Genomic DNA, 128,408 nt, shown 5'->3' on the forward strand with positions numbered 1-128,408 from the left:
CAATAAGCATCACTTTCATCTTATCTGGGTTCAATTTCCATTTGTTTGCTTTGAGCCATTTGACCACAGTTGTCAGACAGCAACCCAAGGTTTCTACTGCAACCTGCGATGGTTTAAATAATGAGATATAGAGTTGGGTGTCATCTGCATATTGATGGCACCCAATTCCATAGCTAAGAATGGTTTCTCCTAAAGGATTTACACAGAGATTGAATAACAAGGGGGAAACTTGAGGAATCCTGCAATATAATTCCCACTCTGGAGTTATCTGGACTCCAACAACAACCCTTTGAATCTGTTCCATGAGAAAAGATTTAAACTACTCGAAAGCTCAGCCTTTGATGCCCACTTCTGCTTCCAATAAGGTGGCATGATCTACTGTGGCCAGTGCTGCAGATAGATCCAGGAGAATTGTATTTAGATAGGAACAGGGAGAATGTGGGCGAGGAGGGTATGGCTCAGTTGCAGAGCGTCGGATTTGAGTGCACAAGGTTCCAAGTTCAAGCCATAGAATCTGCAAATCATGAAGTAGGCTGTACTGGCCTTGTTAGATAAATGGTGTGACTTAGTGTAAGGCAGCATTACACAGGAGGAAATAGTGGTTGTTATGAGTCTACAGATATCCATTGTATCAGAATTCATGAGGAAAATGGACCCCCTCCCTGGGTTGCCATGTGAGAACAACTCATACTTATCTGGTCCTTGGTTGATTGATTTGCTGCTATGTCCAATTGTTCCCCTCGTCTGTTTCTTCCTGGCCTAGAACTGGCATGCTCAGATAGATAGAATTTTCCATTGTGGATAAATAAAAGCATTTATCATAAAATACAACAACATTTGATTTATATACCACCCTTCTGGACAACTTAACACCCGCTCAGAGCGGTTTACAAAGTATGTTGTTATTATCCCCTCGACAATCTCTCTGTGAGGTGGGTGGGGCTGAGAGAGGTCTGAGAGAGCTGTGACTGACCCAAGGTCACCCAGCTGGCTTCAAGCAGAGGAATGGGGAATCAAACCCAGTTCTCCAGATTAGAGTCGCACTGTTCTTAACCACTACACCAAACTGGTTCTTTGCTTTTGGTGGTTGCTTTATATGGTGGGTATGCAACCACATGTGAAACTGGCCATGAGTACCAATAAACCATGTAGTGAGGCAAAAACGTCTTTCAAAGGCATATCCTAAGAACTAAGAAGATCCCTGCTGGATCAGAGCAGAGCTCCATCCAGTCTAACATCATATTTCCAACAGTGGTCAGCCAGATTCTTATTTTTAGGAAGTCCACAAGCAGGACATGAAGGCAACACCCTTCTGCTGTTTGGCCCCCAAGAACTGCAGCTCAGTGGCCTAATGGAGGGTCTATCCAGCTAGCACAGCCAATAACCACTTACCTTCCAGAATTTTACTCCCCATCTAAATTTAAAGCCATCTTCTCTAGTGACCTTTCCCTGATTAAAGCACTCTTGCTTCAGGGGAAGGATCTTTCCACCGGAAGAAAATACCACCATAAGCAAAACAGATAGGCAGAATCCACTATGGCAGTGAATAATATACATTGATGGTGTATACTTTCTTCTGTTTGTTCTCTGGTTACACTAAGTTCTAAAAAGTTGTGGAAGCAGGGTCATGCTTCAATCCTCATTACGCAAGTAGTTGCTGCAAATTACTGGCCATTTGCATGTATTTTGTTCTAAGTAGTTGTTTGGTAAATGGTGGTCTGCATTCACCCTTCTTTAAAAACTATATAGGTGGAAGAAGCTTTGTAAAGCTATTCCCCATCAACCCAACAAATATTCCACAGTATCCTCCCTCCCTCCCTCCCTCCCTGCAGAGTCAAAGCTTCGCTAGCAATGACAAGTTGAAGCTAGAGGATAGAATGCACCACTATTTATAATTGCACTTGCCAAATAAACTTCTAAAAGTAGCAGAGCAAAGAATATTGATGACAAAATTGTTTGGGCTAAATTTTTTTTTCTTGATTTAATTCTGCCTCAATTTTCTTAAGTAATTAATGATTTTTTCCTTCAGTAGTCAAACAAAAACCACAGCTTTCAGCACTGTTGTTGAGGTCCACGCACTGAAGTCTTTAAGCGTCTCAAGCAAATCTCATTCATGCGCATCTGATTTAGCTGCACTTTTTGTGATACACGGCAAAGCCTCAAGCAGAGGCCTCGCATCATACTTGGGGGTCAGTCCACAGAGCTGGAATCTGGCCAGCAACAGGCTGCTTCTCCCAGTACTGAAGAAAGATGGAAAATTTTAACCTGCTGCAGCCAAGAGTGCCCCTACTATACTGCTCTAGGGGACCCCCTATGAAGAGCGTTTTGGGAGCAGACAGGGGGAAGAGGGAAAGTCACACCCTGCAAGTGAAAATCCTTCTGTCAGCAGATAGTTTTAGGTGGGCAGCGTGCTGGTCTGCAGCAGAATAGCCCGATTTGAGTCCAGTGGCACCTTAGAGACCAACAAGATTTTCAGAGTATGAACTTTCAAGAATCAGAGCTGCCTTCTTCAGACATAATAAAATATGTGTTGCATTTGTTTAAAAGAGTGCTGTAGCTCCACCTTCAACTCTTCGGGGTTTGATTCCTCACTCCTCCACTTGAAGCCAGCTGGGTGACCTTGGGTCAGTCACAGCTCTCTCAGCCCCACTCACCTCACAGGGTGATTGTCGTGAGGATAATAACACACTTCGGAAACTGCTCCGAGTGGGCATTAAGTTGTCCTGAAGGGTGGTATATAAATCAAATGTTGTTGTTGTATTTTGCTTTTTGTTGCATTTTGGCATTACCAAAATGATCTTTTTGAAGAAAGGAGTAAACAAAAATAATCTTTTGAGGCTTCTTTTTCTTTGTTTTGCCCTTTGCTCCTATAGAGGACATGACGTTAAGTCCTGATCTCTCTATTCCAATAATTTGCCTAGGAAACAGTGCTTCATTGCCAAATATGTCAGGGAGTGGTAAGTGTCCTGTTTTGCAGTAAACTGGCAGCTGCCTTCCTGAGGCCAGCAGGCAGACAGGAGTCAAGGTGAGTAGGCAGCCCAGAGGCAGGTAGACAACAAGGGAGGCACACAGGCACAAAGCAGTCAGAAGCAAGACAGAATAGGCTTAAGGCAGGGTATGGAGGCAAGCAGCTAATCCAGCAGGCAAAAGCCAAGGCAATGACAGCAAATCTTATGGGAACTGTTGAACCAGCCAAGCGACCAAGTTTCTGCAGGCTTCTATAAGAAAACTGGTATCCCTGCCCTGTCCCAGCTGCTGTCATGAAGTACTACACCTCATCTCCTTGCCTTGTCCCTTTCTGTGCCCTGGCCCTCCGTTTATCTCTGATTCTAAGGTTCTGGGGGGACCTCTGTGAGCATGGAACCTTCGCAGGGCTCCTGCAGCGTGTCTAGGATATTGGAAGGAGCTGACAGGAAGCAAGGCCTTCCAGGTGGTTCTTGGTCTGTTGGCTCACCGGGGTTGAGGTTCACAAATGGTTGCTGTGACCAGTACAGGGCCGGATCTAGGGTTGCCAGTGCCCGGGGCAACCCTAGTCCAGGCTTGCGCGCACGCTCCTAGCGCGGCGTGATGATGTCATTTTGGTGACATCACATGGGGCACTGGAGGCAGCGTGCGGGGCTGGGAAGCCGCCCACGCCATTCACTTCTCCGCAGGCGAATGGCACAGGCGGCCTCGCAGCCCCCCGCGCTGCCTTTCGCCTGCCCCATGGGACAGGGGGCGGCTGGCTTGCTGCACGCCCCCTGTCCTGTGGGGCAGGCAAAAGGCAGCACGGGGGGCTGCGAGGCCGCCCACGCCATGCACCTGCCCCGCAGGACAGGGGGCGGCTGGCTGCCCTCTCTCCTGCAGGGCAGGCAAATGGCGTGGGCAGCCGTGCTGCCCTTTGCCTGCCCTGCAGGACAGGGGGTGCGCAGCAAGCCAGCTGCCCCCTATCCCGCGGGGCAGGCGAAAGGCAGTACAGGGGCTGCGAGGCTGCCCATGCTGCTGCCTGCGTGCTCCGGCAGCTGGCAGCTGCTCCCAGCGCCCCCTCCCTGGCAGCGCAGGGGGCAGACTACCCCCTGCCCCCCTTGATTCGGCCCTGGACCAGTATTATGGGGTCCCTGTGCATAATGCTGACAGGGGCACGTGTCTTGGAGATTTCAGGCCCTGAGATGGATTCATCATCATTTGAAGAGCGTGCCCCAGTGGAACTGGAGTTAATCATGACAATAATGGGGGGTGGGGGTGGCAATGGATATTTTTTAAAGCCTCAAATAGAAAAGGGAAACATGGATGTAAGAAATATTGGCAAACCTTCCAGCAGCTGGCTCTGCTTCAAAAGTTGGTTGACAGTCCCAGTGAATCAGAGTAAATCAGATATCCAAGTTCGATGTGGTAAGTTCCATATTTTTCACTCTTACCCATCATTTGATTTTGGCATTGTTGCTGCTTGGCTAATGAATATTCCAGTCTTAGTAAATCTTTGAAGGAACCTTGTACTGGGTTGATCAGGGCTCATTAATTGGTAATTAAATTTGCTCTAGTTTTTTTATGTCATATTGTCCCATTTTCACCGATTGGTGCCAACAGTCTGCCAAGAATCTGTCCAGGTATTATGCCACCAAACACTAGTTGCTAAGGGCTGTTGAGTTGCACTCCATTTCATGTGGAGATGCAAACAAGAGCTTTGGGGACCAGGGCCGGCACCAGAGTTTCTGGCGCCTGAGGCCGGAGGCAGTTTCAGGTCTGTTGCTGCCCTCACATGTGTGCGCAGAGTGCATATGCACCCGGATTGCATGATGATGTCACATCGTGTGACATCATCATGCAGCATGCCACGTGGGTGGCCTCCTAGCCCTCTCGCTCAGTTGCCGAGCACTGCCCTGGCCGCCTGCCATGCCTGGCCTGCAGCTGTGTACTGACAGCAGTGCTGGGCGGGAGGTCTGGGAGGCTGCCACCTCAGACTGCCCCGCCCTGCTGCCGCTGGCACTCACTCCCAACCAGATGCAGCGGGTGGCTGGGGAGGCGCGCATGCATTCTCCCAGCCCTCCCACTCCATTGCTCCACATGCTGCCCCAGACGCTGCGCCTGGCCTGCGGCTGCTGTGCCCAGCATGGTTTGCTAACACACAACCGGGGAATCACTACTCTATCATAAACAACTTTTAGTATTTAATGCTATGAAAGTGCCAAGTGCAAAATTGTGCAGTAAATACATCAATTGATAAATAAATACATGCAATAAATACTGTGTACAAAATCTGTCATCCACAATATTGTCAGTTTTTTAGCTCAAATGAGCAATGTCCACTATGTAGGGACCGGAGTGCTCGAAGACGCGTCAGGAACAGATTGCAATGATAAATAGTCCATAATCCAAGAATGGAACCACGTAACCAAATTGCATATTGCCGACGGGCTTGTGCGTGCAATTCTCAACTCCCATTTCGTTCTATAACTTCTTCCTGGGCAATATTACACTGGATCACTAATCCTTGACGCTCCGATTCCCATAGCAGCCGACTGGACCAGCATGGTGCCCAGCATGGTGGCAGCAGTGGCAGCACCATGGGGTGGGAGGGGTGGGAGGCTGCAGCAGCTGTGGGCCAGCTGCAGCAGGCAGCCGGGGCGGCGTGTGGGTGGCTTCCCATCCCTCCCGCTCATCTGCCAGCGCTGCCACCGCCAGCTCTGCAGCGTGCACCACCATCCCTGGCACCCCCTTTGGCACCTCAGCGCTCAAGGCAGCTGCCGGACTTGCCTCATGAACACGCCAGCCCTGTTGGGGACATCTGTGCTCATGCTAGTTCTGTCAATCTATGCCTTTCTGTGCTGGCTTTGACCTTAAACCCTAAACAAAAACAACAACATTCCATTTATATACCGCCCTTCAGGATGACTTAACACCAACTCAGAGCGGTTTACAAAGTATGTTATTATTATCCCCACAACAACAAACACCCTCTGAGGTGGGTGAGGCTGAGAGAGCTCCTAGAAGCTGTGACTGACCCAAGGTCACCCAGCTGGCTTCAAGTGGAGGAGTGAGGAATCAAACCTGGTTCTCCAGATTAGAGCTCCACGCTCTTAACCACTATAATAAACTGGCTTTAAAGCAGTGTTTGCTCCTGTGAGAAGTTCCCTGAAATGTAAGCCCCTCCAGAGGGGCTTATCCCTCATCCAGGTACCAACTTAATCAATTTAAGGCCCTCATCCAGGTACCAACTTATTCAAAGGGAAGATTGGCCCATGCGAGGAATAGGGTTTCACAGTAGCTGGTCCTTATTATTATTATTTTTTTAACTCAAAAAACTACAAAAGGGAAAAAGGGAGAACAAAGGGAAAGGGAAGGAACAACATATAAAACACACACACTACAACTACAACTACAAGTCTTGCATTCCCTTCATAATACAGTTATTTAAAATTAAACTTTCTAATATGCCATTAGATTGGTAGACTTTATAAAATACAAACTACAGTCAGGATCAGGTCTTCTTCCCCCCCGCCCTGCGTCTCGGTCACAGCTCTCTCTGAACAGCTATAGTAGCTGCACTCACTGCCTCCCCCCCCTCCCCCCTTCAGATTCTGGATCTTCTCCTTGATGAAACTCTTGATGATTAAACACAAAGTCCCTCAGCTGTGCTTCTGATGTTATCTTGTAGGCTTGATCTTTATAACTGAACCAGATGCCTTCCGGAAATAACCATTTGTATTTTATTTCACGCTTCCTCAGAAGAGCTGCAAACCTTTTGTATTTGAATCTTCTTTTCCGAGCTAGAAATGGAACGTCCTTCAATATCTTAACCTTGTTACCCAGAAAGTCCAAGTCCACATTATACGAATTATATAAGATGGTGTTCCGAGTCTTCTTAGATGAAAAGTCAATAATAATCTCGCGAGGCAGCTGACGCTACATTGCATATTTTGAAGATGTCTGGCGGACTTCCAAAATATCGCTTTTTAACTCTTCTTTAGTTGCCTTTGCGGATGATGCCAAAAGTTCTGACACCAAATCCTTTAAATTTTCATTTTCCTCCTCCTTTACATTCTGAAGACGCAATACCGTCTGAGCACGCTCCACTTGTAGCCCTATCAGTTGATTCTCCAAAAGCTTTACTTCTTTGTTTGTTGCTTTCATGAGTACTGCGTTTTCCCAAGCAGATTGCTCTGCCCCAGATGCTACGTCTTTAATGGTTTTCACTTCATTCTCAATTGTGTCAACCCTTTGACCGATTTCATTTAGCTTATCAACAAAGGGCTTCATAGCTTCAACGATTGACCATTTAACCACCTCTTCAAGAGACTCTCCTTTCCCCTGCAATGCAGCCGAGACAGATTTGCCCACAGCCGGGCTCTGCTTTTTCGTCGCCATCTTAGGGGGGGGGGAGTCCGCCAACTAAGTTTCAAAACTAAATGAAGGGGAAGATATCCGAGCCTTCTTAGCTTCAACTCCCACCAATCCTTCGCATACGCTTGGAATAACAGAAGAGATTCGCTTACTTACAGGTTTTCACCTTAAATCTGCTTGTTGCCGTTCTCCATGGCCCGGCAGCACGCGATGTGCTGCGCAAGTCTTCCGGCCTCCGTTGGAGCAAACGGGCAATTTACCCCCTGCATCGACTTCAGGGGGCTCTTCCCGCAGCTCTCTGGACCCTGACCCCCTCACTGGGAGTCCTGGGGGTTAACCCTCGCAGGTCAACCACCTGGTCAGGCTGCTCGTGCGCTTCCTCCCGGACCTGCGGAGAGGAGCGTCCGACATGGCTGGGAAAACGAAACCGAATTTTTTTTAATGGTCTCCCAGGGGCCAATCACCTAGCCCCCTTTCTGTTGGTATTCCATAGGATGTTAAGATGTATTGATTCTGTTGGCACTTCATCCTTTTTGTTTTATTCCCCTGTTAATTTAGTGATTTTGTTCCGATAGTTGGGTTTTATTATATAGTGATTACTTCAGCATTGTAAGGAATTTTTAGTAATTTGTTTGGATAATCGTGTGCCACAGAATTTAAAAATTGAAATCAGGATAACATTGTTCCACAGCTTTACCTTTTTATTACCATAAAATATGACTGCATCTATTGCCAAGGCGGTCCGCAGGATGTTCTGCCTTGCTGATGCTCTCTCTGTCTCCTCTTGACACAGTATAATCCTCACGCTTTCATGCTTGCTTGCATATTGAACCACTTTACTGCTCTGCTTTGCATACTGTTTGCCTACCGCCCCGCCCTTTGCCTAGGCTACCTGTTGTGTGTGTGAATGTTACAGAGGCGATTTTCCTGCTGGAAACATTGCTTTGCACACAGAGGCTCTGCTGTGCTCATGTGCTGAAGAAAGCAAATCATAAGTGTTTACATCTGTGATAACTTCGCCTTTTCAGTCATACTTGCTGGAATCATGTGCCATTATTACTGATGCTTTTGCATTCTTATGATTATTGATCACGTTGGATTTTCTGTCATTGTCTGCCCTAAAAGTATTACTGGATAGCTTCATTGCATGTATGCATTCTGAAAAGACCTTTGTACACTGCAGTCTCGGTATAGCATGTATAAGTAAAGAGAACTGCTAACAAAGCAAAGTTGCTCAAGCCTGCTGTAGATTTAGCATATTTCCGATCACAGTCCCAGAGGTGGTATGATTGTTCTGATGACAGCAATACAGGGTCAGCCTTCAGCCTACTTAAACTCTGTCTACAAGATTTGTTTCTAAACCTCCAATTAGTCTGCGGCTTGTTCCCTTTCCCACTTCTGAATCTCTGAGCTATCCAGAGCTGCCTTGCATCACCAGGTGCTTGCAAATGGTTGGCTGCAATAAATGGGCAGGAAATGGAGGAATGAAGAAGCCTAGGGCAAGCCAAGCCCATGCTTTTGGTAAAGAATCATAACTCTCCTTTCTCCTTTCCTTCCCATGCTTCAATTAATTTCTGAAATTTTACACTTTGAACCAAAATATATTCTGCAGCCCTTAAGCCTTTTTTTGTCTTGCCAGTTGTCAGTGACCACCACTGTTTTATCCAGCTCATTCAATGCATTTTATAAACTGTGCTCTGACACAAAATACATTTTACAGTGAATGAGAAAGCATTGTGGATGAATACAGCTTTTTCTATTGCTCCGTTTTCTATGGCTTGGCCATTACTTCGCTATATGCAAGCAGCTGAAAGGGGCAGGGTAGGGGTGCCAATCTCCAGGTGGGGCTTGGAGCTCTCCTGGAATTACATCTGATCTCCAGACTACAAAGATTAGTTCCCCTAGAGAAAATGGTTGTTTTGGAGGATGTAATTTATAGCATTATATCTTTATACAAAATTTATAGCATTATATCTTTATACAAAATAAAGTTCAAAGGAAGTATGGTAATATGCTCTGTAAGATAGCCATTTTTTTCTATTGGTGTTTTAAATAAATTATTTAAAAAATTTATAGCATTATATCCAGCACAGATCCCTCTCATCAAATTCCATCTTTCCAAGCTCCACCTAGGGTTGCCAGGTCCCCTCGGGTCTAAACTAGGGGACTGGGGTTGGGTGGCTGATGCATTTTGCCATTCCCTGCCTCTTTCCCATGCCTTCCCCCTCCTCCTGTTGGCCAGGTGAAAGATGGTGTGAAATGGTGGGATGTGGAGATTGGGACCAGGGGATACCTTGCTGCCACTGGGAGACTTGCAACTCTAGCTCCACTCCGAAATCTTCAGGAATTTTCCAGCCTGGAGCTGGCAACCATAGGGCAGGGCCATTACACAAACCTGAATTGCTGCATGTAGATGACAAACTGAAACTGCAGCTACTGCAAACTTAAACAAGCCAGATACAGACCATGGATCAGAATTTCAATACAGCGCCTACCAGCAAACCATAGTTTGTTGGGCAGTTAATGTTCAAACAAGATATGCTATGAATGTTGAACATCAAGAATGTTTAACATTCAAACATGTCTCATTCATGGAGTCTTTTCAGTTTGCTTTGAACAGCTGAAATGTCTGCCAAACCTATTTGCATCTGGACTGTATGACAAATACTTTGTCTTGATAAATAAAACAGGCGTCCAGTGTTACTTTGAAGACTAATAAAATATATTCTAGCATAAGCTCTTGTGTTCATCAGACAAAAAGAAGTATATATCCTTGAGGCTGGGTTATATGCACAACAGAAAGGGGAGGAGTTACAAAGAGAGGCTGGTCCAAAAAAGATCAGATCCAAAGAGTAATCAGTTCGCTCAGCATGGGTATGAGACTTGAGTGCCTTGATAGTTTGCTTTTTTGGCCTGCAGGGTTCCTAGAAATAATATGATAAAAAAACTTGTATTATACAAGTAAACCATATGCTGTTTCATTACGAGGAGCACAATCTGGTTACTCAAGTTTAACCACTATATTCTCTGTACCCAAGTAGGTAAAAGCCTTCAGCACAACTTAAACTACAATTATTTGTATTATAAAATGCATATTTCTAACACAATCTGCAAATAAAGGAGGTTTTACCAGTCCCACGAAGAATTCATTTTATTGACTTTAACCCCCAATGATAACACATCACCTACCTGACTCTGTATCCATAAGTAGCTTGGTTGCTTTTAATTCAATGCAAATTAAAACCTACATTATGTGTGCCTATTTTTAAAGTAAGAGTATTGAATCTTATTGCCTAGATCAACTATACTTTGTGAACACTATTAAGGAATTGGTATAGGGGAGAGGGGAGACGGACAGGAAAAAAAGGAGGAGGAGAATTATAGCATGTGTTGGGGAGTTAATTAAAGATGCTGGCTGCAATCCAATAAAGAAATAGGTATGTTGAGATGAATGGATTTAAGTATGCCTAAATCAGTACTGGATTGTGGCATCTGTTTTAATAAGACATTTAAATGCATTCTCTATAAAACACATGATTTTTTAAAAAATCCCTAGATGGGTGCAAGCATCTTGAAAAGATGAGAACTCTTCCATAAGATGAGGCCAAAATATTTCCACACCCAGGCTTTTAATGAAAGGGTCTGTTTTTTAAAAGCTGTTTTGTGGTCTGCTTCTAACCTGATAACTGGGACGGGGAGTGGGATGGGAAAGGATAATCAGTTTGGGGGGATGATATGGCTCCTTAGTGCTTTTATACAAAATTGCAGATGTTGAAAGAACTCAGATTCTGAATATATTATGTTAGAGTTTCTTTAAGATGAAGTTACTGAACATTCTGTACTTTCCCTGATGTAGTAATCTAAGGATCAATCAAGGTGATGTGTGGAGGGCTGGGATTTAAACTCTATCTATGGTGCTGTGCAGTGTGTGCCTAGATTGTGTGCTGCTTTTGTCATTGTGCTTTCAACTGGTTCTGAATCTTCTACTAGTGTGACTGTTACTCAGGGGTAGAAGAGGTCTTCATGCTTGTAACAGATATTTCCCAGTTCTTTATTAATGTTTTGGTGGCAAATAGTAATGAAATTGAATCAATTCCGCAGAACTTTGCTTGTATCTTTGGTGGGAATGGAATAGAACTAAATTAGGTGAAGCAATGCACGATTAGAGGATCATGGTACTGGAAAAGTTTCTTTTGAATTTTCAGTCAACATTTACACCCAGCATTAATGGGTCTGCAAAGACAGTCGTACTTGGCAGATTATGACAGGGCTATCAGCCATCCTTCTTTTGTAGGAAAAAAAATGGTGACGTTTATATCATGGAGAAGCAAATTTGCTTGTGGAATTCATTTGTATACTTTACAGCACAGAATCATGAAATCCAGGGCTAGAGAATTTCCTCATTCATATTTTTTTCTGAGACAAAGGTTGCCCTATATAAAGACAAACAGCTCTTCCTTTGTTCAAGAGGGAGATGCAGTAACCTCTCAATGGATAAACAGTCAAACAAGAGCTTGTGCATACATGGGGTGAGGGGAGAGACATTCTGACATAAAAAGGCATTATCTGAGCAAACACTCAGATACAAATCAAAAGCTAATTCTAAAATGTATTGGTCACTGTAGAATTGTGGACAATATTGCATGCTCTTCAAGCAGCTAGAGATTTCATCGACATGTGCCACGGTTGAATAAGAAGCTTTTGTTCAAGCTAATTTTGTTCTTCAAAAATAATGTTTTTATGCCTGATCTATAGCTTAATCTCAGTATACAGGCGGGAGATCTCTTTCATCAAAACCTCCCTACCTGTTGAGAGTGAGCACGTTGCAGTAATGTTTTTCAGCTTAGCCTTCTACTTGCAGGGAGATTATAGCATGTGGGTAGTGTTCAGTCATGTAGGCCCCTACATCCATTCTGAAATGATACAATCCCAAGATTTTAATGAATGTCTCCATCAGTTTCATGAGGAATGAATGACATTACTGTGATGATATTTATTGTATTTTTGCATTCCATATTCCCATATTAAAAGAGCCCCTTCTCCCTAGTACTGTAGAATTGCTTTCAATGTATCTTTCCCTCAGAATCCTCAGAATGGCTCCTTTATTGATGCCTTACAAGTTAATGTACACAATTGATTTGGTGACCAAGTAATCGCCTGTGTGTGTAAAGTGCTGTCAAGCTACCATTGACTTATGGCAACCCCAGCAAGGGGCTTTCAAGGCAAGTGAGAAGCAGAGGTGGTTTGCCAGTGCCTTTCTCTGCAGAGTCTTCCTTGGTGGTTTCCCATCCAAGTAACAACACCGCTTAGCTTCTGAGATCTGATGAGATGGGTCTATACCATGCCGCCTTCCTTTCCAGCTAATCAATTAAATGCCAAATTGTCAATCTACTATAAATCTTTAATTGGTTGACAGGCTTATGAGTAAGAAGCAGCCCAAGATGAGAGTAATACCAGCCCTGTCTGCAAAGCTTCACTATAAAGTATAATAAAGGAAAGTAGAAACAAAACAATAGTTACAAACTGCTCACCTGTGCAAAACTCAGTCCTTATTTCATATTGTTCAAATCTGCTGAACAAACAGAGATAAGAAAGCACGTATTTCTATGTGATACCTGTCTTGGAACATAAATGACAAACATTAAGGAGGTGTGTACTGTGGTTAATGCTGAACATGCCCGTGCCAAATGAGTCAGAAGAATACACTGGGAGTCACTTACTGTATATTGTGGTTGGTCACTATGAAGGATAAGTAAGGTGGGATGGACAATCTTGATTCTGCTGTGAACAAACACCATTTGCTCTAATAATTTACTATAATGGTTGTTGGGGGTTTTCCGGGCTGTATTGCCGTGGTCTTGGCATTGTAGTTCCTGACGTTTCGCCAGCAGCTGTGGCTGGCATCTTCAGAGGTGTAGCACCAAAAGACAGAGATCTCTCAGTGTCACAGTGTGGAAAAGATGTAGGTCATTTGTATCTACTCAGGAGGGGTGGGGTTGAGCTGAGTCATTCTGTAAGAGTTTCCCAGGGTGTGGAATGCTAATGGCGGGAGGCTTCACTGTAACCTGAGGAGGTTCTTTTGCATATGGATTGGTACTTGATGTGCTAATCTTCTCTGCAGGGCTATTGTCGGGTGTGGAGAGTTTTGTTGGCCTGGTGTTTTTCAGAACTGGAGCCCATGCTCTGTTCATTCTTAAGGTTTCTTCTTTCCTGTTGAAGTTTTGCTTATGCTTGTGAATTTCAATGGCTTCCCTGTGCAGTCTGACAAAGTAGTTGGAAGTGTTGTCCAGTATTTTGGTGTCCTGGAATAAGATACTGTGCCCTGTTTGAGTTAGGCTATGTTCAGCCACTGCTGATTTTTCAGGCTGTCCAAGTCTGCAGTGTCTTTCATGTTCTTTTATTCTTGTCTGGATGCTACGCTTTGTGGTCCCGATGTAAACTTGTCCACAGCTGCAGGGTATACGGTATACTCCTGCAGAGGTGAGGGGGTCTCTGCTGTCTTTTGCTGATCGTAGCATCTGTTGTATTTTTCGGGTGGGTCTGAATACTGAATACAGTATTCAGACCCACCCGAAAAATACAACAGATGCTACGATCAGCAAAAGACAGCAGAGACCCCCTCACCTCTGCAGGAGTATACCGTATACCCTGCAGCTGTGGACAAGTTTACATCGGGACCACAAAGCGTAGCATCCAGACAAGAATAAAAGAACATGAAAGACACTGCAGACTTGGACAGCCTGAAAAATCAGCAGTGGCTGAACATAGCCTAACTCAAACAGGGCACAGTATCTTATTCCAGGACACCAAAATACTGGACAACACTTCCAACTACTTTGTCAGACTGCACAGGGAAGCCATTGAAATTCACAAGCATAAGCAAAACTTCAACAGGAAAGAAGAAACCTTAAGAATGAACAGAGCATGGGCTCCAGTTCTGAAAAACACCAGGCCAACAAAACTCTCCACACCCGACAATAGCCCTGCAGAGAAGATTAGCACATCAAGTACCAATCCATATGCAAAAGAACCTCCTCAGGTTACAGTGAAGCCTCCCGCCATTAGCATTCCACACCCTGGGAAACTCTTACAGAATGACTCAGCTCAACCCCACCCCTCCTGAGTAGATACAAATGACCTACATCTTTTCCACACTGTGACACTGAGAGATCTCTGTCTTTTGGTGCTACACCTCTGAAGATGCCAGCCTCAGCTGCTGGCGAAACGTCAGGAACTACAATGCCAAGACCACGGCAATACAGCCCGGAAAACCCCCAACAACCATCGTTCTCCGGCCGTGAAAGCCTTCGACAATACAATTTACTATAATGTTAATCAGAGAAGGTGATTTTTGCATCACTATACTAATTACATTATGACATGGAAATAAGAGAGAAGTGAATGAGATTTTTTTCACCTCCTGATCATTTACACGTATATGATTTGCTAGTATAGAATCTCCCTAATCATAAACTGACTTGCAAACACATACAGTCAACAGCAGATGGCAGCAGTGATCCCCATGGTTGCAGGTGTCTTAGGAAGAATGGGGCTCCAGTCCCACGGGACCCTCAAGGTAGCCACTGCCTTGATGCATATACAGTCCAGAAGGAATAAGATTTCTGTCTTGTATCCTGTGTACTTATTCTCTGCTGTCCTAGGGCGTATTTGTGATGCTGGCAGTAAAATAAGGTGAACTGAATACTTTTAAATTGAACTTAAGACTTATGAGAGAGGATGAATATGATGGAAGAAGAACACTACTTCCACTTCCAAGACTGATTGGCTATTTTTATGATGCACCGAAAAAGAGAAAGAAGTGAAAAATCACATTCGTGAACTATTTATGTTTGTCGCAATTCACATTAACAAGGTCCACACTACATGTCAATTCCCAACATACAACAATAAAGTTCACAGTATGTACAATTTAAGACACACAGAGTCCTGAAAGGAATTAATCCTATATTGCATTAATTATGCATGCGATATACAAAAGTTCAGTCAGTGACAAGATGCAGTCCAGCAAAATGCCGTGTGTAATGAAGCAAAAGACCGTTTGCTGTGGATGGCAACGAGTACGAGCCGGCAATGTCTCTTCGCTCGTTTCAGACCAAACCGTCTTTCCTCAGGCCAGAATATAGAAAAATCTTATTTAGTTGGGTAACCGTTTCACATCGAATGCTCTGTAAATTTCCTGTGTCCTGTATTTTTATGATGGGCTTTCAGTGATACTCATGGACAGAAACAAGGGGCCCAAAATCACTTCCCTTTTGACTGGACTAAGCTTCATTTTCCCACATTCATCTGTCTCCAGAAACTAGTTCATGTTTTCTACTAACTCCCTGGATTTAGACAGAGAGAACAGATATAATTGCATGCCTTCAGCATACTAATGATTCTTCTGTCCAGGTCTCCAGATGACTTCACCCAGTGGTTTAATGTAGATGTTGAAAATTGTAGGAGACAAGATGGAACCCAAAGGCCAAAAGACAGGACACTAATCCACCAGCACCACCTTCTGGGATTTTTGAACCAGATACAATGAATGAGGTGTGGTGGTTAGAGTGCTGGACTAATATCTAATCTCCTGTCTATCATGGAAGCTTTTTGGGTGACCTTGGGCCAGTCACACATGCTCAGCCTAACCTACGTCACAGGGTTATTGTGAGGATAAAATGGAGGAAAGGACAATGACGTAAGCCATTTTGGGTCCCAATTAGAAAGAAAAGTGAGATATAAACAAAGTGAACCATCAAGCAAACAAATAATTAAGATAGGAACAGAGGGACCAGAAAAAAGTGCTCCCCAAACCCAGTCCAGCCAATTGTCCCAGAAGGATACCATTTTCAGTGGTACTGAAAGCTACCGAGAGATCCAGAACCACCAACAGCGTTGTACTCCCTGTTATCTGCCTGGAATGAATGGGATCTAAGTAAACTGGTTCATCAAAAAAGCCCTGAAGGTGCCCTGCCACAATCATCTTGAGTACCTTGTGTTCAGTCAGCCACATGGTGAGTTTTCTTCCACCATCACTCTGGCTGTCCCTCCATTTATGAGGAATCTACAGTAGCTTCTGTGTACAGAAATGCTTCTGTGGTTGCAGGATAATTCAGTACCTACCTGACCGCCTGAGAATTTATATAATAATTTTATATTGTAAAGTAATATTGCTATGTACAACAAACTGATGACAATGATAATTAGGGTGAGAATGTGTTATAGAAAGCTTTGGGCTGCATGTGAAATAATGGTTTCATGATAATAACTTCACAAATATTATATCTGTTGATGTATTCCATATCTAACTTTACTATAAGCAAATGTTTCCTTTGCTAAATAATACAAACCATTTCCTGACATTTATACCATGATATTTATGACATTTATACTCTAAAAACATTAACAAGCTATGCTTCCACCCTCACTTACTGTGCAATTCTAAGCAGAATAACACCCTTTTAAGTCCATTAAACAGATGTTGTTCCAACATATACCTAAGAGTTTAAAACAATAACAACCGCTGAAATCCAGTTGCATTTATTTATTTTTGAAAACCAGCCAATCGGGACATAAATTCACGAGTGGAGTGGAAAATCAGATGTGCTATTTTTAAGAACAGTGTTTCCTCTAACTGAAAAAAGATCAAACCATAGTATGAACAGAAAATAATCTGCTAATGGTGTTTGTGGAAATGCTCCCCTAAAAGCTGAAGCACTTATCAAGGAAGGATACCCCCAGACCTCTGATACCCTAAGGGAGGGATATATAAAAAGGATGCTATATTGACTAGAAAGAGCATGGGCTTTGCTGTTAAACACCACCCAAACTGTACATAAGAACAATTTGGGGGAAAATGATACCGAAGTGTGTATACATCCTGAATAAGGCACTGAGCTTCAAACTATGACTATATAATCAGGGGCCAAGCATGGTGTACATGTATAAAATGAGTACACTTTACCAGGACTTATGGCTTATGAGAGTGTGATTATGAGATGGTTAGAGGTATGTTACAAGCTTGTCTCTGGTTCATGGAAATGATGCTTGGAATCTACACATAATTCCACTTCTTTTATGTCACTGGAGACATCTGCCATCCATATGTTTGCAGTGTCAGACAAATAGCGCTTATTTAATTTTCTAGGTAATACCTATTTCATGTACTATTACTGAATAATATAAATGGCATAATACATGTTGGTAGGGGTGTGCGATTCTAGTTTCCGATTTGGGTAAAGTACCCAAATCGGACCCAATTCGCAATGATTCGGAAACCCAAATCAAAGCTTTCTGAAGCGATTCGTATCATTTCAGGAAGCTTCGGGTCAGGGCTTTAAATGCCCCTCTCCTTGCTGCTGCAAAGCAGCACGGAAAGGCACATTTAAACCAACAGATCAGCTGTTTGGTGGGGAGGTCCCTGTCAAGCAGCTGATCTGGGCCTTCCCCACCACCCAGCTGGCTGCTGTGGTGGTGGAGGAGGAGGTGTGGGCTGTGGAAGAGCCGGTTCCAGCCTTCCCCACCACCCAGCTGACCACTGCAGTGGTGGAGGAGATGGTATGGGCTGTGGAGAAGCCAGCTCCGGCCTTCCCCGCCACCCTGCTGGCCACTGTGGCGGCAGAGGAGGCAGCGTGGGCGGCAGAGGAGCTGGCTCCGGCCTTCCCCACTGCCTAGCTGGCCAGTGCAGTGGCAGAGGCAGTGGCAGCACACCCTCCTGCCGCCAAGCTGGGCATCCCGGTGAGGTAAGTGGGGTGGGGGGCTAAGTGGGGTATGCTGGGGCAAAGCTTCCCCCTCACTTTGATATGATCCAAATCTTTAGAGGATACTGAAGTGATTTAAAGACCCAAACCCCAAAGCTGCTTGCTGCTTTGGGATTTGGGTTATTCCAGATCAGTTTCCTGCTTCGGGTAAACTCAGAGCAAGAAACCCTAATTTTCCCCCAGTGCACACCCCTCCATGTAGGATAACTGAAAGAATAGCTGTGAGATTTTAAAACTTCTCTGCAGGTCATTTCTGAATAAATTGGCTTTAGTATCCATAAACAGTTGGGGGGAAAACCTGCAGAACAAAATGGGCCTCTTCAACTCTTACTGCTGTCCATCATTATGGAGGATGAGGGTGTGATGCTATCCATGATGATGGCGCTTTCATGGCTGCCTGCCTCCGATTTGTAAATGGGTGGTGTCAAGAATAGCACAAGGAAACTGGCAGCCTTCAATGAGTATTGCGCTATTTTAACGAAGTATGAGAATGGCCAAAGTTTTGGAGTGTCCATTAGGAATCCTAATGGCCTGAAAGGAAAAAAATGTCTTGTCCCTTTAACAGAGGACTAATGTACGGAAATGGGCAGTTGAAACTTTTCATGGCATGGAGGTCAATAACTTTGTCATTAACTTCTCATTAACCCTCTGTTAGCCCAGACCTGGGCTAGCCCAGGTAAACTTGATCTCAGAAGCTAAGTAGGATCGGCCTTGATTAGTAACTGGATGGGAGACCTCCAACGAAGATCAGGGTTGCAGACCAGGCAAGGGCAAGCCACTTCTGTTAATCTCTTGCCCTGAAAACCCCACCAGAAGTCTCCAGAAGTCAGCTATGACTTGAGGGCACTCCCCACCACACAACCCTCTGTGAAAGGGACTGGACATTTTTTCACCAGGTTGTTGGCAACCCTAGTGTCCATGCACATACTGACTTTGGTGTGCCTTTCCTATTTTCTCCTTTACTTTTCTTATTGAAGTCAAAATGATGACACATCCAACAATGTGAAAACACTTCTGGAAGCTGCCAGCAGAAACTGGAACAGGAGGGCCAGAGTGCAATATTGCTCATGAATACTAAAGCTACATTGCAGTGATTCACGTTCCTCCTTTTGATGTATGCCATAGTATAATTGACACATTTTATCCTGCCACTCTTCAAAGGATCTTACTTTGTGGCAGTAAACAGAGACCTAGTTTTTAAATTACTCTGATTTCTTTCTCTCTCTCCATCCTTACTCTCTTAATAGTATCTGATGTTGAAACAATATCATTTTATTTCTTGTCTTGGTGGTGGGGGATCCAACTCTGGCCTTGATGACTGAAAAATATAAGTAACATCTTGGGACAAGTAATATCCAGAAGGATTAAACTATCATCCCATCCCACAGATCAGAGATTTGTGAAGTGTCTGTTATTAATGAATCATGAGTGTGGGTGGAGGTACTGTACATTATAAAGGATAGGGTGCATTTTACTCCTCATGGGCTCACCGTCAATGGCCCTTTGGGAGTTTTTGTCCCATTACTAGATGAGTGAATGGCAGCCATGTATTTCAGTGGTTTTAGACTGGAATAACTCAGCATAGGATTGTACCATGGGGGAAATAAAATGGTTGTGCCCATTAGATTGAGGGCTAAAGTGTCCCTGGTTATCCTGATCTCTGGGGTGAGGGTCAAGTTATATCATTTGTTAACTGTATCCCATATTTAAGCTAATTTACTTTCTCCCACAAACACTTGATGTGCTATGCCAAAGTGAAAGCTACTGAAAATTGAGCCAGCTTTTTAAATGTTATCTTCAACAGCATTATTATTCTTTCTTTCTTTCTTTCTTTCTTTCTTTCTTTCTTTCTTTCTTTCTTTCTTTCTTTCTTTCTTTCTTTCTTTCTTTCTTTCTTTCTTTCTTTCTTTCTTTCTTTCTTTCTTTCTTTCTTTCTTTCTTTCTTTCTTGCTCTACTCTTCTGACCTTAAGTAGTAACTGAGAATATGAAGAAGAAAGTAAGAATTCAGGCCAGAGAAAGTTAGTCCACAAACTACAAGAGGGATGATTTCTTATAAGTTGCCCGAATTCCCATGGCCTGAACTAAAAATTAGCTAAAATGAGTAAGTTTTCCACTCTTGAGTCTGTTCGTAATTTAGGGACTAAAATATCTGGTGTAAAATCTGCCCAGTGTAATGTCAGTGGTTTGATCTATTTCTGTCTCACCTTTTTGTACCATGGGCATTCAAATAAAACATGGGTTACAGTTTCTGTAACACCCAGACCACATTATTATTTAATTTATACCTCACCTCACCCTTCTCCTCGATGAAGACCCAAAGTGGCTACAACCTCCTTCTGTCCTCCATTTTATCTTCATAACATCACTGTGGGGTAGATTAGACTGAGAGAGGATAACCGGCCCAAGGTCACCCAGTGAGCTTCCATGACAGAATGGGGATTGGACCCTGGGTCTCCCAATGCCTAGTCCAACACTCTAACCACTATACCACACTGGAACACATGATGGAATCCTACATTCAGTTATATATTGATTTGGATATAGTGTACCTATAAATGCCTAGAGTTTTGAAGAAGAGCTTCTGCTGGGAAACTTCACTGGGGAACTGATGACATCTTTTATATCAAACAATAGGAATGTGTCAGAATCCACTAAATATTCTCTTTTTCAAAAGTCTTTATATTTTGCTGGTGATTCCACAGAAACTGGTTTGCAAGTGGCAGACTCTCTGAATTCAAGTGTCTGTTACTCACAGTTCACATTTTGTAAGTACTCCCTATTCTAATCGCTGTTAGTCCAGAGAGATTAGCAAAATAGATATGGGAGGATAAACTACTGCCTATTCCAAACAGGAAATGCCTCTTCAGAGAAGTATTTCCTCTTGCACTTCCTCTTTTATCTTGGTGACATTGGAAGCACCCTAAATGGATCAGGAATGAGAACAGAATAAATGTGGTCTCTAGAGAGATGATCATTAATGTTTATGTTTATAAGTCAATATGTTATACCTTTGAAAGAAAAATTGCATCAAATTTCCTGCAACCATCTGAGAGCTCATCCTGCTGTATACAGGGCACCCCCTGGAGGCACTGGTCCATGAAGGTTTTCCTTTTTTGTAAGAGGTTATGGTAAAATAGCTAAAGAAACCCTCACCAACGTTTTGTCTCTCAAAAGAGTTGCTACATATAATAGGAATAAGTATTGTAAGCAGGGGTCATTTCATAGAAAAAGAGCTGGAGGAACTCATTAGCATAACTCAGCATATGCCACGCCTCTTGTCATCACTGGAAGTGTGTCATTAGTATAACTGATTTGCATATGCCACACTCCCTGGCATCACCTATTCTGGCTGTTTTGGATCCAATCCTGGCCATTCAGGGCCCAAAATGGCAAAAAGGGGCTGAAAATGGCTGAAAAGAGGCCCAAAATGGTTGGGATCGGGACACTGATGAGCAGGAGAGTGATACACCACCTGTCAGAGGCCTGATCCAGGCCGTTTTGGCCCAATCCAGGCCGTTTTGGCCCAATCCAGGCCGAAACAGGCCCAAAATGGCTGAGAGTCAGGTGGGTGGGGCCACCTGATATGTGACCTCTTTGGGGGGTACTGCGTTTCCTGTGCGTTCCCCCTCGAAATGAGCCCTGCTTGTAAGGAAGAATACTACACTGCCATAAGGACAGAGAGGTATACTAGAAGAGTGAGCAGAGCAGCATTCCTTGAAACCTGCCTTTTGGGTTTGCTTATAAGTATCCTGTGTAACATAACTCATAATTTATGTTAAACAAGTAAACATTTGTTTAGGTAAGTTGATTACATTAGGTGTGATGTTCCATATTCAACACATGTAATCAAATCTCACATGAAAAGGAAATATGCGAACAAGTTCATAGCACATAAATCAGCTGGGCACGGAATTATGCAGTGCCAGTTTGCAATCTTCTGCTGCCCTGACTGGCTGCATTTGAGAGGTGTACCCAGGATCTCTTGCAACATTGCAGAAGATGCTGAGGCCCAAAATTAGACCGTTTCTGAATGACACATTGCTTTATTAAGAACCTTTTTTTTCCTTTTTGCACAGGGTGGCCAACTATGCCTTGAGAGTTCCTGGAGATTTGGGGCAATGAGGAGAAGATGTTTAGCAGGGATATGGCGAAAGATTATGTGATCTGAAGAGCAACCAGAGTATAGCAGGGATATGATTCCTAGGGTTGCCAGCTGTGACGGACTGCACACTTCAAAAAGCCTGGAAGGGCTGTACACACAGCTAGCTGCAGGACGATTAAGAGTTAATCTGTCAGAGAATCTGAGAGCTGTGAGTGACAGGCTACTCCAAGGCCTCTGATTGGGTAGTGAGCTGGAAAGAGGAGGGTCTTTTTTTTCAGTCCAGCAGTGTGGAATCCAGTGTGAGTTGGGAGATGGAGTCCTAACAGAGTGAGAAATGGGGGAAAGTTGGCAAATTGAACACTGAAAATGTATGGACCAAAGAAATCAAATTTACAGAATGTCAAATATTGGATAGAAATACAAAAGCTAGTAAAGTTTTGTTTTGTGTTGAACCCTGGTGGTGGCAGAGAATGCCCACAAGTCATAGCTGACATATGGCGACCCCTGGCAAAGTTTTCATGGCAAGAGACTAACAGAGGTGGCTTGCTGTTGCCTACCTCTGCTCTTTGTTGGAGGTCTCCCATCCAATTACTAACCAAGTTCAACCCTGCTTAGCTTCTGAGATGGCTTACCTGAGCTATCAAGGTCAGAGCATAGTGAACTGTAAAAATATGTTATTAAATATCTTACCAAGTAATATTATAAAAATACATAACAAACTATTTAAATTATATGGTGACAAGTGGCAATATGCAGCCAAATGGAAGGTAGAATGCTGTCCACATTTAACAGAATGGAGGAATAAGCTATGTGAATAATGCATCAATTGAAAAGTTAACATCTTACATACATGATAGGCCATCCCTTGAATTTATGAAAAACTGAATGCTTTTTTGATCATGTAGCTGAATATTAAGAATAACTAAGAACAATTATCAGTAAAATAGATTCGTTATCAAATGTATAATTAAAATGTTGAATATAAATGTATCTTCATGTAAGTAAGTATTATTGTATTTAATAGAAAGTGTCTTAAGAAATTTAATGAAGAGAAAACTACTTCATGTTTTATATATTCTGTTATATATAACTATCTCTGATTCACACAATTATGTTATTCAATCTGTTTTTACTTTCTGTATCCCTTTATTGTTACTTTGTTTTTCAAATAAAAATATATTATATTGAAAAAAGAACTGAAGACTGTGTATGTTCTGATTTTACCTCAGTGAGATACACACACACACACGTTGAATAATCTCATAAATTTTCAACCCCTGATCTTACCTGACTGTCCCCTTCTAAAATCAATAAACTAGTTAGTAATTTTTGAATTTTAAAAATGCCTCTGGTGCCATTTCTACTGTCTAAGGACAAGGGAACATCATACCAACCCATTGCTGGCACCCTACGAAAAATTGTGGGAGGCAGGGACCTACCTGATCGTCACTCTATGTAACGTCAGCATGACAGCATGATACTCTAGGATTCATCACTGTGGTTTAACCATAGAATTTTGGGTGAATCCTAGAGCATCATTCTAAAGTGATGATGTCACTACTTTTTCTCATTGGAAGTGATGGCACAATGCTGAATCACTGCTCCTCATTTCCCCCTTGCTACACCATGAAGCTGGCAGCAGGAAACTGGGGGGTCCAGGGCTGCCATGGTGATTCCATAGTCTAGAGTTTGCCCTCTAAAGTTGCCATTTCTTCCATTTCTTCTGTAATCTGGAAATAATTATGTGAGCATTCCAGGCTCCACCATGAGGGGTGGTAAATTAGACTTGCTCTGAAAAGAAAGGTAACATTTAAGACCATGGTGTGTGTGTGTGTGGGGGGGGGGGTCTTCAAGATATGTGTATGTGAGCATACATCTTTAATTGCACCCTCAAGAACTAGTTTTGGTTCGACTTCAGGGGCTGTTATGAGAAGGACCTCACTTAGGTCCTGTGTTTAGTGGTAGTTGTAGGCTCTCAATGTGTATATCAGTGCTCTCCACTTGGAAACAATACAGGGGATCTGTTATTGAAGCTCCCAGAGTCTCTTGGGTGCTGGCTACACAACTGAATTAAGATAGGTAACTTCACCCCTGTCTACTCACAGAATACTATTACTCAAGCCAGACAGAATTTTGGTTAGAGTTTATCACAGAACAGAGAAAGTATCATTACTAAGAGACCATAAAGACTGGGCTGGATTATGAGAAAATAAAATGCTAAACAGTCATATAATAAAAACAAGACTTTATTATTGTCATAAACTGTAAGCCTGAACTGTAACTTCATTAACTTATCCCTAAGTCCAGGTCGGCATAAGAGCCCAAGCATGGCTGGGGAGAGACCTGTACGTTTGACCGTGTGTCCTGGAGTCAGGAGGGGGCCAGCTGAAAGCCTACAGCCCTTGTGTGAGCTATTGATGTCATCATTTCAGAACTAAAATAGAAAATGTTCTTTTTTTACCAAATGATCTGGAATTGGAGGTGAACAGTGTTGTGGCTATGCTTACAGATGATACAATTCAGAATGGTGATAACCGAGGCCAACTGTGAAGAGCTGCAAGAGGAACTCCACAAATTTGTTTGTAACAATGTTGCAAACATATTAATATAGGTAAGTGTATGGTGATGCACATTGGAACAATATGCCGATGTGGTCAGAACTTGCTGAGACTGAAAGGGAAAGAGACCTTGGGGCGTAGTGGATAGCTCAATGAAAGCGTCAGCTCTGTGTGCCACAGCAGCGAAAAAGGCAAACTCTATGCTGGAGTTTATTAGGAAAGAGACTGAAAATAAAATGCTCAGTATTATAATGCTGCAGTATAGGTCTATAGTGCAGTTTCATTTTGAATATTGTATGCAGTTCTGGTCACCCTTTCTCAAAAATGGCTTTGCAGGGCTGGAAAAGGTACAGAAGATGATTAAGGGTTTTGAGCACCTATCTATGAGGAAAGGCTGGAGAGTTTTTTCAATTTAGAAAACTCTAGGGGTGGGGGGAGTGAGAGAGGTTTATAAAATTCTACATAGAGAGTGCCATGGACAGAGAGAAATTTTTCTCCACCCCCCCTCAATGGATGAGAGCATCCAATGAAGCTGATGGGCAGTTGATTCAGGACAGGAGAAACGAAATACTTCTTTATACAATGAGTGATTAGAGTGTGAGATTTGCTGCCAGAGGATGTAGTCATGGCCACAGGCATAGATAGCTTTAAAAGGGGATGAGACAGTCATGGAGGGCAGGTCTCTCAGCGGCTACTAACCATGGTGATAAAAGGGAACCGCTGAATACCAGTGCTGGGAGGCAACATCAGGGGAAGGTCTCAGCCTCTGTGCCATGTTGCTGGCCCTCCAGGGTAACTGGTTGGCCATTGGTGTGAGGTGGGATGCTGGACTAGATGGACCCCTGGTCTGATTCAGCAGGGCTCTTTTTATGTTCAAGTCACTCTGTCTCAACCATAGCATTCCAACTGCATCTCGGGGGAGGGGGGGAGTTGTGAGGGCAGGGAAACAATACTATCCTACGTGGACCTGGATAGCTCAGGGCATCCCCACCTCCTCCGATCTTGGAAGCTAAGCTGAGTCAGCCTTGGTTAGTGCTTGGTTGTGTGAGACCACCAAGGAAGTCCAGGGTCATTATGTAGAGGCAGGCAATGACAAACCATCACTGCTGTCCCTCTCTTGCCTTGAAAACCCCACAGGGTCACCGTAAGTTGGCTGTGACTTGATGACAATTTCCACTACCACCACATTACAGAGTTGTTTTAAGGGTGCCTGTAATAATAAATGCAACGTTTCACAAAAACTAAGTATTTGTTTTGTAGTTTTTGTGGTTGTTGTTTTTGCAGTCACCAAAATTCCCCTTAGCCACATAGTGGCCCAAATGATTGTGGGACTACAGTTCCCAGCATCCATCTTATGGAATACCGGACAGCTGCAGTCAGGCAATTCCATCTTTTCCTCTCTGCTGTCTACGGGGATTCTCAAACTGGAAGCGAAACGCAGAGGCCACCTTTGCAGAGCGATCCCGATTCCCCAAGCGCTATTAACGCCGCGAAGCTCCGGGCGAGGGCGGCGCCGCGCGTTCCTTAGCCGCCTGCGAGGGGGAGTTTCCAGGAAGTGGCCATATTGGATTCATTCAGTTGTATCAATCCAGGGAGGAGAGCAGGTTCCCAGGAGACGGCTTCAGGGCCATAGACCCAGCGGAGGAGCCCCTCGTCCTTTGCCTCTGGATTTCTCCAGCCATGGCCGCTACGGACCTCGAGCGCTTTTCTGTGAGTAGCAAGGGATGGGCTCGCTTCTTGCGGGAGGGCGAGGGTGAAGACGGCGCGCGCGCTCCCCTGAAGCGAGTAGGGGAGGCTGAGCCTTAGAAGCCTCGGAAGCGGGAGGAGCAGGAAAGAAATGGCTTTCCTGGGGAAAGTTTAGGGACAGATTTCCGTCAGTGCCCAAACTGTTAGCTGCCTTCCTCTCCCTTGGGAGGGACTCGGTTCAGCGGCAGGGATCGTCTATGAAAGGGGGTCGCCTTCTCTTGCAAAACAGCCTGCTTCTAGGCACACTCCAAAAAACACTCAGGAATGCGATTGCCACTTCTGTGGTCCCAAGCCGGAGACAGTTTCGGGGAGAGGGCACATCTCCTTTCGTGATATTCTCTCTGTGAAGTCGTGGTAGCAGCTGTGGCTGAGTTACGCCAGAGTTAAGGGTGTGATTTTGTATAGCTACACCAAATGCTGTCTAGATGTTGTGCAAGTGGCCAGGGCCCTTAAGACAGAATTCGGGGGGGGGGGGGGCGCGCGGAATGCTACCTATCTCCATTCTTGTCCAGATGTTGGATGTCTGCATGTTCCCGCCCCCTTCTGCTTTTCCATACTGATTTGGTCTCTACAGCAGCAAAATCAGCTGCTGAGCTTCTTCAGTGGTAACTATGGCTGCAGTCTTAAGCCTGCTTGTAGTACCATTCCATTCACTGCTTGGAAGTAAGTCCCATTGAGTTCAGTGGAGCTTATTCCAAAGACTAGTCTTATGTGGGAAAGATTGGCACATCAGAGGAAATAGTGCATGTTTGTCTTGGGGAAGTCAGCTTTCAGATGTAAAGCAACATTGTTTATACTGGGGTGGTCTCAGTTTAAAGGGGCCTCTCCTTGGGAGGGAAATCCTGCCATTAAGGTTTCCTGGGCGGACAGTGTTCAAGACTGGTTATCAGAAGAAATAAAATAAAGATCCAGTGGCAGCTTAAAGACTCATAAGCTTTTGTGAGTCAGAGCTTCTTTCATCAGATACATGGATCATACTTCCATTGGAGATTTATTTATACTTATACTAAACAGAAAGATGGGAGCGGGGATATGTTACAAAGGGGAGTCAAGTTTGAAACAATAACCTATTAAAGAGACATCAATCCATATGAGTGGGTGAGAGAACCACTCCTAACTGTAGTAGATGAGCAGAGTAAGATAAATATAAAATCTAATCGAGGGAGGTTCACTATGAAAATGATAGACCTAATTAACATCTGTGGGTGGTTCATCCTGAGCTATTAGTGAGTGAGGAAACCCAAGGCTGTTCAGGCTTGGGGGAGAAGATAGTATCTCTTGATGAATCCTCTTGCAGCACTTTCACATTGTGTTCTTCCTTTGAATTTTTTGGAATTTGAATTTCTTTATAGGAGAAAAGAAGCCTGTTGCGAACAGAAGCTAATTTTGTTAGTTTTTAAGGTACTATTGGATTTCTGTTTTATCTTGCCGTAACAAACTAACATCGCTTCCCTTCTGAAAATATTATCAGTAGACATTTTATACTTGGTTGCAGAGATGTTGCTGTGCTTCATTGTACATGCAAAGTATTTTTGGAAACATGGCAAGCTTTGCAGAGAGAGAATGAGAGAACAATAACAGCTGGGCTTGAAATTGTGTGATGTAGTGGCTGGACTGACAGACCAGGATTTGGGTGACCCAGGTTTGATTCCCTGTTCTGCCATGTTAACTTGCTGGGTGGCCTTGGGCCAGTCACATACTCTTAGGTTAACCTAACTTACAGAGTTGTTGTGAGTAAAAAAATGGAGGAGAATGCTGTAAGCTGCTTTGGGTAAGGTGAGGTATAAATGAAGTTAAATAAATAATTAAATACGCTTTTCTATTTGTTGGCATTTTACTCCAATAATAACGATTGTGAGTTTGTTCCTGTAATTATGCTAAGGTTAAATTGTTCAATTGTTTAACAAAGTGAACAGAGTTGTGTAGCAGCTAGAGTGTCAGACTGGGATTTGGGAGAGCGGGATTCAAATCCCCATGCTGTCATGGAAGTTTTCAGGGTGGCCTTGGGCTGGTCACACATGCTCAGTCTAACCTACCTTGCAAGGTTGTTGTGAAAATCAAATGGAGCAGAGGGGAACAACATAAGCCACTTTGGGTCCCCATTGGGGAGAAAGGTGGCACTACTTGATTTGCACTGATGTTGCAGCATCACTCTCTGTATCATATTGTCATGGGACTGACATTATATAACACAGGACCAGTAACAGTAGCCAAAACTGATGAATTCCACAGATCGTTTCTGCTAATGTCTGTGTGGTTTTGTGCAAGATAAGGTATGTCTGAAGATGGATATCTAAAATTTCATGTCCATTGTGTATTTTAGTAAGGGATACATACATAATACATACTACATAATACATAATACATACATAATGAATCTTGCATGGTATTTACTAAACAAGCAGTTTTTTCAGAATAGTTTTTAAAAGCTGTTTGTTGGACTTCTGTGTGCCCCTTTATCTTATCTTGAACACAGCCAATGTTTTGTTTGAATTGCCAGATGTCTTTGGCCAATGCAAATCCTTAATTGTGTAAATGTTGGCATCTAAACAAGACAGAAGCAAGGGATGGCTGAATGAGCCAAAACTGTGGGTGTCTCTGAATGGTAAAACCAATTAAAGGTTGATTCGTACATTTAAAAAACATACACTAAACTGTGCTTTGCTATGTGCTTGAAATGTCCGATGGAAAATTCAGAGTGTTCTGTCAGTGCAATCCTACACAAAGTTACTCCAGTCTAAGCCTGTTGATTTCAGATGGAATATTGTATACAGCTGTTTGCATATACATGCTGTGTACGTTGTATGATCTCATTATACTTGGTGAAATCAAAGCTGTTGTTGTCTTGTAGTTCGTTGCTCAATCAGGCACTGATAATGTTTTCAACCAGGCAGAAATGTTTTCTCTTCCATGTGGTGCTTGAGTTGTGAAAGAACTAAACAGCTAATGCCCAAATAGCAAGTTTGATTTCAAAGTTTGGGTTTTGGATTGGGCTTTATCAAGGGGCCATTCTCCCGTTAACGCAGAATATGCTGTTGCGTTACAACAGAGTCATGGGGACCCTATCCATGGGGTGTTCCAAGCAAGAGAGGAGCAGAGGGGGCTTGCCATTGCCTTCTTCCACATAGCAGCCCCAGTCTTCCTTGGTGGTCTCCTATCCAAGTATTAACCATGAATCTGTTGGTTTACATGGCTGTCAGATTTCAAAGATGTTTGGTTACGCGCTGTTAGAACAGTTGACAATCGAGGTAACTTGTTGCATTGCCAAGTTTTCAGCAATTATGACGCAAATTAGCACTGCTGTGATTGTTATTTTAAGCTGTTCGGTTCCCAGGGAAATTGCTTCTACATTTGTGTAAAAGTGTTTTCTTGCACTGAAAAGATTTGTTGCTGTGACTTGAAAGGGCTACAATGTTCCAGGGTTCCTCATAAGAACAATAGATGTCATGTTTCTGGAATCCTTTGAATTAGTGTGGATTTAAGGGAAAGTGATCTTTTGTGGAAAGATCTTGAAGCTAGTAGCAGGGTTGTCAGAGACATGCTGCTCATAGGTCTAGTTCTAGTTGACTTCTTTAGTGGCAAGAGAGATCGTTGTACAAAGTACCCATTGTATGCAAGCAGTTAATGGCCCAAGTGTGAGGGAAACACAAGGAGAGCGTTGCAATGAGTGCCTGGAGTAAAATTTACTGCTTGTACTTGAACACCCTTTCCATTGTATCCAAGGCAAATGCCCCCAGTGAACTAGATGTGTATGCTGTCATAATTTGCAGTGAGACATATGTAGTTTCTACAGTTTTGCCTTCTTAGTAATGCTTTCCATAAAGGTAATGTGAACCAATCCATAGTGGAAAGCCAAATAAGATGAGAATTGAAGACTGTGGGTGGATAGCATAGTGGAATTGCTGAAATGCGATATAGAAACCAGAGTTGTGTGGACAGACAGTTTAGTAATTTTGTGGGTTAGTACATTTTGTGAACTTTTTTTTGGAGGGTTGTCATATGTTCTATCTTTTTGTCCCATGTTAATAAGGCCAAGGGAACTATTGTGGGGAAAACTAGGTAGAAAAGGGGGTGATCTTTGTGCTGTGTGCCTCCTACAGAAGGAAATTTGAGATGGATTAGGATAGAGAAGAGAGTTTGCCTTCTGTTCCATAAACTTGGGTTACTGGGTTAGGAGGCAGGTGTAGTCTCTGTCACAATGGTGATCCTTTACATACTTGAATATGAGAGAACAGTGGCTGTTCGTTCATATGAATGAAGCATATGAGAATCTTCGGGATCTTGTAGTAGCCAGAGTAACTTCTGCCACTGGATGGCTTCAACTGCTCTACCGGGAACACCACACACAGTGTGTGTCTGTACACAGAGGTTTACTGCACCCACATACTATCTGCAGTATATGGACCCCCTCTCTCTGCTTCTTCATAATCGTCACAGTGGCATTTACTGTTCAAAGCATAAATGTGAAAATGATCACAATAACACTGAATGCGGAGTAGCGACTTTTTGACCTTCTGCAATCCATTGGGGGGCTTTGTGTGTGCATGTGCATGTGTCTGTGTAGTGGATGAAAATACACTGAGTTCAGGGGTTGTTAAAACAGCAAGTGCAAATCATTTGTGTTTTAGTTGGATGTCGATGGTTTGAAACATTGCCAAAAGCTTGAGCTCGGTGGTTACTGTATTTCTAGCAAGAACAATTAGCTCAGAGGGAAAAATGTTCCAGTGTTAATGTTTGATGCACTCAGTGTGGAAAAACAAAACTAAGCAGGGGCTATAGTTTAGCTTGTGTGGTATTGATGGTGGGGGATCAAAAACCTAATTTACATGAGGAGAATAAAGGATGTGATGTGTGTGTTTTATAATTGCTAACAGAGGAGCTGGATGGAATCAGCATAGGCTGAAATCAGTGGCACTGTTCAAAGGCTTATATTTTATTGTAAGGCCTTTCGGAAGGAATAACAATAAGGAAAGACTTCTTACTCTTCTGCACTGGGAATAATGTAACTGTAAACCAAAGAAGTGGCAGCAGCAATGCTGTTGAGTTCATACTCTCCTTTTCTCTTCCTGGTTGAGCAGCCTCTTCCTACTGTAAGCTCCGCTGGATAAAAAATGCTCAGTCATGGGAGCCTGGTCATGGGTCTTTAATTTGGAGAGAACCAGCAACCCGATATTAGTCTCAGGCACTTCTGCACCCCATAAGACATTGCATTTCAAGAAATGGGTTCTTAACCACTCAAACCACTAGCCTGCTAGAGGAGTACCGGTTTCAAATAAATGTGGTGCAGCCCAGTTCTCAAATGGCTATATACTCCTGAAGAAGTGAATACCAGTTGAAAAACAGCTATTATGTTTCTGGAAGTAACCCTGCTTGGTCCCTAGTTAATGTGAGGAACCTGTTGGTAAGTCAGCGAAGAATAAAATATGCCAAATGGGTTCCCATGAGGAACTCACGGGGCAGGGGGATTCCTGATTGCAGCAGTGCGCCACTGCGGCCTGTTCACTTGGCCACCCTCTGTTGGTACTGCTCTGCCTGCCCTTCCCCTTTGGTCCTTCTCTGTAGCCTGCAAGCATCCTGTGCTGCTCCCTCATTGGTGAAGGGGGGCAGTGATGCAGGGGCATCAGCGCTTCTTTCTTCCCCACCTCCTCTTGCCCACCTGCAGCTTTCCTGCTGCAGTGATGGCAGGGGAGGTGGCAGCAGTGGCCCTCTCCTCCTTCACCATCCTGAAGCATTGGAGGGTGGGGTGGGAGCGATGACTCTGGCTTCTTCTCCCCTGCTCGCATGCTACAGTGCTTACATCACAATTGTCTGCACTTGGGCAACTGTTGTCCACATTAGGTTTTTGTAACCGCCCCCCTTCCCCTTTGAATTTTTTCTGCAAATCTTGGTGTCCCTGCAGTGGTTTGTAGAAATATCTCATTTCTCACTCCTTAGCCCCACTCTATGGATTTAAATGTCTGCAGATGGAGCCATGCTAATATATATTTATTAACCTATACTTAAATGTAAACTTTATATTATTAGGACTTTGGAGGGGGGGGGGGGGAGGAAGGAGGATATTATTAGCTTGTTTTCCCAAATCGGAGTCAAGTAAGAATTTCCACAGTGCTATAATCTACTCACATGTGACCTTAGCTCTGGTATATCAGATCAATGATAATTATTGATATGGCTAAACTGGAACATCCTTTCTTGCACAGCCATGAAGCCTGCAGAGGGCCTTGGATGGGTCACAGTTTCTCATTTGGCCTACCTTGCAGGGTGGATATGAAAAAAAACATTGGGGAGGGAGGGAGGATCACTGAGGGAATGCCAAGCAGAAGTCTTCATCCACTGATGGAAGATGGCAACAGAAGGGGATAGGCAAATCTCCAGAGTTTTGTTGCTGTTACTGAAATTGCCACCTGCTTAATTTTGGAAGGTGGGGATATCTGAAGTAGGGCCTATGAAGATGACCACAGTGGTCAGGTAGCTTCATAAGGGAGGGACTAGGACCAACATATCCATGAGATACATTAGTCCCAGCAAATAAGGCTTTAAAAGCACCAGCATCTTAAGTTGTGCCCAGAAACATAGAGTGATTTTACTTTGGGTGCATTTCGTGTTTTAAAAATGGGGTTGACTTTGCAGGCTGCGCACTCCTGATAATAAAAAGAGATTCACCCCAGGCAGTGCTCGTGCAAGCAACCTCTTCAGAACAGCACACTTACTCTGACTTATAGAAGAAATTGATTACCTCTTCATGGTGTTAATGCCTTCATTTTCACTGCAACAACTGGTAAATAAAAATGGTCACTACCCACGGGAGTTGGACTCCAGTGCATTCACTTTTCCCTAACAAACCAATTTCTAACTACCATTTTTCTCTCTTGCAGATGAGAAGCATAGTGAAACCAATAATGCATGTTTGAATTCTTTACCATGGGTGTGGACTGGGAGTGAGGGAACCTCCCTGCATTAAAAGCTAGTATGTCAGGCTGGGTTTCTATTTGTAGGAAGGCCCACTCCCCGGCCTGGAGTGTTTAAAAGTGCAGTTCCACATAGTTTGAATTGGTACGATCCAGCAGCTGGTATCTGATTGTTGCAGGATATCATCTTAAGGCACATAGTATAACCTCCTTGCTGAGCTATGCTTGTCTGGATTAGTACCTGGAAGACCAACTGTCTGGGGAAAGGATGAACACTGCCTTGAGTATCATGATGGAAGAAGGGCAGGATAGAAATGAATAATTGTAAAGGTTTGTTCTTGATTTAGACCTGGCTCGTCGAGGCTCAGCCCTGGGTCACAATGCAGGGGTCCTCAGTGTCGTGCCCGTGGGCGACATAGTACCTGCTGATACCTTTCTAGGTGCCCACCAAGTGTTTTTATAGCAAGTGGATGGGGCAGGTCAGGCACTTGCCTCACAGGGCTTCTGATTGGCCACTGGAGATCTGATTGGCTGGGCAGTTTAAAATAATATTATTTCAGTATTGGTTTCATTCTCTCTCACTCTTCTTTCCCGGTGCATTTTTAAAATTATTTCCCCTTTCTGACTGCATTTGGGCTTTCTCTCTGAGTGTGGCTTCCTTTCCTGTGACAGCCACTTTGTGGCTGTGCCCACTATCCTGTGTCAGAATTCCAGAGATGCCCATGAGCCCAAAAGAATCAGATATTCTTGGTGCTTTATTTACAACTCATTCAGAGTGCTTGGTTGCCTGCTTTCTTTCCTGAAATAACACTTAAGTGATATTTGCACATTTTAATGTTTTGTACAAGATTAAAATGTTTAGAGTTGCGTGTCTTAAAATACTTCTTTGTATTACTACTTGTTTGATCAATTTTTTAGATTTGTATTTTTTTGTTTAAAAAAAACCCTCATTCTTTTCCTTTGAGCTTCATCCATTCAGCTTTGTAGTTAGATTTGTTATCAGAAGCTTAAATTGTGTCTTCTAAAAAAGAAAAAAAGGTTGTCAGATCTGTCTCTTTTGCACCAAAAGAGAGACGTGTTTCTCATGTCATAGCCCGAAACATTTTTTTTCTCCCTTCTTCCTTCCCAAGAGTTCTAGAGAACTTGAAAAACTGGACAGTGTTTTGTGCCATTTGTGTTACTTAAATTATGAGGATTTTGTTCTTGGTCTTGAAATTTTTCTGAATTCAGTGCTACAGTTGGAGAAACGTTCAATTCTTAGAATACTAGGCCTGTTGCTTTCCTGTATAACCTAGAAAGCAGTGCCAAATGGTGTCCTAAAGAATAAGTACTTATTTACATGTCTCCTGAGTGGTCAGTTTGGTGGGACTCTAATCTGGAGAGCCGGGTTTGATTCTTCCCTCCTCCACTTGAAGTCACCTGGGTGACCTTGGGTTAGTCATAGCTCTCCCAGAGCTCTCTCAGCCCCACTCACCTCACAGGGTGATTGTTTTGGGGATAATAATAACATACTTTGTAAACTGCTCTGCATGGGTGTTAAGTTCTCCTGAAGGGCAGTATATAAATTGAATGTTGTTGTTATTATTATTATTTGATGACTTGGCATGTGTGAATTCCAGCTACTAAAAATGATTGTATTAAGGCCATGAAATCTTTGCCTCTGTTGATATGTAAATGATATTGGTGCCCTTTCCTATTAATCTTTTGATAATATCTTCCTGAAATAACGGGAAGCCCAAACAATTTTTTTTGTTGCTACTGGAAGATTCTTTATAAAATTAAAGTTTAATTGGAGCCATGATTAATCAAGGTTTGGATTTACTGGCGCCTTAGTGTGAACGGAAGGTACTATTGCCCTTGGAAGGGGTGGGAAGGGTCTTTGTTTTCTACCAGTCCACCGGCTAACTGAAGCATGTTGCATTGAATGGCAGTATAGGAAAGTCCTCCAACAATCAGGATCAGCTTCACTTTGGAACACTTTGTCGTTCTTAAGATCAAAGTTGATTTTTTGTTTTGGTTTGGGTTAAACGAACGTGGATAAAATGTGGATAAACTCATTTATCCACATATGGGTGCTCATAAATATATGCTCATAAACACTAGAACATAAGAAGAGTGCTGCTGGATCAGAACAGTGGCCCATTTAACCCAGCATTCTGTATCACACAGTGAGCTACCAGTTGCCCTGGAATACCAACTACAGGGCAAAGAGGTCAAGGTCTTCACCAGAAGTTGCCTCCTGGCACTGATACTCAGAGGTTTGCTGCCTTTGAATGTGGAGGTTCCATTTAGTAGCCGCTGATGGACTTCTCAATGAATCTGTCTAATCCCCTCTTTTAAAGCCCTCTGTGCCATCTCTCTTTCTTCATTGCATGCAGCACAACATTAATTTCCATGCATGGAAAGCAGAGCTGAGGGTTTGACTTGTTTCCTTCTTCCTTTTTTCCAGAAGGATCCCCTATTGGGTTGTTTTACATCTACAGGAAACTTTGTACCTATCTTGTGCAATAACCTTGTGCATACAATATCTTTACTATGTTTAGAAAATGACATTGACATTCTGGTTTTCCTTATTAACCATTGTCAGTTCTCAAGTGTAGCTCCATTCTAGGTTTGGAGTTTTGCTTTTTTGTTGGAAAGTTGCCACCACTTCTGAGGCTTCATTTAAAAGACATCATACTGTGTCTCTCACTTCTTCCCAATGTACACACATTACTAAATGCAAAATATGGCTGAGAGAACTGTTTCTAAGAAACTGACAAATGATTTGTGTCAAGCAGAAGATCTCGTCTTGTTTTGATAGAAACCCAAAAGTGTGAATGAATTTATGTTTAGTCCCTAACTGGCCAGGGTTGGTCTAAGCTTTTAGATTAGAGGATGTTCTTGGCAAATGAACAAGCTAAGAAAAACATTTGAAAAATGTTACCAATAACTAAGGCAGCAGTGTGAGAACAGGTCATGTGCTGCTCCACTTCCATTTCATAACAGACCACAACTGTTAAGTGATCCACAGAGCATTGCTGTGGGAAAGCTGATTGCTGTGATTTCCCTCTGGAACTGGTTTGTGATAGGGCAAAAATCTCTTCCCTAAAGAAGAATCCACACTGGGTGTGTGTGAAAGAGGCTATGTTCCTGGCTTTTTCCCATGATGATTTGTTCTTTCTTCACCTCAGCTTTGTAGCACTTCTATTAAAATGTAAAGTGCCACAAGAAACTCTGTTGCTTTGCTTTAGCAGATTAACACAGTGCCCTCTGGATATTATTAAACGTCCTGCAATATATGAAGGGTAACTGCTGGAAATATTAGCAATGAGGGAGAAATGCTTTGATTCACCCTCTAATGGATTCTAGTAGTTATGGTGCGCTGAAGACATGGGGTTGTGAAGGAAGAGGTAGAAGAGTTTTTTTTCTGAAAAAGGCTGTAAAGTTGCCTCAGAAATGCCAACTGGAAGCAGATGTTAAACTAAATTGAGCAGTGATACACCAAACAGATGGAAATCCTGATCCGGTCTTAGCTACAAATAAAACCCCAAACAGTTTTTCAGCTGAATTTAAGATGGAGGCATCATTTTGTCTTTCTATATGAGAGGAAATAGATTTGGGAGTGAGGGGGAGGTTTCAGTGAGGGTGAAATGTCTCTGCTCCTCCCCTAACATTTAAAAGAGCGAGGGCTGGATTTTTATGTCAGGATGAGGTTTTGGGGTGCCTAGAGGGAAGCAGGAGATATTCCCTACAGTTGCATTATACTTCAGGAGCATAGTGCATGGATAATTCCCTGCCCCTATCTCCAGTACAGGAGGTAGCTGGAGCTTTTCTCACTTGTAGTGGGTGTGGGTCGGTGGGTGGGGAACTTGTCTTGGTGGGTGAATGTGTGGACCTTTGTCCCCTTCTTTTCCTTAATGGCAACATTTGTTTGAGATGCACTTTATCTGCACCATATTTTTATTGTTGGCTTCCTTCAAAGGTCTTCCAAGTAAAATAGGATTTTAATGTCTTGCAACGGGAGACAGGGCAGGTTGGCCATTAAGGCTACCAGGAAACATCCCATTGCACCAGTGATCCACGGGCATGGCTCCATGCAAAGTGGGCAGGAGCCACCCGCACTGCAGCCTGACAGCCCGCTTGACAGGGCTGGGAACTGCTGATGACCCTGTCTCATCTCATGGAAGCTAGCAGCCCCCACCCTGCACAAAGCAGCCTGACTGGAGCTGGGCAGAGGCCATGGCAAGCCTGCTCCTTTCTTCCCTCCTCTGGCTAGGGTGGTGTTGGGGGGCTTTCCAGGGCTGTTTTGTCTCCCAGTCAGACCCTGAAGAGAGACCACTTTTAGTAGAGTTACAACTGGGAAAGGTCCAGAGTTCCCAGGGCAACACGCATAGCAATTTTTCTTGGGCCGAGAACGGAGTATCCTGAGGATATCAGCAGTCTCTGCTAAAACTGCCCCACTCCCCACTTCAGCTTTTATGGCTGCGTAGTTAGAATTTGGAAATGTTTAAGCAATGACTATGATGTACGTGAACAGGATTTTCAGGGATCAGAGGGTGGGGTACACAGGCCCTGTATAGCTCCCTTCTTTCTGTAGTTCAAAATGAAAGCTTTTTTTTTCCTACTGCAAGGAGTATGCAGAGTAGATCTGCACATGGCCAGAACTTGAATGGACAGACGTATGATTTAAACTTTAATGACAACAGCTCTTTTTGCTCTAGCACATTGTAGTGTCCATAGTTTTGGGCTGTGTCTAGCCAGACCTGTGTTCAAATCTCTGCTGAAATGTGAAGCTGGCTGGGGGAACATGAGCTAAGATTTTCAACTCCAGTTGGAAACTTCCTGAAGATCTGAGAATGGAGCCTGGAGATTGGCATTTGGGGAAGGGCAGGACATCAGCAGGAAAAAATGCCAAGCAATCCACCCTCCAGAGCAGCCATTTTCTTCAGGAGAGCTGATCTATAATCTGGAGATCAGTTTTAATTAGAGTTCTCCTGGTCCATCTAGAGGATGGCTCTGTCATGGGCTAGTCACAATCTCTGAGCCTAGAATTTGGAGGATAATACATAATGAAGAATGGGCAGGGCAGTGTTGTGTAGACAGTAACCCACACATCTTGGGCGGGGAAGTTCTTGATTTCCAAGGAATTATGCAATAGAGCTGTAAATAAGCAGAAACTTAAGAAGTCTAATGATTAAGTATGGTGTCTTTTCAGTGTTGAAGAGCCCTGAAATTGGTACTGATCAGTGACTCTACTAAAAGTTTAAATGGTCATCAAAGGAGGCAACTACTTGAAAGCTGGACTGACTTAGCCTTTATTTTTTAAACTGGAGACTATTTTCCTTTCTCAGGGCTGTAATCATATGAGGAATGGAATTCTTGTGCTTCTGAAATTGTGAACTTTCTCATCCCTTAAGGTCATTCTAGAGGAAATGTCTTTCATTTTTCTGTTTGCATGGTTTCCTTCTGTTTTAACAAACTACTCCAAGGCAGAGTTTGTTTCTGCAGAAATGTTAGGTTTGATTCAAACATGTAGTAGAATGGACTGCACCACTTCAGCGAGGGATTACATTTTTGAAAGTTCCTCCCTGATCTGTTTACATTTTAGGAGCTTATACATGGGGAGAACCAAATACATGACCCCACTAGCCCTGCTCATATGTTACAAAGAACAAATGTACATCCTGCATTTACTTGTGTACATCTGTTTGTAAGACGTGGCCAATACAGGCTCACTTTGCAAGTGAAACTGAAGATCAGTTCCTGGACAAAAGTAGGTTTAAGTCACAGATTCATCTGCACATGTGTTGAATGAAACATGAGAATTAATGCATCAAGTGTACACATTGTATACATGTGTTCACTATAACTAGTTAACAGGGCTATTGTTACTGCGCATTCTACCACCTCAGAAGGTTGTAGAACCTTGTTGTGCTATATATGTCAATAAGGCATGTCACTGTAGACTGTCAGAGGCCTACTTTGCTTGACAGATGTGTCCGGGCGGTACCATTTCAGACTGCAGGTGGTGAACTTGCATAACTTCTCTGTAAATGCCCCCCATCCCATCCTTCTGTATGGAAAACTGGCATGTCAAAGAGGAAGCTAGGCTAGAATCCTGCTCTGTAGCATCTTGTTTCTACATGAACGGATTTTTTTATGAAGCTACTGTATACTGAGTCAAACCGAAGGAGCATTTGTGATATAGTTGCTGCTGGCTGTTTTTGTACTGTTTAACATGTTTTGGACTTTAATTTACATGTAAATCGCTTTATGGATATGACAAGTTAAAAGGGGGCATAAATATTGTAAACAAAATTTAAATTTTAGCTATACTGTTTCCCAACATAAGGTCTGAAATGGTGCAGCCCAGACACAGGTTTACCACACCAGTGAGCTCTGGGGCAAGTTTGATCTCACTTGGGAATCTTTAAATATTGGGCTGTTTAGTTTAAGGCAAGAGTGCCAAGAGCAAATCAGAAAACCAGGGTAGAAATCAGTATTCCTTCCATTTAAGAAGGGTGGGGAGGTGTCATTCCTAAAGCTTTACTCATCTGGGTAGGCACATGGGTGGCTCTGTTTCTGTACATTCAGGTTGACCGAAGTTAGAGTTTTGACCTTAACTGTCTGCATTTGGATCATTTGTCAAGCTCAAAGAGTTTGTGTTTCAGAGGCTATCACACTTTATAGATGTCTGGCATTTTTTTACATGAATATTTCTAGAAAACTTGCTTTCCAAGGCTTTTAAAAATGTGTCAGTCATAAATTCTGTAGAGTGAGGTGTTATATTAATTGGTATACTTAAAAATGACCTGTGGCAAAAAGATCTATAGATTTTGCATGTCTTAGCACAAAAGGATATTGCTTCTGTCTGTGCATGGAAGTTGCAGTTTTCTTCTTCCCCCTCCTGTTTTATATGACTTTATGGAGGGTACTCTGTCTTCTAGGAGCAGCATTTTGAGGGGCTACAGTGAGAAGTGGGCCAGAAAAGACCCACTGCATGGGTAGAGTACCATGCACAACCTTTTGAATCCCAGACATAATCCCCTACCCTCAATTCTGAATTTTGTTTACATTCTGTCTTTTTCAGTTACATGAGAATTATAATGTAAAATTCCACAGATTTTTCTAAATTCTTAAAGTATCATGCAAGAGAGGCATTGTAATGATTTCAAGAAATGGGTGCATGTATCTTTAAATGCTTGGTTTGAGCTAGGTGAAGAGTGGGGGTGAAAGAGAGGAATGAGTGAGTGATATGATTGGTTGACTGAGATTGTGGGCGGAGTGAATGGAGTTTAGACTGACAGTGGAGAGAGAGAGGAGTTTAACATTTCTGTGAGAGAAATATTGAGTCAGAGAAAGAGGCTAACTGTGTGTGAAGCCTTGGAAGAGATCTGTGTGAACGAGAGTAAATGAAGTAACTTTAAGAACCGAGAACTACTTTTATGAAACCAATACGCTTCTTAACTAAATAAAAGTTTATTTTGTTTTATTATATCTCAGTGTAGATGTCATTGCTATATTCCATTCCTATCCTCAGGGCCACATAGAACCACGAAGGAGCCTGATGCTTTGGAACGTTACCAAAGGGAAAATTTAAATAAAATATCTTGGAATAATATATTTCTGGTGGCAGCAAACTACCCAGACGGTGTAAGGGATTAAAAGAAAAATCTACCCCAAAGAAAGTAAAGGTCATAACAGGCATGGTCAATTTTATAGAAAACTAAATATGTATTGTGGGCAGGGTGCTGGATGGATATGAATACTCTACTGTTCTTTTCTATATTGAGAGCTTACATTGGTGCACTCACACGTGTTATAGGCATTAAAAGTTAACCAAATGCAGAAGATATATGTATGTAACCAACCCTTCCCTTAATGAATGGGATGGGCAACTGAAAGAGCATGTTTCTTCATAAAGCAGCTATTTCTCTTACAAGTTCGAGGACTACCTTAATCATCACCAGGGCTCATTTTGAGGGGGAATGCGCAGGAACACAGTTCCGGTAGTTCTTAAGAGGTCACATGTCAGGTGGCCCTGCCCACCTGATTTTTGGCCATTTTGGACCCATTCTGGCCTGGATTTGGCCCCAAATGTCCAGGATTGAGCCTAAAACAGCCAGGATTGGGCCCAAAACGGCCAGGATTGGGCCTCTGATGGGTGGTGGATCACTCTTCTGCTCAGCAGCGGCCCAATTCTGACCATTTTGGGCCCCTTTTTGGCCATTTTGGGCCCATTTTCACCCCTGAATGGCCAGGGTTGGGTCCAAAACAGCCAGGATAGGTGATGTCAGGGGGTGTGGCATATGCAAATCAGTTATGGTAATGACACACTTCTGGTGATGGCAAGAGGTGTGGCATATGCTAATGAGTTTTGCTGATGAGTTATGCTAATGAGTTCCTGCGGCTCTTTTTCTATGAAATGACCTCTGATCATCACAGTAACAGAGAGAGAGAGAGAATTATGACTAGCCAAGGATCACCCACTGAGCTTCATAGATGAGAGGGAATTTGAATCCAGGTTTTTCTGTTCCAAGGACCAAAGTCTTGTACATTAAGCCAAGCTGACTTGCACAAGGGTTAGCAGCAAGTACCATCCTCCCCCCTCCCTCGGAGGAGGTGTTGTGTGTGTTTTAATTAATGCTTTATTAAACAGCAACTCATCTGCATTTAAGGTATGGGTGTAATTCTGTAGCCAGAAAACGCCATGACCTTTAGATTGTTCTGTTTTAGTGTTTGCATTTGCTTATGAGTTCTGTATTAATAACTTCTTGACATTCAGGCCATGCTGCGTGAGAGAGATTTTGAACAATAGCCAGAGGGCCAAACTTCTTTTTGGATTTTCTTCCGATATTTTTAAAACCAAAAGAATGTGATTAAAAGGGCTGCTTAACCCTTTCCCCTTCCCACTGTCCGTTCAGGGCCACTACCACCCCAGCTGCTTTCTTACATCTGGTGGAAGAGATAAAAGGATCCTGTTGAAAAGAAGAATAATAGAATAGTCTGTTGTGCAGTTTGGCTCTATGGGTTGTCTGGCAATTTTTAACAGTTCATGAAAGAGATCAAAAGGAGAGAACCGAGAATTCTTTTTCATGCCTGCAACTGTTTAGAGTAGGGGAGAGCTTGGGACAAACTGGGATTTTATTGTATTTTTCTTGAGTAATATGATTACCTATGATTTCTCTGTGTAACTGTAAAAGTGTAATATTTAAACTTGGAGGTAATATATTTATAGGCACAAGAGAAGATATTAAACAACGGGTGCTTTAGGTGAGTAGAACTATTTTTAAAGCTAAGCAAACTAGTATCTGGTGTTTTGGAACATTCTTTACCACTCACAATTCATTCTTCTTTCAAGCACACAAATTGCCTACTACAGTTATTTATTTATTTTTCTTTCTTTATACCTTGTCCTTCTCCCCAGTGGGAACATAAAGCAGCTTACATTGTTCTCCATTTTATTCTTACAACAACCCTGTGAGGTAAGTTAGTCTGAGTGTGTATGACTGGCCCAGAGTCACCCAGAAAGCTCCCATGGGAGAGTGGGGATTTGAACTTGGGTTCAAGTTATATCACACTGGTGTAACTACTAGCTACCATCACTATGCCAGTGTGCATGTTAAAAATATTTCTCAATATTCAACCACTCCTTGTTACCATGCAGACTGATCTACATATTCAAAGAAAATGTGGTGCAATTTTCCTAGGATGGTCCCTCTTGCAGCTGGTGGACTATATATTCAGATGTTACCCAAGTGGAGAAACTCCTCATTCATAGAAAGCTACTTCAAAGAAAATGGTCCTATGTTGTTTTACTGCAACACCTGACCACTTTCTGTGTCCCCAGTATTAAGAGAACAAATATGAGCATGAGAAAACAAAATGGACTTCTCAAAATTACTGCAGTTATCTTGAAGTACATCAAAATCTTCAGCTATAAATATAATGACTACTTGCTGGGGAAGGGGGGTCAGGGTGGTGGCAGAAACATATACTTCCCATAATTAGCTTGTGGCTGTTTCCCAGTGTAATAACAATTAAATGATTAAGAATTTGTAATTAAACCAAACAACCTTGTGGTAAGCTACCGTTTAAAACATACATATATATTAAACTGAGAAATACGTTAGAGTTGCATATCACTAAACTTTGGCAGTAAGGTTGCTTGAAGGACAGAGACTTTCAGCAGTGGTATCCAGTAAAAGTAATTAATGAGCAGAGAGAGAAGTGGATTTTGAGATGAGAGAAGAGGCTGGCTGCCAGTGAAATTAATCCCAGCCAGCTGGTCTGACCAGTAGATGCTACTAATGGAAATCAGTGAAGCCCAGATACTATGTCTTTGACCAGTAAACACTATAAAATAAGTTCTTGTTTTTGCTTTTGGTTTCTGTGCATGTTGCAATACTAACTTTAAAATGTTCGAGGCAATAAGAGCAGCTGGAAGGGTTTTTTTTTGCCAGTGCAAAGCAGTGTCTTGTCATGGCTTCATTCGGATTATGTGGGAAGGCCATCTAAGAGTTAAACTAGACGAGATGCCCAGCACGTGTTCTTCATGTGTTGGGTTCCCACAAGTTTATTTAGGAAGTGTAGTCAGGCCCCATCCTTGAGCTCCTTGAGGAAAACCAAAGCCGAGTAGATTTTTGCAAGAGACAGAGTGTCTCTTGCAAAAATCTGCTTCACTCAGGTTTTCTTCTGGGGGTGGGCGGGGGGAAGGCATGTCATAGCAGCAGCAGCAGGGCCAGAAGGATGGGAGGAAAAGAGTCAGCGAGGAGAGCCTGAAGAGAGCCAAACCTGAAGCTGACAGGTGGCTAGCAGCGACAGAAGGAGCTGCGGAGGCTGCTGCTGCCGGACTCAACCATCCCTTCCCACAGCGCTCTGAGCTCAGGGGGCTCAAATCTCCTTCCCCTCTCTGAGACTGCCAGGGAGGGCTGCTCACTCCGTCTGTGAGAGACCCTCACTAGGCTGAGGGTAGAGAGCGGTTGTGAGTGCAAAAGGATGAACAGTGCAGGAGATGGGGGGAGCCACTTTCCCCTCAACCAGACCCACCTGAGGGAAGGCCATTGAGGTTGCCGACCAACAACATCATCCCTAAACACATGCACACCTCACAGCCCTTCTCCGGAAGGTGGGAAGCTTGGGCTTCTCAGCGCATCTTTGTCTTTCCTCGCCCATGCTTCTGAGAGTGCAGGGCTGTGGCAGGAGAAGGAGGCAGGTGGTGGCAAAACAGGAGGGCTTCCATCAACTCAACCATCCCTTCTCCCAGAGAAGGGAAAGAGACTTGGGGCTTCTGAGCTTGGAGCTCTGTGGGAAGGGATGGTTGAGTCCAGCAGTGGCAGTAGCAGCTTCAGCAGATGCCACTGCTAGTTGCCTGTCAGCTTCGGGCTTGGTTCTCTTTGGGCTCCCCTTGCTGACTCTTTCCCTCCTGTCCTTCTGGCCTTGCTGCTGCTGCTCTGATATGCCCCCCACCCCGTCCCTGAGTTCCTGGAGGAAAAGCAGAGCAGATTTTTGCAGGAGACACTCTCTTTCTAGCAAAAATTTCTCCACTCAAGTTTTCCTCTGGGAGCTCGGGGGTGGTGTCCAATTACACTTCCCAGGTAAACTTACGGGAACCCAACATGTGCCAGGCATCTTGTGTAGTTCAGTTCTAAATGCTGCATTTTGGTGTGCTCTCTCCCATTTCATTGTCTTGGTTAGGCTGTGTACAGGAGAGAGGATACACGCACAGGCTAGAATCCTCTGCTTATTGTATCCATCCTCTTTTTAGTGATAAGCCTGCTTGATTCTGTCAGAACTACATTCTTGCCCTTTTTTCGGGTACAATATCCATGTTAAATGCAAGCCACATAGCTGGGCCATGTATTTCCAGATTTGAAGATTCAGGATGAAAGTGGACAAGTTAAGGGCTCAGAAGAGGGGAAGAGAAAGGAGTTCTAAGGAGGCGGGGCGGGGGGGGGGGGAACTGTATGTGAAAGGAAGTCCAGATCTCCAAATTTGTTTGAAAAACGGCCTTGGGGGTATCTCCAGGACCTTGCTTGAATCCGTTTGTGCCTTTGGATTCCTTTTCCTCCCCCACCTTCCTCCTTTCTCTTTCTGCAATCCTTGGATTGTCAGGAGATGCGGTTTTATGTGCTGACCCCACTGACATCTATATTGCTGCAGTTTTTGTTCCTGCTTTCTTGGTAAAAGCCATAATGTGGTGAATTTCCTTCCATGCATATGCTGGGTGGGGGATTTTAGCCTGTAAGAAAGACTAGCTTTGAATTAGGGTCTCTGTGTTGTAAGCACCATAGAAATGCTTCTCAAAGGTCAGAGGGAGGCATTACTAATAATGGTTGTGGCTCTGCCAGACAGAAGCAACAATTTCTCTGTAAGCATGTGCTGTTGGAACTGATCCAGCCAAATATGAAGTTAGATTAGTTTCTTAGCATAGTTTTTAGTCACAAAGTGAACAGTTAGACAGTAGGGACAGGGTTTTGTCTTTCAAGCTCACAGTGCAAGTAATTTTGCATCATCAATGGCTGAGGGTTCAGGAAGAGCTGGTATGACGCACCCTTTTGTTTGAACAGAGGGACAATAAGTTTGAGAAGTCATTGAAGATCTCTAACTCATTTTTCCCATTCAGAAAATAAGTGTGTGAGGGGGTTATCGAAGTGCCCAAAGAACTACACAGCGTTTGAAGAAACATTTTACTGTATTGTCGAAGGCTTTCATGGCCGGAGAACGATGGTTGTTGTGGGTTTTCCGGGCTGTATTGCCGTGGTCTTGGCATTGTAGTTCCTGACGTTTCGCCAGCAGCTGTGGCTGGCATCTTCAGAGGTGTAGCACCAAAAGACAGAGATCTCTGAGAGATCTCTGTCTTTTGGTGCTACACCTCTGAAGATGCCAGCCACAGCTGCTGGCGAAACGTCAGGAACTACAATGCCAAGACCACGGCAATACAGCCCGGAAAACCCACAACAACCAAACATTTTACTGCTGCACAATCCAGTTCTACAAAAACAGCACCGCAAATGTCATTGAAAAGATTCTTCTCTCCTTCCTGATTTGCATTCTGGAAATGTGTTGCAGTTTGCAAATGAACAAAATGGTGAGACTGTAATCCTTGCTATGTTCTTTCCAATCTCTCACAATCTGCTCAAGTTGGCTGCTTTGTTGCTCAATACAAAATTACCCTAGAGAGTCTCTGAATGCATGTGTCCCTTAATAATCGGGGATCAGCTAACTGAACATTTTGATGATAGCTTCTTGCTTTTCTTTAAAAAAAATCATTTGATTGATATCTGCTGGGTCACACAAGAGAATTTTCTGCATCAGTTGATTAAACCTTAGCGCTCTTCTCACTATATTGGAAAACCTTTGTTTGGGAATCCAGTTTGGATTCCAGATGGTGCTCTCTAGATTAAATGTACAGAAAACTTCCCTTCACTTAGTAAACTAACATGTGAGGGAGATGGCTAGACAACAACCCTGCTCTGAGACATTTAAGTTTCTCCTTGGGCTTTTAGGGGGTGGGGTATAGAGGAACTTTGAATTATAGGCATCTGAAAGTCTAAAGTTTTCACACAACCTTTGTGCAACTGGAGCCGGCAGTTTATATCTGGAACAGCTAGTCTAAATGCACCGTCACCAAAAACAGTGCAATCCTATTCAGAGTTGTAAATCTAAACCCAAAGAAGGTTGTACTGGAAAATGCCTAACCTACGTATCAAGGTTAATCTTGTAGCATTTTTGTATGAAATAGTACTGTTTTGCAAAACTTGAGATTCTGTATGTTAACAAAGGTTGCTGACATGGAGTGATCTGGTTACCTTGGAAAGTCTTTGAATATTTGTGCCCATGTGAGAGAGAGAGAGAGAGAGAGAGAGAGAGAGAGAGAGAGAGAGAATGAGGCTCAGAGTACAAAATGCCTGCAATGTTTGATCAACCAGTGTTTACACTAGGTGGATGAGGAATGAGAAAGGTTGGAGGAAGTGCAAATATCTTATGTCCAGGTATACAAGACTTGAGACAATAAGTAGAAATGTACCATGATGATCAGCTCTAGATTAATACTGTGTGCAGGCTATGGAATTATTATTGTATAGCTTTTGAGTACTGGCGAGCTGAGTACCAGTGGGCAGCTTGCCAGCATGGAGGGTCACTTTGGCAGTTCATCATGAAGCAGATGACCATAGCTAATTAGCATTTTTAGTTGAATGTAGTTGATATAACTTTGAGCCATGCTGGTGATGCTCATGTCATGGGAGCTATCAAGTCCCTGTGGACAACATATATTAACAGCACAGTTGAATTAAGAGTCACTTAGAAGCAAGCATTCTGACCCAATCCTTAATGAACGGAGCTTTCCCTGCCACTGTGCCGATCTGATGCATCCAGGTAAGAGCCAGTCTGGTGTAGTGGTTAGGAGTGGCGGGACTCTAATTTGGAGAATGGGGTTTGATTCCTCACTCTTCCGCTTGAAGCCAGCTGGGTGACCTTGGGTCAGTCACAGCTTCTAGGAGCTCCCTCAGTCCCACCCACCTCACAGGGTGATTATTGTTGTGGGGATAATAATAACATAATTTGTATACTGCTCTGAGTGGATGTTAAGTTGTCCTGAAGGGCGGTATATAAATCAAATGCTGCTGTTGTTGTTGTTGTTGTTGTTGTTGTTGTTGTTGTCGTCGTCGTCGTCGTCATCATTTCGTATCACACTTATTGCATGTACATGCAAGAGAGAAATCATGCCGTACTTTGGGAACCAATATGCATTTTTCAGTAGAGACCTCTTGTGATAGAAAATGTGTTGCTATGAGAGTTTCCCTCCCCTATACTGAAGTATATAAAATGGTTGCCAAAGCTTCAAGACTGTGTGAGAGAAGGCTATAGAACTGTAGTTGAGCTCAACGTGTTACTGTACTGACGTATCATGTTTTCATGACAGTACAAAGAACGGGCTCTCCCCCTGCCATTGATTCATGCTGACAGGTAGATGCTCTAAGTATGCCAACCTGTGATGGTGCTATAATTAAGCACCTCAGGTGATGTTAACTGGCCTTTCTCCTGGTGGCTTATATTTAAAATGAACCAATGGATGCTGCTTCCCAGTGTTCTACATCTTCCACTATGTAGCACTTGAATTTACAAGTAATTATTTTCATTTTAAAAACCAGGGAACTTGGTTCCTTTTGTAAAATTGCATGTTCTTGAGCATGCTTTTGTTTCCTCAGGGTATGGGGAGAAATCCTTTGTTATTCATCTTCAGTTTGTGTGGTGCTTTTCTGTGCCATATCATATAGTATTAGTGCTACATCATATGAATAATGCTGCCAGATCACCATTTTTCACTTGAGAGAGTATGGCCTGCCAGATGAATAACGGTGACATCTGGTTTCATATATGGGTCCTACTGTGCTGTTGTCTTGGAGCTTATAAATACATATATAATCAGGGTAGTCTTAGAAAGTATTTAGTCACTAAACAATCTTGTTTGTTGACTGTCATTTTAAAACTAATTGCTTAAAGTGCCTCACTAGATGGAGTATCAAGGATGTTGAATAAGAAGAAGTTTCTTTTGGGTACAACCTTGACCAAGCACAGTTGCTTTGCTGCTGCTTTCATTTCACGAGGACATGATCTTGGCTTGGAGGTTTGCACCTGATGTCACAAATCTAGAGTGATGTAGCCAATGCAAAGAGTGTGTTATTGGGTTAACAAGGTGATATTCCAGTCTAATATCCAGTTACAGCAAAGAGAGATGGAAATGTTGCTTGGATATGAAGCCTGTTTACAGTTTATTTTATTTATTTACTTCATATATATCACACTCCCCACCCCTCCCCAGCGGCTTACAACATTTTCCCCTCACAGCATTTCATCTTCTGTATTTTATCCTGTGAAGTAGGGTTAGGTGGAGCGTGTGACTGGCCCAAGGTCACCTACTGAACTTCCATGGCCGAGTGAGGATCTGAACCTGATTCTTCCAGATCTTAGTCTAGCACTTTAACCTACACCATACTGGCTCTCACTTGTCCAGAGACTACTTTGGATAACGCACACACTAGTAAGTTTTGGAACTTACTGTGGGTTACTTGAAAAAAATGATAACTAGTTCTTACTGTGTATCTCTAGATTGCTGCCAGTTCTTTAACTACAAACAGTTTAATTGATGTTAGTTTGGAATCGATTATCGTTTTTACAGTAGAAAGACATCACAACACCACATCACTGAAGATCATTGAAGTTACTGGCCTTTATCCTACCATTCAGGCATGGAATACCAACATGGCTACCCATCTGAAATTATTTTCCAGTGTTCCTTACCGTTCCTGCAACCACTTCCAACTCACTGGAAAGATAACACTGAATGAATTGGGGCTCAGCAGTGAAGAGGTAGGGGGTAAAACTGTTCCTTTTGTGTCTTGTGTCCGCAGAGCTGATGGACAAGAAAGGAAGGGGAGGTTTCACCACTTTCCCCTTCATCATTACAGTTGAAATAATTCTTTCTGTGACTGCAGCACTCTGACTCACATGGAATTTCTCCATGTAGCTCCTGGAGTGATCTTTCTGTGTGCTGGAAGGGATGCAGGAATGGAATGGAATGGAATGTTGGAAAACTCCACCTGCCTTCCATGCATGGATGGTAGGATACGAGCCAGTACTTAAGAGGGGGGAATTGAGAATAAGGTTAAACAACCGTATGTCTTAAAAATCTCATTATTGAGGTTTGATGGTGCTGTAATCCTGACAATTAGAAAGACAAAGATGTTGATCATGGAAAAGGGGTAAATGTGGCTATAGAATTTATAATATGGAAGTATTCATATATCTATTCTATTTCCCCCTTCTTGTTATGTGAAGATCATGCAAAAATGGGAGAGGGGAAACCTAAGAGCAACTTGAAGTACCATTGAACTATTTTTGTTCTAATTGGGTTTCATAAATTTAAAGATGTGTGTGTGTGTGTGGTGTGTGTGGCGTCTTTGAAGAAACTGACAGGAAATTGTGGTCACGTAACTAATGATGAACATAAGAAGCTGCATTATGCAGCATCAGATCATTGGTTCAGCTATCTCAGTACTGACTATTCAGACTACCAGCAGCTTTCCAAGTCCCAGAAAGAAGGCCTTTCCCAGATCTGCTACCGGAGAACTTTTAACTGGAGTGGCTGGGAATTAAACCTAAGACATTCTGCATGCAAAGTCTGCACATTATCACTGAGCCATGAAGTACATTTTTGCCTTGTCGCAAGAACTAGATACATAGTAAATATATAAACTAGCACCCATTCAGAGACCAGAAACATTGGGCTAGATCCAGACTAAATTTTCTGCGAACATAAAGGGTGGGATAATTTCTACCAATTTCCTCTTTCTGCTGCAGACCTCCTGACTTGCCTCTTATGCTATTCCTGTCACCAATGAACAGCATTTCTGGGAGATCAAAGGGCTTGGGTGGGGGGAGGAATATTGTATTTCACTGACAGAAATGCCTTGTGTGAGCAGAAAATTTGACTGGATCCAACCCATGAAGTAGGATAGTACATCTGATGAATAGGTTTCAACAGGTTTTTAGTTCATTTGGGATTGACTCCAATTCAGTGTTTCCCAAAGAGATGTTCATAGTTGTAAGGTGATCCCATTGCATTTCTAAATCGAAACTTCTTTAGGTGTTCTGATACCTCCTGTCCTTTTGCCACCAGCCATGCTCAGCAGCTTACAATTAACAGAACAGTCCTGTACCAAATTCTTTCCTTCCTGAAGGCACTGACATTCTAGTCCAAACAAGCTTTTCTAAGCATGCACAAAATTCTCTTTGAGAACATTGGAGCATCATTCTCTCACCTCTTGCTATCCCTATGCAGCATATGTTGCATCAGAGGCCACTTCCTGAAGCTCTGCCAAATCTTATCAGGTGGTGCGGTGACAGGGGGAGCTTTAGAAGTCCCGCTGAGCTCACCGTGGAGCCTCTTGGCTCATTGGCCCAAACTTGGTCCAGATTGTTTTCATTGTATTTAATTCTCTTGAAGAAAAGATACAACATAAGTAACATTATCAATTCAGCTTCTATTGGAGTAGAGAGAGGTGCCAATTTCCACCAACTTTTAGTTGGGCAGAGAAGGAAGCAAGGTCTCATTTTAGTTGCATTCGCTTCCCATTCCCTAAGTTGCAGAACAGGTGTGTTGGGGACAAGGCAGCTTTTGCACAGGTCTGATGGAAGAGTAGATAGACTGAAGGACACAAATGCATTGTTCTTCTAGTCCTCTGCAAGGCAGCTATTCTGAGGCTGCTGTTGGGGCTGGATTAAGGCTGGGGCCCCACCTCAGCTGGCATTCTGGCCAAGGGTGCAGCACTTAGCTGTTCTCCTTGACAGTGTCGCATGGTCCAGTGTGGTATAGGTATAGTGATTGAGAGACCCAGTGTGATGTGGTGGTTAAGAGTGTTGGACAGGGATCTGGGAGACCCAGCTTTGGATGCCCACTCTGTTATGGAAGCTTGCTGGGTTTTTAAAACCCTTTTAACCCTTGTCAAGGGGGCTAATGGCTCTTCCCCCAGCTATTCTGAGCTGCAGCATCGTAGGATATCCCATTCTGATTTGGATTACTGCCATTTGTTAACAGAGCTTTTGCCACATCTGACAGTGTCATTGCGTGTTAATTTGTGTAACAGAGAGAGTAGGGAGCATTGATGAACACTTTGGAACACCACTTGCATGGTGAAGCCTATTTTTCCTCAGGTCCCCCTGACGGAGGGGTCCGGAACAGAAACCATGTAGGGCCTCACTTAACCAAAGCCTAGCAGTTCGTGGGAACTGGCCCCTCTCAGCACATTTCGAATGTGTAGGCTGTGAGGCATCCAGCATAGTATGGGAAACTGTCTGAAGCTCTGAGCCAGAGTGGAGTTGCCCTGATGTGGAAGTAGACTGATAAGTTCATGGCCGTCTTGCCCTTATTAGGGTCGCTACCCTAACTGAAGTTCATAATTTGAATGACAAGTTATGGCTGTTCAGACTTGGGTAATAGTTTTCGGTCCTCTGCTTCAGTTACTGCAGCTCTCTATTCCCTCTTCAGTACTGTGTCCGAATGCCCAATTTTAAAATAATTGTTGAGTAGACAGAGGTATAATCCCCTCTGTCTCGCGCACACAGGGCATATAACACAAATGCTTCACTTACCAGCAGAAAGTTACAAAGATGCAAAACTTTAAGATCTAAACTATTCTTCTTTGTATACAGCAAAGTATACCAAGTTTTAATTTCAAATCACTATTTTTCAAAGTTTCATAGATTATTTTTAGAATAAGATGGAACTATCATGCTGAGAGAAACACCTGCTCCTTGATGAAAAGCTTCTGTTATCTATAATCCCTTTTCTAAATGGCTTTGAGTTTTGAAAGCTTGTTTCAGATGGAAAACTAAAAGTTTCAGACTGCCTTTAGTACTATGGCATATTGGCATTGGATGCTGTTTTGGCTTATTGGGCTTGTTTTAAAGTGTAAAGGACTCCAGTCATCTTGTCATGTTCTTCTTCTTGACAAAATACTAAATCACTTAAAATAACTAAAAAGTGATGATAATATAAAGCCCCTGCAGCTGGAACATTTTGGGATGTCTTATAGACAGTACAGTGCTCAGAAGTAAGCCATACCCTTTTCATTTCATTTTACTCCTAAGCAGTGCATGAGATTGAAACCTGTCCTTTGAATCAACGTATTATTATACTTTTATATTCTTCTTCTTCTAAGGAGAGTAGGACAGCTTTTTAACGACCGGGCCATGTATCACGTAATACAGAATGTTAAGTTTGAAACTTTGGTTCAAGCCTCATGTCCTGCAGAATTCTTACTGGTCTACTGGGAAAGTCCCAAGCTCTGTTAATTAGCTGCACCTGGGCTACTTTCTTCTTCTGAGAGAGTGGCCTTGGAGAAGGCGAGAACCTGGTGCTGATATCAGCCATACCCTTACTCCCTAAACTTTCATAAGGCTGTGATGTCCAGTTAAGAAACCAAGCCCTGTTTGGTTCCCCGAGTGGGCTGATGCCCTTGTTTTCAAGAAGCCTCTTTGTCTCTAGGCAGTTTGGATCAGTTGTTCTACCCTGTAGCCATTGCCAACTACCTGCAATGAGAGAGTGAGCTCTTTGGCTCCATGTTGCCTCCAGGATGCCTAGAATAAGCTTGGGATTGATGGATTTTGGTAAGACAAACCAGCTTTGGAAACAACTCAGAGAATGCTTAGTCAGATAGCCAGTAGTATTTTAGCCAGTTAGAACATATTTAGATCAGCAAGCTATTATTTGTTTTCTGCCTTGCCTAAATGCTTTTTAAGAGTGCTTTCTGCCTTGCACACGCTCCTATGTTCTTTTTTTAATATATTTTACCAGCCTGTGTCCAGTGTTGCTTGCCAAGGAGGTACTACACACACTCGAAAGAACCCAGGAAGCCGGGGTGCTCCAAACAAATGACCAGAGCTTAGAGGTTCCTAGAGGTCCTGAGTGACTTGGAAAGCTCTCAGGGACGGGGGATGAGAGTCTCTGGGTTGATACAAGCTGACATAGTTTTCCTTGCCACAGCCCTATGAGGTAAGTTAGGCTGAGGGTGCCTGGCCAGTTATCACCCAGTGAGCATTATAGCTGAGTAGGCTATTCCCAGAGTTAGTCTGACACTCTCACTGTTATACTCCACTGATAAGACTTTTGTGAGAGTTACAAATTGCTTTTTCAAGTACATGGGAAATTTGGCAGTGGACTCTAAATTATTTTTAAGTTCTGTTGCAAGTTGCATTAGTATTGGCAATGCAACTCTCTATTTATACCTTTGGCTAGGAACAAAGCTTTTAGATCACTTGCTTATTCGTTCTCTGGCACGCAGTTGGTGTCATTAAAGACCCTGGCACCTAATCCTGAGAGAATTAAATGGGAGCAATGGCCTTCGTGCATCAGTACAATACTGGTCATGCGTAAAAGTCTGCAGAACAAAGAGCTTAATAACAAAAGGAAAACTAATTGGGGTGGTCCTTCCAAAGCCAATGGGTCTAAAGTAGCTAAGAGTTATGTAAGTTGATTTGCTGATTAGAGTTTCAAATATACATATATTTGTTCTTGTGCATTGTATGTAAAACAAAAGGATACATTTTGCTTCTAAGCATTCTTTTGGTAGTTTAAGATCCGCAATGTTTCAGAATGCATATAAGAATTTTGTTTCTAGTGAAACTAGAAATCTTTCTGCTGGGGTTCCTCTGATACAAAGTCTGTTCCTCTCCTTTTATTTTCAGATTTGAGCTTTAAATTTAATCAAAACAAACAAAAACACTTGGCTGTGTAAATTAAAGTGCTAACTGTATTGGCCAGGACCAAAGTGCTCTGAAGACTTGCAAAACTCAGTGGGAGAACTGACTTACCTTTTCGTGTTGAAACCCCAGGGGCTTCTTTAGCTAGAATTGCCCATTTGGGTTTAGTACTGACAGCTATTTATGCTAGATAGAGAGTGGTGGTAATATCACATTAACGCATTGTTTATTGAAATATCCTTGATATTGACTGTACGAATCTCACACTATGTAATCCGCCTTGAGTCTCAGTGAGAAAGGCAGACTATGAATGACATAAATAAATAATGTGAATCCTAATCACCACTCTACCAAACTAAATAGCCCTAATGTGTTATGAAAGTAAGTTTTTATAGAAGTCTTCAGCAAAGTCTATCATCGTCCTGGGGCAGAGGATATTCTGCTTTGGATGTAAAAATGCCCAGACTTCCTGGACCAGAATTCATCTGTCGGTGATTGTTTTTAATTCTAGGTGATGCTTGATCTGACAGTATCTCATTTCGCCGTTTAACACCTTTAACACTATTAACTTGTCAGAAATATGTTTATGTATGGGGCTGCTCTCATCTCAGAATGCATTAATCTTTTAATGATGTCTGAGGGAGCACCTGTGTTGTATCCAGTTTCATAAGCTAGGAAATAGTTTTGTTTGACTGGTTCATTCTTGAAGCTTTTTTTGAAGATCTTGAGAAGCACTAAAGTGCAAAGGATGTTATAAGTGAATAATCAGGAAGATTTCTGTCCTATGTTTTATTGTGTGTGTGTGTGTGTGTGTTCTGGTTATATGGGTGCTTTTTGGTTATAAAAATTAGAATTCTGTGTTTTAAATAGCAGCATAGGTCCGTTCCATCCATGTGCCTGCAGCAGGTATGACTAATTTCCAGCCCAGAAAGATTAGAGATACAGCTGCTTAGGCAATTTCTCCAGATGAATCAACATATTACTGCTCTTGAGCAATTACTGTTTTTGTGAGGACTCCTCTGACTGTAATGTGTCAGCACAATTTGTTGAGGTCTTTTAAGTCATGTCAAAGGGTTCTGGCTTTTTCACTTCTGTGCTTTCCCTCCAATGCTGTATTATAAACGGTTTGATAATCCTCTGGATTTCAAAAGCAGCTTGTTGTGTGCTATTGGATATAACTATATGGATCTTATAATCCTGTTCGGCTAAGGGTGGCACATTTTGCAGGTGGAGAAATTTCTTAGTCTGATGGATTGTTCTACCTTTATCTGAGTGGAGTAGTAGGATACAGCCCAGTAAGTCAAGTCTCATCAAGTGCTCAGAATTATGATTTGGATGCAAGAAGTCTGTGGTGTACTGTTTAGTGGACCATAACAGTTCAGAGTTCAAGTGAATCCTTCTGTCTTTAAATTATTAAATTCCCCTGCATATGCAAAACTATTATAGCAGAATGGGGTTGGCTGTTCCCCCAAGGTGTCAGCATGTAAAGAGTTTTTTTTTTTAAAAAAAAATTATGGGAAAGCTTCCAAATGTGACCTAAAATGGCATGGAAAAGTCCAGCAAAGGTCACCCTGTGCAAGTGCTCTGCTTAAGTTTATATCTTTTAACTTAGGCCTGTGGTACTTCAGGACCTATAGAAAAGATTGCAGCAACCCCAATCCAACTGAGTGCTACAGTTTAGCACAGTGAGCCATGGCTTCAGCGGGTGTACACATTTGTTCAGGGCAAGAGCCCCTTTCTCATGGGTTGCCATCTGTGAACTATATCTGGACAGTAAAGATTCCCTGAGATGCTTTGTTAGTGCCTGCTTCATCATGGAACTCTCTTTAGGTTAGCTATGTGTCAAAGGCAGAGCCTGACCATTTTGGAAGCTTTATTTTGCTTTACTTTTCATGGTCGAGGTTAAACTGGCAGGATTTATTTGTTTTGTTTTTGAAGCTAGTTATTATTCATGTCTCTTTACAAAAAAATGAACCAGATAAATACTTTTAAAATCAGTTATCTGTCCTGATCAGATCGAGCAGGGTATATGCTAGAACAATTTTTGAGATTATTGGTACAGGTTTTTGAAAAACCTCTGGATATAGATTCAGGAATAAGCAGAAGAAAATGAAAATGTGGAATTTACTGCCAGTGGACATAGTGATGGTTATTACTAGACATGGCTTCAAAAGTGTATTAGAAATATTCATGGAGGTCCCATCAATTACTACTAGCCAAGATGACTAAAGAGAACTCCCACATCCAGCGACAGTATATCTCTGAATATTGTTTGTAGGAGGCAGCAGCAGGGGGGGGGCCCTCGGACTCTGTGTCTGTAGTTTGGCCCTCCAGAGAACTAGTTGGTGGTCACTGTGTGAAACAGGATGCTGGACAAGCTGGGCCACTGGTCTGATCACACAATCCCCCCCCCCCAGTAAATTAATATTTCTCCAGTCCCTTTGAAATCTCCCTTTTCTCTTTAATATTCTCTATCTGGTTATGGCAGAATGTTTGGAAAAATTCTTACTTGCCAGTACGCTGGCAGCATTATGCCCCTCTACCCCAGGTGAGGACATAAATTTACAGCTGCTCATTTGGTTTCTTCTGTTGCACATTTTCATATTTAAAAATACAAAGGAAGCTTTTGTGGCACCTGCGCTACTATAGCAGCAGTTTGGAACTGACAGTGTCTCCATTCATTGATGTACAAACATAGTAGAAGATGGTGCGTTTGCTGCTGTGCTGCATCAGGTATCCATCACCAGATGTGCCTGGTGAAGCCCGAATGAGGATCTGTTCCTCTTATGTAAAACCTCTTCCCACATATTGATTACAGGATTGAGGGCGGTATGAGCCAGAGACTGCTGATCCTGTAGTTTTTTTTATGCTCAGTCACAACTGGTGATGGATCTGAATCTACTGGAAAACAGCTATTTGATAACCTTACTTGAAAATGGTAATGGGATGTAGGTTACTTGTTGGTCACTAACTCTCATTAGCTTTTCAGTATAAATGTTTAAGAAATGGACTGTGCGCACAGCTTCTTGGCTTATATTCAAAGCAGCTGAACTCATCAGAAAAATAGGTCCCATTGAACATATTCTCATTGTCATCTTCTGTGATTGGTTTAGCTTGTCTTGACAATGGCGGAGCTTGCTTTTAAATTCATAACACTGATGTTGACTGTTGCCTAGGAACATGTCTCTTGTCTTCTGGGTCATTCATATTCTAATCATAGCTCTGTACCAGGCCTTGTTTACTTCCTTTCCTGGCGGTGGAGATAAAGCCCACTTAGGGTTTTTTTTACTTGTGTTCATCTTTTGTATTTTGTTTATGCTTTAACCAAATCAAGGGTTGGGTCTAAAATATCTTGCAAAAGCCAATCCTGCCTTTGGGATACATTCTGATTTGGTGGTAATTAGCTTTCCTACATTGACAGCAAAATCAGACAAGTTTTTTTAAAAAAAATTAAACGCAGTTTCCTGTGATAAGGTGAGAATCCTTTCCAGGCAACCAGAAAGAAAAAGTTTTGTAAACTGCAAAAGAGTTGCTACTTATTTTCCGAGCCATACATGACTATCATTGGTCTATGGGCAAGAAGGTTAGCAAAAGGGCAGTGAGGCCAGCAATCTTTGTGGACATGTGTGTCAAGCAAAACATCATTGTGTGGAAGTACAGCCTCCATTAATAAGGATCAGAACAGAATAATAGAAGGGGGTGGGAAAAAGAACAGTGAGCCTGCAGGGGACAGCAGCAAGAATGGAACACAGATGAGAAGACAGAGATGGTCCTAGGTATGCACAAGCCTTCCTCTGAGTTGCTTGTTCATTTCATTGTCCTGTCCATCTCTTCTTCCTGATGTGAGCCTTGAAACATTGATACATTTCCTAGTCTAAGAGAGATGTGGAACTGGGGCAAATTCAGGCTTGTGATCTCTGTCCCAGTGTTGAACATTATGTCAGCCCTCACCCATCTGTTGAGCAGGAAGATTTTCTTGGATGTTGAGGACAGATATTTAACTGTTTAATCTTGCAAGTGACTTTCCTGTTGATTCCTGTGATGATCACACACGTCGATGGTTTGTTTATTAAAATGTCTTTCTTTCTGTCAATGGCAGTTTCTAAAACGGGCTGGCTTCTGTACTGAAGGAAGTCCAATGTAACAGCTCCCCTGTTGCGCCTTTTTAATGATATTGTATTATTAGAGGAAAAAATGGCTTCAAAAGCGCATTCTGTATTTAATACAATTTTGCTCACATTCTATATAAAATGTGCATTCATGGTCCAGGCTTTTGTTTTAATAATTGGTTGTCTGTATGGTACTTAAGATGGCTTAATTACTGTTGGAATGGAAAACTAGTCAGTCCCAGTGGGGTGCTTTGGATTATAGCGTCTTCCTCTCTTGGTGAAAACAATTGATATTGATGGGTCAGACAGAATTGATAACAGCGGAACAAACTGTTCTGGTCAGATTGTCTTCCTGGTTTGGCAGTCCCCTTGGGAGAATGTTGTGCTGTTGTTTCAAAAGACAAAGAAAGAACAAACATCTATCAATATGCACAGCAATCATGATGAAGTATCCGTTTCAAAAAGAATTTGGGCCACAGACTTCTATCGTAGTCAAGAAAGCATTTTTGTGATGGGATTCTTTTCTTGTCTAATAAAATAAGGGATTTCTTGCTTGATCTTCTAAAGCGGGGAAGGTTAGAAATGTTTACATTGCATCGAACAAGTTAATGTTTTGTTTAATAATCTTGAAGAGGATGGAGAAAAATCTTGTATTCCTCATGAGAATAAAGAAAAAAAAATTGGCAGCTCATTGAAGTTTTCATAAGCATTTTAACTCCTGTTGACAGTCTTTCTGCTCAGGAACATCTGTGCAGAATTTATGTGTATGGAGAAGCTTGGTCCACAAGCATAGATATTAATTTTCTACTCAACCACTAGGATTTGCAGAATAAATTGAAAGTAATAATTATTTTTAAAATTAAAAATTAATAATGGTTGTTGTGGGTTTTCCGGGCTGTATTGCCGTGGTCTTGGCATTGTAGTTCCTGACGTTTCGCCAGCAGCTGTGGCTGGCATCTTCAGAGGTGTAGCACCAAAAGACAGAGATCTCTCAGTGTCACAGTGTGGAAAAGATGTAGGTCATTTGTATCTACTCAGGAGGGGTGGGGTTGAGCTGAGTCATCCTGTAAGAGTTTCCCAGGGTGTGGAATGCTAATGGCGGGAGGCTTCACTGTATCCTGAGGAGGTTCTTTTGCATATGGATTGGTACTTGATGTGCTAATCTTCTCTGCAGGGCTATTGTCAGGGATAGAATGTTTAGTTAGCCTGGTGTTTTTCAGAACTGGCAACCATGCTCGGTTCATTCTTAAGGTTTCTTCTTTCCTGTTGAAGTTTTGCTTATGCTTGTGAATTTCAATGGCTTCCCTGTGCAGTTCGCCTGTGTGGTTTTGAAGATTCTTTTAGTTGTGAGAAAAGATGGAATAGTTCTTGTGTCCCTGCAGCGTAGAAGAAAGGTTAAAGAACAGAGTAGATGTGCTTTCTTGTTCCGAAGTGTTTCCAATCTCCGGGTCTGTTGGAATGTTTCCTCCCCGTAGAGGTGTTCGATGTATCGTCGAAGGCTTTCACGGCCGGAGAACGATGGTTGTTGTGGGTTTTCCGGGCTGTATTGCCGTGGTCTTGGCATTGTAGTTCCTGACGTTTCGCCAGCAGCTGTGGCTGGCATCTTCAGAGGTGTAGCACCAAAAGACAGAGATCTCTCAGTGTCACAGTGTGGAAAAGATGTAGGTCATTTGTATCTACTCAGCAGTGGCTGAACATAGCCTAACTCAAACAGGGCACAGTATCTTATTCCAGGACACCAAAATACTGGACAACACTTCCAACTACTTTGTCAGACTGCACAGGGAAGCCATTGAAATTCACAAGCATAAGCAAAACTTCAACAGGAAAGAAGAAACCTTAAGAATGAACCGAGCATGGTTGCCAGTTCTGAAAAACACCAGGCTAACTAAACATTCTATCCCTGACAATAGCCCTGCAGAGAAGATTAGCACATCAAGTACCAATCCATATGCAAAAGAACCTCCTCAGGATACAGTGAAGCCTCCCGCCATTAGCATTCCACACCCTGGGAAACTCTTACAGGATGACTCAGCTCAACCCCACCCCTCCTGAGTAGATACAAATGACCTACATCTTTTCCACACTGTGACACTGAGAGATCTCTGTCTTTTGGTGCTACACCTCTGAAGATGCCAGCCACAGCTGCTGGCGAAACGTCAGGAACTACAATGCCAAGACCACGGCAATACAGCCCGGAAAACCCACAACAACCATCGTTCTCCGGCCGTGAAAGCCTTCGACAATAAAAATTAATAATTAATTTTTATTAATAAAATAATTAATTCAGCAGACATGTTTTTCCTCAGCAGAGAAACTAAACTTTTAGCAGCTCTATGAATTCAGTGTATGTGAAGCCTTTTGTAGCATAGTTGTGAAAGGAAAAGGAACCCTTTATTGCGCTTTTGTCTGTTGTGGAGTTAAGAGCCCGTGTAGTATAATGGATGAAGTGTTGATCTAGGATCTGGAGATCCAGGTTTGATTCTCCACTCTTCCAAGGAAGCTTATTAAGTAACCTTTGGGCTGTCACCCTCTTGGCCTAATCTACCTCATATGGTTCTTTGTGAGGATAAGACTGGAGGAGTGGAGAACCGTATTGTTAAGCTTCTTTGGGAGAGAAAAGTGAGGTATAAATAAATAAAATTGGATTTTACTTCTGATGCCACTGACTCACAGAGGTCACCCTCCCATAGCAAGATAACATATAAGTCAGTAGTTCATGGATCTTGGCCTCAGCTACTTCTGTGATCAGTAAGGCTTCCTAGGTTTGAATGACAGCATGGCTGGAAGTACTTTTATGGCGCCTTTGGAGAAGTTGTGTTTCCTACGTCACAGTATTATTTGTGAAAATTGAGGAAAGATAATATTGCATATCTCTTGACTCCTCTCTCCTTCTGTTCTAACTCCAGGAGGTAGTGCCCATCTAATTAGTAATGTATGGTAATTTTGTTTGTTCTTAAAGAAGCTGGAAACTATTCTTGGTGTTGTCACCTGCATTAAATGTGGCAGTAGTAATGCTTCTTTCTGGCATAAGTGGAAGGGAAATGCATCATAAACCTGTACAGGATTACAATTGCTAATACGTATAAATTGATTTTAAGAGGAGACATTGAAGGAGATTTAATTGAAGGGTCAGTAACTATTTTTTAAACACTTAGAGAGAGAGAGAGAGAGAGAGAGAGAGAGAGAGAGAGAGAGAGAGAATAGGTTAAAGTCCTGGGGATCAGCATTATGACATAACAGTGAAAGGAAAAAATGCATAAAGACCCGTACAATTACGTTCATTTGAAAGAGGCTCTTTGCACAGTTCTTTAGAATAAAGACTCATTAGATCTGGCTTAATTTGGACACAAGTTTACTTGTGAATTTAGAAACATTGGGTTAAAACAGAATAACAGTTGGCACAATAGGCCAGACTGTTCTGTTGGCTGGTAGCCCTTCCCAAGTGTGCAGACCTAAAGAATCCATAATTACAGTTCCAGCAGCTTGACTTCTGTTTTGTGTAAAGCCTTTGACTTCCAGCCATGCAACATGGGCAGGGCTTTATCAAAACAGAAAAGGCATACAAGGTATTCTGCTTGAAAGAAGCCTAGAAGCTGTTTGTGTGTGTGTGTGTGTGTGGTGGTGGTGGTAGCTCTTCTTCCCTTGTATGGTATGGCTTAGCACTCATGTGATTCGTGTTTGAATCAAAACAAAAAAATAATCTTGAAATACCTTAAAAATCAGCGGATTTATTGCAGCATTAGCTTCTGTGGCTGCACAATGTGAATCTTATTGCTGCTCTAGCCGTATAAGCTTTCACAAGCAAAAAACGTGCTTGTCTTTAAGATGCCACAGGACTCCTTTTTATTATGCTGCAATAGGCAATTACAGCTACCCACCGGAATAGGCTTGAGCCAAATGGAGTTACTTGCATGGCTGCCGTCCATGCTGCTGCTGCTGGGTAAAGCTTTGTTAACTGGCATATTCAGTTAACCAGCAACACGGTTAACTGGTATATTCAGTTAACTGGCATATTCAGTTAACCGTCCACGCTGCTGCTGCTGGGTAAAGCTTTGTTAACTGGCATATTCAGTTAACCAGCAACTCGGTTAACTAGCATATTCAGTTAACTGGCATATTCAGTTAACCGTCCACGCTGCTGCTGCTGCTGCTGGGTAAAGCTTTGTTAACTGGCATATTCAGTTAACCGGCAACACCCATTCCCCATGGATGCTGGTTAACAAAGTGTCCCCTGTATTGCTTTTACTGGAAGCTTTCCACTAAATACTTATTTGCAGATTCAGTCTCAGTGGGCTCTGGACTGCCTGGGTCATCCTGACTGCACTAGGTGGCCTGTGTGCCTTCCATTTCTGCAGTTGGTAGGTGCTATTAATTTGGAAATATTTTACTCCTTTAATAAGCAACGCTTCTTGTAAAGGTTGTCTTTGCTGAGCGAAAAGGAACAGATGGAAACACCTAGAGATGGAAAAAGGGGGGTAGGGTAGAGCAAGATTATTTAACAAGAAAGCTGGTGTAGTCACAGATGGTGAGGTGGTTCCCTAGTCTTGTAGAGTAATGTGCAGCCCCACCTGTGATCCTGTCCACAACGTGATTGAACAAAGCTGCTTATGGTGGATTCAAAAGAAACAGATCAAGTGCTTGGAAAAAAAGTTCAACTTTGCTAACATGATTGAGAAGCGGGAGATGTTAAAAAAATGAAGAGATTAGGAATGCTGAATGAAACATGTGAATTGTTTTATCTACCTCCCCCCCCTCCCCATGATGAAAGTCTTTGAATCCTATTGTACTAGCTGTCCTTTCGAAGCATCTTCACAGTGTAGCAGCCTGTTTCTTTAAGATAATTTCCTGTTAAGATCAGGGAGGGTTTTTTTCCCTTCTGATGCTTGACTGTAATTACCAGTATGTCTGGAATGTGGCATATAAAAACATAATAAACCTCTGCGTGGGCAGCTGTAGTATTGCTTCAGTGACAAGCAAGCCTGCTCTGCTTCAAGGAAAATGGTAATAGTTCTTAAGAGGCCTGTATTTTCACCCCAGTCTCTTACTCCTGTTAACTTCCTTTCTGCAAACCCCTGCTAAGTGGTATCAATTATTTTTAACAGAATGAGGAGAAACGGAATCTCTCTCTGGGGGGCCATGTTGGATTTGACAGTCTTCCTGACCAGCTTGTCAGCAAATCTGTGGCACAAGGCTTCAGCTTCAACATCCTCTGTGTGGGTGAGTAGAGTGTTTATTGCAAAGGAGAAATGGTTGAGAAAAATGACACGCAGAAACCAGCACAAGTGCTTCTCAGCTGCAGCTGCCAAACCGTAGCTGATGTGCTAGGAAAGAACTTAAAGGGCAACTGTGTGTTCTGTTTAAGGCAGAGCTAAAACAACCCATTTTTCTTATTTTAGACCTTTGCTCTGTTAAAAAAACTATATAAAAAGGCCTTGGCAGGTGCATAATGTGCATACTTTTTTTGACCATTCCCTGTAGAAAACAAACACCTAAATAACAAGACTTGTAATTTGTATACTGAATTCAGTCATAAAGTCCTGTTAATTTTTGACTAAAATTTCACTGCTGAGGTTCACTCTCAAGCCACTCCTTTTGGAGGGGAGGGCGGGATCTGATGTGACCTAGCAAGTTAGACTTCATTTAACCTTTTATTGGCGAAAAATGTTTTGAAGCGTATGCCAGAGGGATGTATTTGCATTTTGGCTTGTTGCATAACATCGTCCCATTTGCTACAGTATGTTTGCTTGCACTGGATCCATGGGAAAAGTTTGCAAAAGAAGTTGATGGAGGTCTTTCCCCTTTCTTGAGCAGCGTGTTGCTTGTCCTGAAACTTATTTTTGAGGATAGGGAGAGCATTGCAAGCAAAATGAGCCCCAGGATGGGGGTATGTGTGCGCAGTGACCTGGAGGACTCAAGCAAAGTCTCATTTTCTGCTTGTGTCTGCAGAAGAGTGAAAGAGGTGATTTACTGAATCCCCACCATCACTACAGCCCTCCTGCCCTATCCCACCCATCTCATGGCTCATTTTACTTGCCAAGGCTCTGCTGATCCTCAGAGAAGAGTTTCAGGACAAAGAACAGTCTGAGAAGGGGGAAAGATCTACTCAACCACCACCTTCTGTGAAGTCTTCAGGTGGATCCAGACCATGGGCCGTACAGCCCCACATGACACGGTATGACTAAATGCAGTGTCATAATCTGCTATGCTGAAGCAATGCTACATAGTTTTACTTTGATGGGGTGGAGAGATGTAAATTGAGCATATACAGAATACGTGTTTTTTCTCGGTGTTCAAATCAAAAGCTCAAATGAAGATTCAAAAATTGCTTCCTGCTCCCTGAAAAATTCAGCACAGACAGAGCTGTCAAATGCTTCCATTCTTGCCTGGTGACAAACCAAGAGTTCTAATTGTCTGTATATGTTTGTTTCTCAATTTCTAACAATAGCACCTGTTTTTCTGGGTCTTGTTGAGATTTTATGGTGCCTTCTGTTAATGTTTCCAATCTTTTTTATGTACATCCCAGGAACAATCTTTTTTTTTTATATATATATATATATATATATATATATATATATATATATATATATATAGCAGGTGCTCTCAATTTGTTGTCAGAAGCATTGCAGCTTTCATTCCATCTGTCACTTTTTTCAGTGTGTGTCTTGCTTTCCTTTTTATTACATGACTTGCTCAAACCAATTGCAGTGTTTTCACAGGACAGATTACTTGTCCTGTTCATGCCATTGATGAGGTCCATCTTTTAATTCTTCTCTTATTTGTGCTTTGTGATCTGGAATATCTTAATCTATATTTTTATTTCTATAAGCTAACCTGTTGGAATGCTGAGATATAAACAATACACTCGCAGCACAGGAACTTTAACTAAATGACCCACCCAGAGTATGCCACCCAGCCAGCAGCCTGTAGACTGAAGCTGGTGCACAGGGACATATGAGCTGTAATGGTTCTTCAGTTAGACGGGCCTGAGGCCACAACTGGCATCTTGAATTGAGTGCAGGAGCAGACTGGCAGCCAGTGTAGCTCTTTCAAAATGGGCAAGCTTTGCTCCTATCAGCTAGCCCCTGACAATAGTTAGGCTGCTACATTCTAGACCAGCTGCATTTTCTGGGTTGTCTTCAAGGACAGCCTAACAGAGAGCATATTATAGTAATCCAACCATGACACTACAGACGCATGAATCAGTGTGGCCAGATTGGATGAGCTTTAGAGAAGAGAGGCTGGAGAACCAGGTGCAGCTGATAGAAGGTGCTTGTGGCCCCTGCTGCCAATTTGTTTTCAAACCGCGTGATTGGGTCCCTGAGCTCCCCAAAGCTCTTAACCCACTCTGAAAAGGCCAACTCCGCTTTGTCGAAGAAAAGTAGATCCAGTCCATCTAGAGCATCAGCCTTCCCAACCAGCACTACCGCTTTCTTCTCTGGATCCAACTTCAGTTTGTTCTTTCTTAGTCACCTGACCATGTACAGAACCACAAAGGGTACATCTGGAGGAATGAATAATGAAATACAGAGTGTGGTGTCGTCTGCATGCTGATGACACCTAACCCCAGAGCTCTAGACAGACTCCTTCCATGTGTCCTCTCCCCCTCCCCATGTGTATTTATGTGTATACGTATAATGTCTGTATATAATAAATAAAAGGCATGGATGAGAGGACGGAACCCTGTTGCACTCCAGAGGACAAATTCCGCCCAGATTACGCTCACCCCTCCCAAGTTGTGACATCATTTTATCACAATCTGTTTAGGGCATTGGATAATTTTCTGGAAAATTTTTTGATATTCTGTAAATGTCAGTGAATTCAAGCTTCTTTCCCTCTTGCAGCCTCTTTTGTAAAATTAGGCCTTCTCTTCCATTTGCCAGATGAGCTGTATGCATGCAAGTGTGGGCATTGGCAATCACAAGCTTGCTTACCTGCTCTTCCATATTTTGATAGTGGTGCCTTTTTTTTCATTGCTTTAAGAGGGTACGTTAATCTCAAGGGGGTGAAAGTCTAATCAGGTTGGGAACAATTCCCTAGTAACAATAATAATTTGGGATTTTTTAAATCTTGAGATGTGTCAGTACATACAGTCTTCATTTTGTCAGCAGTGGAAAGAGGTTCTGGAGAGTTAGCTGATCTACAAGGCCAAAGACTTGAGATTTATTTAATTTGTAGATTTGGAAGAAAAAATATCTCATAAATGCCTTCCATTCTCATAATTTAGCAGAACCCAGTCTGAAAGTATCAGAAAAGATTTCACTTAAAAGGTTTGAATTAATATGCTTTTCTAAGTGTATTTGCTGCTTATTTAAGTTAAGTGACCAGGAATAAAATGAATACATTCCAGGTGTATATGAACATTTGATTTTACATTTTTTTCCATTTTTACTAGCTTTGAATCTCATCTCATTTATCACATTGCATCTTTCTGCTTATCTAAATTTAACAAAGCATAATATCTAGGGGTTCCCCCCCCCCCGCACTAAAGCAAATGGTGAGCTAATGCCATTAGAGGAGGAGAATCATAGGATTGGACTAACGAGTCCAAAAGAAAGCGCTGGCTTTCGCATTTTTCTTCTGGTTATCTTCCAGAACTTATCTTTCTGCACCTATAAAATGATTCTCCAGTGTGTTAAATGAAAACAGAAAACAACAAGATTTGGTTCCAGTAGTACATTAAAGACCAACTAGATTTGCTAAGGGAGCTTTGAAAGCTCATACCCTGTAAATCTAGTTGGTCTTTAAGGTGCTGCTGGAACCAAATCTTACTCTTTTATTACAGGTCAAGAAGGCCACCCATCTGAAATTATGAAAAAAGGAAAGAATATGATGTTGAATTCAAGGTTCCAAAAGAAATCCAAACCTCTGCTCTTCTTGTGTCTTCAGTACAGATTAACACCACAAATAAATATGATCACTTACGTAAATTTGGAGAAGATGTCTCTGATGATCTGCATGTTTTAGAGAAGCCTGGAAGGGCTGCGTACACACCCATTTGCAGGACTGTTAAGAGTTAACCCCTTTCAGAGTCTTAGAGCTCTGAGTAGCAGGTTATTCCAGAGCCATCTGATTGGGTTGCCTGAGCTGAGAGAGGAGGGGTTTCCCCCCCAATCCTGGCATAGAGAGGGAGATTCTGTGAGGAGAGCTGAAAGACAGAGTCCTCAGAGAAAGAAGTTTCAACACTGGCAGGAGAACTGGGAAAGGTGACAGGAGATTTGGCTCGTAGGTGAAGACTCCCAATGGGCCAAAAGACAGGGGTAGATCTTCTAAGGAGAGGAAGTTTTCGCCTTTCCAGTTAAACAGTGAGATAAGAGGGAACTTGGGGTACTAGAAAGTGAGTACAAGCCTTCCTAACTCCAGAAGAGAAAGGGAATACTGAAAAGAAAGTATACTCAGGTGCTTGGGGGAAAACAAGGGAACAAAGCCTAAAAACAGAAGCCTTCAGTAACAGTGAAGACTATAAGAACTGAAGTCTGTGCATGTTCTGAACTTTACTTCAGTGAACTAGATATATATTTGTTGAATTTTACCTCAAAAAGTTTCAATTCTTGACTTCACCTAACCTATCCCCTCTAATGTGACTAAAGAAACTATTTATTTTTGAAGTTTTGAAAATGCTTCTGGTGCCATTTCAGTGGTTTAAGGATGAGGGAACGTCATATAACGTCTAAGCATAAAGGTTGCTGATGCAGCATTATGGATGGGGAGAAGGGATTAAGGATAAAGGTCATAAATCAAAAGGAAAGTATTAAAAAGACTCTCAAAGGCTTGGAATGTCTTGAAAGAATCTTCGTTATTAATGGACCTGGGCCAGCTTTGAAAGGTTTTGTTAACTCATGTTTCAAAATATACCCTCACCTCAATGCTTCTCTGACAAAGCAGCTCTGCCATTTCATAAGTCTGGCCTTCTGCCAACCATAGCCCAGAGCAAATATTCCCCAATTCCCAGTTGCTCTTCCAACTCTGCCAGTTCTATTTGCAACACATTCTTGTATCACAAATCATGAAAGCAGGAGTTTCTGGTACTCTGCCATCTGTCAAACAGGTCTGTGTGAATTTGGAATATATTGAAATTATTATTGTCATTGCCAAGTAATTCCTCACCCTTTGTGGCAGTTTATGATGATCTCTCAATAATTAGATTATTGCAAGTTCCCTTGCTGTTTATAACTCTTTATTGATAAATATATCTTATACCATAAAGAAAATGAATGGATGGAGATTTCCTTGCATGGTAGGGAATTGTTGTATCCTTTGGCATTGTGCAGATCTTTGTCTGTCTGTCTTGCTTTTCTTCCAGTTTGAGCACTAGAAGAGAAAGTAAAACCTGTGATTTCTGAAAAAGGAGAACTTGTTTTAAATATGACTTTAAAGGTTATTGCTGAAAAATGATAAGTGCCTTAATTTTTTAAAAGAGGATAAGACAGAAAAGGATTTTCCATTTGCATTTTTACAGAGAGAGAGTGATTGTTCTTACCGAAAGTTTAGTTCATTAGAAGAAAAAATCAAGATTAAAACATTTTTGAAGGATACAGTGCAATTTTCTAGATAATTTGTTTTGAAATAAATTGAAATCTGTGCTGAAAATTTGATGAAATTGCTTTTAAATTCCATAGGTGAAACTGGAATTGGGAAATCCACGCTGATGAACACTCTCTTTAATACAACATTTGAGACTGAGGAAGCCAGTCACTATGAGAACACAGTCCGCCTACGACCACGTACTTATGACCTGCAAGAAAGCAACGTCCAGCTGAAACTGACAATTGTAGATGCTGTGGGGTTTGGGGACCAGATAAATAAAGACGAGAGGCAAGTCACTTTCTGATTTGGTGCAGGAGGGCCACAGTACTTTGGCATGTAATTCTCTGTTGAAGAGGTTGGAGCTCACATTAGTGTTCAAGAACAGGACAAACACCCATTTAAGCTGTCCAAATTTAATAAGTATTTACATGTATATTGAGCTTCGTTTTTTAAAAAAAGGCATTAATGCTGGCCCTGAAACTTTGGACGTGGGGCATGCAGGAGAATGTTAAGTCTTTTTAAGTTGCCTTATTTTCCAGCTGCTGTGTTGTACTTAGGCTAGAAAGAGAAACTAGGATAGAGGATATGCTGCTTCTACTCTGCCCATTTGTGTTTTTTCTCTGCTCTTTTTTCCTCCACAATAAATTTAGAAGTATAAGTTTTGCCCCTCATTTCAGCTGTAAGGTGGTGGCTATTGTCTCTTTTCCTAGTTGAGGGAACAGAAGCTTGGCTAGAGGGAATTATGGAACAGGAGACACTATCTGGCGTTCTTCATTGCTTTTTGCTAGAGCACTGCTAGAAACAGCCTACAGATTAAGAGGGGGTTAAGGACCATTTGTAGCTCAGGGGAAGCCAACATCCCCTCACTCTTATGATGTCTCTATGCCCGTTTCTGGAGGAATATGGTTGTATCCACCCACTGATTTGCATTGGTACTCACTGGCAGTGTGAATGCTTGTTAGAGAAAAACTTTTAAGGAAAACTGGTCCTACCATACAATTTACTATGTATTATAAGGTGGCCCCTGGAATCCCAGGTACCTCTTTAGATGAGAGATAATCATTAGTTGACTTATATATGTCCATTCAATATTTGTTTGACATTGGCCAAATATCTATCTCAAATATAGCTGCCCCAGTACTGGAACAACTAAAATAAAACTCAAAGTGGTTAGATTCTAATCTTCTGTAGATTCAAAGATTATATGTACTGCTGTGTATAGAGAAGAACAACTATAATAAAACAATGTGGGAACAGTATTAGAAGGCATTTAAAGGAAGAAGAAGAAGAAACAAGGGATATGTTGAAAAGAGCTCACAACATCTATTATAGAATGTAACTATCTTCTGTTTGTTCAATCTTCTTATCCAATGTCAGCAGCCTATAACATGCTGCCCCAGTCACTAAAACAAAAATTTTAATGTGAGGGGTTATAACTTCAGGTGTAGCACCACTGCTTTGGCAAAAGCGTTGAGCATAAGCAGAGGCAGGTAAGAGGACAGAAACTTCCCTCCCCCTTAATTGTCACTGCAACCTTCTGTGCCTTCCTCAGCTGATTTCCTGCAGGTCAGTGGACTCCAGTAGGACCCTCAAGAGCAGAGCAGGGAGCCAGCTGGGAGTCTGCAGCAGCAGGTGCAAAAATCCTCTGCTCTAGAAACGGAAAATTCATTCCATCAGAGGAGCTGCTGCTGAGCCCACCAGGGCAGCACCTTTGGATCCAAGCCGTGGTCATTTTGCTGAAGATCCTATTGAATGTGCATCAGATCTTTAGGTTCAGACTCAACCAAGTGAATGACTAGGGGAAAACCCTTTTGTGTAGTTTTTGTAAAAGCAACCTTTGGCAGCGAAAAAATTGAATTCCACCCATGAAGAATTTTGGTCTGACAACCACCTTGTAAATTAAGTTTTGCCGTGTGAAGTTTGTAAATGAGCCAGGATTGGTTCAACTGTTGGAGAGTCCTCTATTGTAACTGCTCATAGTGAATAACTATGTGTGTGCCATTTCTGCACTATAATGTCTTGACATTCACAATACGGTTGCATATTAGAAACCTGAAACTCCTTTCATGTTGTCTCCCATTTTATTGTTCCTTACATGCACCATCTTTTGCCTAATTTTATCTCACTTTCTGGTGGAATATAGTTGGCAGTACTAAAGTGTTTTTAAAGGTGATTTTGAGTCCCCTGAGCTCTGAGCAAAGCTTGATGGATGGGAAAGAGTCTTAGTACAAATACTTTCGTTTTCAGGCAATATACTTGAAGTCAGAAAGTCTAAAATGCACCATTCAGGTTCCTAATTGAATTTGTTTTTAGTTACAGACCAATAGTTGATTACATTGACACGCAGTTTGAAAGCTACTTACAAGAAGAGCTAAAAATTCGGCGTTCTCTCTTCAATTATCATGATACGAGAATCCACGTCTGCCTTTATTTCATCACTCCAACTGGGCACTCACTTAAGTCCTTGGATCTGGTAACCATGAAAAAATTGGATAGTAAGGTATGTACGAGCATGCAAATTCCACAAGCATTGGTTTTCAGCAACTCATGTATATTTAAAACAATAGCTACATGTAGCATCTTTTCTTCAACTTGTCCTTTGGATGCCAGGTAACTCTTGCAACAACTTGAAAAAATACAAGCACCCTTATGCTACCATAATTGCTTTTCTCCTCCTCTTTCCCCCTTAAAGAAGATAAAAGTTATATTGTCAATGTTTTTCCCCCCTCTATCCATCTTTGAGATCATTTGGACTAGCTTCTGCCCTTTTCATAATGATAGCATGGAAACTTTTAGATTCTTAGGATTATATAATCATTAAATTTTCTGAATACAATTCTTTTGGCAGTCCAAACTGATTTCTGGTGAGGGTGTGCACAAGGAGCAATTATGTTGGAAGGGAAACACATGTTGTGCATATAGATTAGTGATCATGGGTTTGCTAAAGTAAGATCATCCTGAGAGGTATGTTGATTGGAACAACAATTAACAGCTAAAGTGATAAGATGATGGTTAATATAAGAAATCATTGTTGGACCAGATTATAGTCATTCTGTAGGAGTTACTTATTTTTATGTGCCATTCTGATGCAGTAGGCATTCAGGTATACTGCTGTATTGGAGTACATCTAAAGTAACATTTATGTCAGTATGTAGCCAAAGAGGCATGTTAGGAACACTGGAATAGTTATTTCGTTATTCGTTATTCAGTTATTTCGTTATTCAGTGAGCCATTTTTGGTAGTTTCTTGAATCATGTTCAAAGAGGAGAAGCAAGTCTTCTGAATTTCATGCTGTGAGTGGAGTTTGGGGACAGGCTGGAAAAGTCATAGCTGTCATGTTCTGCTCTTACGTATGGCCTTTTAAACTTTAAGATCGTTTATGTGACCCAATAAACAATCAGTGCTGTTTACTAACGTAAAACTTAATTGAAATATCTTATCTGTTGGAAATAAAATGAGTTGTCTTTTATCCATTATTCCTTCTGCTTACAGGCCAAACTGAATGGATTTTTTGAGTTTTGCTTATCTGTGGGGGCGGGGCGGAGGGGGAAGATTGTTTTGAATACTAGCAGTCACTTCTGAGACTGATATAAACCTAATTCAACATGCGTGCATCCTTGCTTATTTTTAATTATTTCTTGTTTTACTGCCCTGGATTTTTTTTAATTTTGGTTTTGAGCCTCTTTGGAGACCTATATTACATAGAAAGACGGGGATATATATTAAATTAATCCACTTTAATATTTGACAAGGCATGTGCATTTGTTATGATCAGTGCAGAGCCACACAGAAAAATAAGTTGAGAGAACATGTTTAGGGGCAGGTTATTTGTTGCAGCTTTGCCACACGACTTAGGCTTCAGGTTCCAGGCTAGGAATATGAGTATAAACAAGAACTAACTGAAGATGTTTCCACTGCCAAACTGTATTCATGTTGTGTCCTCCTCAACTACAGCGCAGCAAAGGTTTTGAAGTAGTGGTATATGAATACTTCCATGATAATAATGTTGCCAAGTAGGCCCCCTCCCCTGCTTTAAAGCCTGCCATGAACTGTGTTAAAGTTTCCTGCGTTGCTGTTTCACTGCTGCTACACAAAGACTGCTTTGCACGTGTGTGTTCTAATGCACATGTCAGTTTCCTGCCTGCGTGTCAATTACCCTGCTGCTGTAATAGACTGTGTAGTTTACTGACTCCATGTTTGGATAACTGCACAAAGGACTCTCTTTCTGGGCAGCCCTGCCCTGACCTGTATCTGGAATTCCCAGTGTGTGTTTGGACTCTGGTACAAGTGTGCCCCGTGCCTGCATTGCCATCTGCCACGGACCGTGCCTGTTCCCTGCTTTGGACTGTGTTTTAAGTGCTGTTCCCCCTGCCTCCATGGAAGCCTGCCTCATATGGGCCCAAGCCGCTGTTAGCAGCCGGGCGCCTGCCGGGGAAACCTCCAGCGAGCCTGGCTAGGCGCTCCCTGGTCAGTTCCCGCCTGGAGCCTCCCGCGGGTCGGTCCCCGAGCTTGCCCTCGCTACCGGGCAGCCTGCGAACCAGCCCCAGCTATGCCCAGCCGGCATCCATGTTCTCAGGCAGCCAGAAGACCCTGAGAGAAAAGACTGCTTTGGGAAGCCATTTCGGCGAAGCGGGCACACCACGTCCGCAGCGAGAGCCCCTCGCCCCGCTCTGCATATCTTAGGAGCCGCCCTGGAGAAGAACTAAGTGTCGACCATCCCAAGCACTTAGAGAATGCATCTCAAAGAAACCTCCGCATTCCAGAAGCTGATGACATCAGGACAAGCCCTGTCCGCTGGAACATCCTTTCAGCCCACTTGGATTTCCCCCTCCCTCTTTTGTCCCCTCTTCCTGAGGTGTCACTTATCACAATCTAATTACCAAAGTGGCCCATCCAAGCCATTCAGTAGCCCATTAGACCCTTTGTTTTAATCTGTGAGAACCACCAAGTACAGCACCAGCCCCAGGGTACATTTTGGGGTATTTAAGCCGGCCTCTCAGACCGCATGGTGCGCGTGCCATCCTATCCAGACCTCCTTGCTGTCCGTCTGTGGTTCCAGTGCTGGCATTGGGCCACCCCCCCTCGCTGTTGTGTCTCTGCTTCGCTTCAGGATAAGTGAGTATTCCCCCTATCATCGTTGGGAACCAGCTAATGCGAACGTCTCTGTATTTCATACTCTGTATTTCCTAGATCTTGTGTGTTTCTTGTATGCTTGTGCAAGTTTAGGCTTACGCCACATTGTTAGACAATACACGTGTTTGAACCTATTTGTAGTCTGCCTCTTTTTCACTAGAGTGTCTGGGATCGGGACCTCCGTATACATAGGTTATGATCCGCGCTTAATTTTAAGTTACAGACTGCTATAGCTAATTCCCCATTATAATAAAGAGCAGTTCTGGTAACAATAAACAGAACTCTTCTGAAAGCCTAATTTTTACAGAAAGGTATGCTGGGATATTAAAAATGCAGGGGTTTAATGGTAGCAGGTAGGGGTATGCAGAAAAAAATCAGTAAATCCTGATTATGAATACTGAACCAAGAAAAAAAATCGGTATTTCCTGAATACCAAATTGATTTTCTAGTTCTGTTCAGTAATATAGGAATATGACATTCCCTTGTCCTTAAACAGCAGAAATGGCACCAGAGGAATTTTCAAAATTCAAAAATAATTAACTAGTTTATTTATTTTAGGTCAAGTGAAATCAGGAAATTCAACATATGTATCTCTGAGGAAAAATCAGAACATGCAGAGACTTTAGTTCTTATGCTCTTTACAGGTACTTACAGGCTTGTTTTGAGGCTTTGCTTCCCTCATTTCCCCCCAAGTACTCTAGTATACTTTCTTTTAGTATTCTCTTTCTCTTTTTGGAGTGGAAACTGGTACCCACTTTCTCGTACCCCAATTTGCTTCTCTTCACACACCAGTGCTTTTCTTCAGTTGTTAACCGTATCTGAAGATTTCCACAGGCAGTTTCCAACCACACCCAACCACAGATCTCTTCACTCTCCAGAGCTACCTCTCTGTTTGACTGGGTAGGAAAAATCTCTCCTTAGAAGATCTATCCGCTGTTCTTTGGCCTCTTTGGGAGTCTGCACCTACTTCCCAAACTACTTTGACAACTTTTCCCCAGTTCTCCTGTTGGTGTTAAAACTGCTCTCCGTTTGGACTCCATCTGCCAACTCTTCACACTCGATTATTTTCTGCTGTGAAAAACAGACCATTCTCTTTCCAGCTCATTCTACCCAATCTGATACCTTGGAATAGGTTGTCACTCAAAGCTCTCTGTGTCTGTGAAGGATTAACCCTTAACACTCCTGCAGCTGTGTGTACAGCACTTCTAGAGTTTTTAAAACATGAAGTCTGGCACAAGAAGAAATTCAATAAAATTCAGAATTTATTTCCTAAAGGAAATTCAGTCCGGGACTATCTGGTGGGCTGGGTGTGGAGCTGTCATATTTCAAGCAAACTTTATCAAATTAGCAGTGAACCTAATTCTGAGTGTCCTCTTTAAAAAAAACCCAAGTTTCAGAAGATTGAGCCCCCCCCCCAAAAAAGGCGCCCCCAGCCACTCTCTATTATTCACTCTGGGGAAAACTACTTTGGGGCTATCTAGAGGGCTGGGGGGCATTTTTCAAGCAAACTTTCAAGAAATCAAATTTTCAGGGGAACCTTCTTCTGAACCCCCCCGCCCCCCGCCAAGTTTCAGGAACATTGGAACCTGGGTCCAACTCTATGGGCCCCTGAACAAAGTGGCCCCAGCCACTCCATTATTTTATATGGGGGAAAAGTCAAAGCTAACTCCCATTGCAGAAACACACTGGAGCAAGGCTACCATGGCCAGGGCACACTTCCAAATGCAAGCTGAGGTCATCCCAGAGAAAGCCCAACAGAAGCAAACTGAAGCAGAGGAATGGTATCCCCTCAGAACCAAAGTGAAGGAAGGCGACCAACACCACATCAAGAATCACCTCCATTCCACCCAAACCAAACTGCATTTCACTGAATCAGCCAAAATTCAGTATTTTAATCTGAATACCAAAACAAACTGCACACAGGGATTGGGAGCAGGGAAATGAACTACTGAAGTTCACATTCAGGGCTGAGATCTGTGGGATAGGTAGGAAACAATGAGCTCATTTCTCAGCTCTCAGTTCCTTCTTATTCTGCTGTCTTGTCAAATGTGGTTTTGATATGACGTTTGGTTTGAGATCAAACATCTGCTTTACAAAGATGTATTTTGGTTGTGGGCATTTGGATTAGTTGTGCATTGAAGGAGGGCAGCTGTTCAACAGAACGATGCAGTGTCAGCAGAATGGTGTCAGATATGAAGTGGACTGTCTGGGTTTCCTGTGATGATGTTGAATCTCATCCGTCAAATTGGCTTCATCAAGGTGGAGGATCTTTCCGCAGTTTCCTCTTCCCAACATGCATGTATTTTCAGCTGAGCTCATAACCAGCTGTTGCCTACTGTATCTCATTACTTACAGACAGCCAAAAATCATCTTCAAAGCTGAATTATTAAGTTAAATAATGGCTGGCAAGGACGGCAGTTAAACCAAGAGAGGCAGACTGGAACTGAACTTAGTCTGGCTTTTAAAAGTGGGTTTTTAAAAAATGAATTTTAAAAAAATAACCCTTTCTGATTAACCACATTATTAAAATGTGTGGTTCTGATTTTAGAAAAAAAGCATCTGCATCTAAAAGAGATTTTGTGATCTGCACATGCTTTACTGTATTGGTTTCTGTAATCACTATGACTTGGAGCCATCTGAGCATTTGGGCTGCAGGAGGAGGTGAGAGGTGAGAGAGTGTCATGCCACAGGCAGAAATCTTTCTACAGAAATGCTCTAGTTGATACAAGCTTATATTCGACAGTGAAGGGCCATGCCCCATGTGAATAACCAGGGCCAGCTGTTGTTATGATGTGAACCTGGGTTTTCTGTAAAGCTCAAGGCTTGTAGAAAAATCAGAATTTGGTTAAAAAAATACTAATTTGGGGTTAATCCTTGCATAAAGCAAACTAGCTGGCAATGGTGAGGCAGCTGCAGTGAGGAGGTGAGCCAGAGCAGGGTGAGGAGGCCTTGACTTGCAGCATAGAAGTTTTCTTTCTTTCTTTCTTTCTTTCTTTCTTTCTTTCTTTCTTTCTTTCTTTCTTTCTTTCTTTCTTTCTTTCTTTTTCTTTCTTTCTTTCTTTCTTTCTTTCTTTTCTTTCTTTTCTTTCTTTTCTTTCTTTTCTTTCTTTTCTTTCTTTCTTTCCAAATTTGTATTCCGCCCTCCCCGCGAGCAGGCTCAGGGCAGATAACAACATATTAAAATACAATTAAAAATTCATATTCATTAAAAATAACACATTTAAAACAAGATGGTGGACAGTCTCTTCCAACTTTGGAAGAAGGTCTTAGTCTCTGTGCCCTGTTGTGGCCCCTCTGGAAGAACTGGTTGGCCACTGGATGATACAGGATGCTGGACTAGATAGGCCATTGGTCTGATCTAGCAGGGCTCTTCTTATGCCTATAGAACTCCTGTAGGCAACCAGTTCTTAGGGGGCTTTAAGTAGGTCCAACTTTCAAATAACATAGTTTACCTGACTTTTTTAGATACAAACACTGCAAAAATCAAAGGAATACATATGGTCCCAGCACTGTCATTGCACCCAAATGAGAGTGTTGAAGTCCAGTGGTTGGGATCCAGATAGCTGCTTTGGGTTACACAAGGGGCTTTTAATAGGGAAATGGAATTCTTGACTTTCAGTAGCTGACTCCAGTGTTGTATCACCAGTTGCCCTTGAAATGTGTCCCCTGTCCTGTTTAAAAATCAAGTTGTCATATAGCATGGATGTGTATGTAGTTGTTTTGGAAAAACAAGTTTCCTTGGGCTCACAGAACTAGTATTGTGATTCTTTGGCCAGGATCCGGTTTTAACTGCTTTATCTCCCTTTTATGGCACACAGAGATAGTGAGATGCACTTTTGTGTTGGCTTTCATACAATAAACCGTTTACCTGACTGTTATTCATGTCATAAACATGCATATCATAAACACACACCTTTCATCCTTTTGCATCTGTGGGTAGCTGGATAAAAACCATAATCAATGAGGAAGTTGTACATTGATGGAGGCCAGGTGTTCAGCACTACTTCAAGCTCAATATTAGTGCATCTGCTTGTTTTTAAAGCATGACTTCTTGGTAGCCTCCTGCTGCTTTTCACGCTCTCACTCAAACAGTTTTTTTTTTTAAAAAGCCAACATTTCTCTGTTAAAGCTAATTACTGGACTAAAATTAACTAATGATCCAACAGTTAGCTTGAGGAATTAATAATATTTTACAGGCTATTAGCTGCTATAAATTCTATCAGTTCATAAAGCTAACCCTGCAGAGTATGCTAGGAGAGGGCTGGAACCAAAGCTGAATGCATGGGGGGCTTTCCAGTCTCCTCTCCCAAAGTGAGGCAGCCTTCCAGAATGGTATATATTTACTTCGTTTATACTTTGCCTTTCTCCCCCAATGGGGAAAAAGAGGGGTGCTGTAGCATAGTGATTAAGTGGTTGGACTATGAATCAACACTTTGCTGGTTCAAATCCCACTCCTGCCATGAGTTCAGTAGGTGGCTTTGGTTAAGCCACTCTTCTCAGTCCCATCTCCCCAGTTGTATGGATAACATTAACACTGAGTCTGTTCACTGCTGTAAATGAGACAATATCTAGAAGGGTGTTATATAAGTGCTGTTGTTGTTATGCACCAAAAGCAGGTTACATCATTTGTCTCATCGCCATTTTATCTACAGAGTAATCCTGTGAGGTAGGCAGGTTAGGCTGAGAATATGTGATTGGCTCAAAGTTACCCAGCAAGCTTCCATAGCAGATGGGATTTGAACCTGGCTTTCCTAGATCCTAGTCTGGCAGTCTAATCACTACACACACTGGTTCTATAGTACCTCCACGAGACCTATGGAAGGAACTAGCACTTTGCCATGAATACACATGAATATATTTTCTGCTTGCATGAGGCAAGAGGAAGGATTGTTCATAGCCCAAATCTTCACTTTTTACAACTGATTGGGTTTTCAAAATAATACTGGATTTTCTTTACCTTTTTGGTGCAAAGTCTCAATGAAAACAATATTTGCAAAAGAACGTCCGTTTTTGGCACTGGTTAGATTTAATGAATTGTGCTATTATAATTAAGCCCTCTTCCCATGCCCCTTGAGAAAAGTGTAGTCTCAGTAGTTCTCATTTTTTCTAGCTGAACCTTTAAGTATGTTCTATATAGGGTTGCAAACTCCAGGTTGGGAAATTCCTGAAGATTTGTGGGCAGACCCTCGAGGTGTTGAGGTTTAGGGAGGAGAGGGAACTCAGTGGGGTTTTAATGCCAAAGAGTCCACTCTCCAGAGCAGTCATGGTGAACTGATTTATGTAGTCTGGAGACCAGTTGTATTTTCAGGAAATCTCCAGGCTGTTCCTGGAGATTCACAAAACACATACAAAGAACATAACCGTGAAGAATTGACTACATGTGAGAATATCAAGACTTTATCTTGTCTATAAATAATGTTACAACATCCTATGTAATTCACTATGTATGCATACATATACTCTATGTATACATAGTGACTTACATAGGATGTTGCATATTCTCACATGCAGTAAGTTCTTCACAGTTATGTTCTTTGTATTTGTGGTTCTTTTATCATATTTTCTCCTTTTTGTACAGTAATCTTCCTGGAGGTTGGCAATCCTATAAATTAAGTAAACGGGTTTTTTTGTGCTTAAAAGATGGAGTATATTGTTGCTAAGGATAGTAATTCTTTCTACATTAGTGCTGAGGTTGAAAGTCTAGTGGCCCAAATGCTAAGAGTAGTTTCCATGGTGCCCTGTGCTTTAGTCTTCTTAAAGCCAACTGGCCATTATAACAACCAGGAAATTTCCAAGTGGGCTGACCTGTCCTTCCCTACTTGGCCAAGTCCAGCCCACCAAAGAAGGGGTTGCACTTGACTTGGGGCAGCTGCACCCGGCAGAGCCAGGTGCAGTAGGCTGGTGGAGGCACCCTGGCTCGGCAGAGTTGCCCAGCCAAGCAAAGTAGGGTGGTGGCTGGCTCTTTCGCCTTCGTTTGTGGAACAGGCTGAAGGATGGGTCTTGGTCAAGGGCCATTTTTTTTTCTCCCCAGTCCTCCCTTGGTTATGGTATAAGCTTTAAAATCATAAGCTTTCATGGACTAGAGTCCACTGGCATCTGCAAAAGTGGAAGCCAGTCTAGAAAAGTTTTTATGCTGAAATAAGGTGCCACAATTTTGTTTGTTTTATAGAATATAAGTTAATTATAACTGTATAGGCATAACAGTCAGTGGCCTGTTTTACTACTTACTTTCAAAATATTATATATATGTCATTATCAGACATGCTTTAAATGTTTCTACGGATTAAGTGTCAAAAATAGTTTAACACAGTCACAAATATTTCCAAGGGGAAACTCTTATTGAATCCATATTCCAGTAACTTACAAAGTTGTTGCAGTTATCATAATCATTTAGTTTATTTGACATTTCCTTTTCTTCATGGAATCTTACCAAATGTGTAATTTTATTCATATATTCCACATCCTTTTAAATCTGTCTAGACCACCAGCCTCCTCCCATTCTCTGGTTAAATCAATTCTGGCTGCATTTCCAAATAGCTTTAACCAAGTTATAGCCTGTACTTCATCAACTGCCATTGTCTTTAGGGACTGTATCTAATAGCAAATTGACTGGCCCCTGCGCAGTTTACAAAAGCAGTAAAACTGGGCCACCCACAGGCAAGGAAAAGGTCACTACCTAACATGGTGAATTCTTCACACGTGCAAGGAAAAATAACTGTAAATTGATGAAAAGGGAAAAATAACTTTTTGATGATGGTGAAATGAAGAAATAAATATGCTTCAGAGAAAGAATGAAATATTAAATGCCACCAGAAGTCTGCTGAATGAAAAGGATTCTGGAAGTACTGAATGTTGATAGCAGTTGAGTGTTGATTAAATAAAAAGGGGTGTGTTGTATGAAACTATCCTGTTATGTCCCTGGGGTGGTGGAGTAGAATATCCAAATAATCTTTACAGCCTCCCAGCTTGTTTTTAATTTTTTTGCTGCATTTCTTTTCTGTGCAGGTGAACATTATCCCCATAATTGCCAAAGCTGACACCATTTCCAAGAGTGAGCTACACAAGTTTAAGATTAAGATTATGAGTGAGCTGGTTAGTAATGGAGTCCAAATCTATCAGTTCCCCACAGATGATGAAGCTGTAGCTGAGATTAACTCTGTGATGAATGTGAGTAATGTGTTTCAAATATGTGAAATAACTTTGTGTTGTAATAGCATTTCCAAACTGATGATAATGGCTTGGGTCCTCTAAGCCATGAACACAACAGTACTTTTGGATACATGTCTGCCCAGCCTCTTTCTCTTTTCCCCATGCCTGAAATACTGATACTGGTGCCCAAGAGAACCTCATGGACAAAATGCTGTGTTGTGACTGCAGTGCCAGGTGAAATTGCCTCCACCTTCTCTTCCAGTGACAGGTGTAGCGAAATATCCATTTGTGCAAGAGGGAGCAGGGGCAATTTCCCCCTCCTTTTTTTGCAGCTCTGTCATTGGTGCAGGAGGCTCCCCCAACATCAGCTTCCCAGGGGTCACCGGAGGCAGCTGGGGAAGGAGGAGACAAGGAAAATATGTGATTCATAGGATCCAATGAATTTAAACTCTATTCATAGGGGTTCTTAAGGTATGACTACTCCCATTTCCCATTAGAGTGCTCTTTTTTGTGTTCGAAGGAGTGTGAAATGCTGGGCAGATCAATCAACAGACTGTAATCATATCTGCACAGGTATTAAAGCATCTCTGAATAATATCCAGGGATGTATAAAGAAATATTTTTAACCCTGCTCGTTTTGCTCTCCCACCCTGTAGTTTGTTGTGCTCGCAATATTTAGCAGTAGTTTGAATACTGGATGAGCAGTTCTGCTTCTTGTCAAAAGAGTTGCAGCAATACATAATGAAGCAATGGCAAGAGGAATTGTCTTTTTCAATGACCTGAATGCAAAATTACATTTATAACAAATGTCATAGCTCACCTGGCAAGATTTCTGCCAGTTCTCACGTAAAGTCATGCTTAAGATCTTCCAACCTTCAGGAGCAGATTATGGGTACGGAGGATTGTGGTAGAAAGATGCAAATATCTCTTCCACAAACAAGTTCCATGCACAGTTGAGTACAGCCATCTGTCAGTGACTCGTACAAAAATGATGTAAGGTAGATCACTATTATTATTGCTATATATCAGAAGAAAGCTGAGGCTAAGAGACAGTGGCTTGCAAGGTCACCCAATGATGCAGTGGTCATGCTCATATCTTCTTCACTGTCTCTCAACGTGGCAGTTAGGAACATGTCTATGCTGGCTGAATGCAAATTGTGTTTACTAGTATTCCTAAATTCATTGACTCATACTAGAATTTGCAGTATTGCACAAGTGTTCTTCTGTTTCCAAATGCTTAAGTGAACATGTGTGCGAATGCACCTATATAGTTCTAGGAGAGGCTGGGACAAACCACCAAGTGTATTAAACTCATGACTCACATTTTTAGGCTCACCTGCCTTTTGCTGTTGTGGGAAGTACAGAAGAGGTCAAAGTTGGAAATAAAATGGTGAGAGCTCGGCAATATCCATGGGGCGTGGTACAAGGTAAGTCAAATGCTGTGTCTGTTAGAGTGGCAGGTACACTTGCTCCTAGTGGCTGTTAGGGAACATTTCTAGAGTACTAAAAATAATGGGATGATACAAAAGTCACGAAATATCAGAAGTTGACACCACTCGGCCATCTTGTCTTGGAGTATCATGCATTTTGTGTTTATGCTGCTATAATAATCTTACATAAAAGCCCATTCTTTTTTACTTGCTTGTCACATCTACACAATATTAGTTTGGTTCTGAGACTTCCATTGAGACTAGAACCTGGATGCTAACAGATAATAAGCTTCCAACAATGATATGAACTACCAAAAGAAATGAGATCAAGGCCCTGCCTTGCATATTAGAATGAAAACGGGGGGCAAATAGGGAAAATAATGGTGGGGCAAGACTCGGGCAAGGAAGCTGCCTGTATATTGGCAGATGAATTCCACTAATACAGCTGAAGTAGAGGTCAAAAAAGAAATTCTGTGTTTGGTAAGAAGATTGCACAGCCATCTGCCCTGCAGTCTTAATGGAGTACTGCAAAGTACAGTTTTGAAAAGGGTTGAAGAGAATTAAAAGATGTAACAGTAATTAAGAGGTGGGGGATCAGTTCTGTGAGAAAACTGAAGAATCTCTCTGAGTGCCCATTATGACAGAAATGTGCATGATGACTTGGCAAGTTGGCAAGGATCTGTGATATCCTGCTATATCATATTTAAATTGGGTGACTTGTTAATCCTACTAGATGAAAAAGCTGTGATCCTGTTGCCTAAGGAAATTCTGCTTTAATTCCATTTAGATGTGTGCTCTGACAAAAGGGATGCCAGCATTCTTAATCCTGTTAGATAGTGTGTGTATGTAAAACACAGTTTACATGTTGTTTACATTACTCTTTTTCATTTAACAAGTTGAAAATGAAAGCCATTGTGACTTTGTGAAACTGCGAGAAATGCTGATCCGTGTCAACATGGAAGACCTTCGGGAACAAACTCATACCCGCCACTATGAGCTGTACCGGCGGTGTAAGCTAGAAGAAATGGGATTCAAGGATACCGATCCTGACAACCAGCCTTTCAGGTGAGAGAGAGAGCACTTTCTTTCCACCATTGTACCTGCTGAAATGTGTGAAAGCTGAACATTGTCATGAAGCTGAACTTTAGAAACATGCTGAGCTTCTTTTTCATTGCTAGTAGAGGCATTTCTATTCTATCATATTTCGTACACAGTGCAAGTTGTAAACAAACACTTGATGGTTGCTGCTAACTTGTAAATATTTTGTCATTCTTTTCAATGTCTGATGATCAGGGGGATTCTATTTGTGTACTTACTAGCCTTCAAGAAACGTATGAAACGAAAAGAAAAGAATTCCTTTGCGAATTGCAGAGAAAAGAAGAAGAAATGAGACAGATGTTTGTGAACAAGGTCAAGGAGACAGAGTCTGAACTGAAAGAAAAGGAAAGGGAAGTAAGTACAGCAAAGAATGGATCTAGGCCACAGATTCATGTGCTAGAATGTATGGGTTTGTGTGTATGGAGTATAAAAAATCCATTTGGTGGATGAGATGCTTAAAGGATTGAATCCCAACATTAAGGAGCTACCTGCCTTTCTTGTTTGATTAGACAAGATTTTGTCTGTTCTGTAACTGTGGCCAGGATACCTAGCAGAATGTCAAGAAGTTTTGTCCCCTGCTTGTCCGCAGCATCTTGTACTTGATGGTATAATCTGATTACAAAGCTTCCATTAAATATTACAGCTAATAACTATTGCTAGAAGACTCAATTAATTTACCTAATCTTTTTTTTTAAAAGCTATCTAATCTCATGGTCAACTAGTGGGAGTGGTTTCTGTATGTATGTTATGTGAAGAAATTACTGCCAGTCAACTTTGTTGGGTGACCTAAAATTGAAAGAGGGAGGGGGGAAAGTCATGTTTTTCACATACATGTAATTTTTCTAAAGTATCCCAAAATTGAAAGAAGTGTTTCTGTCTTTATAACATTGGTCAACATACTTTTGTTCATAAAAAAAAACCTGCAGCGCCTCATTTTACATCCATAGTGCTGAAGCACATATTGGTTGCAAATCTGCTGGTGATTAGTCAGAGAAGAGAGCTGGAAACGTGTAGCCCTTAAAAATAACAAATCAAATATTAAGGAGGGGTTTTTTTTGGTTTCTTCTGAAGTCTTAAAAATCCCACATTTTTAGTCTAATGCGAGAGGCTTCTGCTGAGTTCTTCTAATAATGTATTGGCAATTGGATCAATTGAAAGTGGTGAATAATCTTTTTTTTACGTTATTTAGCTTTCTGGCCTGGTTCATGCTGATCTAAAACACTCTCATACTCTTAAAATTTGAGTTTTCACCTTTGAATTCTTAAAACTTAATTAGAAGCTTTCTGGGAAATGTCCTTTTGGGCTCCAAAACCCAGGTGAAATAAGTATATTTTTGGACTGTATCCAGGTTGCCTTTCCGTCATGGGTCTGCTCTAACCATGAGACTTTTTTTCTAAGACATAAAAGAGTCCAGTAGCACCTTTAAGATTAACCAACTTTACTGTAGCATAAGCTTTCGAGAACCACAGTTCTCTTCATCAGATGCATGTGACAAAGAGAACTGTGGTTCTCAAAAGCTTATGCTACAGTAAAGTTGGTTAGTCTTAAAGGTGCTACTGGACTCTTTTCTATTTTGCTACTACAGACTAACACGGCTAACTCTGGATCTTTTCTGAGACAGTTGTCTTGAGCCATAAAGAAAGGTTTATTTACTCTGCCCTGAAATTAAGGGCCAGTTTTTTTTCCATTATGAAATGAAATAGCTTTTGCTTTCCTTGCAGCTGGATCCCACATCCTTCCAGTAATGATTGTAATGAGGAGCCATATGAGTTAGGAAAATATTGTGTCTCCTTCCTGTGCCAGGGAGGGAGAACACTGATGTCCAGGGAAGTAGGAAAATCACATAAGTTGCCCATCCCACACAGTTGCTTTATACATCTGCATCCAGAAAGAATCTGCAGAAGTGTTGCTCATTAACATTTGAATCAGCTGAGTTCCTATGGGACTTGTGGCTGGCAAAGCACCCTACTGTCGGTCAGGGCCGAAGACCTCCTACTAAAAAGAAATGTTAAAATATTCACTGAACTTTCCCCCCTTTTAGCTGCATGACAAGTTTGAACATCTAAAAAGGATACATCAGGAAGAAAAAAGGAAGGTGGAGGAGAAGAGAAGAGAACTGGAGGAAGAGATGAATGCCTTCAACAGGCGGAAGGTAGCCGTTGAAACGCTGCAGTGCCAGTCTTTGCAGGCCACTTCACAGCAGCCACTGAAGAAGGACAAAGACAAGAAAAAGTAAGCAGCCTGACATAAACTTCCTTGCCAAGACAGCACATTCACATGTAGTTATTAGAACATACTGCATTCGCATGGCTACTTTTAAAAGCCTTGAAGAAGCAATTAGGTAAGTGCCTGAGGTAAACAAAACCCACCCAATTCCCCTTCACAGCTGCTTCAAATGAGTAAAATAAATCAAATATATTACATACATTTTAGCAGGGCATCCTGTTTTGGAGTATAGAGAGGTAGAAAATAAGAATCTACCCTCTGTAAAGGATGCTTGGAATGTGCCCCTCAGGTCAGCCGTGCTGATTGCCCCTGGTGTTTTTAGTTTCAAAGGAGGGTGAACTCTGCTGCTCCCCAAGGAAGGCAGGCAATGACCGTTAGTTTCTCGGTTTTGGCATCTAGTTGGTTAATGTTAATGTTTACAAAAAGGGCTTTTAAAAAAGTAAAGACCAGGGTAGAATAAATTGGGAATATATTCAGCATAGTTTCTTTGTTTTGATTGCCTGGCTTTCGTAATATTTTTTTATATATATAGCTTTATTTTACTTGAAAGTCTTTAACGTTTAGGCTGAACAATATGTCTCACTATTATATGGAAGTGCCTTATAGAGACTCAGATTGACAATGAGTGCAAAGGGTCTCAAACAGCGGCCTTCCCCACGTCTGCTATGAGAGAACTTTCTGCAGGAGATGCTGGTGATTTAACCATAGAACTTCTGAATGCAAACCATATCCTCAACCACTGAGAGTCACTCTACACGAGACATCTTACATGAGGACACTCAAGTGTAGGGAAACACAATGCTAGCTGGGAAGTGTAGTTTAAAAAGACAGAGCCAAAGGCTTCCAAAGGGGAGATGAAATTGGCAGAGCCTTCCGGGAGGCAAAGATGAAATTAACACACCCTCTGAAGAGCAATCTCCGCCAGCTCCATCTTTTTAAACTACCTTCGCGTAGAGAGGTGAAATTGACAGAGCCTTCCCGGCTAACATTGCATCCACCCTACACTTGAGCATCCTCATTTAAAATGTCTCATGTAGAGAGAGTCTGAGTTACGGCTCCCTTCCTTCAAGTTAACTGCTCCTAACAAGAATGAGAATTTTCTCTTTTGGATTAGATCAAAGGTCTTCCTAGACAAATACTGGCTGACCAGATTTCCCTGGAAAGTATGAATGCTGCCTTCTGATGTCTACCTCTGAATATTTAATTAGAGAGACTGCCTCTGAAGATGGAGCTTCTGTTCTTGTGCTCACAGTCTAATAGCTGTTTGTCTCCCTGAATGGGGCTGATCCCCCTTTAAAGCCATCATAAGGCAGTGGCCATCACCACATCTTAAGACAGAGAACTCCACAAATTTAATTTTGCATGACATGAATAAATAAATTGTGCAGAATAAATTTTGGAGAGGAAGTGTTTCTCCAAAGTGCCCTACCTTAGCCGCTACTGCAACTGAGAGCCACTCTCTCCAGTCATGTCAGCCCTAATAGATTAATCAACAAAACTGACTAAAAATCAGACTAATCCTTTGCTATACATAATATTTTCTATTTTTCAAATAAACATATGAATGTTCAAGAAGCTTACTGTGAGTAATCATGCTAATAATGACCACGGAGACGAAGGCCCAGTGATTAGCAATCTTAATTTGCCTTTATACGGAAATGCATAACTTCATGGATTGCTGCTTATTACTGAATGTTCAGATATAGTGGCCAATTCATGGTTTGGTTGTTGGGCCTGAACCTTGCTCTTGAATGCTCCCTCTTCCCCTCATGTGTTCTGATTTGCTTCCTAGTTTGGGTAAACCGAAGTTTATCATTATGTCTGAATTAGCAAACTGGCTCCTGCTTGCCTCCAAACCAGAATTAGAAATCATGGATTCATACGTTTATGTTGCAGTGTGGTCCAGGCCGATGCAATCATAGGAACATGTGTAAACAAGAATCTGGGTTGTGTAGGTGATAGGCTTTTCCTCAAACTAGCTTGGCGGGGAAAGTGGTGGTCCCGCTCTGCAGTGGTAATGCATGGTACAGCTGATAAAGGTTTGTTTGAAGATTTTGTGAAGCATGTTGAGGACTGCCTTTGAATTGATCAAGGCTAACTTGCTCATCTGTGTCCCTCCCTATCCAGACATCAGTCCTGGAGTCTGAGTGTTGGGGAGAAATACCCTGCCCTAGATTAGCTGCTGCCATTGTTGATTTTTTGGACTGTGTGGTATAAATGGATCAATTGTCTCTGCGGCTGCAGCATGGAATCACTGGAACTATATAAATAGTATTACCCTTTATATAATACTCCGAGAGTGCTTGGCAGCATATAACATTTGAAGAGGCCAGGTGCTACATGGCAAATTTTAAAACAAACAAAACATTGAGTGGTGATGTGAGCTCCCAATGTCAATAAGTTCTTAGATGATTTTTTAGGGATTGGACAGTTATAGACCTAACAAGCAGGAGCTAGATGAGCTTATAATGATTTATTATGCAGTTTTCCATATAAGTGAATTTCATTATTTGACAGCCCAATTGAAGCTGTAATTATTGCTCACACTACTGTTCATAAAAAAAGAAATTAAATGACAACTGTGGTAAAAGCCATTTTTAAATAAAACACAGATTAACGCTTAAAATCGGTATCTTGCAGAGTCAGATTTAATTGAGCTAATATGCTGCAAGAATCTGAGTAGCTGTTAACTGTACAAATTTACTAGACATCAAAACATTGATTTAAGTTAGCTAGTGACATCTTCTGGATAATACAGTAGAGAAGATTTGTTACTATTTTATCATGTTTATGAATGTGCTTTGTCTTGGATTTTAGCAAAGTACTCGTTCTAAGAAGATAATTCTGTAATGAGTAGGGCTGGGGGTTCTAAGTACATAAATACCCCTGGAATCTGATACAGGAATTTGAATTCTTGAGTGTTTTTGCATGATCAGCTTTACCCATTGCGATCACTATACATCTTAGTCCTTCCATTCATGGCAAGCTGCCAGCAAGGGGAATCTAGGATGAATGCAAGGTCTTGGAGACGGCTGGCCGTTGTGTCAAATGTACCCTTGAATCTGTGACTTCTGCACACACAGTTAATGAGGCTGAGCTTTGCAGAAACATTTACATTAAAAACATGAGTCCTTTAGCATCTAGTTGATCTTCAGATATACTTATTCTCTGCATCCTTGTATGAATTTCAGTATTTAGCCTATGGCAAAGCTAGCATTGAATTAGTGTTCAAATATGATTGCCTATCAGAATAGTGGTGTGTTCTTATTCTAGGTAGCAATATCAGCACGAGGGGCAGTAAGACTGTCAATCTCTAATGAAAGTCTTACATATGAGTCAATACTAAAAGAAATTAGAAAACTGGGAGACAAGATTGCTGTGGGGGCTGCTATCTTTATACCTACAGGTAGATTCCTTGTTCTTCAGTTAGAGACTAAAGTCAGTCTTTATTGTCTTACAGGAATTATTAGTGGTTGGGATGAGTGTGTGTTGGATCAGCATGCTCATATCTTGCTACAAAAAACACCAGCAAACTTTTCTTTAAATGTAACTAGTAATGTTAAAAGTAGCCATTTCTGTTTTTGATTCGTAGGTTTTGTTGACAGCCTACTTATGCACAGCATTTCAGTTGAACTGGCTAATGCAGAAATGATGTCAAGTAATTGTGTAGGTTTCATTCATATGAAACCTCTTCTGAAGCCCTTCTGAAGACATAGGGTTGAATCCTGTGTGCTTTTCACTCATAGAAAAGGGGGCTCTGCAATTTCAGCAGATGTCCCATCCAGTACATTTTTATTTGTCAATGTTTCCTAACCCTCAGCAGAAGATTTTTTAGGGTACTTGAGGGATTGCTGTAGGGGAAGGCAAGGAAAGATTGCCTTCCATGAGAAGATCCCAGCCGTAATATGCTTACATACTGAATCAGCCAGTAGAATATCTGGCTTCTGGGAATCCTCAGGGTGGATTGGGGTGTGTGTGATTTTCCCCACTGCAGATTCTTTATGCTGTTTCTGAGGGTCCCCTCTTGTTCAGGGGCGGCCTTTCAGGGAGCTCATCTGTCTGGGTTGGGGCAGAGCGGGAGGCAGGAACATTCCATTTTGCTGTTTCATTTGTGGAAAACTGCTTTTGTATCTAACCCATGTAAAGGCTAGCCCTGCTATTGTGAGAAGCCAAGGACTTAACTGAAGACCTTGTATTTGTAAACCAAGAGCTTAATTGTAGTATAGTTGCTAATGAAAATGTCATCTAGCCTGTGGTTTTTGAAATGGGCACAGTTTTGCTGATGCTCTGTTCTAGAGGACTGTGTCTTCTGTTTTATCATTGTGTTTATATAAATATATTTCTTTATTCTTATGTTTTAATTATGTTTGATTTCTATTGTTTAATTCATTCTTTTTATGTTTTTGTTTCAGTTAATCTCACACACAGACTTAAATGCAGGAGCGGACTTTGTACATTCATGTGTTTAGTTGCTTGTGCTTCCACCCTGTGATCCATTCTGCCCATCCCATTATGCAAGTGAGCCAGCATGAAAGACAAAATGACCATCTTCTGTGTTTCTCATTGAAAGGACTGGGTCCATGCAGGATGTAACTTTAAAAAAGAAATGTTTAACCTTGTATTTGCAAATTCCCTATATGCATTGCCTAGCTTTGAAATAGTAGGGTTTAATTTGTTTCAAGACCAGTACATCTATTTATATACTGACCCCACCTATACTTAATAAATTAACCACAGCAACTTAGACTAAGACATTAAACTTAAAAGTTACCTTTGGGAACCTCATTTGTTTTATCTTTTAAAATCACTTTGGTTAAAAAACAGCCACCAAAAGGTTTTGAACAAATCATTCTTTGAATGTGTAGTAACACTTTGAATTTCTTGTTTGAAGAAGAGTGCTCCAGCTTCTTAACGTCCATCTTAGTGTGTTATTTAAAAGAAAAACCCAAATAACTTTGATGTTTATAGTAATAATAAAAGTAATATTACAGTATTTAGCTTTTCTGTGCATCTGAAGTGCAACATTATTAAATAAGAATTTAAGAGGGCTTCCATTCATTGTAATTATGGAACAATGAATGAGATAATTCTGTCATCAAAAGTAGGATGTTAGACAACTGTGGTTTATTTTTAAAATCCCTTTCATCAATATCCACTCCTTCAAGAATGGGGTGTCTGTTTTTTCTATTGTGGCTAAAACACATATTTTAAAAACTTGTTTTAGCTTCTTTGCAATTGCTGGAAAAAGTACATAGGATTGGTATAGTTCAGTAACAGTTACTATCCTCTCCTGTATATAATGGAACTGAGACAAGGGGTGAATATGACTTTCAGAGCTAGATTTTGTTTTAATTCTCTTTAATTTAGAGTTGTGTTGACAATCATGGAAGCACTTAGATGTGAATATTTCTTAAAATCACATCTGTGTGGTGACTTACATTCTTAGACAAACACATGCACAAGGATTTACATGACTAGGGGACCATCTGACCTAATTCAGAAGCCTCTTTAGATTTTTGGCTAAAGATAAGAGAGAAGGTGATTGACATGATGAGGCTTTCAAGTGTACGTAATTTTGTTGGGGGGGGAAGCATTTTGGGACAAGATTTTTTTTTTTAAATACGGGTTTGTGGAAGGATTCCCCAGCTGCAAAATAACTGGCAGCCACTGGAGCTACTCCAGTTGTTTGCTGGACATATTCATGAACTAGAATCTGAAACAGAAATCAGCAACATTCATGGCAAAATAACTTCAGATGATGATAAAATTAGCTGTGGGACCTGATTAATTACATAAAGGAGACTTCAGGGCAGTAGAGTGGTTTGATTACATAATACCCTAGCTTGATCCGAATGCTTTAAGGACTACAATGTATTTGTTTCACAAGAAATGACAAACAAAAACATAGCCGTATATCCTGTCTAGAATTTCCATGGGTACAATGGGGTGGATAATTTTCTGAACCCCCCCCCCCCAAGATATTCCTAGGGCAGTTTCAGGAATAGCATTTGGGGGGCATTCGGGACTACCTTAGAAATCAGCGAAAATCGCCCCTCCTTGCATGTGTAATTATTCTAGATTGGTTCCTAGCTATATTCACAGGTGTTAGATCAGATTCATTCATTGCAGAGAAGCAGGGATGAAAACCTGGCAGAAGCATTGAGCATCTCTCATTGATTCTTTGCATGCAGAATGAGCTGCCTATCTCACCCTCAACCACATCCATCAGAGGCTTTCGAAGTTGTTACTCTGTGTTCTTCCCCCTTGCTTTTGTGTAATGTTAACAACTGTTCACGGTTCCCCTTTTCTCCAGAGATGGTTTAGTCTTCCACTTAAAATCCTCTTAAATGCTGTATCATAGTCTGTGTTTTATTTTTGAAATGGTGAGAGGCATTTTTCTTGCCTGTCTAGAAGCAGCATTTAACCAGGCAGAAATCTCATACTGCACATTCGCTTGCAGAAGTCTGTTATAAATGCTTTGAAGCATGTAAAAGGCAATTGTCTGTCTGTTATAGATTGAAAATCATGTTAACAGTATTACTTGATATTTGTAAGGAGATAAACCTCATGACAAAATTATATAGGTACTTTAAATCGCAAGCTGTCAAAGAAATGGTGGTGTAGATATTTACACTTTTTAGGTTTTTTTAAAGGCTGTGCCTCTGTTAAGCTAAATATATATATTTACTGATGAGTAGCTTACAAAATATTAGGAGAAGGGGAGTTACTGTATATATGGACTAATATGACACATCATGTACAAGATGACGATCCTGACAAAGTGAAGTTGGATAAAGTTGCAAAGTTATTCATGTTTTCCTTTGTCAGATGAAAGGTTTTTTAAAAGCCTGAAGACTAATTACACAGGGGAGACTGCAGAGCAGGTCAAAAGTTTGATCAGATATGCAAACTGGTGCATCTGTTCTAGCAAGTGCTGAAACCAATAAGATTTTCTATGCAAATATTTTCTTTGTGATTGGCTTGTGAGAGCTCAGTTGCTTTCCTCATGCACTTTTGGAAGTGTGTGGAAGATGTAATATAATAATGAAAAGATTTTTAAAAGGCTACAATGGCAATATTTTCCATATATTTCTGATGAAGACATTCAGAATGTATGCAGCAATATATTAATTGTGTGTGCAAAATATCTGTGTATATATACACACATACATACATTGTGCTGACCATTTTGTCCTTTTTAAAAAAAATACCTGACCTCAGCTTTGCCTCAATCTTGTTATCCTTTTGTAATAGTGGTCCCAACAGAAATCGCACACTGTTCCTGGCTGGGATCCTGTTTAGTAGTACTTAATATCTTACTATCATACCAAGATCCAACTCAGTTGTTTGTGCATATTATAATTCTATACATTTGTTTCTTATTTAATGAGTTACTGGTGGTAATAATGTGACACTGATCTTAAATTAAATTCACCTTTCGTGTTAAGCAAGGAAAACTAAAACAATTTGATTCAATTTTCCCCTGTCCTATTAAAAAAATGGAATAATAGAAAGATACAGCTTTTCATGGAAGCTTCACTGCTACGTATTTTCCTGTATTTCAAAGCTTGTACATTTTAGGCATTTATTTGTTAATGAGAACAAAGCAGAGGATTCCACCTCGAGGATTGACCACACAATATGACAGAGAGACAGTGGGGGGAAATGATGGGACTGCTTTCGTGAAATGTTAACATGTCATTCTCATTTTTGTTCTTTAAGTTTTTAAAAAGTGTTCAGTTTTTTTTCAGTTTCCTTTGTACTTTTATTAAATGTTACATTTTACTTTGAGTTCTGTGGTGTTTTATTTTGACATGTATTTCCTTCAAGGTAGAATATCCATTACGTTTTCATTATGTGAAAAAAAGCTTTCAGTTCCAAGACTTTTATGTACAATTGTGAGCTGCTTATGTGTCTGAGCTGAACCCATTATTTCATCAATGTAAATTATGCTAAGCCATATTACTTACAAGAATAATTTAGGATTCATTTTAAAGCCAAAATGAATCCTAGTTTCACCACATACATAAAGTATTTGGGTTCTAAGGCTAGAGATACTTTATGGATTATTGCAAAGCTCTGTGGTACTTCAAATATGTGGTACAATATTGTAGCACATTGTTGAAAGTTAAGGCTTTCTTTTAAAGAAGGTAGGGCTTAATTTCTGGTCAGAGTGATAAGATTTGGGTAACAACCAAGACCTGATAGAATACATGTATTTGTAGCCTCTTTTTATTAACCATCTGATGACCTAGTGGTCTTGGACAGAGCTAGCCTTACAAATACTGCCCTTTCCTCCTATCCTTGCATATAAGCTACTGCTGTAAGAAATTAAGCCATGGTCAAAAGTAATACCAGGATCAGTGTCAGCTAGCAGGGTAGACATAGAAACAAGGACTCTATTTGTAACAAATGAAGGAGCAGGAGATGTGAGCTGAAGAATGCCTTTGTTTGAAGAAGTCACAACTCCTTAGCCTCTCAGTTCTGATCCATCTTAGCAGTGATGACATAAAAAGTCCAGAAGGGAACCAAAGGAGGTGCTTTGTAGGTAGGCGTGGCACATGGGAAAACGCACATTGTGTGCTTTGCATGTCACAATGGATTTTCTGTTCAAAGGAAATGAAAGTAAGAAATGAACTTGCTAATAAAAATGCTTAAGAGACAATGCTGGGTGAATGCTACAAGGGATCTAAAGTCTATTAGAATCTAAACTTATTCTTAAATTTAAGACATAAACTCAACAGTAGAAAGGATAAATACCATTAGCCTAACTTGTAGAACTGCCACTGAAAAAATTGAAGTCTTGATGTTCATTGAATTTCAAACCTAGAGCCATGCTAATAGCAGAAATTTGCCGTGTTAACAGTGCAAAGCTATATAGAGTTATTCTATGCAGAGTAACTTCAGTTTAAGCCCATTGAAATAAATGAATTTAAACTGGAATATCTGCACTACATGGAAATCATAGAAAATTTGATCGTACAGGAACTTGTTTGGATTGCAGTTTGGTTCTTCAGCAACAAATCAGAAAATCAAGAGAAGGCCCCTCTCCCATCCCAAAGGTACAGTGCGGTATGGCAGAACCTTGTGCCAGCCTTGGACTATACAGTCAGCAGAACTATGGGCCAAACTACACATGACGAATGACACTTGAACGGCAAGTGGATTGAGTGGAGGGCAAGTGAACAGGGAGAAATACACTTGCCATTCAAGTGTCATTCGTCATGTGTAGCTTGGCCCTCGGATGCTGACATGGGAATTATGGACTTGGTACTACTTTCCACTTGCCTGAGTCACATTTAAAATATAATGTAGACATGCAGTATTCTATTGGTTGCTGTAACATTCACCATCCTCTGATATGTGATCTCTTGAATGAAGGGAATTTAAACCATAAAATTCTTGAGTTTAGTTCTGGGTCATTGCTTCTAAAACATTGCACTCACAAGCCTAGTCTTCTGGTTTTCATCAAGCTTTGTAGAGATGTCTGGATATTGGAGTGACTTGTACATGACTCGAACCCACGTTGGAGGTAGGTAATGGATGTGATGAAAGAGAATGCTGAAATTCAGACCTCTTTCACCTGAAGACGTTATTCTACTTTGAATCAGATTCAGTCCCAAATGTAAAAGTGAAATGGGATCATTCCAAAGGGAGCACTTCCAGATGGACTCTTTAAACTGTGTGAACAGTGCATTTGGATCAGCTCTTGCATTTCAGATGGTGCTGTGTTTTCCTGTGGCAGTTTCATTTTTTGGACTTCTAAGTCGTGTGCTATATTGTTATATTGAAAAACTGCTTCAGTTTAAAAAAAGAAATGGCCAGGAAAAAATAAAACGGCCCATTACTAAGTGCTACAAGCAGCTCAGATAACATCCCTCCACAACTCAGAAACATGGCCTCACAACAAAACGAACAGTTCGTCAGATGTTTATTAAATGTTGAGTGTGATGAAAAAGAATGAGCTGCCTTGGTTAGTTTCTATATCCTATTACTCCATAATTTTATTGTCTTCTATATAAAATAGTGGTGACTACATAGGAGACTCCACCACTCCCTAAAAGCTTTTAACTGTAGGTTTAAATGCCCTACTTTCTAAATAGAAGATGCTTGAAGTTCTGGGTTTTCACTTTTCCATGAGTTGAAATAAGCAGAAATTTTGTGCTCCCTCCAGTTTATAGAATATGCTTTCATGCATTTACACTTCACTGCTATTGAGTTAAATTGCAAGCTAAATGTTGGTTCTCTCTTGTTCTTTCTGTAGCTTCTTTAGTCTTCCCAGTTCGCGCTCCATAACATCAGGAAGATATGTAAATTAGAAGACTTATTAAGGCCAAAACACCTCATGCAGAAGAAATTTAATTGGTGCTTCCATTTTTAAAAAATGTTTTGCATTGATTGCACAGAAGAGATGATAAAGCAACATCTGATTTTGGACAACTTTGCCTGACTGAGTTCCTTGATTAATTAGAACTCTGGTAGTTCAACTACCACGTATTTTAATTCGGGCTAACTGCATGGCATGCACTAAAACCAAAGTACTAATCTTACTTGAGGGGGAAAGAACCCTAATAAAAGTTTCCAGTGGCAGATTGAACACATGTGATACATGTTCAGTACAAAATTGATATTTTCAAACTCACTGCTTTACGCTGCCGTCATAAATGGAGGCTTGATACGTTTTTCCTATAAATCTTCATTTCAGATCTGTTAATACTCTATAACCTAAATGCGCTACCTAAATGAGTCTCACTCTTTTTAAAATTAACTTGCTTTGGGGGAACTAATAAGATATAATGCATTTGGGATTGGGGGTTTAAAGAAGTTTTAAGTGTCCCGAGTATTTCTGCGTAATTCTTACATCCTTTAGCACTAACTACTTTGCTGAGGTTTTTCCAGTGTAAATTTTGTAGCGGGAATATATGTAGAAGGAAAGTCACTTACACAAGTTTCCTCATAATAAAATGGTGCCTAATTTGAAAATGGTTCCTTTTCTGACCTTTCTTCCTCTTCCTGATTTCTGTATCTGCATTTGTTTCTTGTTACTAGTAATGGTTGTATTGCCTTAATGCCCTTTGAAAATTGCCCTTTTAAAATAATACACTGGATCTGATCATGATGCCATTTTTAAAGGACAACTAAAAGCAGAAAGTGGGGGATGAGAAAGCAGGAGGCAGCTGCAGAGGGGAATGCCTCGCATGTTGTTTCCTAAATCTAGCATTTTGCAATGAGAATTGTGTCACTGTCTCTCTTAAAAGGCATGCGTGTTGGGTTTGTGTAACCCAGATACATATATATTGCCTTATTTATTACTTCAGAAATAACATCTGAGAGAATGAGAACCAGAAACAAAAACATTTAATTGGCAAAGTAATTGTCTACATTCAACTTGTTAACTTTAGCTTGTCATCCCATTGAAATCTGGATGGGAAAAGTGTTGATTTAGGAATGAAAGTTGAAGTGAGTTTCTCTGTGTAGGGATGATTATAGGCGTTTTTTAAAGCATTTTTTTAATTCTGAGTGTGAGGCTCTTTTTACAAATTAGAAAACTAAATAATTATTATTATGAGAAATTATGAGAAGAGTTTCTTCAAGCTTAGGATCCCATAGTATTCTCAAATAAAAGCAGTATCCAACTTATATTAAGGGAATTTTGTCTGATCCTTTCTTCCAGCTTTGCTCTTCCCCAATAGAGGGAGTCTCCTTAAACTAGATGGAAGCTTCTGACTTTGCTTAGTGGAATGCAGGGGATGCAGGCCACTCACTGGCTGGGGGTTTGCCAGATCAGCAATAAGTAAGAACATAACAGCACTGCTTGATCCAAACCAAAGTCCGTCTGTTCCAGAATCTTGTTTTCTCAAGAGACCATCCAGATGCTATTGAGAAGTCCACCAGCAATACATAAATACCCCTCCCCTGCGGTTGCTCACATAAGATGCCCTGTAGCCTCAGACTGGTGGTCCATCTGGTTCAGCATGAAGGCTCACAGCCAACCAGCTGCTCTATAGCACCAACAAACTTGGGAAGTGGCTGAGCTCCCCCACCTGATGCTGTCTCCCAAGATTGGTATTCAGACGTTTGCTGCCTCTGAATGTGTAGGCATCGTGCCTGGTAGCCATGGATGGACCACGATTCTGCCTAATCTCTTTTCAAAGCCCTCTATGCTAGTAGTTATCATTATGCCCATGGGCACAACTTGATTGCTTGTTGAATGAAGAAATACTTCATTTTGCCTTTTCCTAAATCTATTGGCCATCGATTTCGTTTGGTGCCCTGAGTTCCAGCATTATGTGAGAAAAAGTCCTTTCTGCCTTCTTCAGTCCATGAATAAAAGCATGCCCTGCTTTACTTGTGCTTTCTCTAACCCCCAAAGCCCCAGATCCTCTCTCTCCTGATAGCAAAGGTGCTGTACCCTCTGCTCATGAATGTCCCCTTTTGCTCTTGTTCCAGCTCTGCAATATTCTTTTTTGAGGCGGGGTGACCAGAATTGAATCCAATATTCTAAATGGGGCTGCATCATGAATCTATGCAGGGGCATTACAATATTGGCCATTTTATTTTCAGTCTTTCTTAACAACTCCAATCATAAGAGTTTGCTTCCCCCCGCCGCCACAGCCATACACTGTTGCTGTTTACACTGATGCTGTCAACTCCAAGATAAGTCTTTCTCAGTCACCATTAGTTCAGACCCCATCAGGATATATAAGTGTATTTTCTTCTTTTATACCCTGCCTTTCTCCCCAGTGGAGATCTAAAGAAGCTTATAACATTCTTTCCATGTTATCTTCATAACCCATTAAATTTATTAGGCTGAGTGTGTATGACTGACCCAAAGTCACTCAGCAAGCTTCCATGGAAGAGAACCTGAGTCTTCTAGATCATAATCTGACCCTTTAACCACTATACCACACTGGAGTTGAAGTTACAAGTTTTTGCTCCATTGTGCATCACCTTACACTACACTTATTTACTTAATTTGAACTTGGTTTGCCATGTTGCTGCCCACTTGTCCAATTTGAAAATATCTTAGAGCTCTTTGTATTCTCACCCCTTTCCAGTAACTGATAGTATTCAATAGCATATTACTTCCTGAAAATGTAGAATCCGTTCAGCAAATATGGCTAATAACCAATGATAAACCTTTGCTCTATGAGTTTGTATAATTCATTTTAAAAAGCTGTCTAAGCCAGTTGTCACCATATCTGTGAGTAGTGGCAATGAATTGAGAAATCAGTTTAATGTTGCTTGAAGGGCTTTTCGGTCTGTCCTAAAAGCGTGGTTATTGCTTTCAGCCCTAAGGTATACCTTTAAAGAAAAAAGTCAGAAATAGTTTGATTTTTATTTAACAAAAATTACAAAAAAAACACAATTGCCTGCATAAAAAATACTGTCAAGTTACAATATGATGAAGAGTTGATGCTTTTGATCCTATAAACAACAGCAAACATTATTTGAAGTGTTTCCTGAAAAACTAGACCTTCAGACATGTAGAAAGCCTAAAAGATTCTGTTGTCTAATATATTGTGTCATTTTAAATTGCTGGGATCTTAGCTTATTTCCATTGAAGCTGTGCTGGCAAGGCACTTCTTCCAGTATTTTCTTCCTTTAGCACTAAGCACAGCATCAATAGTTTTTTGATTGATTTCATATTGCTGCTCTTACTTCTCTGACGCATTCCAGTATAGCCATCAATGTCTGTGAGTCTATTCACATGTGATACCATAGGAAAATGCTAAATAATGCTGTATGAACTGGGTTCTACAAGTGATCAGGTAAGTAGGCAAATACATTGCCATATAAATTCAAATCAGTTTTTGAACCTCACAGCAAACTTTGCCTTTTGGCATTTACAGTAATATATAAACACATAATAAAATTCTTGGTAGGTGCCATGTACTGATTCAATATGTTAACCTTGATATATTTAACACCATTTTGCACATTTTTAAAAATACACATGCACTGCACTGTTTATGTTAATGTGTGATACTAAACAAGGCTGAATGATTAAGTAATATGTAATGGCCTGCTTTAGCAGATTTTTAAGTATCATTTAACGGCAGCAAACTCTTACTATATTTTTAGTACTTTGGGGGGGTAACTTTTATGCCTAGAGTACTAAGATGTCTCATATTATTCCTATCTGTTTATAAGATATTCCAGTAGGGTTATAGCAGACAGGGGGCTTTGAGTATCTTGATTCTGCATAAAGATATGCTCATATGAATAGAATAATTAGAAAATATGTGGTTTTTCAGCATGATAATGCTTGTAGGTGAGCACATAATAGGTTTATATCTTATGACAAATTAATCTGTTTTGTAGTATTAATATGTGTGAAACATGTTCTTTCATATTACTATTTTCATACAAAATGAGTCAAAGAAGTGCCGCTCATCCAGCCATTCTGGAGCAGTATTTTCGAGTGTGCATGATTTCTCATCCCTCTTTAGCTAGAACTTAAGAACAAAAGAAGATTCCTAGTAGATCAGAGCTGAGGTCCAGTATCCTTTTATAAGGATAGAAGCAGAGAAGAAAGGCAATACCCTTCTGCCACTGCTGCCTCTGTTTGCTGATACTCTGTGGCATCCTGAGGTTTCATGAGGGTGATAACCATAGATATTTATTTACTTACTTCATTTATACCCCACCTTTCTTCCCAAATTGGCTTACAACAACCTCCCCTTTTCCATTTTATCCTCAAAACAACCCTATGAGGTAGGTTAGGCTGACAGTGTGTGATTGGCCCAAGGTCACCCAGCAACCTTACATGGCAGAGTGGGGATTTGAACCTGGGTCTCCCAGATCCTTGTCCAACACTCTTAACAATACACTACACTAGCTTTTAGAGGATAGATCTATGCTGTGATTGTTTGCTTAGTTCCCCTTCAAAGCCCTCTAAACTCTGATGTCTTAGACTACAACTTTCATGATGCTTCTCTAATCTAATAGTCTAATCTTCTAATAGTGGGGTATTTACTTATGACTGAACCCAGAGAATATAAGTGAAGAAAAGTGCTAGTGCATTAAGGCTAGTTCCAAAGGCCATAGGTTCTAGCCTGAAAGTTGCTGAAATTACCACTGTCCTTAACTTTTGAGTCAACAGCAGGCGAAAATTGTTCACTAAAGGTAGACTCTTTTTATAGCACAGTTTTTACCGACTGCCTACTTTATTCACTTTTATCCAAGTGATCATCCATTTGATTGCTTCCTGATAAATCTGCAGACTGGGCCTTAAATACAGTTCCAGTGAAGTGTATCTACAGGATTCTTTATTCTCTATCACTAGCCCTGCTCCATCGTACTCACCCACAGCTAACTGATAATGGCATGTAATGGTTTCTGCAGGAGAGCAGAGCTAGCATCTGAACAAAGGCAAACTCTGAAGTTGTGCACTGATGGGAGAAGATTAGAAAGCTCTTCCTCACCCCTGGACTTCGGCTCCATTTGCATTTCTAAGAGTAGCATATTATCCAAGCTGCTGGTTGTTGATCCCTGAGGCTTTGCCTTTCAGCTGCTCATTACATAGTTCATCACATGAGCTTAGCTTTGCGAGCTTGAGGTTGGGAAATTCCTGGAGATTTGGGGGGATGGAGTCTGGAGAGGGAAGATTTTTGGGAGGTGAGGGACCTCAGCAGGGTATAATGCCATAGAATCCACCCTCCAAAGTGGCCATTTTCTCCAGGGGAACTTATCCCTGTGGCCTGGAAATCAGTTGCAATTCTGGGAGATCTCCAGTTGCCACCTTGAAGTTGGCATCCCTGTGTGAGCTTTATATTCTGACTACACTAAAGCCACCCCCAGTACAGTTTTGTAAGAAGCAATTTAAAAGGCAGAAGGTTGGACTACAAAATGGGTAATGTTTTCTATTTACAGCTATAACCCTTTGCTATACCAGCAATAGCTTTGGGTACTGGCTGGTCCCTTGGCACTACATAATGACACTCCACTAGTCAATCTCCGGGGCAGGCTCTAATGGAGGGCAGAAAGTGCTGCTTTCCTCTTGTCTTGGATGATCATTGCTGGTTTGTCCAGCTTCTGGAAAGCCATCTTCATTGTACAAGTATTTGAATCCATCATAGAATTCATCTGTCTCCATGTCATCTTCATGATTTCTGGCTTGGCGAGGCGTGAAAACTGCTGGGACTGCCCAGCTCCCTCTGGCTTGTTGTTTAATTTGCATTGCTTTCTTGTCTGTGGAATAACAGTAGAATAACCTTTCATCCAGGCGGGCTTGAATCTTTTGGCTGGCAGGGTTGAAAATATAGACGGCATTGGATGGTTGGAAAGACAGGAGATGCTGGTCAACAAGCTCTTTACAGTGGATGAACTGTGTGCTGTCAATCTGCAATGCAATATAGAACAGAGCCATTTTTTCTCTAACTTCTGGAGGTATTTGCTACCATCAGTGTTCTTTAACTGATATACAAGCATGTGAAGGCATAGTTTTTAAGTTGCTATAGTTATACAGCTATATGAAACTAATTAAGTGAAACTCTACTCCAGGAATATACCTAATGTCACCACTAATTAATGCTGATGTATTGCATGGGGCAACTTTGTACATTTTTTTATGCCTACAAATGATGTTACATTAATGCAATGCCTAGTGTTCTGTGAGCTGCCACAGGACTTGCATAACAACTCCTGTAAGTAGCTGAGTTCTTCTGTTACACAGAAGGATCCTCTAAACACTCCTGTAAAAGGGGCAGGGAAAAGTCAGCATAACACAAGAACCTGAGAGCACTAGGTATGAGCTAATAGTTAGTATAGTAGCACAGGTAAAATAAGAAATGATATTAATATAGTTTGGTCTTATCTTAATATTTCCTGACCACACCTACATGGTGCTTCTGTGCTGACCTTCAGAATAGTTGGTGCAGTTGACCATCCTACTTTATGGATTTGGCTCCATGGAACTTGCATTGATAGCTCGTACTTCATCGAATGACCCTTGACTCCTCTAGGTCTTCATTTAGTGCTTGGCTCAGTGGACTGGAGATAGCCACACCATGAGAGATGCCAGGTGAGATTTAAAGCAAACTATGTGACATTCTAAAGGCTATGGTTTGACAAGTTCTCAACAGCCAGAAAAGTGGTGAGTTCCAATTGAGGAAAAACAGTACATGTTGGACTACCTTGAAAGTGTGACCTAAATTAGGCAGAGTGTCATGACACCACATAATCTAATGATCTTTGAATGATGGTCCTCCATCAAGGCATTAACTTCCATTAAAACTAACAGAATTTTGCATCCTGTAAAAAAAAAAAGGCATTCTAACAAAGACATACATGCACTCCTGAGAAGTACATTAAAAACGTGCAATGTTGGTTTATAAGTATTCATGAGATTTCTTTCTTTTTTTAAAAAAATCTTTGTATTGGCCTCAGATTTGTGCTGCAGAGGCCATGTTGACTCCTACCTGTGCTTTTTTTAGCAGATCAGTTATCACAGGAAACCAGTCAGGAGTCAGCCTCTCCAACTCTAAGGTGATGATCACCAAAGCCAATGTGGAGCCCTTAAACTGCAGCAGCTGGTGGCATGCCATACAGTGCTGCAGCTGTTTGGTCAAGAATGCGGCATGGCGGGAAGGATTCCTCTGAGGCAGCCCATTTAGTAGATGGGCCCACTTGAACATCACCATGGCATGGAACTGGAGAGAAGATAAAAATACTAAATATATACAGATACTACACCTATATATATACATATATATATATAAAGACACACCACATGTTCACATATATTTAAAAAAGAACAGAGGTCAACAATGAACTTTGTACGTTTTCACATGTCATTGACCAGAAGTGCAAACTAATTCTTATTCATGGCAGGAAACCTCTCAAAAGTTGATTATTTATTTTGTTCTACTGTTACCGTTTTGTGTCGTAGTTGCCAAATATTGAAATGTATAAGCTTATACTGAATGTAATTAATTCTGAATTCATTGCATTGTCGCAATTGTCAATTCAGAGAGTTTGACATCCCATTTGTATGATTTAAAAATAGTGATGTTCAAGCCAGCAAATACAGATACAAAGGAGGGGAAAAAGAAATCACTGATGATGTTTGAAGCCCATTTAACAATCGCTTCATCCTGGTGTGACAGGACATTTCCCCAAAACAATCCTCATGCCAGGACGGAATAAATATCTGCTATTTTCCATAAAGAGAAGAGCTGAGACATTGTCATAGCACATGATTTTTGCCTTACTATAGCACACAGTGACTTCTTAAAGGGAAGTTTCCATTCTTTCTATGAACATTCAGCAAATAAGATGTGACTTAAGTGCCAGATCAGAATGATCTAATTTACTTAAATGAGGGTCGAGTGTTTTTTGTGCAGGGAGAGGAAAAGAATGCTGATCTGAGATAATCTATTTGTGAAATGTAGCATAAACTCTGAAAGATTTTTATGTACAGTATTACAGAGTGCAGATAGTTAGAAATATTTTTTCAGTGTGTATTTAATGAAAAAAATGGTCTATAGTGGTATGGTTATAAGAATCTTTTTCAAAGTCAATCTTTAGTTGTCCTTTCAAAATGGAAGTCTATATCATCTGTAAATCAGGCTTCAGGATCTGGAGTAGTGGGGTTGTTCAAAAGGAAGTTCAATAATTTCAAGATAATATTCTTTACAAGAGTTGCAGATATCCAAGAATCTTATGACTGTGAGGTTGAACAGAAGGAAATGTACACCATGCACCACTGCTGTTTTCTAGTCTTATTTGGTACGAAATAAAATCTAATTTAATCTTTTTGGGGGGCGGGAAATGTTTTGTGCTTACAATGTTTAAAAAATCCATTGATGTTGCTGTGTAAAGATCCCAGTGAAGTTTATCAAGTACAATTCTTTCCATCCTCAGAATCTCAGCTGGAGAACATTTACAACCACTCCGCACTGCAAGCTTCTTTACTGATGGTATTATCTGTTTTAAAAACAAAAGAAAAAAATAATAAATTAATTCCAATTCCTACAAAATTGTCTGTATTGTGTGTGGAACATTACTGGACATAAGAAGAGTTGCCTGTAGACTTTCAGTGTGAGCAGCCAGACTTCTTCAAATAAACCCTACCTGATACTAAAAATCTAAACTGTCTCCCCAGCCTTACACTATGCAAGATTCTGGGAAACCTTAATAGATTTTTTCCCCTCTCTAACGAATCCTCTTAATGTTCATCCATACTGAGGATAATCCTTGGACTTAACAGCCTTACTTTGCATTCTCAAACTACAGAAGAACTTGCAGGTTGTAGACACAAACCTAAAACATACATTGAATAAAAAGTTCAAATTCAGAGGAGAATTCTGATGAAATCTGCTTCAAGCTTTTACATGGCAGACGTGGTGCTCAGCTGTATCCTTGCTTCCACATGGATTTAGTATACAAGCAGACCTGGATTTTGGGCCACTAATTCTTTTGATGTAGGGAATACTTAAGAATGGCAAGCAATTATTGGCATTGAAGCAAGAGCTAATACTGCTCCTACACCAGCCACTATCATTATAAATATGGCACTGGAATCAGACACACAGCTAAGAAACTGAGTTTGAATGGTTGACGCAGGCAGACTAAGGCAAGAGTGAGCATGAATGACTCACATGATAAGAGTCCTTTTGCTACCAGAGAGTGGACTCTGTTAGCGTAATGCTCCCCATCTGAAACATTGTATTAAGCGTTTATATTGGGATTGCTACTGAGAGCCTAGCAGGACAGAGAGCCCCCTTACATTTGCACAGGCTGCCTCGCACCTATGTTGACTAACACAGTGCCTCGAGAAATTGTAGCCATGTGCATCTGTAAGGGTGGGGTCAACATTTTGTACTGTAAACACACACCCACATACCCCGCCAGTTGGGTCACTGTATAACATACATACCTCATCTTCTTCATTGATTTTTGCTGCAAGAACCAGGCAAGCAATTGCAATGCATTGGAGGTATTTTAACTGTGCCTAAAAGTGGGAAGTGGGGGCGGGGGGGGGGGAGAGAATGGAGGATGATGCCCAAATGGGAAAAAAAGAAATGATTATAATATATATGTAAATATATCCTAGCTCAAGTTTCTGAGCTGCCTAATTATAGTGCAGTATATAGTAGAAATAATCTTAAGCAATTTCGGTATAATGCCCTTGAAGGGTATGCACACAGTCTGCTGCGGGGGGGGGGGGGGGTGTATGTGCATCTCTCTCCACTAATACAGCTAAGATACAAGGGCATGGGGAAAATGTTTACCAATCACTGCTTTATGTATCATGTGATTCAGTGAGGGGATGGAATCAGTCTTATTCTTGTAGCTGCTACAAACAATACTTTCCTCTTATTACCATCTAAAATTAAAACATGGAACTCAGTCAAACTCCTTCTGCAAGTCAATGGAGATGCTGTGCTGTTGGCCTCAAAAGGAGAGCAACTGGTGTCAGTTGATGATCCATGAAGCTGCCTTATAAGGGTGTCAGACCCTTGGGTCTGTCAAGGCCAGCACAGTCTAGTCTGACTGGTGGCAGCTCTCTGGGGTGTGAGGAAAAGGTAATTTACATCATTCAAAATAGAAAAGAGTCAAGTAGCACCTTTAAGACTAACCAACTTTACTGTAGCATAAGCTTTCGAGAACCACAGCTCTCTTCGTCAGATGCATCTCTTCGTCACACACATCTGATGAAGGTAACTGATTCTCGAAAGCTCATGCTACAGTAAAGTTGGTTAGTCTTAAAGGTGCTACTGGACTCTTTTCTATTTTGCTACTGCAGACTAACCTGGCTAACTCCTCTGGATCACATCATTCACTACCTGATAGTTTTTAACTGGAAATGCTGGGCCATGGCTCCTTCCCTGTTATGTTTTTATTTCAGATTTGAACTTGATTAATCAGAATTTCTGTTTTATACTCCATGAAAATAGATATTGAGGGGACTTTGGATGTGAGAAAACAAGCCCTAGTGTAACGTATATATAAGCGGACACATTATCAAGTGTAAAGGTCACACACACACACACACACTTTTGTGCTGCGGCTCTAGTCTGTTTTAAGATGTGGGTGACATATAAGTGTAAAAGGTAGGAACACAAGAATCGGTGATAAACAGGAAATGTTCAACCTCAATTTCAACACTCTGCCCACCAAGGATTAAATGTGCATGGCTGTTGCAGCCAAATTACCTTGCCACTACTTTCCATTGCTAGTCAAATGTAGAGAGGAGAGGGCAAAGCTCTTTACCTTCACTGATGCCAATAACCGATTAAGAATGCTGGTAGCCAAGGCAAATGTTCCAGAGCAAAACTGAAACAGTGAGCTTAATTCTCCAATCCACAAAACAGCTTTCTCATAATATAATGGAGGAATGTCTGTGCCCTAAAGTGAAAGAATCAAGTTAAAATAAGCCCAGCTATAAAGATCGTCGTTATGAGTAATTCTTTAGTCTCAGCATATAGCATTCTAGGCACACACACAAAAGGCACCTTAGGTTTTTTTCCCAGGATAGGTGTTGATCTGGCTGCCATTTGTCTATTATTATCATGATAGGCACAGGTGATCCTCTGCTGTACAGTTCTTCATTTGGGCAGTAGGTGCTTCCTGGTTCATTGAAATGAAAGCTGCTAGTACAGGAGGAATGCACTTTGCAGGCCACATGGAACCATCAGCCATGGTGCTCAATCCCTCTTCCACACACCCCTAAGAATAAAAGGGCATGTAGGGACAATTTGTGGGTGCATAGTATGGGACTGGTTCCCATTGCTGCAGCCAACTAGATTACAGTCTCCAGATTTTAAGAAAACAGATTTTAAAACAAGCCTGGTAGGGGGTAATTCTCATATACAAGTGTGTCTCAAATGTTATATTCCTTTCCTATGAGACTTGAAAGAGAATACCTTTAATGTGAAATCTTGAAAGACTGGCACCTTCCAAATCTCTGCCTCCCTGGCTAGAGCATGCTCCAATACAAAGGCAAATTCCTCACTCCCTGTAGATCCTGTGCACTTCATAGCAGTTATTGAGTAGGCCTGTTTCCTGGGCAGTGACCACTACCTGCAACCAAAAAGAATGATTTTCCCCCCTAAAAACCAGTCTAGCTTGTGAAGGATGTTTCCAGATTGTAGTTGATGGACAGGCACACGTCAGTCAGAGAGCCACAATGTAAATATAAGAGCTTAAAAGGCTGATGCCATTTTGCATGTGCAAAGATGAGAGACCAAGATGAGAGAAAGAAAGATGAGAGACCAAGCTATTGTTATGTGGGCAAGCCTTATCTCAGCAGCACATTATTTCCCCTAGTTGTACTGTGCTGACCAGAATCCCTGGCTAGTTTTAACCCATCATGTTTGGGTGCCTTATCTTCTCTCTCTGGCTGTAGAAATTTCTCTTAAATCCCTTGTTAGGCGATGAACAGTGCATATTTTAAAGCTACAATATTGAAGGGGTGCTATGCTGCATGGCAGCTGCTATATCCAAGCTGTTGTATACTGCAGCTTTACTCCAAGGTCAGATCTGTAGACCTGGTTTATGCGAGGCAGAAAATGAGATGGTAGAACATAGAAAGGATAGAAAGCACTGCACCAGGACAGGCTGCAGGTGGTGGGTTCCAATTTTGAATGTGCCTTCATTTTTAAAAAATCCATGCCAATAGAAAATTAGCCAGCATGGAGAAAGTTTCTGCCCTTTCTCTTTGTTCGTTTACTGATTTTCTCTTTGTAGGGTGTTTACAACACATTCCAAGCTATGATAGTAGTCCAACACTACACAGGCCATTCTGCCACCTCATCATATTATGCCCTCATTCTTAAATCAGGTTGCCTATGCAAGGCAATGAGATAACAGTGAATGGACCACATCACTTCAGACTGCAGGTGAGGCTTATGGAAAAACACATTGAATGTCCCCCTATTTTAAAAACTCCTGGTCAACAGAAAACCAGCACCCAAGAAAAGGGAAGAAGTGATCTCTTTCTCCCTGCTGTATTTTTTTTTTGTTCATGCAGAGATTTTTTTATATGAAGCTCTGGATTCCCCTTAGGATTGCTGCTAGCATGGAGAAAAAATATCCTATCCATTTAATAAAATGTTATTTACCTCTGTGCCATCAAAAGTATCACCTATCTGCCATACAAGCAGTGAGTCAGTTGCTCCTACTTGGCTCCTGCCTCACTCATCGCTGTTCTGGTAAATCCAGACCCCTGGTTCAGGGGATATTTGGAGGGTAAACCTCATTGCTGGCAATTCCTGGTGGCTATCCCAGGTACTTCCTAAACTATGGGATCAGCCAATTTGGCTGGTGCACCATTTTTTCCCTGCTTTTTAAAGACTTTCCCCTGCTGATGAGTTGGCACAGAGTTGGTAATTGGTCTGATTGAATTCTCCCTCAGTTTTACAGCCGCAATCCAAACACCCTCCTATGCCTATGGAGGAGCAAAGGGAGGACAGATCAAATAGCGATCAGTCAGCAGCAGGCAAAATTGCTAGGAGACTCAAGCGAGCTGTAGGTGTAGCCCCCACCCTGCTCAGCAGCACTCGGTTCTTAGGAATCCCCTCATCCATCCCTATCTGAGGGTGAGCTCCTTAACCACAAACACTGTAAATTGACATTTTCACACATTAAGCCCTTATTAAACGGACAGGGCATTTTTACTCCAGGTTTCTGGTAACCCTAATTCCACTGGCAACCATTTGAAGGAAAGTATCTTACTCATATGGGCACTGTCCAATCAATGCCCACAACTGGCAAGCCAAATATATACGTGTCTAAAGCTGGGAATTTTTTTCAGCCTTTTCAGGGCATGGCTAAAAGTGGCACAAAACAAATGTGGCTAAGGTGAGCAAAGACTATGACAGTTCCTCAGGCAACAACACCACAACAATATTTATTGTATTGTAAATTCTGATAATGTTGTTAATTCCACTGTAATGAATTTGTACGAAATTCATATACGAAATTTGGGTTACTGAGGATACTGCTGGATTCCAAGTACAGGTTGCATTGGGAATGCATAAGAATGTTTGACCAGATCTTTGGAATTTGGGTACGAAAATACTATTACTGGTGAGTGTATGCTGTGAAACATGGAACCTGTCTTTGGGGCTATGAAAAAGGTATTTTCTTCTGCAGTGACACTATTCTTGAAGCAAGATATCCATGTTCAATATGTTTGTAGAAGCTACTGAAGCAGTATTGTGGCCAGTGCCCTGGGAGAGGAAATCAAGCCCACTGTTCTATAAAAATAATCTTCTGTACACACCTTTCCCAAACGTCTTTCAACAAGCGCTTGCATTAGATTTAAAACTCTAGATTCCTTGACTGGCCAGTAGACCCATCACGATCCGTTGCTCAAATTGTCATATGATCTGAAACAGGACAAAGGAGAGGACTAGAGTCCACTGCCAAATTTAACAATCTTTAATTTTAAATCATACTGCCTCATTAATGCAGGAACATGTACACATGAGTGAAATAAACATTTAAGGATGCAGGTACAAAGAATAAAAAACAGAAATCATGAATAAAGAGGCTAAGAGGGACAATATTACACTATGAATGACTCTCACATGCTGAGGGTGCTTTCACGAGGAGCTTCTGTTCTGGTTTGATGATTACATTGAAGCAGGGTTTTCTCCCCCCCCCCCTTTTTTGTAGTATCTGCATGTTGTCTTCTTCATTTCATCCACTTTCCGGCATTCCCCCGGCTTTGCTCTGTTCTTTCTCAAATGCCTGCTATAGTGTTATAGCACTACACTATTAGTTTTTATGAAAAGTCCTGCAAAAGCCCTCCAACGTGTGAGGGCGTGACTAAGAAAGGCACAGAGAATAACCTATGTGTGTAGGGGAGCGGATAATGCTCCTTTGTCATTGCTAACTGCAATGTGGAAGCACCTGTCCTGAAAAACTCTGGTAGTGAAAAACTGCCCTGCATACTGAAAAACTTTGGTAGGATATTCAACTATCAAGACATTTTGGTACTTTGGGTTTTTCCCTCTCCCCTCCTACAGTACTGCTGTTGCAACATGATACTGTTTTACATGATCAAGATTTCTGATACCAGATCCATCACAAAGCATGATTATGAACAATAGAGCTGCCGCATGCAAGTCTGGATTTCTTTCAAAACAGCAGCTTTGCAACTTTTCAAACTGATGGAAACAAACATGCAGCCAGCAATGATGTTACACACAAAGCCATGTGCCATATATGATGATCCAGCCAAAGTTAAATATCATTAAATCTTACTGCTTTTAAATTGGAAGTTAATTATGTGTATTCATATCATCTGCTGAAACCAACATGTATAAACATGTGCCCTTACTCTGCCAGCAGCAGACAATGCTTGGATCAACTATTTTGTCAGTGTCTGGAGTCTGAGGGTAATAGCGCTCTTTCCAGCCAAAAATGTACACTTTTAATCTGGATGCTTATATATGGAAGGTATCAAAAATGCATGTAACACTAGATTTTTTAGCATCAGGTTTCAAGAGGTGTATATAACACAGAGTAATAGTTGATTGATATCTTCCTGGTGTTTTTCAACCACTAAAGGAAGAACCCAAAGCCATTCTGCTTACATTTCTGCCCATACATAAAACATTTTTATAATTCAGTGAAAAGCAGGGCTTTTCTTCTGGGAAAAGAGGTGGTGGAACTCAGTGGGTTGCCTTCGGAGAAAATGGTCACATGGCTGGTGGCCCCGCCCCCTGATCTCCAGACAGAGGGGAGTTTAGATTGCCCTCTGTGCCGCTGAGCAGTGCGGAGGGCAATCTAAACTCCCCTCTGTCTGGAGATCAGGGGGCGGGGCCACCAGCCATGTGACCATTTTCAAGAGGTTCCGGAACTCCGTTCCCCCGCGTTCCAGCTGGAAAAAAGCCCTGGTGAAAAGTATGTGTGACTGGATCTTTGAGTACACTTCCCAATCTGATTTCTCCTGAGCAGAACTTGTTGATAACTATGGAGTTTACTGTGGAATTATCTGAAAGGTTTGCACAGGCCCAGCCCAACCCTGTCTAGACAGGTAGATACTGACTTCATGTGTCACTGAATATCCTTCAGTTTACACTGTTAAGTGTGGAACAGGATTTAAGTATTGGACATGGTTCAGGGAGCTCTGGTAGTACAACAATCTGAACACAAGAGAGTCTCCTTCTCATACCACATATAAAGTGCACCAAACACTGGCGTCCACAAAGAGCCAAAGAATGTGCGAATGGGTTGACAGCATCAATCATAGTCATAACCCTGGGAATAGAATCAGAGATGTCCAAGATTCACCTGTGCCAAGCTAACTGTCCTCAAACTTTTTACTAAAAAAAACAGGTTGTGTCCCAGCTTAGTAAGACCTAAAGAATAAGCAGTAGCCCATCTCCTGTTAGACTTTAAGGTGCCACGGGACTTCCGTTTTGTTTTTCATCTTCTTACTGCCTTTGGTAATGTGATCAATTGAAACTGAGCTCAACCTCTTTCGGGGAAGGAGGGCGGAGTAATAGCTAAAGTGCTCCTGGAATGATCCAAAACCTCAAATGTTGCTTTGCACAAAGAGAAGAACCAAGCCAGGAAAGCAAGCAGCCCAGGTAGAGACAGCCAAGCCACAAATCTCCTTCCGTTTTCATGAAAGAAAAACAACAGGAAACCAGGCGCATGGCAGATCATGTGACTGGTCGGCGCTTTAAAAAGGAATAACAAAAGCCTCCACCTTTGCTGAGAACAAATGCCTCAGCAGAATGCCTAGGAAGCTGGAGAAACCAATCGACAGTCAAAGGACATGTTTCCAATACTGCCATCCCCAGGTGTTTTGTACCCCGATGCACAAAACTGGTGTTTTGTACCCCGATGTCCCACCGACAGTTAACCCTTACAGTCCTTCCCTCTTCCCGAATCGGGTCTTACCTCCCCGGAGGGGGCGGGCAGGCATTAGGAAGCCCGCCGCTAAGTAGGGGCTTTGCTTTTCACGCCTTCGTTGCTTCTTTCCGGGTGCTTGGCTCCGCTTTGGCAGTCAAGAGCTCGACCGGGGAGGAAGAGGCAGTGGGAACGGCTCCGCCAACCATAGTCTTTCGCGAAGCGAACGGCCCCTGCTAAAGAAAAGCACGTAGGAGCGCGCGATCCTCTCCTCCGTCGCAGCCCAGGAGCAACCCCCGACCTGACTGGCTCCAGACTGGTACTTAGGCTGTTTACAAGCTCGTTCTGGAAGCGCACAGCAGTGGGGACGGCCTTTTAAAGGGCGGGTTCAGACGGCGCCAGGCTCCTCCCTTGTGCTTGGGGGTTGCTGACATCGCCCTCCCCGCTGAATCTGAGGGGTGCCTGATCCCGATCAGCGCCTGCTACGTGACACTTTGCATGAACCTTCCAAGGGTGTGTGTGGAGGGGTGAGGTCGCGAGGAAGCCACCAGCTGCTATCCCCTAGGGGTTTAGGACCCACTCTTCCCAAGGAGTAGATTGTACGCGTTTCTTGCGCAGGGGATTATTAGCCACATAGTTGGGGCTCCCCCACCCTCTTGGGAGATCATACACTGAGCTCTGTCTAGGTCACCATTAGTATATTGAGCGCTGCCCCTCCCTCCACGAAAACAATACGTCCTTTGGGCTAGTTTTGGAAAGCCAGCACCAGTGATCTGCATTTCTTGCGAACGGGTATGTGAATATGTGGATGTATTAACCACAGGTCAAACCCGGAATTCTTGTGAAAGCCTGAGTCTGCGAGTCTTCCAAAAAGGCTAAATTGGTTTTATTCAGGCTTGCTTTGAGTGGACAAAGACAGGAAGACTCATTCTTAGAAACAATAATCAAGAGTGTATAATTGATATCTACGTTTTGAGATCTTTCTCTCTTGATATGGATGTATGATTTACCTCACCCCAAAGTACGATATGATGATGATGATGATAACAACAATAACAACAATCCAGTTATATACCGCCCTTCAGGACAACTTAACATCCACTCAGTGCAATTTACAAAGTATATAATTATTGTCCCCACAACAATCACCCTGTGAGGTGGGTGGGGCTGAGAGAGCTCTGGAAGAGTTCTGACTGACCCAAGGTCGCCCAGCTGGCTTCCAGTGGAGGAGTGGGGACTCATATGTATTGAAATGGAAAAAAATCCCCTATTCACTCTGATCTCAGCATCTCAGGAAATCAAGTAGCCAGTCTTGTCTCAACATGCCTAACCAATATGCCCCCATTTTAAATTAGGGAAATTGTACCTGGAATCCCCCAATACACTGAAAGCAAGATCATTATGGGTTTGGGCAGGACCTTTTTAATGGCAGCACCAACACTGTGAAATTTGCTGTCTAAGCATGAACCTAACCTTGATAAACTTAAGCTATTATACATTAAGAAATCTTTTGAGGACATGTTGTAAGATGACTAATATGAGTAGGTTATTCATTCCAGAGCATGAATAACAGACCTTTTGTGATAACATACTTTGTAAACCACTCTGAGTGGGCATTAAGTTGTCCTGAAGGGCGGTATCTAAATAAAATATTATTATAATATTATTATTCTGTACATGGCTTCTATGTAAGAGATGGGATACAAATGAAGTAAATAAAGAATGCAGTCTTCATGCTTATTTGAGAGTAAGCCTCATTGGATTCAGTGGGACTTACTGCATTGTGAGCTGGGACTGAAAGCATCATTACATTTGATCTCCTAGACAAAATGTAAGAGGAAAATCAAGCCACACATTCTTTTCAAAGGCAACACCTCAATTTTCATGTATCACACTTGCTGCATGGTAGAGCAATAACAGTAGCCTAATTCCTTCCTAAGTGGATTCCTCAAAGTTCACAGTCCCAAATAAGTGGGTTAAAGCTTGGGGTATAAATGAACAAACTGTATTCAGGCTTCTTTCTGTACTGTGAAAGAGAGTGAGCGAAAGAGAGCACTCTCCTCCCATAACTGAATGATATGGCACTGCTTGATATGTTTATTTTATTTTTCTTCATTTGTTATTTATTGTCACTGAGACTCAATGTGGATTATACAGTGCAAGTCAATATGATAAATGGCTAGCAAATTCAATACTGCAGAAATCTGAAAACAAGCATAGAGCCAAATGCAGATATCAAACACTGCAGAAACACAAGTAATTTGACACGAACGTATGCACCCTTGTCTTCAATGGGCAAAGGTCAGACCACGGTTCAGGCTGAATCCCCAATCCCAAAAGAAGGCCTTCCCTCAAAGGTGCAGTGCAAAAGATTAATTTGAAGGTGTGGCCTCTTTCATGAGTGGGTCCTGTCTCCATTTGAGAGAAGCCCAGGACTGCCAAGGAAGCTGTGAAATCCTGGGCTGGTCCTCCTGACATGGAGCATTCAGTATGCACGTTGAAGTCCCCCAGAACGATCAGTACAGGTGTCTCCAGCATCACATCTGAGAGCACCTCTGCCAATTTTGAAAGGTGTTTACTGGGGAACTAGGTGGCAGGTAAACAAGCAGAATACCTAGTATTGTCATTTTGTTAATTATTCAGAGCACAGCTATGATATAATTTTTAGACCTGTTGAAATTACTATTCATTTAAATAATTTTTAAACAAGCAAAACCAATGCTTCATGAAGTTTCTGTCATAATAAATATTAATCAAAGGTGTCAAAGGCTCTTTAATGTTTTGGATACAATAGACTACTTGTTTGAAATTTGGCACTAAGTTCAGTACCCAAGATGGAGTTTGGCACCTAAGATAAGGCTTTGTTCTTATGTGATTACTAAAGCAAGCAGAGGAGTTAGCCGTGTTAGTCTGTGGTAGCAAAATCAAAAAGAGTCCAGTAGCACCTTTAAGACTAACCAATTTTATTGTAGCATAAGCTTTCGAGAATCAAGTTCTCTTCGTCAGATGCCTGATACAGATACTGGCCAAATACAGAAGAGCAGGGCCGATTCCAGACGGCCAGAAATAGCGTTTTGCCCGCGCTATTAATCGCTTACCGGCCACGCGGGTATTTTCGCCTCCATCCGACTTGTCCCGTCTTCATCCGTCTTCATCCGTTCTGAGCCATGCCGTTCCGCCTCCGCATGTTCGCATGGCCAAGAGAGGGACCCAGGGATTGGTTCTCTTCTCCCCGGCACAACTGACGTGGGGGGCCTTCATTTGCTCGCGTCTCGAAGTTTTTTTTTTTATTTCTTTCCCCCCGTTTTGCGCAAACGCGCAAACGCGCACATGCGCGAAGCCGCGGCATCGACGATGCGGTCAATGATTGGTCCGGGAGATTCTCGCGAAGTACATTGGTCGATGGTTCCACTCTAGATTCTCAATTGCTAATCTGGTACGTGCTGACTGTTGGATCCTGAAATGGCGCCCGGGAGAGAGCTTTTACTCGTGATGGCGCAAGTGGTGATTCTCCTGCTGCAGAACACGGTCACACTTTGCCATGCGCATCTGCGGCACATTCTGAGGCGCAGAAGGGCTGCCCAGCTGATTTTCCACAGCGAAAGATTGGGTGCAGCTTCACGTAGGTCAACTATGCGAGGGATCCGTCTGCGGCAGCGATGGTATGTGCTGGCGGACACCAGAGAGCACAGAGACTGCTGGGTATACCCCCGGAGCCAGGACTGGTGGGAGCGCATAGCCCTGCGTGTATGGGACGACACCCATTGGATTCAGTGTTTCCGGATGACCAGGGGCACCTTCAATGAGCTGGTGGATGCCCTGAGGCCGACCCTGGCACGCCAGTCCACCAACATGCGTGAGCCCGTGTCCGTGGAGAAGAGGGTGGCGGTGACGTTGTGGTGCCTTGCCACTGGGGCATGCTACCGCGTTGCAGCGGATCACTTCGGCCTGGGGCTGTCCACCGTTTCAGATGCTGTGCTGGAGGTCTGCTTCGCAATTGAGAAACAGCTACTCTCGAAGACAGTGTGTCTCGGGGACGAGGTCGGGAAGGTGAGTGATGGCTGCAGGAGGGGCAGGCGGTTTGCGCAGGCTGGAACAAAGGTGGTTTGTGTTGTTCTCTGTGTACCCGATGTTGCGCGACTGCGCATTTCCAATCATGCGTGTTTCTGGTCTCTGTTTCAGATAATGGATGGGTTTGCAGCGCTGGGGTTCCCTCATTGTGTTGGGGCGATTGATGGCACTCACATCCGCATCGGTCAGCCCCGTGGGAAGCCGGACCAATATGGTAACCGAAAGAACTACTCCTCCATCTTGCTGCAGGGTACAGTCGATCACACCGGCCGTTTTGTCGATGCAGAGGTGGGTTGGAGTGGCAAGAACCACGATGCCTTCGTCTTCCGCAACTCGGCTCTCTGTGCTGCAATGGACAATGGGGCTTTTGTGCCTGGGAATCCCTCCCTGACAGTGAATGGTGTTTCAGTGCCACCGCTGATGATCTCGGATGGTGCTTATCCGATGCGCCGGTGGTTGATGAAGCCGTATGGAAAATTTGCTGTCACACCACAACAGAAATACTTCGACCGCTGCCTGGCACGGGCCAGGAACCGGGTGGAATGCAGTTTTGGTCGTCTGAAGGGACGCTGGCAGTGCCTCCTCCATCGGCTGAAGGCCAGAGAGGAGAACGTGGTGACCATTGTTACCGCGTGTGTGATCCTGCACAACTTGTGCGAGGCCAAAGGACATGCAGTGCTCGGGTCACTGACGGATCCCACGCCCTTGACAATGCCCGGGGATGGACTGGAGTATGGGGAGAACGACAGGGGGATGCTTGATGAGGGGAAGAGGGTTCGTGACGCGATGGCAGAATTCATGTATTCAAGATGCGGACGGTGATGCCCTGGCTTTCTTTGGGGGGAGGGAAAACTCATATCCCCAAAGTGCCAATATTGCGAGGAAAAGTTTGTCCTGCCAATAAATGCTTGTTATTGCACTCGAACAGCTGTCGTTTTCCTTGTCCGTTCCTGGGTGTGGGGGGGGGGATGCAGACCGGGCAGGTTTTGGTATTGCCGCATTTGCGCACTAAGTGGCGATCATCTGCAACTGCGCAATAGCAGCCGAATGCACAGTCCGTGCCACCGCACGTTTTCTGGTGGGCCCCGCCATGACCGCTCCTGCCGTGGGGGTAGTGTTACGGGGGTGGCTTTATACGGGTCACCGGCACATCTAAGCCGGTGACTACAGAAAGTGGCAAAGCCGTGTCGGTCACCCCCTTCTCAGAGTCGCTTGAGTGTTCTGCTTTGCGGAGATGCGCAAATGCGGCGATACACTCATGTTGGCAACCCTTGGGTGAACACTCTCGGGAAGTGTGGGGGTGATCGGGAAAACATTAACGGGAAATACTGTGGGCTGCTGCACTATGGGGGGGTGCTGCCGCGGCCCTCGGTGTACGGGAATGCTGGGTGGCCGGCAGCAGCTGTCCGGCTAAGCGGGGCAACGGGTGCCTGCACGGATTGCCGCTTCTAAAGTTGCGCATGCGCAGTCGCGCTTTCGCGCGTTAGCGCATATCCTTACACTCGCAGCTGAAAAAATGGCCGCCAGTAAGGGCCGCTACTGGCGGGATCTGGAGGTCGAGGCCCTGCTTGACCTCCTTCTGCAGAGTGGGCGTGCCAGCCGCATAATGGGCAGCCACCACCTGCCCACAAAGGCCATTTTCGCCAGGGTTGCCCGACAGCTCGCTGCGAAGGGTTGGCCCAGGACCGCGGACCAGTGCAGGTCCAAGTTCAAGCGGGTCAAGGCCGACTTCTTTGCAGCCATGGAGCAGTGGCAGGGCATCCCTAGAATGAGCGCCAGGCCGCCGTTCTTTGCGGACATGCGACGGCTCTGGGAGGCGGCTGGCAGGCCTAGCTGGGAGGACCGGAGGCAGGCAGGTAGGTGGAAGGGGGGTGGTGGATTGATCTCGGCCTGGTTGCAGTCTTGCCCTCCCGTTGGCGTTCTTTGCCCTGCCACAGATTAGGGTATCAGTGGTGCTCTGTTGAGGCCCCCCGCACTGCCATCAATCCCCGGTGGCCATTCCTGAGAGGCCAATGATGCCCAGGTTGCAGGCAGACTTCCAGGTGGCACGCAGACAAAGTCACAAGCCCTCCCCCCCCTGTCTGCCACAGCGGCCCTGTGAAGAGTGCTCCAAAGAGTGTTTTTTTAAGAAATAGCTGCCCCGGGGTCAAGTAGTTCTTATCTCTAGTAAGCGTTTTTGGGATTGCACCTGCAGTACTGTGCCCACATACTTGGAATTAGGACCCATTGAACGCAGTAAGCCTTGTGCAAAAATGCACACAACTGCAGTCTGAAGACAAGGTCACAACCCCCCCCTCCCGCGTCTGCCACAGCGACAGGGTGCCTTGAGGGGCGGAACACCATTGTGCCACAGCATGCCAGCTGGGCACCAGAGATACCAACAACCCTCCCCAATCTCTTGCAGCTGCGTTGAGGGCGAGGGCACGCCCCAGAACTGCGGGGCAGCCCGAGGAGCCGGCAGAGGCGGAGGAGGAGGAGGCAGGAGAAGCCGTGGAGGAGGAGGCTGGTGAGCGTGGGCCCAGGATCCGCGAGGAAGAGGCGGAAACTACGGAGGAGGCGCATGGAGGTGAGAGGTGCAGCAAACATGAAGGCGGGGAGTGCTGCCAGGTTGAGGGGGGTGGGGTCTCTGGCCGGTTCACTGATCCATCACGCCCCAATCTCTTGCAGCAGGGCAGGGGGAGCAAGGGATTCCGCCAGCCGAGCCACCAGCAGGCGAGGAGGAGGCACAGGAATCGGAGGCGCCACCTCCACAGGGAGAGGAGTGGCTGGTGGAGGTGGAGTTGGAGGAACCCGCAGGTGAGCAGTGAGCGGTCGTGCCGACATCGCCGCAGCTGTCCCACGGCACGGCACATTTCTGCGGCAAAACGTGCGCCAAGATGGCGTGGTGGGGGTTGAATGGGGGGAAAGGAAAGAAAAGCGTGTGTGGTGTGGTGGTTCGGGCCCACGTTATCACCCTCACATTGCCCCCTTTCCCATCTTGAGTGCAGATGCACGGGGGCGCGAAGGCCGTGGTGTTCCCGAGGAAGCACTGGAGGGGGCGGCCAGAGGCTCTTTCGTTGCCGGGCAGAGCGGGCAAGCACCTTCCGCCGCGAGGCAGCCGGCAGAAGAACCGGGTAAGAGCAGCTCCCGGCGCACCCCCCAGCCACCTACGCAGCACCAGAAATGGCCGTAATGTGCATTGTGCGCATTTGTGCGCAGCTGGTGTGGACCAACTGTTCTTATGTGCTGTTAACAACAACATATGTTTCAAATCTATTTATTTAAACGAAAGAACACTAGAGTACAGAGGCCCGCCACCAATGCTGGATTAACAGCTGTTACCATCTTCTCGCCGTCCACAGTGTTGGCCCCTGGCGAGGGGACTCCCGCCACCATGGAGGAGCCAACGACGAGCCGAGCGGCGGCCCGTGCACCGGCTTCCCAAGAGGGGGACGGCACCATCCTTGAAGCCATCAAGGGCCTGGAGGGGCGGATGATGCACTCCCGTAAGTGAGTCCATGACTGCCTTTCAGGGAGGCCTGAACTCACATTGAGGCATTCCTCACCTCTACCACCGAGCGACAGAGAATTACGCACGCAGCTCTCCCCAAACCCCTGTGGTGTTGAAGGAGCAGCCACAGGCTGGCAGGTTCCTCCCGTCATCTGCCAACTCCACTTGTGTTGACAAGGGACAGACCGCTCCCTGACAGTGTGTGGCTTTATTAACCACTGGACAACAAATTAGACACATGTGGCTGCATTTGTCCATGTCCCTGGCTTGTTTGCAATCTTAGGTTTTCCCCGGCTCCCATTTCAATTGAAATCCCCCCCCCCCCCGGTGATGGGAGGCCTTCACCTGTGCAGAGAGGGGCAACGAATTCCAGGCATGATGGGGATGTGGGGGGCGGATGCGTGAGAGTCCCAGGCATAAGAGGCAGTGATGGACTCTGGCAGGAACAAAGGACAGCAAGGGAGAATGGCCGGGAGTTCCAGGCATCAGGGGGAGTGGGGAGCGTGGGAGGGAGGCCAAAACATGAGGGGCTGTTAGGAGACCGGTGGGAAGTTCCAGACGTGAGGGGCAGAGAGGTGCACGTGCAAGAGTCCCAGGCAGATAAGGGAGTGAGATTTGAACCGCAGCATATCTTTGTTTTGTCCACAGTGAACACGCTGCAGGGCAGGATGGACACGGTCGAGCGCCTCCTGCTCTACCAGGGACGGAAACACCGGGCACTCGAGAGACGTGTGCGGGCCTTGGAGGGACAACTGTCCGCACTACTGCCAGCGGCCACCGAGCAGTGATGGGACTTTGGGGGGGGGGGGGGAGGTTTCTGTTAATGTTGAGTTCACTAAAAGTTAAAGTTGAAAACATCGGTTTGAGTGTCCGTGTTTTCTCGATAGGTGGCGGTGTGTCTGGGGTGGTGGGGCTTTGCGGTCTTCTGTCCGGGGGGGGGGGGGCTGGGGAAAGGTTGGGCAGAGCTAAGGAAAAGGGCAAGACTCGTCTACAGGGTTAGCCGATCCCTGGACCTGCCCACACAGGACCGCTTGGGGACACCCTGCCTTGGCTGAGGACGGGGGGAAGGTGGTCGGATGATCGCCCCCTCATCCACCTCCCCCTCATTCAGCGCTGGAGCTGTGGGGGCATTGGATTCAACCACCAGGGGCGGCCGCTCTGGAGCTGCTGCTAGCGGTTGCTGCATCCGGAGCATGGCCTGTCCAAGTGTTTGCAGCGTGCTGACGGCGGCACGCATCACCTCCAGGTTCTGGCCCCAAGCATTCTGAAACATCGCCTGCTCCTGACGGGTCACCTCCATGAACTCTTGGCGCCACCTCTGTGCCTCGGAATGCTGCCTCTGCCTTTCGGCGATATCCTCGCGGTGCTGAGTGTCTGCCTGGCTCATCATCCTGTCCGCAGCCTCAGCGCCACCGTGGGCCCTCCGCTTGCGGTTCCTTATTGCTGAAAGTCGTGTCCCAGGGGACAGCTGGGCCGGATTTTGCGTAGGGCTGCCTGGGGGGGGGGGGTGGAGAAACAGCCAAGAGGTGAACACAAGGCCCCACCATTCCCCAGCCATGGTCCCCCCCATCAAGCCCTCGGAACCGGAATTTCCCAGGCGTGCGGCATTGCATGTGTGCGGTACCTGAGACGCCGAGGCCTGGCGAGGGCGGGCTGTTCTCCTTATCCAGATTGTCCTCCGTGCTGCTTCCCGAGGCGGACTCGTGCTCATCTGCGAAGAAGGCAACATTGTCAGAATGCACTTTGGGTTACCGGCAGAGGGCATAGGGGGATAGGGGGAACAGCTTGCTGGATCCTCTCATCCTTCAGCTAAGCACCCCAAGAAGAAACAGCACGAACCCTCCCAGTTCCTAACTGCACAGTGTTGGCCCAAGAGCATTAGCCCAGCCAAAGTAAATAACTCAACGGAGGTCAGGAGTTCTTAAAATAAAAACGCCTCAAGCTGAAAGCCACTTGGTTTAAAGGGCGAAAAACCATCTAAAAGTTTGCTCAAAGCTAAAAAAATGTGGACTGGGAAAGGAAGATGAGTGTGCTTCAAATGCCAGAACTCCAAAATGAAAAACCACCTAATGATATAAAAGGATTGCACACTATCCCACCAAATGTGGGTCAGCCCCATTTAAAAATGGAGGGGTCAGTCAAACAGCCTCCTCTACCATTTCCAGCCAGCACCCTTCAGCACCAGCCCAGGCTCCAGCAGGAAAGCTCCAATGGTACCCACCCAACCCTGCCACCCTGCCTGCCCCACAACAGTAGTGTTTGCTCCCCTGCCTCTGTGCATATGATTTAGGACCCATGGAAAAATTACATTACATTACAATGTGAGTTTGCTGAACTTGAGTTTATTCACAAATTCACAACAACAAACCCCTTAGAATGCTACAGGGATGTAGCATTCCTGTCTCACTACAGATGCTAGTTTTCTGCCTTTCCTCCCCTGCTCTAAGCAAGCTGATTACATTTTGTATTGTCCCTTTACATCCTGACTCTTTTCTTTGCAACATTCCTCCCACCTTCTAACTGGGATATACGGGCTCAGAGATGCCATCCCAGCGGGGTTTTTGGTTCCATCCCCCCCCAGGACCCCCTGCAATGGTCTCCCGAAAAGCCGGCAGCAGCACGAGCACAAGCGTGTGTGACTGTGCCTGCGTGCTGTGGTGTCTTGGCCGACGGGTTTCCCCCCCCCAAACGCCCGTCCAATCGGGACACCAGTCTGCGGGGCAAAGGTCAGCGAAACCTCCCGGGGTTGGATTCTCTGGGAGACAAAATGGCAGTCGATAATAAGGCCTCAAGTATTCAGTTCAGGAGGGTGGCACCAATGCAATTGCGCAGATGCGGAAAATGGGGCTGGACACCGCTGCACGCCTCGATTATGCATCTGCGCGCATTTGTGCATTTGCGCGGTTGCGCAAATGGTGCCAGCCCCTTCTCTTAGGCTACATGTGGCCTCAGAGAATCCAAGGGCTGTGTGCCTGACCGGCGGACTTCTCGGTGCCCCCCCCCCGGACCCCCAGCAAGGGACTGACCGGCCTGTGCCCTGAGCCAATGAACAGAGCACCCATGCCCCACAAAATCCCAGGGTGCATAACCCTACCCAGCAGAGCTGCAGGCGCGCCCCCCCTGCCCCCCTGCCTGGGAAAGCACGGACCATTATTGCGGTGGATTCCCAGACCAGCCCAAGCGAATCCCGCGCCCCCCTTGCCGGCCCCCCCCCCACGTACCCGGTCCCGCCAGTCCACTCAGGGTCACATCATGATCTCCACCGCTGTGCAAGTGTTCATCGTCCACGAAGCCACCGTGCCCTGGGAACAGAAGTAGGGCCAGCCTCGTCATATTGCATGCTTTGATTACACCCCCGAAGCACCACCCCGGCAGCAACCGCGCTTGGACCAGGGCCCCCACCGACCTGATGGAAAGGGTGTCGATGTCCTGAGATCTTCCGCATTGATGGTGACGAGGTCATGGCTGAAGAGCTCCTCCGACCCCTCCTGAAGCTCCAGAGGGCCTTCCCGGGCCCTGCCCTCCACCTCCAGCACTATACTCCGAGCCAGCCTCTTGGGGTTAACGCTTGCATCCCCCCTCAAAATGCTGTCCAGCTCTCTGAAGTACGGACAGGTTGTTGGCGCGTTCCCTGAACGGCCGTTGTGGGCCATAACCTTTTTGTACTCCAGCCGCATGGTTTTGGTCTTGGTGCGGCACTCTGTAGCCGACCGCTTGTGGCCCCGCTCAGCCATCTGCCTCGAGATTTTTTGGAAGTAGTCCATGTTCCTGTGGGTGCTTCGGAGAGCTTCCTGTATCTTTTCTTCCCCCCAGAAGTGTAGCAGATCCACAATCTCTCTATGCCGCCAGGACACCCCCCGCTTCCCAGCCACATCCCCTCCACCAGCCATACTGCCCCCGACAAGGCGATATTGCTCTAGCACAAGCGTGTGTGACTGTGCTCGAGTGCTGTGCTTTCTCAGCCACCGAGATTCCCCCCACCCGCCCGATCACCCGTCCAATCGGCACGCAAGTCTGCGGGGCAAAGGTCAGCGACACTTCCCAGGGTTAGATTCTCTGGCAGACAAAATGCCGGCCGATAATGAACGCTCAGTTCGCATTTCATGAGGGATGCAGTAATGCAATTGCGCGTATGCGCAAAAGGATTCGAAAAACCACGCACCATGATCATGATTATACTTTTGCGCATTGGTGTAAATTCATGCCCGCAAACGCGCGATTGCGCAAATCGCTCCAGCATTTAAAAAAAAAAATGGCGATATTGTGGCCGGCTGGCCGGCCGGCCGGAAAAAGGGGAGTTCCTCTTCCCCCATGATGGATCGCCATGCTGCGGCAGAACCCGCCATGCCGTGTTCCCACTGTCCGCTTATATAGCGCAACGGAGCGCCATGAACCACAGGTAAGCAGGGACGGCAACTTGCGGGTTTTAACGGGTCTTCCCGCTTCAAAAGCGAAATCTCTCGCTTTAATTTTGCCCATCTGGAATCGGCCCAGGAGAGAGAAGAGAGGCGGCAATTAGGGGGGGAGGGGGAGGGAGCAATCAAAACATTCCTTTGCTAGTATATGTAAACATCTCCTTTTGGTGTGTGTATCAGTTGGCTTCAAAGGAGTTTGCCCTGTTAGTTTGTAGCAGCCAAACAGCTAGACCATCCAATTCCAATGTAGTATGGGCCTTCGACAACCACAGCTCTCCCTGCCAGATGCATCTGACAAAGAGATCTGTGGTTCCCGAAAGCCCACACCAGGTGCCACTGAGCTCCCCCAGACCCCACCTCTGTAAAGGAAATCTGTTACCTGTGGTAATGTGATAACCATTCATAGTCCCTATTCAGTCCCAGCTTGACAGAGTCAAATTTGCATATGAATTCCAGTTCAGCAGCCTCCCGTTGGATTTTGTTTTTGAAAGGTTTCTGTTGAACTACAGTGACCTTTAAGTCTTTGATGGAATGTCCTGGTAGATTGAAGTGTTCTCCCACTGGTTTCTGGACGTTTCCATTTCTAATGTCAGATTTGTGTCCATTTATTCTTTTGCGTAGAGGTTGGCTGGTTTGTCCAATGTACAGAGCAGAAGGACATTGTTGGCACATGAGGGCATATATCAGATTGGAGGATGAGCAGCTGTAAGAGCCAGAGACAGTGTAGTTGATGCCATTGGGTCCTGTAATTGTATTCCCTGGGTAGATATAGGGGCAGAGCTGGCATCTGGGTCTGTTGCAGGGCCTGGTACCTGTGCTGGTGATTCTGCTGGCCGATTCATGATTGTAAGTGAGAAGTCGTTTAAGATTGGGGGGCTGTCTGTAGGCAAGGAAAGGTCTTCCACCCAGGGCTTCTGAGAGAGAGGTATCATTTTCCAGGATGGGTTGTAGCTCACTGATGATACGTTGGATGGGTTTGAGCTGGGAGCTATAGGTGACAACCAGTGGTGTTCTGTTGTTAGTTCCTTTAGGTTTGTCCTGGAGTAGGCTGTTTCTGGGTACTAGTCTGGCCCTGTTGATTTGTTTCTTCACTTCATTTGGTGGGTACTGTAGTCCCAAAAATGCTTGTTGTTGTTGTTGTTGTTGCCAATTTAAAATGCATCCTTTATTTTCTCTTCTCTTTATGTGTTCATTTTTTTGTCCTCTTGCTGTTAGTATGTACCATATTTACTCAGAAGGAGCACAATCCTGAATGTAAGACAAACCTCTTAAAAATGTTATACACAAAACAAAAAAATATTTTTCGATATAAATGTAACTTGTATGCAAATATCCAAAAAACCCTCTATTTGATGGCAATCCTGTGAAAAGAGTCTAGTCAGGCATTTGAGTTAAATCGATAAGAACAGATAATTTGGTAGAGAATGTTTTGTCTCAAAGCCATGTATGGAACATACAAAAGGTAGCTTTAAATGTGCTTGTATGACGTTTCTGAGTCAATTGATGGGCATGTAGAAAAGTTGATCCACAATCACAATTCAATTGTCCTGCATTTTACATTTTTTTGTTTGGCTGTGGGGGGGTCAGCCCAAACAATCAGCAGTCTAGCATCCACTGACAGCAGGATTGCAAGGAAGGGCACTCTCCCTGTCCTCCTAAAGCCAGCAAAAAACTTTTATGAAGGTTGGCAGAATGGGAAGTTCTTATAAAATACAACAACAACAACATTTGATTTATATACTGCCCTTCAGGGACAACCTAATGCCCACTCAGAGCGGTTTACAAAGTATGTCATTATTATCCCCACAACAACAAACACCCTGTGAGGTGGGTGGGGCTGAGAGAGCTCCAGAGAACTGTGACTAGCCCAAGGTCACCCAGCTGGCTTCAAGTGGAGGAGTGGGGAATCAAACCCGGCTCTCCAGATTAGAGTCCGGCGATCTTAACCACACCACCAAACTCGCTCTACTTGTACTAATGCATATCGTGCACAAAATAATACAACATACATGCGGGATTCACTGAAAGAGAAATACAGATATGCTCTTATAAGTATCTTTTCTCACCCATACCTTCAATGTAGGAAGTATAAATAGTATCGTTTTCATCCCTGAATTTTTCAGGTGATGAGTAACTATTTGTTCCATCACTAGATTCTATATTAGTATCTATACTAGAATCCAAGCACTCCGGCAGAAAGTCTGAAACACCTGTTGGTAGAGTCATCTCTGAACTAGCCTCACAGTCCTTCACACAGCCCCTCAACAGCAGGGGGAGAGTTAAGAATGTAAATTTTAGTCTCTGAACGAAGCATCTAGCAAAGATTCTTAGTTATGAAAGAAGCCACTCATTTTTACTTTTTATTTAATCTCATTTATATCCAACCTTTCTCCTCAATGATGACCCCTCAGACTTGGCCAGCTTTTAGCTAGGACTTTTAGCTAGTTCTATTTGCCATGATAATTTTAGTCCCCCGTTTTCTGTAGTGCCTAAGGTTTCTTGATAGTGCAGAATGTCAGTAGTGGACACTATAGCAGAGAATAAGCAGGACTTTTTACATGAAATGGTTTTGAAGTCCAGAAGATGAAACTGTCCTCCAAAGCACAGTCAGTCTAGCTAGGAAAGCGGAACACTTTAATAAAGTGGACAATGTTTCTTGAACGAAAAGAACCAGTTTGGCGGAGTGGTTAAAGTGTTGGACTAGGATCTGGGGGACTGAGGTTCAAATCCCCTCTCTGCCATGGAAGCTCGCTAGGTGACCTTAGGCCAGTCATACACTCTTAGCCTAACCTACCTCACAGGGTTGTTGTAAGGATAACATGGAGGAGAGAATAATGTAAACCACTTTGGGTCATCATTGAGGAAAAAGGTTGGATAAAGTAAAAATGAGCAGCTTCTTTCATAACTAAGAATCATTGCTAGATGCTTAGTTCAGAGACTAAAATTTACATTCTTAACTCTCCCCCTGCTGTTGTTTTAGCCTGGTTTACAAGTTGCAGTGAATACCCATACTATCCACGTACAGCACACACGATTGTTGTTTATACAAACGTCCAGTAATTCAGTACATTCAATGCATGTACAGCTGAACACGAGATTGAAAAAAACACATTTGTGCAGGTACTGGCCCCCCGTTTCATTTGTAAATTATGAACGCATTCTGGCTCTTCCTTACAGACATTTGTTACATGCAGGTTGTACCTGCGCTCACTGTAACGTATGAATGGGACTCTTGTATCCCTGCTTCGAATCCATTCCAAGGAAGCGTCCGATGAAAGTAAGCAGCATGGGACTTCCCCCCAAAA

At 42.7% G+C, this 128,408-nt stretch overlaps 3 protein-coding genes across 10 annotated transcripts; 2 read left to right on the forward strand and 1 right to left on the reverse strand.

Moving 5' to 3' along the window:
* Positions 1 to 26,296: 26,296 nt before the first annotated feature.
* On the forward strand, positions 26,297 to 94,104 carry SEPTIN8 (septin 8). 7 transcript variants are annotated; one of them, XM_054977744.1, is made up of 10 exons: positions 26,297 to 26,451; positions 63,856 to 63,970; positions 69,370 to 69,565; positions 71,591 to 71,777; positions 81,416 to 81,577; positions 82,890 to 82,986; positions 83,886 to 84,054; positions 84,309 to 84,441; positions 86,129 to 86,319; positions 90,726 to 94,104. In XM_054977744.1, exons 1-10 carry the CDS (start codon positions 26,422 to 26,424, stop codon positions 90,727 to 90,729), a joined length of 1,284 nt encoding a protein of 427 aa, XP_054833719.1. In that variant the 5' UTR covers positions 26,297 to 26,421; the 3' UTR covers positions 90,730 to 94,104. The 7 variants fall into 7 exon arrangements, with proteins under 7 accessions (XP_054833719.1, XP_054833720.1, XP_054833725.1 ...); XM_054977745.1 differs by having other exon boundaries at positions 71,597 to 71,777; XM_054977750.1 differs by lacking the exon at positions 26,297 to 26,451 and adding an exon at positions 27,840 to 27,888.
* Positions 94,105 to 99,638: 5,534 nt separating this feature from the next.
* On the reverse strand, positions 99,639 to 113,468 carry CCNI2 (cyclin I family member 2). 2 transcript variants are annotated; one of them, XM_054977751.1, is made up of 8 exons: positions 113,179 to 113,468; positions 110,546 to 110,651; positions 108,186 to 108,342; positions 107,533 to 107,667; positions 106,196 to 106,270; positions 105,103 to 105,243; positions 103,737 to 103,967; positions 99,639 to 102,658 (listed from the first exon to the last, which is right to left on the reverse strand). In XM_054977751.1, exons 3-8 carry the CDS (start codon positions 108,297 to 108,299, stop codon positions 102,263 to 102,265), a joined length of 1,092 nt encoding a protein of 363 aa, XP_054833726.1. In that variant the 5' UTR covers positions 108,300 to 108,342; positions 110,546 to 110,651; positions 113,179 to 113,468; the 3' UTR covers positions 99,639 to 102,262. The 2 variants fall into 2 exon arrangements, with proteins under 2 accessions (XP_054833726.1, XP_054833727.1); XM_054977752.1 differs by lacking the exon at positions 108,186 to 108,342.
* Positions 113,469 to 116,619: 3,151 nt separating this feature from the next.
* LOC129327595 (uncharacterized) lies at positions 116,620 to 118,020 on the forward strand. The gene has a single exon (XM_054976350.1). The coding sequence runs from the start codon at positions 116,620 to 116,622 to the stop codon at positions 118,018 to 118,020; it is 1,401 nt and encodes a 466-aa protein (XP_054832325.1).
* Positions 118,021 to 128,408: the final 10,388 nt, after the last annotated feature.

The sequence above is a fragment of the Eublepharis macularius genome, chromosome 4 (assembly GCF_028583425.1).
Source record: "Eublepharis macularius isolate TG4126 chromosome 4, MPM_Emac_v1.0, whole genome shotgun sequence".
Lineage (NCBI taxonomy): Eukaryota > Metazoa > Chordata > Lepidosauria > Squamata > Eublepharidae > Eublepharis > Eublepharis macularius.

Coding starts and splice junctions, on each gene's coding strand:
- CCNI2 (XM_054977751.1), bottom strand. CDS start 108,299: ATGAAGTGCACAGGATCTACAGGGAGTGAGGAATTTGCCTTTGTATTG. Junction 107,668..108,185: donor TTCAAGATTTCACATTAAAG/GTATTCTCTTTC, acceptor CTTTCACTTTAG/GGCACAGACATTCCTCCATT. Junction 102,659..103,736: donor ATCTGCTAAAAAAAGCACAG/GTAGGAGTCAAC, acceptor ATTGCATTGCAG/ATTGACAGCACACAGTTCAT.
- SEPTIN8 (XM_054977744.1), top strand. CDS start 26,422: ATGGCCGCTACGGACCTCGAGCGCTTTTCT. Junction 26,452..63,855: donor CGGACCTCGAGCGCTTTTCT/GTGAGTAGCAAG, acceptor TATTTTTAACAG/AATGAGGAGAAACGGAATCT. Junction 82,987..83,885: donor TCCATGGGGCGTGGTACAAG/GTAAGTCAAATG, acceptor TCATTTAACAAG/TTGAAAATGAAAGCCATTGT.
- LOC129327595 (XM_054976350.1), top strand. CDS start 116,620: ATGGCGCAAGTGGTGATTCTCCTGCTGCAGAACACGGTCACACTTTGC.